At 43.7% G+C, this 144,179-nt stretch overlaps 1 protein-coding gene across 1 annotated transcript; it reads left to right on the forward strand.

Annotated features, from left to right (window-relative positions):
* The first annotated feature begins 9,564 nt into the window (after positions 1 to 9,564).
* On the forward strand, positions 9,565 to 106,274 carry NAMPT (nicotinamide phosphoribosyltransferase). The gene is made up of 11 exons (XM_069765079.1): positions 9,565 to 9,779; positions 51,117 to 51,273; positions 59,636 to 59,739; positions 62,382 to 62,510; positions 78,660 to 78,818; positions 81,348 to 81,484; positions 97,891 to 98,116; positions 99,650 to 99,769; positions 100,064 to 100,204; positions 100,356 to 100,490; positions 101,944 to 106,274. The coding sequence occupies exons 1-11, from the start codon at positions 9,726 to 9,728 to the stop codon at positions 102,055 to 102,057; spliced, it is 1,476 nt and encodes a 491-aa protein (XP_069621180.1). The 5' UTR covers positions 9,565 to 9,725; the 3' UTR covers positions 102,058 to 106,274.
* Positions 106,275 to 144,179: the final 37,905 nt, after the last annotated feature.

Raw genomic sequence — 144,179 nt, forward strand, 5'->3', positions numbered from 1 at the left:
TAAGGATTATATATTCTGGATGTCCATCGAGAGATCTATAGCTCACAGAAATCGCTAGGAGCTAAACACAATGAGTGCAAGGAGCGGGTTCCTCTGTAAGCGGGTTATGTAACTATGCCATGTTTACACTTAAAGGAATCCCCCCAATGGGGTGCACATCCTGATCATTGTGTATTTCATATAGGAGGTTCTTACAGCGAGCTATGAATAAAAATGGTTGCCAGAACTCTAAGAAAAGGGGAGGATTCAGCCTCTAAGCGAGGTCAGCACAGGGGGAGTGCCTTGGTTTTAGGCTGGTAAATAAGTGAGTGAAGCAGCAGTCTTCACGTTTTTTTTGTCCTGGGTCTAGCTGAGAGACAGGGGTGTGATGCATCTGGAATTATGCTCGCCATTCCCCCACAGCACACGGTCAGCCATGAGATGAAATGACATAACAAAATGTAAGTGTTTTTCAACTTTAATCCCATTTTATTTGCAATTGTACTGTACATATGATATTTGTCTTCTTTATAATATCTATTTATACTTCTGTCATGGATCACGGGGAGGATACCTTTATCATCCCCTCCACTCACACCAATTTGTCATGAACCGGGGTTGTTTCATTGCCCAGCTCATTCTGAAGGAGTTTTATATATATCCCACTTCCCAGTTCCAGTTTGGAACTTGCAGTTCTCTGGCGCCCCCCTTACCCTCAAGTCAAACAGGGTACTGCACCTAGGGTCATTAGTCGCCAGAAAGGCTGCCTGCAATGTACTGGCTATTGGGCACACTGCAGCGAGGGCGATATAACTACTCCCACACAGGCGGGAACAATAATTATCAACGCTGCCATCGCTGCAAAGATTCCCAATCGCACAGAACAAAGTATGCTGCCACCAACTCCGATTACTGGGTCCGGAGCCAACCCAAATCAGTAGCGCAATTCACTTCAGAGGACACAGTTCGTTATAGAGCAGAAGAGACAAGCTAGCAATTAAATATTTTACTCCATGAAAAATTAGGCAGTGTTTACAAAGTATAAAAAGATATTAGAAAGGAGGCAATTCATATATACCGTATTTTCTTGTGTACAAGACGAATGGGCATATAAGACGACCCCCAACTTTTCCATATAAAATATGGAGTTTGGGATATATTCGCCGTATAAGACGGGGGACATCTTATACGCCCAGTCATCTTATACGGCATGTGCGGTGCGGATGGTTCCCAGGGTCTGGAGGAGAGGAGACTCTCCTTCAGGCCCTGGGATCCATATTCATGTAAAAAAAAGAATAAAAATAAAAAATATGGGATATACTTACCCTCCGACGGCCCGAGGCTCTCAGCGGCGCAAGAGGCGGCCTCCGTTCCTAAGGATGCATTGAACGAAGGACCTTTGATGACGTCGCGGTCGGGTGACCGTGACGTCACTGAAGGTCCTTCGATCAATGCATCCTTAGGATTGGAGGCCGGCCCTTGCACCGATGAGAGCCGCGGGCCGTCGAAGGGTTAGTGTATCCCATATTTTTTATTTTTATTTTTTACATGAATATGAATCCCAGTGCCTGAAGGAGAGTCTCCTCTCCTTTAGATCCTGGGAACCATACAGGACCCCTCCCTGCACATGACATACCCGGCATAGAAGACGACCCCCGACTTTTGAGATGCTTTGCAGGGGTTATAAAGTCATCTTATACGCCGTAAAATACGGTACATTACAGATTACAAAATAAAAAAGGATTAACGTTGAAAAGAGAAATTACAGGTTATGTCATGGTATCATCTTGGCTGGCCTGTGGCTTAGGCTACTTTCACATTAGCATCGGGCTCGGCCCATCGCAGAGCGTCGGGCCCAGGTACCGACGCATGCTGTGGAAGCGCCGCACAACGGGGGCAGCGGATGCATTTTTTCCACGCATCCGCTGCCCCAATGTGAGTTGCGGGGAGGAGGGGGCAGACACAACGCACAAAAAAAGTTACATTGAACGTTTTTTTGTGCCGGCGGTCCGCCACAACACAGCGCAACCATTGCACGACGGTTGCGACGTGTGGCAATACGTCTGTAATGTTAGTCTATGGGAAAAAATGCATCCTGCAGACAACTTAATTATCTTGGCTGGCCTCTGGCTTAGGAGGATAAATACATCCAGATGCATGGAACAGGTTTGCCAAGCTGTGTTAGATCGCTTCCTGGCCAAGACTGATGGCTGGTCTAAGAGTATAGTGACTTATACTTCTGAGCTTGTGACATCACTAAAGGGCTGGTTTATGATATGCACTGATCGGATAGTTTTTTACCTTATTCCAAGGTCTCAGACAAAGGCATTCCTGAGTGAGAAGGGAGGGACAACGGGTGGCTTTGCCGGATTGGTCACCTGCAGTTTAAAGCCACACCCTGCCCACCATTAGTATCAGGTTGCCCAGTCTCTATCATAGGCTTTGTTTCGGGTAGGAGTGAAGCTGAGTCGGGGGAAGAGCAAGGGGTCGCAGCTGCATTGTGAGGTTGTGTGTGGTTAGCCATGTCCTTCTTAAACTACACTCACAATATGACAATTTTTGGCATTATCGTGACAGCAGCACAGGGCCATATAAATTCTTCAATCAAGCTGGCAGGCTCGTCTTACATTACGGCTGTATAGCGGGGGGAGGGAGAAAGAGTGGCTTAGAATTCCAGCCTTGTGTGGGCAGGCAGAGGAAATTGCAGCTCAGAGTGCTGTATGTGTAATTGAAGTAATCAGGACTTCTTCCTATTTCCTGACATATGCACTGTGGTATCGGTGGCTCAAAGGCATTTAACTTAAAAACATCAGTTACTTATTCAAATATGTGAAAATGGGCTCTTTGCCCACTTTGATGCCAGTTCTAGTGCCCAGAACCCATTTGGGCCAGGCTGAAGGGATCTGGGTTTGATGCAGGGCATCACTTTCTGTGTATTTTAAGTGTCGTATCAGTGGCCCAAAGGCATTTAACCCCTTAAAAAACATCAGTTACTTATTCAAATCTGTGAAAATGGGCTGTTTGCCCACTTTGATGCCAGTTCTGGTGCCCAGAACCCATTTGGGCCAGGCTGAAGGGACCTGGGTTTGATGCAGGGCATCACTGTCTATGTATTTTAAGTGTTCTATCAGTGGCCCAAAGGCATTTAACCCCTTAAAAAACATCAGTTACTTATTCAAATCTGTGAAAATGCGCTGTTTGCCCAATTTGATGCCAGTTCTGGTGCCCAGAACCCATTTGGGCCAGGCTGAAGGGATCTGGGTTTGATGCAGGGCATCACTTTATGTGTATTTTAAGTGTTGTATCAGTGGCCCAAAGGCATTTAACCCCTTAAAAACATCAGTAACTTATTCAAATCTGTGAAAATGGGCTGTTTGCCCACTTTGATGCCAGTTCTGGTGCCCAGAACCCATTTGGGCCAGGCTGGAGGGACCTCGGTTTGATGCAGGGCATCACTGTCTGTGTATTGTATGTGTCATATCAGTGGCCCAAAGGCATTTAATCCCTTAAAAACATCAGTTACTTATTCAAATCCTTGAAAATGGGCTGTTTGCCCACTTTGATGCCAGTTCTGGTGTCCAGAACCCATTTGGGCCAGGCTGAAGGGACCTGGGTTTGATGCAGGGCATCACTGTCTGTGTATTGTAAGTGTCATATCAGTGGCCCAAAGGCATTTAACCCCTTAAAAACATCAGTTACTTATTCAAATCTGTGAAAATGGGCTGTTTGCCCACTTTGATGCCAGTTCTGATGCCCAGAACCCATTTGGGCCAGGCTGGAGGGACCTGTTTTTGATGTGGGACTTTCTGTTCTATATGTATGCACTATGGTATCAGTGGACCAAAGGCATTTAACCTCTTAAAAACATCAGTTACTTATTCAAATCTGTGAAAATGGGCTGTTTGCCCATTTTGATGCCAGTTCTGGTGCCCAGAACCCATTTGGGCCAGGCTGAAGGGACTTGGGTTTGATGCAGGGCATCACTTTCTGTGTATTTCAAGTGTCAGATCAGTGGCCCAAAGGCATTAAACTCCTTAAAAACATCAGTTACTTATTCAAATCTGTGAAAATGGGCTGTTTGCCCACTTTGATGCCAGTTCTGATGCCCAGAACCCATTTGGGCCAGGCTGAAGAGACCTGTTTTTGACGTGGGGCTCCCTGTTCTATATGTATGCATTATGGTATCAGTGGAACAAAGGCATTTAACCCCTTAAAACATCTGTTACTTATTCAAATCCGTGAAAATCATCTGTTTGCCCATTTTGATGCCAATTCTGATGCCCAGAACCCATTTGGGCCAGGCTGAAGGGACCGGGGTTTGATGCAGGGCATCACTTTCTGTGTATTTTAAGTGTCGTATCAGTGGCCCAAAGGCATTTAACCCCTTAAAAACATCAGTTACTTATTCAAATCTGTGAAAATGGGCTGTTTGCCCACTTTGATGCCAGTTCTGATGCCCAGAACCCATTTGGGCCAGGCTGGAGGGACCTGTTTTTGATGTGGGACTTCCTGTTCTATATGTATGCACTATGGTATCAGTGGAACAAAGGCATTTAACCTCTTAAAAACATCAGTTACTTATTCAAATCTGTGAAAATGGGCTGTTTGCCCATTTTGATGCCAGTTCTGGTGCCCAGAACCCATTTGGGCCAGGCTGAAGGGACCTGGGTTTGATGCAGGGCATCACTTTCGGTGTATTTTAAGTGTCGTATCAGTGGCCCAAAGGCATTTAACCCCTTAAAAACATCAGTAACTTATTCAAATCTGTGAAAATGGGCTGTTTGCCCACTTTGATGCCAGTTCTGGTGCCCAGAACCCATTTGGGCAAGGCTGGAGGGACCTGGGTTTGATGCAAGGCATCACTGTCTGTGAATTTAACGTGTCATATCAGTGGCCCAAAGGCATTTAACCCCTTAAAAAACATCAGTTACTTATTCAAATCTGTGAAAATGCGCTGTTTGCCCAATTTGATGCAAGTTCTGGTGCCCAGAACCCATTTGGGCCAGGCTGAAGGGATCTGGGTTTGATGCATGGCATCACTTTCTGTGTATTTTAAGTGTCGTATCAGTGGCCCAAAGGCATTTAACCCCTTGAAAACATCAGTAACTTATTCAAATCTGTGAAAATGGGCTGTTTGCCCACTTTGATGCCAGTTCTGGTGCCCAGAACCCATTTGGGCCAGGCTGGAGGGACCTGGGTTTGATGCAGGGCATCACTGTCTGTGTATTGTAAGTGTCATATCAGTGGCCCAAAGGCATTTAACCCCTTAAAAACATCAGTTACTTATTCAAATCCTTGAAAATGGGCTGTTTGCCCACTTTTATGCCAGTTCTAGTGTCCAGAACCCATTTGGGCCAGGCTGAAGGGACCTGGGTTTGATGCAGGGCATCACTTTCTGTGTATTGTAAGTGTCATATCAGTGGCCCAAAGGCATTTAACCCCTTAAAAACATCAGTTACTTATTCAAATCTCTGAAAATGGGCTGTTTGCCCACTTTGATGCCAGTTCTGATGCCCAGAACCCATTTGGGCCAGGCTGGAGGGACCTGTTTTTGATGTGGGACTTCCTGTTCTATATGTATGCACTATGATATCAGTGGACCAAAGGCATTTAACCTCTTAAAAACATCAGTTACTTATTCAAATCTGTGAAAATGGGCTGTTTGCCCATTTTGATGCCAGTTCTGGTGCCCAGAACCCATTTGGGCCAGGCTGAAGGGACTTGGGTTTGATGCAGGGCATCACTTTTTGTGTATTTCAAGTGTCAGATCAGTGGCCCAAAGGCATTTAACCTCTTAAAAACATCAGTTACTTATTCAAATCTGTGAAAATGGGCTGTTTGCCCACTTTGATGCCAGTTCTGGTGCCCAGAACCCATTTGGGTCAGGCTGAAGGGACCTGGGTTTGATGCAGGGCATCACTGTCTGTGTATTTTAAGTGTCGTATCAGTGGCCCAAAGGCATTTAACCCCTTAAAAACATCAGTTACTTATTCAAATCTGTGAAAATGGGCTGTTTGCCCACTTTGATGCCAGTTCTGGTGCCCAGAACCCATTTGGGCCAGGCTGAAGGGACATGGGTTTGATACAGGGCATCACTGTCTGTGTATTTTAAGTGTCGTATCAGTGGCCCAAAGGCCAAAATTGACTGTCTGCCCACTTTGATGCCAGTTCTGATGCCCAGAACCCATTTGGGCCAGGCTGGAAAAAACTGGTTTTAATGTGGGGCTAGCAAACAAGAAAAAAAGCCAGCTCACCAAGTAGCCACCACAAAAGCACGGAACCCAACGCTGATCCACGCGGTCATCTCATGAAGAAAAGAAAAAATCGTTCCAGCTCCAAATAGTAAAATCCAAATTCCAACTTTATTAAGCCAATATAAAAACAACGGTGGACATATGCTCTACATGTGCATATCAGGACACGAGCGACGCGTTTCGATCCTACACGGATCTTTATCAAAGCTACATATGAAATGGTCATCAACCAATATATAGACCCTATACACCAACGGCATTCAAATGAACGGTCACATGATCGTATGGGCGGTCCTTCATGTATACACATAGTAATGAAAAAAAAGAGAGAGAAAAAAAAAAGGGGGAAAGAAAAAAAAAACGAAAACACACTATGATAAAAACAAACCTGTGATAAACCACATAGCAACAACATATATAAACACATTCTAATAATGAAACATTAATTCGTTACGTCTATTCAAACCTGTGGGAGATCGAGTGCTGAGATGGTAAATCCAAAAGGCCTCACGGGAATGGAGGCAACGAATAGTGTCTCCACCCCGTGGAGGCTTATTAACACGTTCAGTCCCGTATGCCCGAAAGAATTTGGTGCTGCGAGCATGAGCAGTTACAAAGTGTCTGGAAGCCGCTGATAAGGTACGTGTAGATTCACCCGTATAGCCTACATCATAAAGATGTTCATTGAGACGAATTTTCAACTTTCGTGACATACATCCAACATAGGACAACTGACATGCAGTACAATCAATTTTGTAAATAACACATTTAGTATTGCAGTTAATATACTGCTTGATATTAAAACATTGTGTGTTATTATAATTAGAAATTTTTTTGGTAATAACAGCATGTGCGCATGTTCTACAGTTATTAGTACCGCACTTGAAAAAACCATTGCACTCTAGCCATGTTTTATTTCTTTTTTTATCTGTGCAGAAAAAACTCGGTGAGACTCTGTTACCTATGGACGGTGCTTTTCTTGCAACAAAATTGACACCAGTTTTCAAAATTTCTGCTAAATTTGCATCCTCATATAATATGGGAAGGAATTTATTTATGATCCCTTTAATTTGGTAAAATTGTCGACTAAATTGAAAGCACACATAGGGCTTTCTGTATGTGGGAGATGTCGATGTTGATATTTTGTTCTCTTTCCGTGCAATAAGATCTTCACGATTTTTATTATCGAGAATCTTTTTAGCTCTTTTAAGCGTCCAATCTGGATAGTTACGACGTTTCAATTTGCTAGAGACCAAATCTATCTCCGCATTTAAATCACCCTGATCGCTACAATTACGTTTAATTCTAACAAATTCACCAACCGGCACAGACCGGATAGTGTGTCTGGGGTGGCCGCTGCTGGCATGTAGTATAGTGTTTCCACTTAACGACTTATGGTAGGTGCTAGTGGAAATGAAACAATTATTTATACCTTTTAATTTTAAATCCAAAAATTGAATATGAGCCGGATCTTGCCTGTATGTGAAACGAATGTTGTATTGATTGGAATTCAAATATTCAATGAATTTCGGTATGGCAGATATATCGGACCCCCAAATCATTAGTAGGTCATCAATATATCTGCCATACCATATCAAACACGACAGAAAAGGATTGGATGCTGCAAAAATAAATTCGTACTCCCAAAAGGCCATAACGAGGTTAGCTAGAGACGGCGAGAATTTAGCGCCCATAGCCACGCCTGATTTTTGCAAAAAAAAAATTACCATAAATTCCTTCCCATATTATATGAGGATGCAAATTTAGCAGAAATTTTGAAAACTGGTGTCAATGTTGTTGCAAGAAAAGCACCGTCCATAGGTAACAGAGTCTCACCGAGTTTTTTCTGCACAGATTAAAAAAAGAAATAAAACATGGCTAGAGTGCAATGGTTTTTTCAAGTGCGGTACTAATAACTGTAGAACATGCGCACATGCTGTTGTTACCAAAAAAATTTCTAATTATAATAACACACAATGTTTTAATATCAAGCAGTATATTAACTGCAATACTAAATGTGTTATTTACAAAATTGATTGTACTGCATGTCAGTTGTCCTATGTTGGATGTACGTCACGAAAGTTGAAAATTCGTCTCAATGAACATCTTTATGATGTAGGCTATACGGGTGAATCTACACGTACCTTATCAGCGGCTTCCAGACACTTTGTAACTGCTCATGCTCGCAGCACCAAATTCTTTCGGGCATACGGGACTGAACGTGTTAATAAGCCTCCACGGGGTGGAGACACTATTCGTTGCCTCCATTCCCGTGAGGCCTTTTGGATTCACCATCTCAGCACTCGATCTCCCACAGGTTTGAATAGACGTAACGAATTAATGTTTCATTATTAGAATGTGTTTATATATGTTGTTGCTATGTGGTTTATCACAGGTTTGTTTTTATCATAGTGTGTTTTCGTTTTTTTTTTTTCTTTCCCCCCTTTTTTTTTTTCTCTTTTTTTTCATTACTATGTGTATTCATGAAGGACCGCCCATACGATCATGTGACCGTTCATTTGAATGCCATTGGTGTATAGGGTCTATATATTGGTTGATGACCATTTCATATGTAGCTTTGATAAAGATCCGCGTAGGATCGAAACGCGTCGCTCGTGTCCTGATATGCACATGTAGAGCATATGTCCACCGTTGTTTTTATATTGGCTTAATAAAGTTGGAATTTGGATTTTACTATTTGGAGCTGGAACGATTTTTTTCTTTTCTTAAGGTGGGGCGTCCTGGTCTACATGTCTGCAGTGTGAGATCAGTGGCCCAAAGGCATTTAACCCTTTCTTCAGCGCTCTTTGGTGCCCACTTTGATGCCCATTTTTGTGCCAGTTTTATTGTTTTTGTAGCCGTTTTTAAGTGTATTCACATCAGGGCTCCTCGCTGCATTGTCTTTTATTATTGTGATGATTATTTTTTGTTGTTTAACCTATAAAAAACAGAAAAGAAAAAATTGCCGAATAAGAAACCGACGAATAAGAAACCAACTTCAGCTCCGAATAAGAAACTGAACGAATAAGAAACCAACTTCAGCCTCGTCCTAGTGAGTGCATAGGTTGGGACACATTCCCTTTCCAGGAAGCCGGCCCACCCAGTAGCTCTGACACCAGTACGTGGGTGAGGGAGCATCTTCTGGTTTCTCTTCCTCATACTGGAATCTTTCGCCCTTTCCACAAAACCGAAACTGACAGCAGCAGGCAGCGCTTTGGGGGCGGGGCTTGCACACGTGCTGGTGGGCAAATCCGGTGCCTCGAGCTGTCCAATGAGCGCCCAGCCCGGCTGCCGATATGACGTCATCATTCATTGCTCACTGCGCTGCCCCGAGTGTGAAAAGGTTCGGGAGGCGGCCACGCCTACCACGTCACGGCCGTGGCCACGCCCCCTGGCCTGGCACTGGGAAAGGTATAGAAGAACGGCGAGCGGCGCGGTCCAGTATTGTTCACCGAGCGGTCGCGGAGCGCGTTGTCAGTCACCGGTGCGGCCATGGAATGTGGGGAACCGGAGTTCAATATCCTACTGGCCACCGATTCTTATAAGGTGAGGGCTGGGGGGATGCTGCGCCGTGCCAGGGCACTCACCTCAGTGTAGCGGGGCTCATGGCCTCCTCGCATCCTGTGCTGGCACGCAGGGGCATGTGGGGTGAAGGTCAGCGGTGCTCCCTGGCAGTGCCCTGGTACTTGTAGTTCCCCTGTGCACAGCCCGGGCTGCAGGGAGCTCCTGCTCACAGGCTGACTACATGTGGTGAGGATCCAGTGGGAGACATTTCTTGGTGGAAGCCCCCAGGACCCTCCTAGTGAGACCCTCAGACGTCAGTAATATACCGCTGTCCGTTTATACGGCGATCACGTATAAAGCCGCTCAGTTCTGTTCACACCTGAGTCCTGATCCATTTTGCACCATATGATGAGTTGTGCTTTATGATTCTCCCCTAGGACCTGCCCCATACAACATCTGCCAGGAATGATCCCATAGAGCGCTATGGAGACGTTCCTGGCATCAGATTCCTTCTACCTGTTCACCCGCACCCCTGAGACAAGGCGAAAAAGGAATCCGATGGGGACAAGGACTACACCTGGACCGTAGGGACCGCACCTGGACCGTAGGGACCGCACCTGGACCGTAGGGACCACAGCGGCCAGTAATCGGGAGCTAGTGTCCGTCTTAGAACGCTTGTTCCTGCAGCCTGATCACCAAAAAAAAAACAAGGAAACCACTTGTGTGCTGGGTGAAATTAATTTTAGCTTGCTTTAAAAATAATCTTTCTCTGCAGCACATCATCCTGTGTAAACAGTAGCGTGCTGCAGAGAACACGGTTTTCAGAATCTTTGTACTGTGCGCATAGAAGTGCGAGCGACCTGTCTAAGCAGACCATTCAATGACTGCCAAAGAGGCATTCCCATCTCCAAGATCCTATCCCAATAGGCAAATACGTCCAGTTAGAAAAGTAGTATAGTTCCCCTGATAGCCCATGTCACTCACTTCATGTGCAGGGCATTGCAGTAGCTTAGGTATCCATGGTTATGACCACTAATATAATGACAGTTGGTTGCTAGTGGTCATAACCATGGATACCTAAGCTACTGCAATGCCCTGCACATGAAGTGAGTGACATGGGTTATCAGGGGAACTATACTACATTTCTCACTGGACGTATTTTGCTAATATTATTACACCTACTTCATATTGGGATAGGATCTTGCAGAGGGGAATACCCCTGTAACAGCTACGGTGGTCCAGTCTAAGTGGGCTCTTAGGATATCTTCACATGTCCTCATCACGTGACTTCCAGATTTGCTGTGGTCTGATAGGCTGTCTGATCCAGAAATACGTTTCTACATGGATTTTGAATTGCAGAAGTGTGAAATTGGCCTTATGTGCGCATTACTGCAATACCCATCCTGACCACTGGGTCGCCGGACCGGAGCTAATGGCCTTGTATATGTATATGGTACTGTAAGGAGTCCTGTGATTGGGCTGGGTATTCTGATCCAAGCATGGATCGTATAATACATGTGTGAATAATAGGTCAGACGTTTTTTTTTTTTTTTTTTGCACCATGTGACCTGGATTTAATGCAAATTTCATTGCAGAACCCATAGAATCAAATCTGATAAGTAAATGCACCCTGATAAGTAATGGTCCAGTTTTGGGGCTTGTTAATAAACGTTGTGATGTGTAGTGAATGATCTGTGTAACACATCCATGCTGGCCAATGAAACGTTCGGATCCAGTGTCGCTCTCCATAGTCAGAGATGTAATCAGGTGAGAGGTATGGGATCCTGAGAGGAGATGGGGGCCATCAATGATGGGGTCCCCATAGTCCTGCTTATGTTATACATATTGGGGTGGGGTCAGATTTAATTTTTAGTCATAAATGGTGTTTTCCTAGCATCTATTTATATACAACTTGACGTGGGGGCAATATATCATATCTCCTGATTTGGGTAACCGGCTGGTGTCAAACCTAGTCCTATTTTACATATATGAAAGGAGAAGAGTAAAATGGAGTTTAAAAGTTGCCCAAAAATCACCTTCACTCCTTTGACTACAAGTAGATGAGAAATAAGGTTTGTTTTTTTCTACTCTGGTAAATTGCATGTATAACTGTATCCCTGGCCGTCCATTAAGGTCTATAATGTGATTTTCTTGTAAGCGGGCATAGCGCCATTCCATGCCCAGTGTTATACAGCACCGCAGCTCAGGAAGCCCCTTGTCTGTTTATAGCCGAGCAATGTCATGTCGTCTGTGGCGTCTCAGCCAGGGCAAAGTGCTTCCCCAAGGTCAGTGCTGGAATAGCATTTACATGGCTCCCAGGGAGCAGCGCTGCCTGAACACACGACATGTTTCATGTTCTAAAACCGTCCCCTCATCCGTGTCATGTACCAATATAGCACTTCTCCTCCGCCTCTGAAGTGTCACAATGAGTTTTTCTCACAGAATCATGCCCTTGGGCACGCTGTTGGATGAACAGGTGACTGTTTGCCTTATGTGATCCCACTTCATGTATATATTTGACATTTCAGCTGGGGGAGGGTTAGTTGGGTCGGAGTATGCCACTGATGCCAGGGTGCAGGGACTCATATCGTGGTCCATTTTCCCTCACCAATGCATCCTCCAAATCGTACAGAGCCGTATACAACAAGGGACAAGTGTATGTCAGCACATGACGGGCCTATGGCTTTGTATTAGGGTTGGCTAGGCACTGTGCACATAATAAAGGGAACCTGTCACCAGAAAAAAAACCGCTGTTTAATAGCGTTATAATGCTTGCTGGCGCCTGCACATGGCCTAACGCTATGGGGAGAAAGTGAACTTCTATTGTTCCCAGGAGCGTTCCTGCCTCAGTCACGGGGGCAGCATCGGCGCTGGTTCACTAACTGCTCTGAGTATGCGGAGCGGTGGCTGTAATCGTGCCCTGTGCATTGGGGCTGTCAGTCAGGGCCGGGGGGTGTGGTTAGAGACACCATTTTGTTTTCTCGGAGTGGTAACTGAACCTGCGCCGGTACAGCCCCTGTGACTGAAACCAAAACGCTGCCAGGGGGAGCAAAGTTCATTTTCTCCACACAGTCTTGGGCAACCTGCAGGTGCCAGCCAGCATTATAATGTTATTAACCTTGAGATTAACCCCATATTTGCAGGTTAACATTTTTTTTTTTTCTTCTGGTGACGGGTTTCCTTTAATGCTACAGGGAAATTATGGACATGTCTGCTATCATTCACAATGGTTCCTGTGGTCAGACCCAGGGCTGGTGTCAGCAGCCGGAGGAACAGGGAGAGGTAAGTATTACAAGTGCTGGGCCCCTGTGCAAACAGGTGGGGACCAACCAGTCAGGGACACCGAGACGCTATGGCGCCCTTGAGTCAGGGGAGCCCAGTGCTAATGCCGCCACTCCACTTGCTCAGGGCTCCAGCACTTTCAATACTTATCTCTCCCTGTTCCTTCTCAGCTCCAGTGTCTTCTGCGTTTTCTGACTCTGTGACGTCTTAGGCCTCTTTCACACTTCAGTTGTTTGGCGTCAGTCTAAAACCGCCATTTTCCTCAAATAACGGATCCGTCAATTTTTTTGACGGATCCGTTATTTTCCCATAGATTTGCATTAGCGACGGATTGTGACGGATGGTCGTCCGTTCCATCCGCCATGCGACGGATCCGTCGAAATTTGGTGGACGTTTTCTGAAAATAGACGGGGACATTGAAACGTTTTTTGTCAACGCCGAAATGGCGGATCGCGACGGATCTGTCGCGTCCGCCATTCCATAGAATGGCCGCCTATGGGCGACGGATCCGCTGCAACTGTTTTTTCGGCGGATCCGTCGCCCCAATCCGTTTTTTTAATTGCGCATGCTCCAAAAAGTAGATACTTTTCCCAGACAACCCCCAAGTAACGGATCCGTCAAAAAACCGGATCCGTTAGAACCGTTTTCTCAGCAATTGTGATGGATCCGTCAATCCGTCACTATGTCGGTAGTGACTGACGCCAAACAACTGAAGTGTGAAAGAAGCCTTAGGGCAGAGGGCGCGATGACGTCACTACTGTGCACGCTTCCCTCCGAGCAGTCACAGCGCAGAGAGGCAGAAGACTGCAACACTGAGGAGCCCAGACCTGCAGCCAACAAGGAGAGGTGAGGATTTGATTGATTTTTATTTTTTTAAATGTATGGGGCATTATATGGGGCCCATTATTGTGTACGGGGCATTATATGGGACCCATTATTCTGTACGGGGCATTATGGGGGATCAATTATTCTGTACGGGGCATTATGTGGGGCCAATTATTCTGTACGGAGCATTGTGTGGGGCCCGTTATTCTGTACAGGGCATTATGAGGGCCCCGTTATTCTGTACGGGGAATATTCTGTATTGGGGAGTTCCATAATGACAAACACGGGGGTCATCAGCTGACCCCTGGCTGTTATGACAATCCATCGGCGACCTGTGATCAAGTCACAGGTGCGCAGATGGGTTGAAGTAGGGTTGCGTGCGCTGTTCGGTGCAAATTAAATGCCGCTGTTTGGAGAGTGACAGTAACGTTTTACAGGTTAACAACAGTGACAGATCCAGGCTGTAATACTCGGCCATCGTCTTTCAGCTATGGAGCAGGCTTTCTGCGTAGGTATACGGCGTATGCTGTGAAGGACTTAATGAAACACTCCCATTAAAGTTTTTATCCTCTTTATATATTGCAGTCACCATATTATATGGCACTGTGTATTTACAATTTTGCTCATTTTGTCTTTCTACCCAGCTAATTGTTTTCTTTTCCATTATGTCTGACATCATGTGATGAAAAACTGACTAGCTGAATCCCTCTAAGCTCTCTGTAGAAACAGGAGGTCAATTTTCCCTGTATGAGTCATCAGTCTTCAACTGCTGACCCAGATGCTCTGATTCTCCTCCTTCCAGGGACTTTGAATTGTAGTTCCAATGCTGACTCATGCAGGGAAAATAGACTTCCTGTTTCTAGTAGAGCTTAGAAGTATCCAGCTAGTCTGTTTTCAAACCATTTTGATGGCCATGCTTATTTAAAGGGAACCTGTCACCCTGAAAATCGCAGGTGAGGTAATCCCACCATCATCAGGGGCTTATCTACAGCATTCTCTAATGCTGTAGATAAGCCCCCGATGTTATCTGAAAAAGGAGAAAAAGACGTTAGATTATACTCACCCAGGGGCGGTCCCGCTGCTGGTCAGGTCGGATGGGCGTCTCTGGTCCGCTCCGGCGCCTCCTATCTTCATTCCATGACCTCCTCTTCTGATCTTCAGCCACGGCTCAGGCGCAGGCGTACTTTGCTCTGCCCTGTTGAGGGCAGACAAAGTACTGCAGTGCGCAGGCGCCAGGCCTCTGACCTTTCCGGCGCCTGCACACTGCAGTACTATCCTCTGCCCTCAAGAGGGCAGAGCAAAGTACGCCTGCGCCGGAGCCGTGGCTGAAGATCAGAAGAGGACGTCATGGAAAGAAGAGAGGAGGTGCCGCAGCGGACCGGAGACTCCCATCCGACCTGACCAGCAGCGGGACCGCCCCTGGGTGAGTATAATATAACGTCTTTTTCTCCTTTTTCAGGTAACATCGGGGGCTTATCTACAGCATTACAGAATGCTGCAGATAAGCCCCTGATGCCGGTGGGATTACCTCACCCGCGATTTTCGGGGTGACAGGTTCCCTTTAAGTACACCTGCGTTGCATTTCTGAGCAGTGTTTCAAAGGCTTTTTTAGGCTTACTATATTAATGACCTAACAATACTAAGATGTTCATAAACATCATATTGGTGAGGGCTCAACAGCCGTAACCCATATCCATTAGTTATCTGCTCTTGCAGTGGCCAGATGTACACAGTGAACGGAACCAGGACACAGCAGCTCCATACACTGTGTAGCAGTTGATCTATGGTACTGTAGCTCAAAGAATATCATCAATTTCCTGAATGGAATCAGTCAGCAGGTTTCTGCTATGAAATCTGAGATCAGCATGATGTAGGGGCAGAGTGTGTGATTCCAGGACTGGTCACATTCTCACCAGCTTTCTGTAGTTTAAATACAATCGGTGTTTTATCAGCAAGAGATTAGCAGTCCAGCTAATCTGTGTATCTACCCGTGATTAGCTGTTTGCTGATGGTGTACACAGGAAGCTGACAATCGGGAGGGGTTATACACAGCTCAGCACTTTGAACATCGCTATATATACAGAAAACAGGGATTTTATCAAAACTGTACCAAGCGCCCCATAAGTGATATACTTCTCCCTGGCTCTGTGCCCCTACATCATGCTGTTGTCAGTTTACTCGGCAAAAAAGCTGCTGACAGATTTCCTTTTAAGATTGGAATCCCCCTTTCATAAAACCTGCATCATGTTCAGAACACAAAGCTGATGGATACAAGTGTCTCAAGTTCTTACTACGTGTTAGTTGTTACAATATTTGTATATTTGCTTCACTTGTGTTGCCTATTCTGCCACAAGCATTGGCTAATCAAGTGGGAGTATTTGAGGACTGAAAAAAATCTCAGAAATGTATTTGAGTACCAGTTTAACCAGTCTAGTGAGAATTCTCATTTCTCCAATTATCTTATAAAGCGAACCTGTCATTCGGTTTCTGCTGCCCAAATAGCGGAGAGCATGAATCCGAGCCTGCAGAATTGTTTAAAGGTCCAGCTTGGGACCATGGCCAGAGATGAGCCTCGTCCAGCTACGCACCTAGCCATTTTCAGCACTGCTGCAGGTGAGTGACAGGTCTCTACAACAATGAGACCTAGAAGGAGCCGAGCTGAGAACAGATTTTTAAAGTTCCCCCTTTTTTTTTTTTTTTTTTTTTTTTTGTAATGCTGGAACTTTTTAGAGAATTATATACCTCACATGAATCAGATGACTGGTTCCATTTATGTGTGTATCCATAGCAGGGGCAGGGAGAATTTTTTTTTTTTTTTTTTTTTTTTTCCTGCTAGGGGCTATTTCGATATTTATAACATCATTCACAGGCCATACACAATGATTAACTTAAAAATGATCCTATATGTGGGCAATCATTTAAAGGGGTTGTCCAGGCTTGACCCAGAAGTCTGCCGTCACTATGTGAATCCTCATGTTGCGTGTAGCTCCCTGGCGGAGAGCCAAAGCTTCATGTGACTGTGATTTGAAATGCATGCTTCTGGCTACATTCCAACTAGACCTATACGGCCTCGCTCAGTGCAAGCCCGGCCACACACGTCTAGTCGGAATGTGGCTGGGAGTATGCATATCGACAGTGTACACATCACATAGGCAGTGCCAGCGTAATTCGGGGCTGTGCGCACCGTCACGGCATTCAGTATTGCTTCTATTAAAAAGAAACTAAAGGTTAGCCCATGAACAAGATCTTGGAAAAATAATAAGTTCCACAACTGCATGTGATTAAATAAAATGTTCCTGTGCTGAGATAATCTTATAAATGTGCCCCTGCTGTGTACTGTGTAATGGCCGTGTCTGACCGTGCAGGGACATGGTCTGATCATACCACAGCTCCTGGACATAAGATAGAATACAGGACAGCAGGGGATCACAAATGATTCTTTCTTTGACGTAAAACGTTGTTTTAAAAAAATAAAAACAAATACCTCAAAGAATCCTTTTCGATCTCCAGCTGTCCTGTCTGTATACTTCTCTGCTTCCTCCCCTGCCCTGGAGCTGTGGCAGACCATTGCGCTGCAATCCCTTAACGTGCACATACCCTTAGGTGAGAACTTGTATAAGCAAGGCAGTAACATCTGGATCTTGCTCTCAACATGTCCGAACATCCTTTCTGCTCCTTTTTTATTTTTTTCTCCTCAAGGTGCATTTACACTGCCCGGAACAAGCATTCCTGAGAGCGTTCATTTAATATAATTTTGCAGCATACACAGATTGCCGATCTTCTGATGAATGAGTAAAATGCTCATTTGTTGCATGCAACGATCTTTTGGGCTGCAAAAAAAGTTAATTGTTCTCGAGACTCCTGTCCTACGGAGACGGGATCTGCACTGCCTGAGAACAATGGCCGCCTATGGATATTGCCCAGCACTGTGTCTATAATGCCACCCAATAGTTTTCTGTTTACCTTGAGTGGAGCAGTGGCATCATGTGCAGCTTGTGACCACTGCAGTCAATCACTGACCTCAAGATGACTGAGTGTGGTGATTGGCTGCAGCGGTCACCTAGGGTATATGTGACGTCACTGCTCCAGGATGGGTAAGCAGAAGGTTTGGGGACATGACACTGGAATAGAGGGGTGTGAAAAGTGGTTATCCTGCTTTACGGTTAAATGGTGGCATTGAAGGACAGGTTTGAGGAAAAAGTCCTGATGCACTTTGAAGAAATATTGTAATTACAAACTTGTTAACATTTGTTGGCAGCTGCTAATTGCTGTAATCTTGTGGTCGTCCACTTTATATGCTGTTGGGTCATTGTTCAGAGTTGAGAAACTTTATTTGCCTCCAAACTAAATCCATGCTGTGCCTAGTAAAAATTCTGTCTTGTGGCATGAATACTGGATGATAGAAGGAATGGACAGATAACTGTAGACTCCGGGAGCCCATTGCAGCTCTCAAGTGGCCATTTTTGGGGGGGCTAGTTGGCTCCTGGGTTTAGTACCATAAATAAAACTTAAAGTGAATCTGTCACATTGATTATGAAGTGTGCCCCCCAAAAGGAACTGAACATATTGATGTATAGTTTCATAGAAAAGGCTACAGTATAACAGTAATTTCTCAGTCTCCCATGACAGCACCACGGACAGAGGGGATCCGCCCTTCAGGGACAGGAAACCTACATATAAAAGGGCGGTGCCTCTCCCTCGCATCAGTTGGTTTCCTGTCCCTGACCGGGAACCTTCAGTGCGGTACCTGCATGAAGATGTCATCTGGTCGTTCCGGCTAGTCGGAATCCAGCAGCGGGGAGACCCCTGACGTGGCTGGTACGGTGCCTGAGGCCGCCACCTCTGGGTTCTTCAGGGTGAGCTGGGGGGAAGCGCTACTGCCGCTTCGGAGAGGAGACAGGGGCTCTCGGGTCAACTGGGGATAATCCCTTTAAGTCACTCTCATATGCAATCAATTAACAGGACCTTGATGTTGATCTTCTGCTTTTGTGATGTCTCATACAATGAACATGAAGTTATCTCCACTCTACCGTATGTCACCGGATTGTCCTCTTTCGTGTGTTGTGGCCTTACATTTAGAGTGTACGCTAGAAAGGCTCACTGCCTACATACGATAGGTAGCTGATACCCCGACCTCAATATTGTGTCCTCTTCCATGTCCCTCCTCCCACACTATTTGTGGTGTGTATCATGCAGAGGAATACGGGTAGCCTATAGGAGATGTATACCTATATAGTGACATATGTAGCAGGCTTCTGTTAAATGTTTATTAATGTACCGTATATTTCTGGTGGAAGCCTGTAACAGATATGAACAGAGCTTTCTCTACTTCTCCCTATTTTTTTTCTCTGAATGGATGGTGTTTCACATGCTGGGCAGTTTGTATATTGTCCATTGAGGGCAAGAACCATTTCTCTTTAGCAAAACCGTGTTGTGTGGGTGTGAAAAATTGATCCCAGCACTACCGTATTTTATAGGGAGAATCGATGTTTGTGAGAATGGAGAGAGATAATCTGATCGTTAGTCCTTTCATTGATGATCCGGCATACAGCAATCCCTGACAGCTTCAAAATGGAGGTGTTATGCAGAGCTGTGTTGGATGATAAGGTGTTGAGCATTCGGACACGTAGGTAGTTTCCGTTTTTTTTTTTTTTTTAATTTATTATTTTTTTTTCCCTGTTTCTTTTCTAGAAATGTCTGGAAACGCCCTTTTCTGTCAATTCCCCTAAAACCGTATCTTTAAAAATCTGTCCTGGCCTATTTTCGTAATGACTTTTGAAATGCGTAGTAAGCATGTGCTCCAGACGCTCGCTCATTGGATGAGGTGATTTATTTTTTAAGCAGGTTTGAAAAATCCTCCTATGTGCTGCCAAGAAATATAATATTGTATGTGCATAGTGATCGTTGTGAGGTCGTAGGAAATGTGGTCGGTCTGTGTAAACAGGCTGTTAAATGGCCGTCCATCGGTAAACAGATGACCTCAAGTCACTTATCACACTAAGTCATCTGTTGCGTACTGCACAAACTGTGGGCAGCGTGAATCAGCCTGGTTGCACGATTGCAGCCAAATATAATTTTATCTTAAATGCCTGAGCGTTTTAGAGAAAATATGCTTTAAAGATCCAGTGACCATAGACAGGTGAGAATAATTAGGCGCTGGACCCTGCTGGCTCTTCCCAGCACTCCTGCAGTTGATTGACAGGTCTTCCTCTCTTGTGTGTATAGAGACAGAACCTGTCAATCACCTGTAGCATCCCTGAGAAGAGCCAGACCTGGTCGTGTCTCCAGGCCATGACCCTATACCTGTCATCTTCAATGAAACCCCTTCATGGAATGCTGTAGATAAGCCCCTGATGCCAGTGGGCTTAGCTCACCTTCGATTTTGGGGGTGACAGATTCCCTTTAAAGGGAAGCTCTTGCCTGATTCATGGTTCCCAAACCGTGGACAGCCAAAATCTAAGCCTGACTCCTTGATCACCGCTTCTCCAACTGTTTTTTCTCTGCATGTTTCAGAAAAATAACTACCTGGCTGCAAACCTACAACCAGGCTCTGATGGTGCCCAAACCAACAGGTAGCAACAATCAACTGACTATTCTTTTGAAGAATATGTGGGGATTTAAGTCTTGCTCATCAACTGGATCGTCTATACCACAGTCCTTCAGCGTGTGTAGCTTTAAGAGGACACCTGTCTCAGCAGGTTGTCCAGCCTTTTCAGCTGCAGAGTGAAAACTCGCACCCCCACTAGCTTAACTAGTATCTACAGGGGGTCATCATATGTAAGTGCTTCATTCAGTTAGATGAGAATTTCATAAAGAGATTTAAGGACAACATGGTTATCGTACATCCTAGCCACACACCGGTTACATTTTCGAGATCTCTGGAATAAGGCGAACGCCTTTCAGGGTCTCGTTCTGTTCTAGCCTCCACATTGGGGAGATGCACAGAACGCCTAGTACGATACGATACGATACACTTTATTGATCCCGTGGGAAATTATGGTATCACAGCAGCACGACTTAAATCATAAAAATCATAAAGGAATTACATAGTTGACATGACAGTGGAGTTGACAGAAGAACATTATACATTATACATTAGAATAGGACATACACAACGAGTGAACTGGAATGTAGAGAAATAAGTAGACATTCACCTTGGTGGTTTAACCCTAGTGTTATTGTTGTACATTCCCATAGCAGTTGGCACAAACGATTTCCTATATTTTTCCTTCTTGCACCTCAGAAGTATAAGCCGGTTACTGAAGGTGCTCTTCTGTCTCATGAATAGCTCATATAATGGATGTGCATTATTGTTCATAATTGCCACACACTTTTTCAGAGTTCTTTTCTCCACTACCTCCCCAAAAGAGTCCAGATTACAGCCGACAGCAGAACTTGCCTTCTTAATAATCTTATTAAGAAGTAGAAGCCAAGTAGCAAAGCAGTGTTTGGTCTCCAAGCATAACTGGCCCAGCACCAGAATCGCCGCTCTGACTGATGATCTTTCATATGTTTTGGGAGTTTTAGCTTCAAACCCCCAGGGGAGGGAGATTGGGACCATCCCTGGGGCGGAACAGGGAACTGTCTGACCAAGGGATTAAATGCTTGTGCAAGGCCATGTGCTTTGTCATGCTTGCTGTTCAATTCTAAAGGGGGTCCAAGTCCAGTGACTAACTGGAACCAGCTGGCAGCCACAGCACACATGATCGAACATTAAACCAGTAGCAGATATGATTAATCTGCTTATCTTTTGTAGTTCCTGTATTTGTTTATATGACCATTTTAGATTTATAACGTATGTGTGTGGTGTTTTGTTTAGTGTATCCTTAAGGCAATTTTAAATATATAATTTAACCTTGAGCTGCTCTTTTATCTCGATTCACAAATCCATATGTCCGTGTTCTGGGTTTTAAATTCACATTCTACTGGTTTCTGGCCCTATGTAATCCTGTTAATGGACCGGGCTTATATCTAATGAGAAACTAGTACTACCGGCCTACAGGGCTCTGTTTTACTGGTGCTAGTGAAAGGGGTCTCTCAGCTTGTCAGGATTGTGAGCGAGTGTGGTGCCATATCAACGGCTGTTTGAACCACTTTCTCTCATTTCCCTTGCTTCACTGGACTAACCAAGTAACTTTGGCGTGCTCAAAAAAATGTTCAAGTCCCCCACAGTTGCTTGTCTCGCGGCTGTCCAATAGCCACAATACATTCAGGGATTGTCTAGCGCAGGGGTGTCAAACTGCATTCCTTGAGGGCTGCAACCAGGTCATGTTTTCAGGATTTCCTTGCATTGCACAGGTGATGATTTAATCACCTGCAGAGAATGATTCCAGCACCTTGTGCAATGCTAAGAAAATCTTGAAAACATGCATGGTTTGAGGCCCTCAAGGAATGCAGTTTGACACCCCTGGTCTAGCTGAAAATCCCTGCATGTTTTGCGGCTGTCGAGCAGAGCAGTGACTCAAACATATTTTACGAGCACCCCAAAGACACTTGGTTAGTACATGAGCATGCTCCGATAACCTTTTATCCTGGCACATTCGCTCATTACTAATGGTACCCCATATGTGATCCAGCTTTTATTCACCCATAACTTATAATGGGTGAGTGGGATCTGAAATACGACTCAGTTGTGCATGCGGCTGATAATCTAAAGGCTCTATCACATGTCCTGATATTTCCAGTGCCAGAGATATGTGTATGTGTGTTTTTGTTTTTTTTTTAACATAAAAACAAAACACACTTTTCTTTTTATTTAAAAATAACTAACAGTTATACTTGCCTAACACACATTCCATTGAGGCCATGTTCACACAGTGCGTTTTTTACTGCGGAACCGCCGCGATTTTGCCGCTGCGGCTCCGCAGCTGTTTTCCATGCAGGGTACAGTACACTGTACCCTATGGAAAACAGGAACCACTGTGCACATGATGCGGGAATCGGGGGAAAAAAGCCGCGCTGAATAGCTGCGGTAAAAAAGAAGTACCATGTCACTTCTTTTTGCAAAACTGCAGCGGTTCTGCACCCATTGACCTCCATTGTGAGGTCAAACCCGCAGTAAAACCCGCAGATGAAAAATATATCTGCGGGTTTTACTGCGGTTTGTGGTGCAGAACCGCTGCAGTGTGGCTGCCCCCCGTGCCCCAATCCCACCCCCCCCGTGCCCTCATCTCCCCCCCCCCCCTTATACTTACCCGGCCTCCCGGTGTCCGTCCGTCTTCTCCCTGGGCGCCGCCATCTTCCAAAATGGCGCGCGCATGCGCAGTGCTCCCGCCGAATCTGCCGGCCGGCAGATTCGTTCCAAAGTGCATTTTGATCACTGAGATAGGTTATATCTCAGTGATCAAAATAAAAAAAATAGTAAATGACCCCCCCCCCCCCCTTTGTCACCCCCATAGGTAGGGACAATAAAAAAATAAAGAATTTTTTTTTTCCCCACTAAGGTTAGAATAGGGTTAGGGTATTTTCAGCCATTTTAACCCTAAAAAAACTCCCTAGAAAACACACAGACTCTGAATAGAAAACTGCATAGAAAACTGCATAAAAAACACATCAAAAAACGCACCAAAAAAGGACCTGCGTTTTCTGCCAAGAGCTGCGGTTTTTAGTGCAGAAAAAAAAGGATGGAAATCAGGAACGTGTGAACATGGCCTGAAGCCTCCGTCTCCTGTAATAACACAGAAATGAAAAAGAACCATATCCCTCACATGTCCGTCGTTCTGACCCACCCTGTAATCCATGTCTGGGAATAAACCGTTTTCAACCTGGATGGTGCCAAGAGAGCCACTGAGGAATGAGCTTGCTGCTCAGCATCAGTGACCAGCGGTGACATCGAGGTTACCGCCGGTCACTGAGGCTGCGTTCCCAGTCGGGCCCCTGAACTGCGTTGATCTCAGCACCGTGAGAAAAAGTCAGAGTTCACTGGTGGGGAATATGGCATGGGGACCCCTCTATTCTTGATAACCAGCCTTGCTAAAGCTGACAGCTGTGGGTTGCAGCCCACGGCTGTCAGTCTTGGGCTACTTTCACACTAGCGTCGGAATCTCCCTGTCGCAATGCGTCGGGCAGAGATTCCGACGCTAGTGTTTGACGCACTGCACAATGGGTGCAGCGGATGCATTTCTCCGGCGCATCCGCTGCCCCATTGTGAGGTGCGGGGAGGTGGGGGCGGAGTTCCGGCCGCGCATGCGTGGTTGGAAAAAGCAGTCCGTCAGGAGCAAAAAAACGTTACATGTAACGTTTTTTGCTCCCGGCGGTCCGCCACAACACGGCGCAACCGTCACACGACGGTTGCGACGTGTGGCAATGCGTCGCTAATGTTAATCTATGGGGCAAAAACGCATCCTGCAAACAACTTTGCAGGATGCGTTTTTTGCCATAAACTACGCATTGCGACGTCTGGCAAAAAACGCCAGTGTGAAAGTAGCCTTACCTGGCTGGTTATCAAAAATACAGGGGAAACCCATTGCGTTTTTTGTATTTATTTATAGCGTAGGTGACTGCTGATGAATACTCTCATCAGCCGCTGCCTGCTCTCGCTGTTATCAGTTGAATACAACTCTCAACATTGTCCCCTGCTAGCGCTGGGGACAACGATGTGAGCGGTCTTCAGTATACAGCGCTGGAAAACCGTGCTAACAGCACCACTGATTTCTAGGAGCCGGTACGGATGTCATCAAGTGTGCAGCTGTGTGGGACATTTTGAGGCCTGTGTGGCTTTAAAAAAAAAAAAAAAAAACTGACACACTGTCCGTGAAAACACACCGACATACTGTCTGTGAAAACACACGGACATGTGCACAAACCCATTCACTTGAATGTGTCTACTTGTGCCTCCGGTACGTGTGAAAACGATCATCACAAGTATTGGAAACACGGACGACTGAAAGAGGCCTAATAAAGACTGATTCTACTAGTGAAAATATCGTGTGTGAGACAGGAGGTGGAACAGAGGAAGTGTTACATGACATTTTTCTATGATGAGATCTACTATAAAGTTTTCTCTATATTTGTAATATTTTATGGTAAAATTTGAAATGAGATGTTTGCTTTTATTTATCTTTGAGAGGCCATCAATATCTGACAGTGGGGGATGCAGCATTTGGCACCTCTACTAATCCGCTGTTTGCAGCGGTGGCTGGAAATTCTCATATGCTGCCGGAACCAAGGCTGTAGTGATCATGACTGGGTACTACAGGTTCACCCTACACTTAAAGGGACACTGTCACCTGAATTTGGAGGGAACAATCTTCAGCCATGGAGGCGGGGTTTTGGGGTTTTTGATTCACCCTTTCCTTACCCGCTTCTCTGTCCTCCGTAGTACATGCCTGCGTAAGGAAAGGGTGAATCAAAAACCTCGCCTCCATGGCTGAAGATTGTTCCCTCCAAATTCAGGTGACAGTGTCCCTTTAAGAGGTGGGATTACATGTAGCTACATAGGTTGAAAAAAAACAAAACAAAGCAATACCTAGGTCCATCAAGGTCAATCTTTCTCTACCAATTGTTCATTTTGTCAGTAATTTAGCTATAACCAGCAATGTGGATTGCATTCAGTATCTGGCCGCTGCCACTATAGAAATGACAGCGCTTCTGTGTTCTTAACAGCTGATTGTCTGGGGATGCCGGGCGATTGGTGGAAGTGCAATCAGATATTGGTGGCTTATCTTAGGGATAGACTGAATAAAAGAAGAAAAAAAAGTAGTCATCAACTCTTTAATCTTTGATTGCTTGTACAATAAAATGGTGCATTTCAATTGCGCACTAATTAGTGTACATATATAAATGCTAAAAAGTGACAAAATAGATGTTTTTCTATTCGCGGCCCTCTACTGAGTGAAAGTGGCTGAATTCAGGGGCTTGGACTACATACGAACAGTGATTGATTTTAATGCCAGAACATTGAAGGTAGACTTAAAGGGGTTGTCTGGAATGATACAGTGATGGCCTATCTGCAGGATGTGTCATTAATAAAAGATCAGTGGGGTCCGATACCCAGCACCTCCCAGTGCTTTCTCGGAGGGACACACTGAAGCTCCGTACAGTAATTAGTGGCCGCTTTTTCTCCACTTCATTTGATTGTGGTATAAACGGCAGTGTGTGGCAGAGTCCACTAAACCATGCACGGAGAAGTGGTGTCCTCCCTCTACGTCGCTTAGTTTTGGTTGTTGCTGAATTGAATAACCTCTGATTGGGGTTGCCGGGTGTTGGATCCCCTCCAATCTTGTATAGATGACCTATTATGTAACTTAGACCTCAGTCCAGAGCCTCTCACCTAGCCAAATCACTCCTCATGCTTCGCACTGACGAGGGCCAACAGCCCGAAACACTGTCTGCGAATTGAGATACTGATTTGGCTTTTATCATAAGTCATATTGCACAACTCGTTAAGGGTATGTTCACACGTTCCTGATTTCCATCCTTTTTTTCAGGACTAAAAACCGCAGCTCTTTGCAGAAAACGCAGGTCCTTTTTTTTGGTGCTTTTTTGGTGCGTTTTTTGATGCTTTTTTTATGCAGTTTTCTATGCAGAGTCTGTGTGTTTTCTAGGAAGTTTTTTAGGGTTAACCCCTTCACCCCAAAGCCTGTTTTCACCTAAGTGACAGGGCCAATTTTTAAAATTCTGACCACTGTCACTTTATGAGGTCATAACTCTGAAACGCTTCAACGGATCCTGGTGATTCTGACACTGTTTTCTCGTGACATATTGTACTTCATGATAGTGGTAAAACTTCTTCGATATGACTTGCATTTATTTGTGAAAAAAACAAAAATTTGTCGGAAATTATGAAAATTTAGCAATTTTCAAACTCTTAGTTTTTATGCCCTTAAATTAGAGTTATATCACATAATATAGTTAATAAACAACATTTCCCACATGTCTGCTTTACATCAGCACAATTTTGGAAACATAATTTTTTTTTGTTAGGACGTTATAAGGGTTAAAAGTTGACCAGCGATTTCTCATTTTTGCAACAAAATTTGCAAAACCATTTTTTTACGGACCACCTCACACTTGAAGTGACTTTGAGGGGTCTATATGACAGAAAATGCACAAAAGTGACACCATTCTAAAAACTGCACCCCTCAAGGTACTCAAAACCACATTCAAAAACCCTTCAGGTGCTTCACAGGAATTTTTTGAATGTTTAAAAAAATTGAACATTTAACTTTTTTTTTCCACAAAATTTTTACTTCAGGTCCAATTTGTTTCATTTTACCAAGGGTAACAGGAGAAATTGGACCACAAAAGTCGTTGTACAATTTGTCCTGAGTACGCCGATACCCCATATGTGGGGGTAAACCACTGTTTGGGCACATGGCAGAGCTCGGAAGGGAAGGAGCGCCATTTGACTTTTCAATGCAAGATTTGCTGGAATTGAGATCGGAGGCCATGTCACGATTGGAGAGCCCCTGATGTGCCTAAACAGTGGAAACCACCACAAGTGACACCATTTTGGAAAGTAGACCCCCTAAGGAACTAATCTAGATGTGTGGTGAGCACTTTGAACCTCCAAGTGCTTCACAGAAGTTTATAATGTAGAGCCGTAAAAAAAAATTTTTTATAAATTTTCACAAAAAATGATCTTTTTGCCCCAAATTTTTTATTTTCCCAAGGGTAAAAGGATAAATTGGACCCCAAAAGTTGTTGTGCAATTTGTCCTGAGTACGTCGATACTTCATATATGGGGATAAACCACTGTTTGAGCGCATGGCAGAGCTCGGAAGGGAAGGAGTGCCATTTGACTTTTCAATGCAAAATTGGCTGGAATTGAGATCGGACGCCATGTCGCATTTGGAGAGCCCCTGACGTGCCTTAACAGTGGAAACCCCCCACAAGTGACCCCATTTTGGAAAGAAGACCCCCTAAGGAACTTATCTAGATGTGTGGTGAGCACTTTTAACCCCCAATTGTTTCACTAAAGTTTAGAATGTAGCATTGTGAAAATTAAAAAATCATTTTTTTCTTTCCACAAAATGATGTTTTAGCCCGCAATTTTTTTTTTCCCAAGGGTAACAGGAGAAATTGGACCACAAATGTTATTGTCCAACTTGTCCTGAGAACGCTGATACCCCATATGTTGGGGGGAACCACTGTTTGGGTGCACGGCAGAGCTTGAAAGGGAAGGAGCGCCATTTGAAATGCAGACTTAGATGGATTGGTCTGCAGGCGTCATGTTGCATTTGCAGAGCCCCTGATGTACCTAAACAGTAGAAACCCCCCACAAGTGACCCCATATTGGAAACTAGGCCCCCAAAGGAACTTATATAGATGTGTTGTGAGAGCTTTGAACCAACAAGTGTTTCACTGCAGTTTATAACGCAGAGCCGTGAAAATAAAAATTATTTTTTTTTCTACAAAAATGATATTTTATCCCCCTATGTTTTTATTTTCCCAAGGGTAACAGGACAAATTGGACCCCAAAAGTTGTTGTCCAACTTGTCCTGAGAACGCTGATACCCCATATGTTGGGGGGAACCACTGTTTGGGCACACAGGAGAACTCGGAAGGGAAGGAGCCCTGTTTTACTTTTTCAAAGCAGAATTGGCTGGAATTGAGATCGGACGCCATGTCGCGTTTGGAGAGCCCCTGATGTGCCTAAACAGTGGAAACCCCCAATTATAACTGAAACCCTAACCCTAACCCTAGCCCTAGCACTAATGGGAAAATGGAAATAAATACATTTTTTTACATTTTATTATTTTTCCCTAACTAAGGGGGTGATGAAGGGGGGTTTGATTTACTTTTATAGCGTTTTTTGGTTGATTTTTATGATTGGCACCTGTCACACACTAAAAGACGCTTTTTATTGCAAAAAATAGTTTTTGCATCACCACATTTTGAGAGCTATAATTTATCCATATTTTGGCCCACAGAGTCATATGAGGTCTTGTTTTTTGCGGGACGAGTTGACGTTTTTATTGGTAACATTTTCGGGCAGATGACATTTTTTGATCGCTTTTTATTCCGATTTTTGGGAGGCGGAATGAACAAAAACCAGCAATTCCTGAATTTCTTTTAGGGGGGGCGTTTATACCGTTCCACGTGTGGTAAAATGGATAAAGCAGTTTTATTCTTCGGGTCAGTACGATTACAGCGATACCTCATTTATGTAATTTTTTTTTATGTTTTGGCGCTTTTACACAATAAAAACTATTTTATATAAAAAAATAATTGTTTTTGCATCGCATTATTCTGAGAGCTATAACTTTTTTATTTTTCTGCTGATGATGCTGTATGGCGGCTTTTTTTTTGCGGGACAAGATGACGTTTTTAGCGGTGCCATGGTTATTTATATCTGTCATTTTGATCGCGTGTTATTCCACTTTTTGTTCGCCTGTATGATAATAAAGCGTTGTTTTTTGCCTTGTTTTTTTTTTTTTTTTTGCGGTGTTCACTGAAGGGGTTAACTAGTGGGATAGTTTTATAGAGCGGGTCGTTACGGACGCGGCGATACCAAATATGTGTACATTTATTGTTTTTTTGTTTTTTTTTTACATAAATAAATGGATTTATTGGGAAATGTTTTTTTTTTTTATTTGGGGATTTTTTTTATTTTTTTTTACACATTCTATTTTTTTTTTTTTTTTACTTTCTAACATTGTCCCAGGGTGGGACATCACTGTATTAGATCAGATCGTTGATCTGACACTGTGCATAGCACACTGTCAGATCAACGATCTGACAGGCAGCTTAGCTGGCTTCCAGCGCCTGCTCTCAGCAGGCGCCGGCTAACCAGGTCACTTCATGACCCGGAAGGAGTCCGGCGGCCATCTTGGATCCAGGGAATCCTTCCGGGTCACCGGAGCAACGCGATCTCATTGCGTTGCTCCGGTGGGAGAGCGCAGGGAGCCCCCGTCCCTGCGCGATCCCCCTCTATGCCGCTGTCACTACTGACAGTGGCATCAGAGGGGTTAAATGCCCGCGATCGGCGATAGCGCCGATCGTGGGCATTGCTGCGGGGTGTCAGCTGTCGTATACAGCTGACACCCGCACCCGATCACCGCGGCGCTCAGCGCGAGACCGCGGTGATCGGTGCGCCGTACTAGTACTGCTGCTGGCACTAATGCAGTGCCGGCAGCGCAGTACTAGTACGGCGCATGTCGCGAAGGGGTTAAAATGGCTGAAAATACCCTACCCCTAACCCTATTCTAACCTTAGTGGGAAAAAAAAAAAAAATTTTTTATTGTCCCTACCTATGGGGGTGACAAAGGGGGGGGTGTCATTTACTATTTTTTTTATTTTGATCACTGAGATAGGTTATATCTCAGTGATCAAAATGCACTTTGGAACGAATCTGCCGGCCGGCAGATTCGGCGGGCGCACTACGCATGCGCCCGCCATTTTGCAAGATGGCGGCGCCCAGAGAGAAGACGGCCGGACGGACACCGGGAGTCCCGGTAAGTATAAGGGGGGAGATTAGGACACGGGGGGGGGGGGGGGGGGGGGCATCGGAGCACGGGGGTGGGGCATCGGAGCATGGGGGGGTGGGATCGGGGCAGCCACACTCCGCCCACGCACTTCCGCCCGCTTCCCCGCACTTCATGCTGCAGCGGTTCGGCACCACAAACCGCAATAAAACCCGCAGATATATTTTTGATCTGCGGGTTTTACTGCGGGTTTGACCTCACAATGGAGGTCTATGGGTGCAGAACCGCTGCGGCTCCGAAAAAAGAAGTGACATGGTACTTTTTTTTTCCCGCAGCTATTCAGCGCGGCTTTTTTTCTGAATTTCAGGATCGTGTACACAGTGGTTCCTGTTTTCCATAGGGTACATTGTACTGTACCCTGCATGGAAAACAGCTGCGGAACCGCAGAAAAAAACGCACTGTGTGAACATGGCCTAAAGGGTTGATTGTGACTTGTAGGATCGCTGCTTCCAACAGGTGGCGCTATAGAGTTTAAGTCCCCTTTTCTCTGAAGAAGCAATTTGCCTATTATGTATAGAACACTGGACAGCTCCTTTTAAAATGTTGCTGACTTTCCAGAATATAGGCAGAATACAATGAAAAACATAAATATACATTTAATTTTCAAAGACCCACCCAAAGAGCCTGGTGAGGAGTTTAATACCCAGCCATCATGTTATAATCTAATCCAAGCTGGCAGATTCCCATGTGTTCAGTGAAAGCACGTGATTTTTACAGACCAGAAACTGAAAGTGCGTGAAGAACTTGGAACGGTGTGTGCAAACTTCCTCACTCCTGAGAACCGCTCTCTGTTTTTAGCATTGCACATAGTGATCATTCCTACCTGATTTAATGCTTATAGTCGTTTTTTTGCTGAGTCGTGGGAAAACTCAGACAATGGGTATGTACTTTACCAAATGATGACAACATGTTCCAGTGTGCAGAACATTTTCTGCAGAACATTTTTTAGAGAGTAGCTTTGACCTTTTGTGACCTCTCTACTGCTCACTTTATAAAGAATTGCTATATGTAATGGCTGTAAAATATGTGGACCACAAATCTTCTTGGATTTAGTGATCATTTATTAAGAGTTTCTGTAGGTAAATGAACTGAAATTACAAATAGATTTATTTATTTTTTTCTTAGAAATTTGATTTCACAGCCTGTTAACTTACCGTATATGTAAAAGTACCGTATATAACCAAATTTGGACTTGCTATACATCCCCTTTAGCCAAAAGAAGAGAACTATACACCGTAATTAAAATATATACTTTTTTAATGGGCCTCAAATAATAATAATAAAACATGTGGTATATCAGATTGCCCAGTGCGGGGGGACCCCAATCAAATCCTATCCAAAGATTATAGAATACTACTATATTTATTGATGATGATGTAAAAAATAGTTTCAAACGGAATATATCAAACTGTCAAGGTCTAGTGACAATCCATTTAACCCTCCGTCACATACAATATTCGGACTAACGAGTTCACATACAATGTGCCTGTCAGGCGCCTGCTGGAAAAATACCTATAATATCTAATGTTTGCAATTTCAGTGCTCTAAAAGTGATCAGTGACCTTCATAGGGATGTAATAAAAGAGACTACACATAATCAGTTGCAAAAAAAACCATTTACTTAACATAAAACTAATAACTATGAAATACAAACTTTTCAAAACTCTCGCCAAATAGTCCCCAGTTCGACTCTCTCAAAAAAATGTACAAAGAAAATTTTTGAACACAAACTTAATTTTAAGGTACCTTAAGTACTGTTAAAAACATATTCAATCAGAAGTAGATGCTGAGGTTTCCCCAGAAAAGTCACACTTGCAGAGCAAATAGCAAGAATTACTCACCATTTTTGCATGTGTCAGGCAAATTGCTTTATGACATTTGAGACATTCATAATTTGAAAGCCTTCTGGTTCCGCTTTCCGTTTGGCAGGTGGTGCATCTCCTTCTTTTGTGAGGTGGTGCAGATGGTGACTTTTCACCATCATCTTCTGGGCGGAACCTTTTGAGCTGAACTTGAAGGCGAGAGGGGATACCGATTGTTTTCACGCTTCTCCTGCGTAGCTCTCCAAGTACTAGTTCATGGGCCAATTTTTTCAGATACAATCGTCTACGGAGTGGTTCAAGCTTGTTTTCAAGATAAATTACTTGTGAATTTATACCACCCAAATTCAACATAGCAAAAAATATGACCATTGGCCAGCGTTTGATGTTTCTGCTGACGTTAAAAGTGGAGCACATCTGATCTGCTGTATCCACACCCCCTTTGGTGGCATTGTAAAATGTAATTATCTCCGGTTTTATTTCTGCCCCAGTCCCAGGATCGATGGCAGCATCATCATGAAGTGTTGATAGAAGTACGATTTTTTTGGCATGTGGTACATAGGAAACTAAAGCCTTTCCATTATGGAATGCAAACATACTGCTGTACTGTTGTCTCTCTTTCACACTTACAAACTGTGGCGGCAATTCCCTTTTGTTTTTTCTTACAGTTCCCACATATGACAGCTTCTGAATTTTCAGATAATCAATCAGATTACAACTTGTAAACCAATTGTCAGCTGTAATATTGCGACCCGATCCAAATAAGGGTTCAGCCAGTCTTTTTACAACATCAATGGGTTTGTTGCTCACACAGTAAGGACCTTCTGGTTGTTTTCCTGCATAAACTTCCAGGTTGTAAGTGTAGGTCTTACTGGCATCAACAAGGGCATAAATTTTTATTCCATATTTGTTTGGCTTTGATGGAATATATTGACGAAAGGCACATCTACCACGAAAACCAGGGAGCATTTCGTCAATAGTGAGATTCTCTCCAGGGTAATAACTTTGTTTACAGTTTACAACAAATCTTTGAAATATATCACGAATTGGAGCAAGTCGGTCATGTGTTTTGCGTTCGGTTCGGGTAGTTCTGTCGTCAAACCGAAGGCAACGAATTAGAATCTTGAATCTGTTTATGGACATAACAAGGCTAAATTTTTCAACTCCATCCCCATCTTCACCCCAAAGTTCCTCCAAACTTTGTCTATTTGCCCTATAAGGTCCTGCAAGGTACAGTAATCCAAAAAAAGCACACAGTTCTATTTCATCTGTGGGCTTGATGGTTCTGTTGCAGATGTACTTGTCCTTTATAAGGTCTATATATTGGTTGGTATATGTGACAATAGAATCCAGAATGTCATCTGTAAATATACTGTTCCAGCATTCAACTGCAGTTTTTGCATTACGTGCAGTTCCTATTACTGCAGGAAGGTGAGTAATAATGTTTAAAGGTTCCCTACGTTTTTTCTGGAATGGCTTCTTGTTCCATTTAGTATTTTTATCTTTTCCAATATAATATGATCCAACTTCTTCATCCTCACCACTGTCACCATCTTGCTCTGTTTCAGAATCCAGGACACATTCTTCCACCTCATCATGAGAATCAATCTCACTTTCCTCTCCTAAATCCTCATTCAGTGTGATGTCTCTATCATCTAACAGCATGTTTGTTACTTCCTCAACATCAAGTTGTTTGGATAAATTGTACATTTTCCTCTCCATTTCAGCAGATAATCTGAAGCAAGAGAAGGAATATGTTAGGGAACTACTGTATATGCCTGAGCAGCACACTTTCTTTTATAAAATCTCCCTTATTTCTATGAAATATCCTCACATTTTGTGCTATACATTTATAAAACAAGCTAAATAAACTATTGTGATGAATAAAAACATAAAATACCAACCTTACTGAATGTGACGTATTCACATACAATGAGCCTGAGAGATCTGTGCAGCTATATCCTCTCCCCTGAAGCTCTGAAATCCAACTGTGATATCAGGTTTCACAGACCTTCAAGAGACAGGCGACTACCTGGAGGGAGGGGGTTTCCTCACAATCTGGTGAGGAAGGAGAAATGAAAGTAAAAGAGAAGCGCCTGTCAGATCAGTTGTATGTGACGGAGGGTTAATGTTATGCTTTATATAATAGCTTAGTAGTCAAACTTGTAAGTCACGATACCACACCGTCAGTGTTTGTACAAATGGGGAGGAATAAAATCCCAAAGCATGATATACTGATATTAATCTGCATAAGAAATAGAAATACGAAGGACTATAAAATCCAATGCATAATAAAAAGTAGGCAAGGCTGAAAAGCCAGGTAAAGTCCATATCAATTATAGATACTTCTAGTCCTAAATCAATGTACCTCCTATATGGCAATACTTTCAGCATATCCATGAATAATAAGGTAACAGATATATGAAACCACATTACCTGCATGCAGTAATAAGGCAGTAGCGCTGGCTTGGAGATGAGGATGGACTGAGTGCCGTCCCCTCCCCGGCGCATGTTTCGCAATTAGCTTTTTCTGGGGCGTGTCTGGGTAAGGGGTGGCCGCCTTCTTAAATTAACTTAAATGGAGAGGGATATAACAATAATTATGGAGGGAAGGGGCCAATCAGCGTTCGGCTCCTCCCATGTGAACAATATGTTCGAGCCTCCATGGCTGCATGATACATGGCTGTTTGACAGCCGCAACACATGCAGGGATTGGCTATTGTGTTAGGCCTGGTTCTCTGCCATGTTATCAGACCATGCTGGGATAATAAGTTAACACGAGATTCAGAAAGCCAAATTCAAAAGTCTGTATTATTCAGTCGCCATGACAGCACAACGAGAGAGGGGATCCGCCCTTCAGGGACAGGAAACCTCAGACATAAAAAAGGCGGCACCTCACTCCCCCGCCAGTTGGTTTCCTGTCCCTGACAGCGGAACCTCTTCAGACAGACCTTTCGGAAGAAGGTTGAAGAAAAGAAGCTATCCCACTCCTGACGGGCCGATACAGGTAGCGGGGGTCCCCTGCCTCGGCCTGGTCAGGAGGTTGGTAGCACCACACGGCAGGGGGACTGTTTGTGTCGGTGGCAGCAGGAGGAAGCAACCCAAGGGAAGGGGTTAGCTTCTTGGGTGTCCGCGTTACCTGGTAAGTAGGCCGTAGAACCATGTCTGCGGAGCCTCTGGGGTCTGTCCGCCGCTACCACTGTGGTCCGTCTTGGCCGGGGGACGCTGCCGGCCCTGTTCGGCGCGTCTGCCCTCAGCGCCGCAGCTGTGACCGGAAGGGGCGTGTCCGGATGACGCGGCGAGCGGCGCGGGGTGATGACGCGGCCGCGCATGCGCGGTAGCGCTCTTTTCCCGGCTAATGGCGGCGCCCAGGGGCGGTAGGGGGATTTTGGCCGCAGGGAGTCCGGCGCTCAGCGTGGGGGCACGGCTCACAGTGGACGGAGCCTATCGGTGTTAATACCGATTAGCGACACCTGGAGGAAGCCCTGCTGACCCCCATCCGGGGGTGGTACCCAGGGGGATGGATTTAAATGTTGCACTGAGGCCTCAGCGTGTTCCTGTCCACCTTTTCCGGCATGGAGTCACTGGAGGGAACACCGCAGCTGTGCGGTGAACAGCAGCAACCACTTGAGCAGCCTTTGAGAAGCTCCCAGCGACGTTCTAGTGGAAGTAGTCGCGCTGGTGGAGCTAAAGCGGCTCAGAAATCAACCAAGTCCTCGGGCCATAAGGAATCTCCGGCTAAGAAGGACCCCCCGATCACGGTACCATTCGCTACAGGGATGGGTAAGTGAGCTTCGTGAAAGTACGCTTTCTGATTGCTGTCCCTCCTTGTATTCCCTCTCTCCTTATTAGGGGAGGAAATCTGTGTCCAAATCCAAACATAGGGAGTGTGCCATATGTACGGAGCCACTTCCAGATGGACATAAAAAGAAGTTGTGCAGCATCTGCATACAACGGTTAATTGAGGAGGAGGCCCCTGACCTTACGTCTACTCTTAGGGATTTTGTTAGACAGGAGGTCAGAGATTCCATGAGGTCTCAGAGACGGTCTCCAGAAAGAGGAAGGATACAGTGGGGCAAAAAAGTATTTAGTCAGTCAGCAATAGTGCAAGTTCCACCACTTAAAAAGATGAGAGGCGTCTGTAATTTACATCATAGGTAGACCTCAACTATGGGAGACAAACTGAGAAAAAAAAATCCAGAAAATCACATTGTCTGTTTTTTTTTAACAATTTATTTGCATATTATGGTGGAAAATAAGTATTTGGTCAGAAACAAAATTTCATCTCAATACTTTGTAATATATCCTTTGTTGGCAATGACAGAGGTCAAACGTTTTCTGTAAGTCTTCACAAGGTTGCCACACACTGTTGTTGGTATGTTGGCCCATTCCTCCATGCAGATCTCCTCTAGAGAAGTGATGTTTTTGGCTTTTCGCTTGGCAACACGGACTTTCAACTCCCTCCAAAGGTTTTCTATAGAGTTGAGATCTGGAGACTGGCTAGGCCACTCCAGGACCTTGAAATGCTTCTTACGAAGCCACTCCTTCGTTGCCCTGGCTGTGTGCTTTGGATCATTGTCATGTTGAAAGACCCAGCCACGTTTCATCTTCAATGCCTTGCTGATGGAAGGAGGTTTGCACTCAAAATCTCACGATACATGGCCCCATTCATTCTTTCATGTACCCGGATCAGTCGTCCTGGCCCCTTTGCAGAGAAACAGCCCCAAAGCATGATGTTTCCACCACCATGCTTTACAGTAGGTATGGTGTTTGATGGATGCAACTCAGTATTCTTTTTCCTCCAAACACGACAAGTTGTGTTTCTACCAAACAGTTCCAGTTTGGTTTCATCAGACCATAGGACATTCTCCCAAAACTCCTCTGGATCATCCAAATGCTCTCTAGCAAACTTCAGACGGGCCCGGACATGTACTGGCTTAAGCAGTGGGACACGTCTGGCACTGCAGGATCTGAGTCCACGGTGGCGTAGTGTGTTACTTATGGTAGGCCTTGTTACATTGGTCCCAGCTCTCTGCAGTTCATTCACTAGGTCCCACCGCGTGGTTCTGGGATTTTTGCTCACCGTTCTTGTGATCATTCTGACCCCACGGGGTGGGATTTTGCGTGGAGCCCCTGATCGAGGGAGATTATCAGTGGTCTTGCATGTCTTCCATTTTCTAATTATTGCTCCCACTGTTGATTTCTTCACTCCAAGCTGGTTGGCTATTGCAGATTCAGTCTTCCCAACCTGGTGCAGGGCTACAATTTTGTTTCTGGTGTCCTTTGACAGCTCTTTGGTCTTCACCATAGTGGAGTTTGGAGTCAAACTGTTTGAGGGTGTGCACAGGTGTCTTTTTATACTGATAACAAGTTTAAACAGGTGCCATTACTACAGGTAATGAGTGGAGGAAAGAGGAGACTCTTAAAGAAGAAGTTACAGGTCTGTGAGAGCCAGAAATCTTGATTGTTTGTTTCTGACCAAATACTTATTTTCCACCATAATATGCAAAAAAAATGATAAAAAAACAGACAATGTGATTTTCTGGATTTTTTTTTTCTCAGTTTGTCTCCCATAGTTGAGGTCTACCTATGATGTAAATTACAGACGCCTCTCATCTTTTTAAGTGGTGAAACTTGCACTATTGCTGACTGACTAAATAAATACTTTTTTGCCCCACTGTATATTATCCCCAGCTTCAGATGTAGATTCAGACACAGGTGGTGTAAGCTCAGATTCTCGTCCATCATCATCATCAGAGGACATGGATTCTAGCCGAGCCTGTCTGTCACTGGATAGGATTAACCACCTAGTCAAAGCCGTCAACAACACTATGGGCATTGAGGAGACCCAGACGGAATGTTCCATCCAGGACATAATGTTTAAAGGCATAGATCGCAAATCCCGAAGGGTCTTTCCTGTAGTTGATAAAATTAAGACGCTAATTACAAAAGAATGGAAGAAACCTGAAAGAAAGGGATCACTCCCACCAGCATTTAAAAGGAGGTATCCCTTTTGAGGAAGAAGCTTCATCCTCATGGGACAAGGTCCCGAAATTAGATGCAGCGGTGGCCAAAGCATGTAAGAAAACTTCTCTCCCATTTGAGGATTTGGGAAACCTAAAGGACCCGCTTGATAGAAAGGCCGAGGTGTTCCTTAAAGGAGCTTGGGAGACGTCAGCGGGATCCCTGAGGCCAGCAATTGCGGCCACCTGCACAGCCTGGTCGTTGATGGTGTGGCTGGGTCACCTAGAAGACCAACTCAAGGATAAAGTTCCTAGGAATGAGATCCTATCGTCTATGTCCATGATTCAGGATGCAGCAGCCTTCCTTTCGGATGCGTCAGCAGATTCCGTTAGGCTGGCCGCAAGGTCCTCAGCCTTGTCTAATGCAGCCCGTAGAGCTCTTTGGATAAAATGCTGGCCAGGAGACTTACAGGCCAGATCGAAGCTATGTGGCATCCCCTGTGAGGGTGTTCATTTGTTTGGCCCAGTACTAGATGAACTTCTAGAAAAGGCGGGTGACAGCAAAAAACTATTCCCTCTTTTGACAAGACCCTTCTATAGGCGGGATTACAACAGAGGAGGGCCGTATCGCCGAAAATCGGACAGAGATTCAAATAGAGAATCGACCAGATATAACTCTTACAGAAGAAGAGGTAGAGGTTATATGTTTAACTCCTCTAGAGACTCTAAAAAACCTCAATGACTGGCGGTCCAGGTGGGCGGTAGGCTTTTAGCCTACTACCCAGCCTGGTTAAAGGGGGCGGCCATCTTCCTGGGGCCGCGCGTGCGCAGATAGAATGCTCTGCTGCACGGGGCTTCAGGAAAATGGCCGCGGGATGCCGCGCGTGTGCAGAAGAGATCGCGGCGGCCTTTTTCCCAAAGCCGAGTTTGCATCTCGGCTTTGGGAAAATGGCCGCCACGATCTCTTCTGCGCACGCGTCATCCCGCGGCCATTTTCCTGAAGCCCCGTGCAGCAGAGCACTCCATCTGCGCACGCGTTGCCCCAGGAAGATGGCCGCCCCCACCGATGAAAGGGATGACAGCGCAGATCGCGCGCTGTGTCTTCACGTGCGCACAGGGAATTCGGAACTTGGACATGCGCACACCACTACGCCACCAACGGAAAGCTGGGGAAGAAAAGAGCGATGTCACCACGCCCACCCGGCCTGACCAGCCTGATTGACAGGCGAAAACGGCGACTTTGGTAATGTATTTCTCAGCATAGGTGGGGAATCAGGGTACACTACATACACTATAGTAACGCACAGCACAGGCCCTATTTAACAGTATTTATAGCTCAATCTGAAAAAACAGGGTGACAGGTTCCCTTTAAAGATCACCAATAGTCCATGGATACTCAGTATCATTAAAGAGGTGTTAAAGTTCCAGTTCCATCATATCCCTCAGGACAAATTTAAATTAACTCCTATCCGTTCTTCTCCTGCAGAACAGTTGGCATTGGAGTCAGAGGTTCAAGATCTCCAACAAAAGGGGGTTCTTATTAAAGTACCCACGGAAGAACAAGGTACGGGGTTTTATTCCCCTTTATTCCTGGTAAAGAAGCCAGATGGGTCATATCGTACCATCATCAATCTGAAAGGCCTGAATGAATTCTTGCTGGTCCCATCCTTTAAAATGGAATCTGTGAAAACGGCAATAAAGCTTCTTTTTCACAATTGCTTCATGGTTGTCTTAGATCTGAAAGACGCCTATTACCATGTCCCGATACATGTAAAATCATCAGCGCTTTCTCAGGGTGGCGGTTTCTCTTGCCGGCACAGTAGAGCACTTTCAATATCGGGCACTCCCCTTTGGTGTTGCAGTCGCACCACAGGTTTTCACTAAGATTATGGTAGAGGTTATGGCACACCTTCATGAGCAAAACATACTATTAATTCCCTACCTGCATGATTTATTGATCGTTGGGCGTTCAGAGTCACACTGTAAAGAGCAGTTGGAGAAAGTGATGGCAGCATTACATAACTTAGGATGGATTATCAATCTCAAAAAATCGCGTCTTCAGCCCTTAACATCACAGCAGTTTTTGGGTCTTATTGTAGATTCGGGTCAGCAGGAATGTCGCCTGCCAGACTCAAAAGTTGATAGTATTCATCGGCTGGTCTCCAGAGCAATTAATAATCCCGTAGTCTCCTTAAGAAGTGCTATGTCACTTTTGGGTTCTCTTACTTCTTGTTTTCCGGCGGTGCTGTGGGCACAGTTTCACTCCAGGTCTCTGCAGTGGGATGTTCTACATAATTTTCGTCGGCTGGGCGCTAACCTCGATAAGAAATTTTCTCTATCTGTTGAGGCCACTGATTCACTAATTTGGTGGACGCACATTCCAAATCTGCGTAAAGGGGTACCCTGGACAAATCAAACAACGCGAGTAATAACAACTGATGCTAGCCCCACGGGTTGGGGGGCACACTGGGAAGATAATTGCATTCAGGGTCTGTGGTCCCAGTCTGAGCGAGACATGTCTTCCAATCTAAAAGAATTGTTGGCGGTAGAACGCGCCTTGAATGGATTCCTTATACCTCTGCAGGGTAGACATGTCAGACTACTCTCTGACAACCAGGTGACCGTTGCTTATGTTAACCACCAAGGAGGTACGCGGTCTAGGTCATTAATGAACGTTACAAATCGTATTTTTCAGATGGCCGAAAATCACCTACTCTCCCTTACGGCCCTTCATATAAAGGGAAAACTAAATACCATGGCCGATTATTTAAGCCGCAACGAGCTCAAACAAGGGGACTGGTCTCTAAAACCGGCTGTCTTCAATCAGATCGTACGTTTATGGGGATGTCCAGAAATAGATCTTTTTGCCAGTCGAGGAAACCGGAAACTACATCAATTCTGTTCCCTAAATCCAGAGGACAAACCCGTATGCAGTCGACGCTCTTCTAATCTCCTGGAACTTCAGTCTCACCTATGCCTTTCCCCCTCTAAATCTGATTCCTATAGTTCTGAGGAAAATTCGGGAAGACAGGGCCCGAGTGATATTAATAGCCCCGTTCTGGCCCAGGAGGTCGTGGTTCCCATGGCTGAGAAGCATGTCCATTTCCCAGCCATGGATCCTCCCAGAAATACCAGACCTCCTTTCCCAGGGTCCAGTCCTGCATCCACGAGTAACCAACTTACACCTGACAGCGTGGAATTTGAGAGGTCACTTCTGAAAGGGAAGGGATTTTCTCAAAATCTTATAAATACGCTGCTTAAAAGCAGGAAAACCTCCACGACTAACATTTATGTTAGGGTTTGGAAAAAATTCCTATCGAGTTCAGGGGCACAAATTAATCAAAGACCTGATATTACTCAAATCTTAGAATTCTTACAAAAGGGTCTAGAATTAGGCTTAGCCACCAGCACCCTTAGAGTTCAGGTTTCAGCTCTAGGGGCGCTATATAATTCTAACTTAGCCAGTAATCACTGGATAACAAGATTTTTCAAGGCGGTTACCAGATCTAGGCCGGTTATTAAACAAAAAATAGTCCCATGGGACCTAAATCTTGTGCTCTCAGCTCTAACACAAGCCCCGTTCGAGCCTATTGACTCTGTCTCAATCAAGATCCTGTCGGTCAAAACGGCCCTCTTAGTTGCCCTCACATCCGCGAGAAGGGTTAGTGATCTACAGGCATTGTCCAGACAACATCCATATATGCAATTTAGGGAAGATAGAGTGGTTATGAGACCTGACCCTCTTTATCTTCCAAAGGTTGCTTCAAAATTTCATAGATCCCAAGAGGTGGTCCTACCTTCATTCTGTCCTAGTCCCTCTAACGATAAGGAACAGAGATTTCATTGTTTGGACGTACGAAGGTGTCTTCTCAAATACATTTCAGTAACAGACACCTGGAAAAAAGATCACTCCTTATTTTTATCATACCAGGGAGTTAGGAAGGGACTTAGAGTATCAAAACATACGCTAGCCAGATGGATTAGGGAAGCGATATCTCTTGCTTATACCGCAGGTGGCGTGGAAATTCCAGAAGGTATAAAGGCTCACTCCACTCGTGCGGTAGCCACATCCTGGGCTGAGAGAGCAGAAGTGTCGATTGAGGACATTTGTAAGGCGGCCACATGGTCTTCTCCATCTACCTTTCTTAGACACTATAGATTAGATCTAGGTGGCTCCTCCGACCTCACGTTTGGGAGAAGGGTGCTGGAGGCAGTAGTCCCTCCCTAGTCACTTTTCATTTCTCTGAAAGTCTCTCGTTGTGCTGTCATGGCGACTGAATAAGTACGTACGCTACTCACCTGGTAGCAGTGTTTTTTCAGGAGCCATGACGGCACCCTTATATTCCCTACCCTCTTTGCTTTATGGGTTCAACACTTCCTTTAGTTAATCCTAAGTTTATTCACTGGGTGAATTGTACCATATATTAATATTGTTTATGTGCTAATAACCTAGAAAGTCCTTTCATACTCTGTAAACCAACTGGCAGGGGAGTGAGGTGCCGCCCTTTTTATGTCTGAGGTTTCCTGTCCCTGAAGGGCGGATCCCCTCTCTCGTTGTGCTGTCATGGCTCCTGAAAAAACACTGCTACCAGGTGAGTAGCGTACGTACTTTCATTATGAGAATGGACCGAGTTTTCCCAGACCTGAACTCTGGTGTCATGGGATGTATGCGGCTGTAGAGTTCAGATAAGTCCATTGTGCATCCTGAAGTCTAGATCTGTACTCCGACCATGATTGCTTAAAGGGAACCTGTCACCAGGTTTTATCTATAAACTACAGCCACCACCTTTAATGGCTTTTACAGCAGTGTAGCAAGCTGTACATATCCCACACCCCCTCAAATAGCCTCAAAAATACCTTATTATCCACTCCCATACACGGTGCGGTCTGGTCTGATCGGCGTTGCTTTTTTTTTTTTTTTTCCGGCTCCTCTCTCCTCACAATCGATGTCCTCTTGCTTCATGTGGATGATTTTTCCTACTTCATCTACAGTGTCCCCAATTGCATGCATCGCTTTGCCCAAAGTACTGTAATATGCATACGCTGGCTTTACTTCTGGGTCATCCCCACTCTGGCCTCTCCTGGGGCATGCACATTACAGTACCTTGCTCTGCCCTCCGTGCGGGAGCACGATTGGGGACACTGTGGATGACGTAGGGTAGGAAGACTGTGACTGTGAGGCGAGGGGTATTACCGAAGTACGAGGATGCCAATTGGAACAGACTGCTGTATGGGAGGGGTAATTAAAGGTATTTTTTGGCTAGGCAGAGGACATGTGGGACTTATACATTAGTCTAGCAAACTGTATATATGAGACCTGGTAACCGGTTCCCTTAAAAAGCAAATTCAGACGTTAATATATATAGTCACTTGTTCTTTGGGAGTTCTGTTTGTCTTGGCACCATTTTGAGCATAAACTCTGTTTGCCTAAACCTATTTGATAACTGATGCAAATTAATGTAGAGAGCCCTGTGGATTATAATATATATAAATATATTCGCACACACGCGTATGTGTGTGTAGCATCCAACTTATAGCGGACAGATGTTACAGCATAGTGCAGGGGTGAACAATTAATTTTCCCGAGAGGCCACATGACAGACCGTTGACTGTTGAGGGGGCGAACCAATAGGCTGAAATTAATTCTGCTCAATATTAATATATTATAATTATTATATTATTGATAATTGTATCACTTGAAACTGAGCAGAATTAATTATGCTGACATCCCCCTATATATCGTTTGAACCCAAGTACAGCTCCTTCTGTATATCGCATGAGGCCCCCACAGCCCCATATATACTGTAAGAGCCCCCACTCAAACATCCCATACACATAGGGGAAAAAAAATGAACACCACATACTCCCCTTGGTCCCGTTCCCCCAATTCTGTCTCGATGTCACCGGGGCGCTGACTCACTGCAGTACACAGCTGACGTGATGAAATGGTGCAGATGGAGGCAGCGAGGGAACGGGCATGGGCCCCTGTTTTCCAGCTCCTTGACTGTTTCGGTCCACGAGCTGGACTGAGACATCCAGAAGGCCGTATGTGACCCGCGGGCAGCACTTTGTCCAGGTCTGGCATAGTGGATGGGATTTCTAGAAATCCCATGTCCACAGATGCCTGCGGATCACTCACGGAGACTGACGTGCGGTGTGTCTATCAAGACTGCAGCATGTAAATCTCTCTTGCAGAGGCGCTAGTCTCCGCAACAGAAATTGCATCAATAGAATGTATTGGACGTGATAAATCCGCACGGTTCAGTGATCACATGCGGAATCACCTGCGTTCAATAGCTGGCAGCGCTTTGGACGGAGCGGACATGTACTGCATCCAAAGGGCTGCTAGTTCCGGATCGGGAGCACACGGCCTAAAGACCCCATAATCATATGTACAGTTGTGGCCAAAAGTATTGACACCTCTGCAATTCTGTCAGATAATACTCAGTTTCTTCATGAAAATGATTGCAATCACAAATTATTTGGTATTATCTTCATTTAATTTGTCTTAAATGAAAAAACACAAAAGAGAATGAAGCAAAAAGCAAAACCTTGATCATTTCACGCAAAACTCCAAAATTGGGCCAGACAACAGTATTGGCACCCTCAGCCTAATACTTGGTTGCACAACCTTTAGCCAAAATAACTGCGACCAACCACTTCCGGTAACCATCAATGAGTTTCTTACAATGCTCTGCTGGAATTTTAGACCATTCTTCTTTGGCAAACTGCTCCAGGTCCCTGATATTTGAAGGGTGCCTTCTCCAAACTGCCATTTTTAGATCTCTCCACAGGTGTTCTATGGGATTCAGGTCTGGACTCCTTGCTGGCCACCTTAGAAGTTTCCAGTGGTTTCTCTCAAACCATTTTCTAGTGCTTTTTGAAGTGTGTTTTGGGTCATTGTCCTGCTGGAAGACCCATGACCTCTGAGGGAGACCCAGCTTTCTCACACTGGGCCCTACATTATGCTGCAAAATTTGTTGGTAGTCTTCAGAGTTCATAATGCCATGCACACGGTCAAGCAGCCCAGTGCTAGAGGCAGCAAAGCAACCCCAAAACATCAGGGAACCTCCGCCATGTTTGATTGTAGGGACAGTGTTCTTTTCTTCGAATACCTCTTTTTTTTTTTTTTTTTTCTTCTGTAAATTCTGTGTTGATGCCTTTGCCCAAACAGCTCTACTTTTGTCTCATCTGACCAGAGAACATTCTTCCAAAACAGTTTAGGCTTTTTCAGGTAGGTTTTGGCAAACTCCAGCCTGGCTTTTTATGTCTCGTGGTAAGAAGTGGGGTCTTCCTGGGTCTCCTACCCTACAGTCCCTTTTTATTCAGACGCCGACGGATAGTACGGTTTGACACTGTTGTACCCTCGGACTGCAGGGCAGCTTGAACTTCTTTGGATGTTAAGGTACCGTCACACTAAGCGACGCTGGAGCGATACCGACAACGATCCGGAACGCTGCAGCGTCGCTGTTTGGTCGCTGGAGAGCTGTCACACAGACAGCTCTCCTGCGACCAACTATCCCGAGGTCCCCGTAAAAGTGAAAAAAAAACAAACCACTACATACTTACCTTCCGCTGTCTGTCCCTCGGCGCTTTGCTTCTCTGCCCTGTGTAAGCACAGCGGCCGGAAAGCACAGCGGTGACGTCACCGCTCTGCTTTCCGGCCGCTGTGCTTACACAGGGCAGAGAAGCAGAGCGCCGAGGGACAGACAGCGGAAGGTAAGTATGTAGTGTTTTTTTTTTTTTTTTTTACTTTTACGCTGGTAACCAGGGTGTTGTAAATTCTGTTGTCGAACTCCCTCCTGTGGTCGTGAATGGTGCTTCGGCGATTTCTGTCCATGGACTCCCTCTGGTGGCTGTGAGTGAAGCTGCTGCTTCTGAGGTTCCTTACACAGGTGACGTGGCTTATCCTTTGGTTGGCTGCTCTATTTAACTCCACTCAGATCGTTACTCCATGCCAGCTGTCAATGTTCCTGCATTGGTTCAGTTCGCTCTTGGATCTTTCTGGTGACCTGTCTTCTCCAGCAGAAGCTAAGTTCCTGATAGTTATTATTTGTTCATTGTTTCCTTGTCCAGCTGGTTATCATGATTTTGTCTTGCTAGCTGGAAGCTCTGGGATGCAGAGTGGCATCTCCGCACCGTTAGTCGGTGCGGAGGTCTTTTTGCACACTCTGCGTGGTCTTTTGTAGTTTTTTGTGCTGACCGCAAAGATACCTTTCCTATCCTCTGTCTGTTTAGTAAGTCTGGCCTCCCTTTGCTGAAACCTGTTTCATTTCTGCGGGAGGCTGCCTTTTCCTTTGGGGAATTTCTCTGAGGCAAGGTAGGCTTTATTTTCTATCTCTAGGGCTAGCTAGCTCTTAGGCTGTGAAGAGGCGTCTAGGGAGAGTCAGGAACGCTCTACGGCTATTTCTAGTTGTTGTGATAGGATTAGGGCCTGCGGTCAGCAGAGCTCCCACATCCCAGAGCTTGTCCTGTGTGAGTTTAACTATCAGGTCGTGCCGGGTGCTCCTAACCACCAGGTCCATAACACCAGGGTAAACATCGGGTTACTAAGCGCGGCCCTGCGCTTAGTAACCTGATGTTTACCCTGGTTACCAGCGAAGACATCGCTGAATCGGCGTCACACACGCCGATTCAGCGATGTCAGCAGGAAGTCCAGCGACAAAATAAAGTGCTGGACTTTCTGCAGCGACCAACGGCATCACAGCAGGATTCTGATCGCTGCTGTGTGTCAAACTGAACGATATCGCTAGCCAGGACGCTGCAACGTCACGGATCGCTAGCGATATCGTTTAGTGTGACGGTACCTTTAGTCGAGGTTCTTTATCCAACATCCGCACAATCTTGCGTTGAAATCTCTTGTCAATTTTTCTTTTCCGTCCACATCTAGGGAGGTTAGCCACAGTGCCATGGGCTTTAAACTTCTTGATGACACTGCGCACGGTAGACACAGGAACATTCAGGTCTTAGGAGATGGACTTGTAGCCTTGAGATTGCTCATGCTTCCTCACAATTTGGTTTCTCAAGTCCTCAGACCGTTCTTTGGTCTTCTTTCTTTTCTCCATGCTCAATGTGGTACACACAAGGACACAGGACAGAGGTTGAGTCAACTTTAATCCATGTCAACTGGCTGCAAGTGTGATTTAGTTATTGCCAGCACCTGTTAGGTGCCACAGGTAAGTTACAGATGCTGTTAATTACACAAATTAGAGAAGCATCACATGATTTTTCGAACAGTGCCAATACTTTTGTCCACCCCCTTTTTTATGTTTGGTGTGGAATTATATCCAATTTAGCTTTAGGACAATTCTTTTTGTGTTTTTTCATTTAAGACAAATGAAGATGATAAAAAAGGATTTGTGATTGCAATCATTTTCAGGAAGAAGCTGAGTATTATCTGACAGAATTGCAGGGGTGTCAATACTTTTGGCCACAACTGTACCTCTGCTTCTGTTTGCATAAGTTAGCAAACGGATCGATCCTGGGAATATATTGTTTGGGTTTAGGAACAAACACTTTCAATAAAATAATTTTTTAGACTGGTTTAAATGTCTACATTTTACCATTCCTTTATTTCTTAAACGGAATATCTCACCTAGCTTTTGCTACCCCATATGAGAGCAGTATAATGTGGGGGCAGAAACCCGGATTACAGCGGTGTCTTTTGTGGAGTTGCTTGCTGTCACTTTGACTTTTTATCTTCTGCAGATCTAGTTATCTGAATGCTATACATGGGCAGAAGGCTGTCAATCATTGGTGGGGGTGGGGTTATACAGAACTCATGACTATGGAGGGCTACATTGCAGCAGGTTTACCACTCCTCTAGTGATCTCTTGCTGATAAAACAGAGATTTTATCAAAACTACACTAAGCAGCCCAGTTAAGGTACCTTCACACATAACGATATTGTTAACGATATCGTTGCTTTTTGTGACGTAGCAACAATATCGTTAATGAAATCGTTATGTGTGACAGCGACCAACGATCAGGCCCCTGCTGGGAGATCGTTGGTCGCTGAATAAAGTCCAGAACTTTATTTCGTCGCTGGACTCCTGCTGACATCGCTGGATCGGCGTGTGTGACACCGATCCAGCGATGTCTTCACTGGTAACCAGGGTAAACATCGGGTAACTAAGCGCAGGGCCGCGCTTAGTAACCCGATGTTTACCCTGGTTACCATCCTAAAAGTAAAAAAAAAACAAACACTACATACTTACCTACAGCCGTCTGTCCTCCAGCGCTGTGCTCTGCACTCCTCCTGTACTGGCTGTGAGCGTCGGTCAGCCGGAAAGCAGAGCGGTGACGTCACCGCTCTGCTTTCCAGCCGCTGTGCTCACAGCCAGTACAGGAGGAGTGCAGAGCACAGCGCTGGAGGACAGACGGCTGTAGGTAAGTATGTAGTGTTTGTTTTTTTTTTTACTTTTAGGATGGTAACCAGGGTAAACATTGGGTTACTAAGCGCGGCCCTGCGCTTAGTTACCCGATGTTTACCCTGGTTACCGGCATCGTTGGTCGCTGGAGAGCGGTCTGTGTGACAGCTCTCCAGCGACCAAACAGCGACGCTGCAGCGATCCGGATCGTTGTCGGTATCGCTGCAGCGTCGCTTAATGTGAAGGGGCCTTAAGTGACACATTGCTGGAATCGGGTTCTCTGTTTCTACATCATGTTGATATCAGATTAGGTGGCAAAAACCTGCTAACAGATTCCGTTTGAAACATTTATAAATAAATAGACAGCGGAGTGCTACCATTGCCCTTTTAAACAGTCTGATACTGGCAATGTACATATGGGTACACCTCCAACTGTTAACGCCCAGTTGTCAATTATTTAATATAATTCTAGTATGAATAATAGAGAAATGGTACAATGTAGAGTTCTTAGTTGGTCCAGACTTGATAAATCATGGGTTATACATCTGTGACCATCTAAAACCATCTCAATCCAAATATATACTGCTCAGCATCCGACCATCCACATGTCAAAGGTAATGTGATTCTTAGACCAGGCCGCCTTCTTCCATTGCTTACTCTCAATCATCCTGTGGGTGTTTTGGGTCAGTACACCCTTGCTCACATGCTTGTTTCAGCATTGCAGACCTTCATGGAGGTGATTTCTGAAGTGATGGTCAGTCACTTTCTGACAACTTAAGCTTTTAAACCAACGTTTTATTGGAAATTGCTGACTTGAACGTCCATACATTGTGCATGACTGAAACTCCCATCTAGTCATTACTTGAAGTGGCTGAACCTCCATGTGTGTTATTTCAGCACATTAGTCGTAAACGCCGCGCTGCTTTGTAGCTGGGTAGTGGTGGTGTGAGTAGTCCACAACCAATAAAGCTGCCAGCTTATACCCATCAGTAATACATTGGTGCAATGCTGTCTATGGTAACTGAACAGTGTTGTGATAGATCAAAGTGCAGGTGGTATCCTAGTATTGTTCTTTATGGTGGAATATAATGGGCATAAAATGGATATAATTTTACCAAACCGCTGCATGACCATCTCTACCCTCACCTACTGTATTCTCACCCATCCCTTGTAGATTGTGAGCCTTCGCGGGCAGGGTCCTCATTCCTCCTGTACCAGTTATGACTTGTATTGTTTAAGATTATTGTACTTGTTTTTATTATGTATACCCCTCCTCACATGTAAAGCGCCATGGAATAAATGGCGCTATAACAATAAATAATAATAATAATATAATGGAAAATATCAATCTGTTACTTATTATTTCTGGCATGTAGCGGATTAAGATCATGTCTTGTTAAACCTAATCATTTGTCAGAATGGGTTTTTGATTATTATAGTGTTTTTTTCAAGTCTTGCTAAGTAAGTCATGGCCTCAGTACAGGGTCTGGAGTTGGGCTACTTGCGCTCCTGCTGCTCACTAATATTTACTGTCATTTTGCCAATGACTTAAAGGGAACCTGTCCCCAGGCTTGGCCGATATAAGATGCGGTCACCGCCTTTCAGGGGTTATCTACAGCATTCTATAGTGCTGTCGATAAGCCCACGATCCAACCTGAACGATAAGAAAAATAAGTTTCATTATACTCATTCAGGGGGCGGTCCAGTCCGATGGGTGTTGCAGGTCTCGGTCCAGCGCATCCCATCTTCTTATGATCACCGTCCTCCTGCTTGCTTCATGGCTCCCTGGCATCTCGCTCCTGCACTGATGTACTTATCTGCCCTGTTGAGGGCAGAGCAAAGTACTGCAGTGTGCAGATGCCATGAAAGGTCAGAGAGCCCCTGCGCACTGCAGCACTTTGCTCTGCCATCAACAGGACAGAAGTACGCCTGTGCCAGAGCGCGATGAAGCAAGCAGGAGAGCGGTGATCATAAGAAGATGGTAGGTGGCAGACCTGCGACACCCATCGGACCGGACCGCCCCCAGATGAGTATAATGAAGCTTATTTTTCTTATCCTTATTCTTATATGATCTCAGCCAGGCAAGTTTTGACTCTGAAATGCTGCATCCTCCGAGGGCCGAGCTGCAAAAGAGACTAGTCGGTCAATTAGACATAGACGTGTCAGCCCAGGGCAGCGGGCGTGGAGAAGTTGCAGGGGACGGGACCCTCCTGTCCGACTCGTCTCCACTGCCACTTGGTCCCAGGCCACTATAGTATGTTTATCGCTGAAAATCCGTAGCGCTTCAGAGTCAGACATTCCTTGCCGAGATCATACAGCCTGGTACATACTACCCAAACTGTGTGCAACGTGCATCAGCTATCAGGTTCTCTTTAATCATTCTGTATCATTACAAAAGGCTTCAAAATTCAGTCTATTTATTTATTTATTTATTTATTTTCCCCCTCCATATTGTTATCATTGTCTGTATTTTGGGTCTGTAAAACTGATGAGAATAGGACATGCTATGAGTCTGTGTGCTGTTCAAGGAGAAAAAGCCAACAGCATAAGGATGTGTCCTACGAATATTTAAATGTAGCCTTACAAAACTAGACTTTATTTTTTTTTTTTTTTAATGATTATTATGATAATCATATCCTGCACACTATTTTCTTTATTTTAAAATGTTTCTTTGCATTTATTTTTTTTTAAGGTTACACATTATAGACAATATCCACCAAACACGAGCAAGGTATATTCATACTTTGAGTGTCGAGAAAAGAAGACAGAAAACTCCAAGTTTAGGAAGGTGAAATATGAAGAGACAGTATTTTATGGATTGCAGTACATTTTAAAGAAGTATTTAAAAGGTACGAATGCTGATTAAAACAATTTTTGCACCGATAATTTTAAATTCCTTGAAGCATAGATTTCGGATAAGCATCATATAAAGTCTATAATGCACATGGTCTTTTCATGGTCTTCTATATGCCTTAGTGTGTACTGTATTATATCTGTTGGTAACCAAAATACGGCCACCACATGGTTGTAAGACCCCGTGACACACTAAGGCATTTGTATATGTCAACCAATAAAGGGGACTTGACACCAAATTATTTATACTATAGAGGACCCTTTGGCCGGCACTCTCCAGCCAGGGTGGAAGGGTTGATTGAAGGACAATGCCACACTCCGCGGTGTAACATAGAGCGTCTCTTGCTACAGTTGGCACTCGCATAGATGCGCTGTACAGGAATATACAGTGTGTGTGTGAGATTTTTCTTAGGGGGGAAGGAAAGTCTCCTCCATACACAATCCACATTGCCCTGTTGCATTCACCATCCACAATCCACATTGAGGCATTAAAGGGGTTTTCCCATTAATAAAAGTTGATTTTAATCAATAGATCTTAGAATAATTTCTACAATTGGATGTGATTAAATAAAATGTTCCTGTGCTGAGATAATCTTATAAATGTGTCCCTGCTGTGTACTGTGTAATGGCTGTGTCTGACCTTACAGGGACATGGTCTGATCATACCACAGCTACTGGGCAAAGGAGTATACAGACAGTACAGCAGGGGATCAGATTATTCATTTTGTGAGGTAAAGCATTTTCCTGACTGTGTTTAAACAATGTTTTATTACTTTAACCCCTTTCTGACATAAGACGTACTATCCCGTCGAGGTGGGGTGGGCCCGTTTGACCACAGACGGGATAGTACGTCATATGCGATCGGCCGCGCTCACAGGGGGAGCGTAGCCAATCGCGGCCGGGTGTCAGCCCCCGGCACATTAACCCCCGGCACACTGCGATCAAACATGATCGCAGTGTTCCCGCGGTATAGGGAAGCATCGCGCAGGGAGGGGGCTCCCTGCGGGCTTCCCTGAGACCCCCAGAGCAACGCGATGTGATCGCGTTGCTCCGAGGGTCTCCTACCTCCTTCCTCCCTGCAGCAGGCCCGTATCCAAAATGGCCGCGGCATCTGGGTCCTGCAGGGAGGTGGCTTCACAGCGCCTGCTCAGAGCAGGTGCCGAGAATCCTCCAGGAGTGCACGTCAGATCGCTGATCTGACACAGTGCACAGCAAAGTGTCAGATCAGCGATCTTACACTATAACATGACGCCCCCCCGGGGCAATGTTATAGTGTAAAAAAAAAATAAATAATATATATATATATATATATATATATATATATATATATATATATATATATATATATATATATATATATATATATATATATTCACATGTTAAAAAAAAAAAAAAAAAACCCTAAAAAATAAAAAAAAAATATATATATATTTCTCTATCTAAATAAAAAAAGAAACAATAAAAGTACACACATTTAGTATCACCGCGTCTGTAACGACCCGACCTATAAAACTGTCCCACTAGTTAGCCCCTTCAGTGAACACCGTAAAAAAAATGAGGCAGAAAGCAACGCTTTATCATACCGCCAAACAAAAAAGTGGAATAACACGCGATCAATAAGACGTATATAAATAACCGTGGTACCGCTGAAAACTTCAACTTGTCCCGCAAAAGACGAGCCACCATACAGCATCATCAGCTAAAAAATAATAAAAAAAAAGAATAAAGCGATGCAAAAATAATTTTTTCTATAACATAGTTTTTATCGTATAAAAGCACGAAAACATAAAAAAAGGATATAAATGAGGTATCGCTGTAATTGTACTGACCCGAAGAATAAAACTTTGTCCATTTTACCAAAAGCGGAACGGTCTAAACGCCTCCCCCAAAAGAAATTTATGAATAGCTGGTTTTTGGTCATTCTGCCTCACAAAAATCGGAATAAAAAGCGATCAAAAACTGTCACGTGCCCGAAAATGTTACCAATAAAAACGTCAACTCGTCCCGCAAAAAACAAGACCTCACATGACTCTGTGGACCAATATATGAAAAAATTATAGCTTTCAAAATGTGGTAACGCAAAAAATATTTTTTGCAATAAAAAGCATCTTTTAGTGTGTGACGGCTGCCAATCATAAAAATCCGCTAACCCCCCCCCCCCCCCCCCCACTATAAATAGTAAATCAAACCCCCCCTTCATCACCCCCTTAGTTAGGGAAAAATTAAAAAATTAAAAAAATGTATTTATTTCCATTTTCCCGGGTTAGGGCTAGGGTTGGGGCTAGGGTTAGGGTTGGGGTTAAAGTTAGGGTTGGGGTTTGGATTACATTTACGGTTGGGATTAGGGTTAGGGGTGTGTCAAGGTTAGGGGTGTGGTTAGGGTGACCGTTGGGATTAGGGTTATGGATGTGTTTGGATTAGGGTTTCAGTTAGAATTGGGGGTTTCCACTGTTTAGGCACATCAGGGGCTCTCCAAACGCGGCTTGGCGACCGATCTCAATTCCCACCAATTCTGCGTTGAAAAAGTAAAACAGTGCTCCTTCCCTTCCGAGCTCTCCCGTGCGCCCAAACAGGGGTTTACCCCAACATATGGGGTATCAGCGTACTCAGGACACATTGGACAACAACTTTTGGGGTCCAATTTCTCCTGTTACCCTTGAGAAAATACAAAACTGGGGGCTAAAAAATAGTTTTTCTGGAAAAAAAATAAGATTTTTTTTATTTTCACGGCTCTGTTATAAACTGTAGTGAAACACTTGGGGGTTCAAAGCTCACAACACATCTAGATGAGTTCCTCAGGGGGTCTACTTTCCAAAATGGTGTCACTTGTGGGGGGTTTCAATGTTTAGCCACATCAGTGGCTCTCCAAACGCAACATGGCGTCCCAGCTCAATTCCAGTCAATTTTGCATTGAAAAGTCAAATGGCGCTCCTTCGCTTCTGAGCTCTGCCATGCGCCCAAACAGTGGTTTACCCCCACATATGGGGTATCGGCGTACTCAGGACAAATTGTGCAACAACTTTTGCGGTCCATTTTCTCCTGTTACTCTTGGTAAAATAAAACAAATTGGAGCTGAAGCAATTTTTTTGTGAAAAAAAGTTAAATGTTCATTTTTATATAAACATTCCAAAAATTCCTGTGAAACACCTGAAGGGTTAATAAACTTCTTGAATGTGGTTTTGAGCACCTTGAGGGGTGCAGTTTTTAGAATGGTGTCACACTTGGGTATTTTCTATCATATAGACCCCTCAAAGTGACTTCAAATAGATGTGGTCCCTAAAAAAAAAAAAATGGTGTTGTAAAAATGAGAAATTGCTGGTCAACTTTTAACCCTTATAATTCCCTAGCAAAAAAAAAATTTTGATTCCAAAATTGTGCTGATGTAAAGTAGACATGTGGGAAATGGACAGTGGTCAGAATTGTAAAAATTGGCCCGGTCATTAACGTGCAAACCACCCTTGGGGGTAAAGGGGTTAAATATTTAAAGAATCAGCTGTGATCCTGGGTTTTAATGTCTGTACAGTGCCTCAGCTCCTGGTTAGGTAGGGGAAGCAAAAAAGTATACCGACATTACAGCAGGAGATCGCAAATTATTCTTTGATGTAAAACCTTTTTTTTTTTTTTTTTTTTTTTTTTATTTTATTTAAAAAAACAGTTGGGAAATGTTTTAATGCACAAAAGAATAATCTGTGATCCCCTGCTGTCCTGTCTGTATACTCCTTTGCCCAGGAGATGAGGTATGATCAGACCATGTTCCTGTACGGTCAGACATGGCCATTACACAGTACACAGCAGGGGCACATTTATAGGATTATCTCAGCACAGGAACATTGTATTTAATCACATCCAATTATGGAAATGATTATTATTCCAAGATCCATTAAAATGACTTTTGTTAGTGAGAAAACCCCTTTAAGAACCCTGCCCTTAAGTGGATGCATTTACTGTTAGTTACCATCTTGGGACTGGCTGTGCTTGTGGTGCTTAGTAAATGATACAGTGGCATGCAAAAGTTTGGGCACCTTCTGTCAAAATTACGGTTATTGTGAACAGTTAAGCAAGTTGAAGATGAAATGATCTCTAAATGGCCCAAAATGAAAGATGACACATTTCTTTTGTATTTTTGGAAAAAAAATATTTTTCATCTTGCATTTTAAAAATTGCCAAAAAGAGAATGAGTTGATGCAAAGGTTTGTGCACCCTGCATGGTTAGTACCTAGTAACACCCCCTTTTGAAAGTATCACATCTTGTGAACGCTTTTTGTAGCCAGCCAAGAGTCTTTCAATTCTTGTATGAGGGATTTTCATCCATTCTTCCTTGGAAAATTCTTCCAGTTCTGTGACATTCCCTGGGTCATCTTGCATGCACTACTATCTTTAGGTCTAGCCACAGATTTTCAGCTATGTTGAGATTAGGGAACAATGAGGGGCATTGTAAAACCTTCAGCTTGTGCATTTTGACGTGTGTTTAGGATTAGTGTTGAGCATTCCGATACCGCAAGTATCGGGTATCGGCCGATACTTGCGGTATCGGAATTCCGATACCGAGATCCGATACTTTTGTGGTATCGGGTATCGGTATCGGATACATAGAGATGTGTAAAATAAAGAATTAAAATAAATATTGATATATTTACCTCTCCGGCGGCCCCTGGACTCAGCGCGGGTAACCGGCAGGCTTCGTTGTTCAAAATCAGCGCTTCTAGGACCTGAGAATCACGTCCCGGCTTCGGATTGGTCGCGGGCCGCCCATGTGACCGCCACGCGACCAATCACAAGCCGCGACGTCACCGCAAGCTATTAACGCGCTCATTTTTAAAAATGAGCGCGTTAATGGCTTTCAAAGACGTAGCGGCTTGTGATTGGTCGCGTGGCCGCGACCAATCACAAGCCGCTACGTCTTTGAAAGTCATTAACGCGCTCATTTTTAAAAATGAGCGCGTTAATAGCTTGCGGTGACGTCGCGGCTTGTGATTGGTCGCGTGGCGGTCACATGGGCGGCCCGCGACCAATCAGAAGCCGGGACGTGATTCTCAGGTCCTAAAAGCGCTGATTTTGAACAACGAAGCCTGCCGGTTACCCGCGCAGAGTTCAGGGGCCGCCGGAGAGGTAAATATATCAATATTTTTTATTTTAATTCTTTATTTTACACATCCCTATGGATCCCAGGGACTGAAGGAGAGTTTCCTCTCCTTCAGACCCTGGGAACCATGAGAATACCTTCCGATACTTGATGTCCCATTGACTTGTATTGGTATCGGATATCGGTATCGGCGATATCCGATATTTTTCGGGTATCGGACGATACTATCCGATACCGATACTTTCAAGTATCGGACGGTATCGCTCAACACTATTTAGGATCATTATTAGTGTTGAGAGAAGATGCTTGGGTGCTAACAGTATTCGAGCATGCCGGAGATACTGTTAGTCGCCGTTGCTGCATGTCTCGCCGCTGTTTGACACACGCAATACATGCAGCCGAACATAGTATTCGAGCACATCAAACACACTCTGTTAGCACACCTTATCCGATCACGTTCCCTCAACATTAATCATTAACCAATTGTAGAATCCATTCTCTTTGGAGCTTCAGCTTTTTTTTTTTTTTTTTATACAGATGGTGATATGTTTGCATAAAGAATTAGTTAAAAATGTAATTGAATAATTTCTTCCCTCTATGTGCCGTTGGCTGCAACCCAAACCCAAAGCATGATTGCTCCACCACCATGGTTGGTGAGACATCCTTTTCCTGAAATTCTGTGCCCTTTTTTTTTCCCCCACACATCTTTTGTTTATTGTGGCCAAAGAGTTGTATTTTAACCTCAACGGTTCACAGGGCTTGTTTAGATGTTGTATTGCATTTTTATTGACGCTGAATTTTATGATGAGGACCTGGGAGAGGTTTTCTTCTCATGACTCTTCCATGAAAGCCATATTTGTCCAGGTGTCTATGAACAGTAGAACAATGTACCATAACTCCGCTAAATCTTTCTGAAGGTCTTTTGCAGCCAAGCAGGGGTTCTGATTTGCCTCCAGCAACCCTACGAGCATCTCCCAGTAACATTTTTGCTTGGTCTTCCAGACTTTATCTTGACTTCCACTGTTCCTGTTTACTGCCATTTCTTAATTACGTTTCAAACTGAGAAAATGGCAACTTGAAAACGCTTTGCTATCATCTGATATCCTTTTGCTTTGTGGACCTCTACCATTTTCATGTTTAGGGTATGTGCACACGTCAGTATTTCTTGCAGAAATTTTCCTGACAAAAACCGGACATTTCTGCCAGAAATCCGCATGCGTTTTTACCGCGATTTTGACGCGTTTTTACACGTTTTTTGTGCGTTTTTTTCCCAAATGCATAGAATTGCGGGAAAAGCGCAGAAAATCCACAAAAATAATGAACATGCTCATTTTTTTTTTTTACTGCGATGCGTTTTTTTCGCGGAAAAAAACGCATCCATGTGCACAAAACATGCAGAATGCATTCTAAATGATATGATGCATAATGTATGTGTTTTTAATGAGTTTTTATAGCGTTTTTAGTGCGGAAAAAAACACGAAAAAACCTGAACGTGTGCACATAGCCTTAGAGTACTAGACAGCTGCGCAGAAGAACCCATGGCTGCTATTTTTTGGCACAAGTTTAGAGGAGGCTGTTTTATTTTTTATTTATTTTATAAAGCTGTGAAATTTGCATTACCTGACCTTTCCTAACGATGATGGTGAGCAAGCCATAACCAGGGGTTAGGGTATGTGCCCACGATCAGGAACAACTGCGGGTTTGACGCTGCATATTTTATGCAACGTCAAACCCGCAGAGGCCAGCTGTGACAGCATAGTGGATGGGATTTCTAGAAATCCTATGTCCACTACATATCCATAGTCTGCCTCCGGATCACCCACTGAAATAGACATGCGGCACAGCTATCAATACCACAGCATGTCAGTAGAAATGTATTGAATGTGATGACTCAGCATGGCAGCACTTTGGACGCAGCGGACATATGCTGCATCCAAAGCGCTGCTAGTTCCGGATTGTGGGTAACCTTGGTCAAAGTTCTGTGCACACAAATCTCCTAAACTTTTGCATCCACCCATTTTCCTTTTTGTAATTCTTAAAATGCAAAAAAGGACTTTTCCTTTTTTGTATTTTAGGCAAAAACGTGTCATCTTTACTTTTACGCCCTTAAGAGAACATTTCAACTTGCTTAACTGTTTACAATAACCGTAATTTTGACAAGGGGTGCCCAAACTTCTACATGTCACTGTAGCTAGCCTAGACATAAGATGGGGACAAACACCCGCCCTAAGAAATGATGCCAGGATTGCTTAATATTGTAAAAAGCCTCCTATTCTCAGATTCTTAAGAAACAAATGATTGATTAAACAAATTTGTATTTCTAGTGTAACGCGGCATTGCCAAGAAATGGAGAAGGCTTACCACACCCATAGTATGGGAATATTAGCCAATACTTACAAAACAGACCTTGCTATGTGAAGTGTAACAGATATTGCAAGCTGTAAAAACGGATGTACACTTAGCTCATCTTGAAGCAAACTACAGCCACCCAGATAAGGGGGTGTATTGCACCTACTGGGTGAATCAATCAGCTGAGGTTCATTGTCACTCTCCTAAGATATGGAAAGGCAAGGACTCAGTGCTACTACCATAGAGCCACTGATTCAGTGACTAGGTTTTCCATAAATAATGTGATTACTAGCCATACCTCCTTACATATTAGGTTTCTGCTTGCCATACTTGATGCTAAAGGCCACCATACACCTTATATTAAAGCCATCCGAACCTGCTGATCTATGGGGTTAGTCCAGTCTTGTGATGAGTTTGCAGTCATTCTGTGGCTACAAACTTCTGAATGGTTATAGCATGTGCACACATGCTGTTGGGATTCTCTGGCAGTCATGTGACCACACGTATGCTATTTGCATACATGCAGTCATGTGCCAACTAGTTGTGCATGGCCCTGCTCAGTGCAATGCAATGCTGAGCACGTCTAGTCGGAATGTGTCTGGAAGTATGCAAATAGCCTATTTATGGTCACATAACTGACTGGTCTCCCTGGCACCGGAGAAGTCTGCAGACTTTCATCAGAAGACCAGACAACCCCTTTAACGTGTATGGAGGGCCTCCTGACCCTTCTCAATGCATTGTATTTCCATCTTCACTAAACCCAATTGTGGAGAGTTTGATATCCATAAAATTATCTCTGTCTCCATATACCGTATTTAACCAAAATGAATGAACTATCAATCCAAATAGAATAAAAGTGAGCCTAATATTAGTGGAGTTGCTTGTAATTTTATTTTTTACCAGATTTCCATTTCTCTTTGCAACAGGAAAAGTGGTCACCAAAGAAAAAATTCAGGAAGCCAAAGAAGTATATAGAGAGCACTTCCAGGATGATGTCTTTAATGAGACTGGGTGGAATTACATCCTTGAGGTGAGACATGGTTATATCTTTCTAGCTTTAATTTAGCACATTTATCAGATGAAAGCTGCACAGGACTCCTCAACTTAATTACTATAAACCAGTTGCAAAGTAATGCTGATTTTGTTACGTCTAATATTCATGATCATAATGTTACTGTGCACAATCCTGCTGACGGGTTCCCTGTAAGATGTGCAGAGCTCATATATAGGCCTAAGTCTATATGCACTAATCTTCATAACATTATCAAGACACCAAAAATCTGATTGTATGAGGACGTGCACAGAGAAGTGATTTAGATGAGCATTTTTGTACTTTTTTTCGGGGTGGGGGTTTGGTGTGACAATCGGGAAGTAACTATTCTTACTGATTGGCAATAACTACTCCATATTGCGCCTCTCCTGGGGTGCTCAGCTTTTCATTTTGCTACTGCACATAAAGCTTGGGGCATTTTTGGGGCATTAACACTAGATCACTGGTGAGTAGGTGAGTATTGCTACTTTTGGTTTTATAAAAGTTGGCAGCTGTTTAAAAAGTTAAAAAATGTATCAAAGGGAACCTGTCAGGTCACCCATGCCCCCCACCCCAGCAGCATTCTCCCATGTATCATTAAATTCTTTGCCTAATCATCCCCGTAATTCTGTTAAATTAATGCTTTAACAGATTTGTTGCCCCAGACTAGTTGGCCATCTTTCCGTTATCCTGCCCCTGTGGGTGACACTAGACACTAGCTGGCCTCTTGCCAGCTCATGCAATGCAATTCTAACGCATGTGTGCCGCTTATTTCGTCAGCGTCAGTGCATCTCTGAAAGCAAGGTGCATGTGAAATGAGTGGAGAGCATGCGCTAGAATTGCATGAGCTGGCAAAAGGCTTTCTAGTGCATATATCACTTCCACAGGATTGTGATAATATGGAAGTGAGCTTACTAGTCCAGAGCAACAAATGTCCCAGCGACTAGCAAAGCCCACATTAACATTGGAAACTGTGACATGTAAGTGCCTTTTTAAAGCTTTTACCTTATATACTCGAGTATAAGCCGACCCGAGTATCAGCAGAGACCCTAATTTTGCCACTAAAAACTGGAAAAACTTAATGACTCGAGTATAGGCCTAGGGAGGGAAATGCAGCAGCTACCGGTAAATTTCAAAAATAAAAATAGATACCAATAAAAGTAAAATTATTTGAGACATCAGTAGGTTTTTGAATATCCATATTGAATCAGGAGCCCCATATAATGCTCCACACAGTTCATGATGGGCTCCATAAGATGTTCCATATTAAAATATGCCCCATATAATGCTGCACAAAGGTTAATAATGGCCCCATAAAATGCTCCATAGAAACATTTGCCCCATACAATGCTGTATAAATGTTTATTATGGCCCCACAAGATGCTCCATACATTATGCCCCATACAATGCTGTATAAAGGTTGATGGCCCCATAAAATGCTCCGTAGATTATGTCCATAAGATGTTCCGTAGATTATGCCCCCATAAGGTGCTCCGTAGATTGTGCTCCATATGCTGCGATTAAAATAAAAAAATCACATAATCTCCTCTCGTCGCTCAGGCCCCCGGCACTTGCGATATTCACCAGTCCTCGTTCCACCGCTGCGTCATCGCACCCTCTGACCTGAACAGTCACGGGCAGAGGACGTGAAGATGGAGCGGCACACTGCGGTGGAACGGGGTCAGGTGAATATAGCGCAATGCTCACCCTCCCCGTTATACTCACCTGCTCCTGGCACGGTCCCTGGCAGCTTCTCCGTGTCGGATGTCTCCGGAAGCCGGCAGCTTCTTCCTATGTTCAGCTGTCACGTCCCGCGCATTAAACTAATGAATATGCGGCTCCATCCCGATGGGAGTGGAGTCACGTCCATATTCATTACTTTAATGAGTGGTACCACGTGACCGCTGAACACAGCGGGTCCCAAGATCATCGGACATGCAGGGACCGCACCAGGATCAGGTGAGTATGTGACAGCCGCTGCTCCTCTCCCCTACTGACAATGACTCGAGTATAAGCCGAGAAGGGCACTTTTAGCCTAAAAAAAAAAGCTGAAAATCTCGGCTTATACTTGAGTATATACGGTATTTACCGTAACTGAATTATATTATACCGGTCTGGTTAGGGAGGGAGTTTAATGATACATCAGTGAATACTGCTGGGTTGGAGGGCACGGGGGACCTGACGGGAGGCCTTCTAAGTTGGATGACCCCTTCTAGGCTATTTGGTTACTCTGGGTCCCCTTTACGTTTATAATTCTTTCAGCTAGTCCATTACCTATTAGTGTATTGTATTTAATATATTTATAGATCCTAGGGCAATAATGAAGTGTTAGATCTAAATTAGTAGGAATACGAGTACCAGCGGATGACAGATTGTTTCCTGAATAGAGCACTGCGTGTAAAAAAAGGAATCCTCACCACATGGACCGTACAAGTGTGATCTGTTAGGAAGCTGGCATGTAAACTCTGGCACCCAGTGCTATCTGTGGGATTGGCATTTTTCAGCATTCTAGATCAAGAACACGATGTGAAGGACAGATGGATGATTGTGCTTTATTTCCCTGGGCTATTGCTATGTGTAGATTATTTCTTTTTTCTTTTCATATGTAATCTTTGGTATATATTTTTTTTTATGCTTTATAGAAATATGATGGCCATCTGCCAATTGAAGTTAAGGCTGTGCCTGAAGGTAGTGTCATTCCCCGAGGGAATGTGCTGTTCACAGTAGAAAATACAGATCCTGAATGCTTCTGGCTTACAAACTGGATAGAGGTTTGTGTTGGTGATGTAGTTAATACTCTTTGTACTGAATGTTTGTGATGTGTGTTTTTTTTTTTTTTGTTTTTTACCCCCGCATCCTCTTCTTTTAACGAGCTTGCTAATTCATCTGGGTAAATTGTGCACCACGGTGGCTCAGTGGTTAGCACCGTTGCCTTCCGATGCTGACTTTCACTCCAATCATGGGCAACAGTCTGTAAGGAATTTATATGGTCTCCGTGTTTCCCCAGACACTTTAAAACGTTTTTTTTGTTTTTTTTTTGCTACCTGTAAAGAGCAGGAACTGTTTACAACCCTTGGCAAAAAAAAAATATGGAATTGCCACACTCTAAACATTTTTAAATTTATTTTTTGTATTCATTTTCTTTTTCCCTATCAGATTAATGGCAGGTAGTTGCTATCTACCTGCCTGTTCTGCTCTGTAGCTATTTCTCTTGGCTCCAAGCAGTCAGACTGCTTCTGGTGGCTTCCTGTTACATCATGTCGACAGGGCAGTTCCTTCTCTTGCACTCTGCTTTGTCAGTGAAGTGTCACTGCTGATGTCATGTTTGACAGCTACCTGGATTCCATTAGCTGCGGCCGCTCGTACCCGAGAGATCGTTGCAGGGCAGAATGGGCAGGTAGTTACATGCCAATAAGTACTTGGCCCCATAAGAGAAAAAAAAAAGTCTCAGATATTAACTCAGTTTTGTTTTTTTGTTTTTTACTTAATATGCAAAACAGAAATTACATATGGCACCAGTCAATGGTAGTTTAACTTCTGAACACTCTGGCTTTGGGAAACATATCTCAAACACATGAAAGTTAAAATTTATTTTAATTAAAGGCATATGTTTTTGCAGATCAAGAAGAGAAAACATTTTTGAATTGCTCACTGATGAGGAAACTAAGGGGATGACTTTGTAGCTTTTATTTCTAAACCAAATGCTGGCACAAGTCTAAAAACTCAAATTACTCTGCAGTTAGAAGGGAATTCTTGCAGACCTTGCTTTTTTGGATTGGCAAAACCAAGTGTCTGTTAAAACAATGGAAGGGATCGTAAGGGGTATGTGCACACGGATTGTGTTTTTTTAACGCCTTAAAAAAAAAAAAAAAGTTTATGTAGACAATACTTCAGGAAATGAAAAACTCTGCCGAAATCTCCACACACTAACAGCACATGCACTTCTCTTTTTAACGTAAGCTCAATATTTTTTAGGGGTTTTGAGATTTGGAGGAGGATTGAGTTTCCGCTAGATTTCTGCTCTAAAAACTGTGCGCATAGAAACAAATGACATTTCCTGAACTTTTTCTGAAGCAGGCTTGAATATCCAAAAATCTACAGTACATAATGTCATCAAAAGCTTAAAAAAAACCACTTCAAGGTCTCTGCAGTTTTACTTTCAACATTTTTCTACAACTGAGCCACAATTTTTAGACCGTTTTTCAGATTGGTGAACCACTGACTACCTTTGCTTCTGAGAGACTCTGCCTCTCTAACATTCTCTTTTGATATGAAGTTAGTTGGCCAGCTGTTTCATTAGTATCGCTTACCTTTTCCTGCATATTGTTAATCCTGTCCCAACTTTCTTTGAAATGTGGTGCTGCCATTCAATTTCTGATCTTTCTTCTTTGTTCTATTGTTTATAAAATGTCTGTTAGATTTCCAAATCATTGCAATCTTTGTGATTTTGGTGGATGAATATATATAATAATAATAAAAAAATGTGTGTATATGTATATGTGTGTATATATATATATATATATATATATATATATATATATATATATATATATATATATATATATATATATATATATATATATATATATATATAATTTTTTTTTTTGGCTCTCCAACAATTTTGGGATTGAAGTTGTATTAATGCATGCCACGGCAATTAGGGATCAGCTGACGCTGCACAGTCTGAAGAAGGCGGAGGGAGATGAGTGAGAGGCGAAGATATGCACTGCGGATGCCCATGAATCCCAGCCCCGCAGTGTGAATAAATCAGAAGACACTGCGTGGCGGGATCTCGGGCAGTGCGGCCGCACAGGTGAAGTCAGCCTGACATCACATGATGTCAGAAGACGGGCAGCTCTAACTGTGCATGCCCAAGGGATAACAGCGCAGGCGCCGTGACCGTTCAAAACAACGCTGAGGAGGCGGCGCCAATGACTGCTGTGCTGTGTCTGATTAGGAAGAAAAGTCCCGCCTCCCTGGCGATTTCAGGGTATGAGGGGACACCTTTTATAAGTGTTTATTTCAGCATGTGCAAGGAGCATAACTAAAAGAGCCACCCTGTCCAAATGCAGCATTAGTGCTGCACAAGGAGCTCTTTTAGTTACAAACACCTGGAAGGGGGGGGATTGGACAGGTTCCCTTTAAAGAACTCTGTTTTAAAAGCCAAAGAAATGGAAGTTTGGGATATTTTCTTTTTTTTTTGTTTCTTTTTTTAAGGCTATGTGCACACGTTGCTGATTTGCCTCTGGAATTTTTTGTGCGGATTCTGCATCTCTTGGCAGAAAACGAAGGTGTGGATTTGATGGGTTTTTTATGCGGATTTGGTGCGGATTTCTTGTGTTTTTACCCCTGCGGATTTCTATAATGGAATGGGTACAAAAACGCTGCAGATCCACACAAATAAATTACATGCTACTTCTTTTTTGACTAGCACTTGCTTATTTACTGTGATTTTTTTTTTACAACGGAGTATTTTATTGATATATTTTTTTACCTCTCTGTGCGCTTTGGTGTTTTCAAGTTCTTTGGTGGTGTGAACAGGTTCCTACAGACTTGTTCGCTATGCAGGTGGCCCATGTGTTTTTGGTTCTTTTAATCCGCATCGTTTCCGCGTGGAATTTTCCGCACCATTAGCCCAGCATTTTGTTTTTTTTTCTCATTGATTTACATTGTACAGTAAATCACTTGGGGATCTGCAGCGTTTCTGCATGGGGAGAAAACGCTGCGGATCCGTAGGAAATCCGCAACGTGTGCACATAGCCTAACATCCAGTTATGGAACTGTACTTTGTTCGTAGGACAGTCCCTTTCAACCATTATTTCAGTGTCATATGTGACTCGTGCTTTTGCTGCAAAGTAAAACCTTAGCATACCCCATCTAAATGTCCATAGTTTGACTCTCTTGAATTTTGTCAGGTGTTACTTGGCAGCCCCATACTGTCAGGATCCCGAAGGAATTCCCAGTGGTAAAATGAGGAATTCTAATGTTTTGCAGATTCACTTTAAGTCAGGGGTGTCAAACTGCATTCCTCGAGGGCCGCAAACCATGCGTGTTTTCAAGATTTCCTTAGCTTTGCACAAGGTGCTGCAATCATTATGTGTGTAGGTGATTAAATTATCACCTGAGCAGTACAAGGAAATCCTGAAAACATGACCTGTTTGCAGCCCTTGAGGATTGCAGTTTGACACCCCTGCTTTAAGTGATGGTGAGGGAAAGTAAATTCAATTAAAGGGAATCTGTCAGTAGGATCAAACCTCCTAAGCAGTATAAATGGACATGCAGGTAGTAGAAAGCTGTAGAACTATATCTTAATGCAGAGAAATCAATGTTCTTCTTATATATAAATGAGCTGTTCCAAGCTCTGGGGAGGAGACTGATCTCCATGAGAATCTGCCTCCAGAGCTTATTTTAAAGGCCACCTGTCAGGTGAATTTTTTTATTTTTTTTTTCTCCATAGCATAGTAACAGTATCATGAAATACTGCTTAGGCAGCCCATTCAGTATATGTAATGTTTATTGCTGGACCTTGTGACCTGGCATTACATAATATAACATCACTTGCTTCATAACTATACAGCGCATAAAGAACAGCACCATGACGCTGGCTTGGTGGATAATATTGGCCACGGCCTTTACTTTAGATTATTAACCCCGGCACGGGAGGTGAGTATAGGCTTTATTATTTTATCGGGGCCAGACATTGAGTTTAAAAAGGGGTTGTGCTGGTAATGGACCGCCCCTTTAAAGAACTCTGGTGTAAAGGTTTGGATAGGCAAGTTTACAATCTTTGCAGCTTGGCACAAAGGTTCAAACCCGTTAACCCTGACGATGGAGGTTGGGCAGCCCTTTCTGGTAGGAAAATACCAGCGGGCGGACACAGACCCTCGGCGTTACCCTTTTTCACCCCCCGCTAACCAGTCTATTTACCAATACTGTCACCAATTCGGGGTCTGCCGCCAGGGAAGGAAACCTTACGTTCCGCCGCTGCTACGGTCAACTAACTGGCCTGATCTATTGCCAAACCACCTACCAGGGACTTGGCGTGCATGCCCTGGCAAAAACAGAGGAAAATATGTATTCCCACTATTTAACCGTTTCAGAAGGAGGGACACCTAACAAGGTAATGCCATGTGTTCCTCTCCTGAAGGTTCAGGGATCACCATGGCATTCCACAACATAACTTGCTTCATACTTATACAGCGCATAAAGAAAAGCACCATGACAAGTCGACTTTAGTAAAGAATAAAACTGGCCACAGTGTTTATTTACCGTAAATTATTAATCAGATTACAAACGCATTAAAGACTCTGTAACCTTTCATATCTAAAACTCTACATCAATCACCGCAGCGTGCCACACAGGCTTAAGCCCGTTAACCCCGACTTGCTGTCCAGTCAGATGCCCAAATGACTAACCCCAAAAGCCATCTTGCAAGCATGGCCCCACCCAGGGCTATTTCCATCATCTCTTGTAAGTTTTTAGGTTAAAATTATCATTCCCAATTTCTGATAAATGTGCTAGATCCTTCCAAAAATAGCCGGGTACACCACCTTCCAAGTCAGTGTGTCTTAAAGAGAATACTCCAATTATAGGTAAATACTTACAGATCGATCTATTCCAACGCTTCCTTATCTTATCACAGAATTTAAGCTCTTCGGACTTAACCCATAAAATTGTTGAAATAATTTCCGAAAAACTAATCTTGACCACCTGGAAACAACTTACTAAGTTTTTGTAAACATTTCTCCTTTAGAAAAAGGAGGCCCACAGTCCCCAGCTTGCCAATGTCGTTTCCTCCAAGTTGGATTATCCCCTTCCAACAAATTCTAATGTATGACTAGAAGGTAGGGTGCACTACACAAAATTCTATGGGAAATCTAAAAAGAGGGTGCTGCAACATGCATAGAAAATATATCAATGTGCATGAAGAAAAAGAGCTATTCATAAAAGGCCCTCACCTCAATATAGGAAAAATACACAAATATCTTTTATTGACTACAAAAAGCACACTCTGAATAAAACATTTAAAAGTCAAAAAATGTCAATACAGCAACCCTGGTACCAGTAAGGTCCATATGAATATATTCCGTTCTGCTAATGACCTCAGGTTAGCATCCTCAATAATCAGAACCTCCCACTCCCGTCTCAAAGACTTTTCACGTGCTTCGCCAATTCTTTGGAATGCACTACCCAGGTTAATACGACTAATCCCCAATCCCCACAGTTTTTTAACCGTGCCCTAAAAACGCATTTGTTCAGACTGGCCTTCCGTCTCAACGCATTAACCTAACTATCCCTGTGTGGCCCCTTCAAAAAACTTAAACCATAACCAGGTTTCTTGTATCATGTTGTCATACACTTTATGCAGTTAATAGCTGTCTGTGTCTGTACTGTTACATACTTAGGCAGTTAACTGGTTCATGCAGATTACATGAACACCCAATTCTTACACTGTGGCTGGTCAGAAAAACGAAAGCAATTGTTACCATCCACCTCTCGTGTCTCCTCTTTTTCCTCATAGTTTGTAAGCTTGCGAGCAGGGCCTTCATTCGTCTTCGTATCTGTTTGATCTATGTGTTTATTTTTATGCTGTAATGTCTATTGTCTGTACAAGTCCCCTCTATAATTTGTAAAGCGCTGCGGAGTATGTTGGTGCTATATAATGAATATATAGTTATTATAATTGACAGTTCAAGGGGAGTTTATGTTGCCGAATCATAAAACAGTTAAGTTAAATGTAGAAAAGACTTGAGTATGTGTATATATGTGTGTGTATATATATATATATATATATATATATATATATATATATACAGACAGACAATGTTGGACAGATTCTAGCGTATCGGGTATTCTAGAATATGTAGGGAGTGTATATAGCACAGGCTACGTACTATATTGCACAGTGACGTAGTATATAACACAGCCACGTAGTGTATTGCACAGGCACGTAGTGTATTGGTCAGCCACGTTGTATATAGCAGCCCCGTCATATATCGTACTATATTGCACTGCCACTTAGTATATAACCGAGCCACGTAGTACATTGCGCAGTCAACGTAGTATATAACAGAGCCACGTAGTATATTGCGCAGTCGACGTAGTATATAACAGAACCGACACAGCCACATAGTATATAGCACAGAGCACGTAGTATATTGGACAGTCACGTTGTATATTGCCCAGCGACCTAGTATATAGCATAGAGAAATATAGCACAGCCCACATAGTATATAACAGAGCCCACGTAGTATATAACAGAGCCCACGCAGTATGTAACAGCACACGTAGTATATAGTAATGTGGGCACTATATGCGTGGTTAAAAAAAGACTTAAAGTAAAAAATAAACATATACTCACCTTCCGAGGGCTCCTTGAATTCCTGGCACCTGTGTGTGGTGCACTCTGCAGCTTCCGGTCCCAGGGTTGGTATGAGCGCAGAAACTGTGATGACGTCACGGTCACATGACCGTGACGTCATGGCAGGTCCTTCTCGCATAGCATCCTTGGCACCGGTGTAAATTCTGTCACACAAAGGTGCGACCCGTCTTAATTGTCTGCTGCCAAATTAGATGTGAGGTTTTACGGCCGGAGAAATCAGGACACAAATGCAAGCAATTGTCTCTCAAAAGATTCCTGCCCTTTATTAGTCGGACTGCTCTTTTATAAGAGAAATCGGGCGGTCTCAGCACATTACGTCATAGTTCTTTCCAACTTAATAATTATCACAAGTCATTTGATTATATTGTTTGTTGCTTATTCTGTACCGTTATCACTCTAATGACCTTTTCTAGGTCAGGTTGGCATCTGTCTATGCACGTATTCTACTGATCTTCAGTTTATTGGGAATTGATCTCCCTACGTACAGGTGTATTTACTCTTGATAACACTAGTGGAATTACAAAGTCCATCTAGACACTGGCATATCTTGGCACATCCTGGGATGGAATAATAAACAGAATTAAGTCTTATAACAGTGGATTAGAAAACCTTAAAGTGACATGAATCTAATACTAAGCAAAGCGTCCATATAAGTTTGATTTCAGTATATCTTCATATGCCATACATTCTTCATATGCCATACATTCTCCCCTTAACACTGGAACCTGCCGCTTGCACAGCCGAGGACAGCAGGCAACGTCGGAGGGTGAGAATAACTTTATTATTATTATTAACATTAGATTGTTTTATTATTGATGCTGCATATGCAACATCAATAGTAAAAAGTTGGTCTCACAGGGTTTATAGCTGCGTTAACGGAGTGCATTACACCACGGTCCGTTAATTCTGGCATTAACCCTGTGTGACCGCTCAACGCTGACTGCAGGGCAGTAAAGCAGTGGCCATTTCGCTGCCAGACTCTGGCCGTCGCTGATTGGTTGTGGCAAAATGCCCACGACCAATCAGCGACTTGGATTTCCATGACAGACAGAGGCCGCGACCAATGAATATCCGTGACAGACAGACAAATATATAATTGTCTAAGGGTCACTTCCGTCTAAGGGTCCCTTCCTTCTGTCTGTCCTTCTGTCTGTCCTTCTGTCTGTCATGGATATTCATTGGTCGCGGCCTCGGTCTGTCATGGAAATCCAAGTCGCTGATTGGTCGCGGCAAAACAGCCACGACCAATCAGCGACGGGCACAGTCCGGAAGAAAATGGCCGCTCCTTACTCCCCGCAGTCGGCGCCCGCATACTCCCCTCTGGTCACCGCTCACATAGGGTTAATGCCGGCGGTAACGGACCGCGTTATGCCACGGGTAACTCACTCCGTTACCGCCGCTATTAACCCTGTGTGACCAAGTTTTTACTATTGATGCTGCCTATGCAGCGTCAATAGTAAAAGGATCTAATGTTAAAAATAATAAAAAAAATAACCGGTAACCGCTCCATGCAAGCGTCAAGTTCTGGTGCCAACAATGGAATGGGAGAAGGACCAGCCATGACGTCACGGTCATGTGACCGCGACCTCATCACAGGCCCTGTGCGAGAAGGACCTGCCAATGACGTCACGGTCATGTGACCGCGACGTCATCACAGGGCCTGCGCGAGAAGGACCTGCCATGACGTCACGGTCATGTGACTGCGACGTCATCACACCCTGGGACCGGAAGCTGCCGACAGAACTACAAGTGGCCCTCGGATCGGAAGGGGAGTGTTTTTTTATTTTTTAACCTGTGACATACGTGGCTGGGCAATATACTACGTAGCTGGGCAATATACTACAGTCATGGCCAAAAGTATTAACACCCCTGCAATTCTGTCAGATTTCTTCCTGAAAATGATTGCAATCACAAATTCTTTGGTATTATTATCTTCATTTAATTTGTCTTAAATGAAAAAAAAAAACACAAAAAGAATTGTCCTAAAGCCAAATTAGATATAATTCCACACCAAACATAAAAAAGGGGGTGGACAAAAGTATTGGCACCGTTCGAAAAATCACGTGATGCTTCCCTAATTTGTGTAATTAACAGCACCTGTAACTTACCTGTGGCACCTAACCGGTGTTGGCAATAACTAAATCACACTTGCAGCCAGTTGACATGGATTAAAGTTGACTCAACCTCTGTCCTGTGTCCTTGTGTGTACCACATTGAGCATGGAGAAAAGAAAGAAGACCAAAGAACTGTCTGAGGGCTTGAGAAACCAAATTGTGAGGAAGCATGAGCAATCTCAAGGCTACAAGTCCATCTCCAAAGACCTGAATGTTCCTGTGTCTACTGTGCGCAGTGTCATCAAGAAGTTTAAAGCCCATGGCAATGGCACTGTGGCTAACCTCCCTAGATGTGGATGGAAAAGAAAAATTGACAAGAGATTTCAACGCAAGATTGTGCGGATGTTGGATAAAGAACCTCGACTAACATCCAAACAAGTTCAAGCTGTCCTGCAGTCCGAGGGTACAACAGTGTCAACCCATACTATCCGTCGGCGTCTGAATGAAAAAGGACTGTATGGTAGGAGACCCAGGAAAACCCCACTTCTTACCCCGAGACATAAAAAGCCAGGCTGGAGTTTGCCAAAACCTACCTGAAAAAGCCTAAACTGTTTTGGAAGAATGTTCTCTGGTCAGATGAGACAAAAGTAGAGCTGTTTGGGCAAAGGCATCAACACAGAATTTACAGAAGAAGAAAAAAGAGGCATTCAAAGAAAAGAACATGGTCCCTACAGTCAAACATGGCGGAGGTTCCCTGATGTTTTGGGGTTGCTTTGCTGCCTCTGGACTGCTTGACCGTGTGCATGGCTTATGAAGTCTGAAGACTACCAACAAATTTTGCAGCATAATGTAGGGCCCAGTGTGAGAAAGCTGGGTCTCCCTCAGAGGTCATGGGTCTTCCAGCAGGACAATGACCCAAAACACACTTCAAAAAGCACTAGAAAATGGTTTGAGAGAAAGCACTGGAGACTTCTAAGGTGGCCAGCAGTGAGTCCAGACCTGAATCCCATAGAACACCTGTGGAGAGATCTAAAAATGGCAGTTTGGAGAAGGCACCCTTCAAATATCAGGGACCTGGAGCAGTTTGCCAAAGAAGAATGGTCTAAAATTCCAGCAGAGCATTGTAAGAAACTCATTGATGGTTACCGGAAGCGGTAGGTCGCAGTTATTTTGGCTAAAGGTTGTGCAACCAAGTATTAGGCTGAGGGTGCCAATACTGTTGTCTGGCCCAATTTTGGAGTTTTGCGTGAAATGATCAATGTTTTGCTTTTTGCTTCATTCTTTTTTGTGTTTTTTTCATTTAAGACAAATTAAATTAAGATAATACCAAAGAATTTGTGTTTGCAATCCTTTTCAGGAACAAAATGAGTATTATCTGACAGAATTGCAGGGGTGTCAATACTTTTGACCATGACTGTGTGTGTATATGTATGTGTGTATATACTATATATGTATTTTCTGGCGTATAAGACTACTTTTTAACCCCTGAAAATCTTCTCAAAAGTCGGGTATCGTCTTATACGTCAGGTGTCGTCTTATAGGGCAGGTGCGGAGTAATCTGCGGTCGCCGCATATTGTGGGGGGAGCGACCCCAATGACAAGGAGAGGGGGTACCTCAACCGGAAGGTGTAAGTGAAGCAGAGGCAGAGAAGGAGATAATAGGATACAAGGGCGAGCCAGATAAGTGAAAGAGGAGTGTTTTTCTAGGCACAGCACTGCTCTCTCTCTTTATTGCATACCCCTGGCATCCCAGACGCTGACAGTTTGCTTCACTTACACCTTCCTGGTCGTCGGGACCACTCCCCCCCCACTATATACGTCGACCGCAGATTGCTTCGCACCCACCCTATAAGACGACACCCGGCATATAAGACAACCCCCGACTTTTGAGAAGATTTTAACCAGAAAAGTTGGGGGTCGTCTTATATGCCCAGTCATCTTATAGTCTTATACGCCGGAAAATACGAGAGATATATGTATTGAATATTTAGTTATTACAATTGACAGTGCAAGGGGAGTCTAGGTTGCCGAATCATAAAATAGTTAAATGTAGAAAAGAGAAATATATATATTTCTCGAAAAGTACCCAACAACTAACTGCACGCATCACAATCCTTTTGGCCCTAAAACCAAAAAAACAGAAAATCCTCTAAGTAGTGTACGACTTCCGTCCATCCCCCCCCCCTCCTTTTTACATTGCATTACAACCACCCACTCTAAGAAACAAGAGAATACCTCAAAGTAAAATCATAATAACAACATCCCATTGGTAAGCATTTATCCATAGCCATTGAACCTTGAAACTGGAAACCCAAGGAATTTAAACCATGTGGGTGGATCGGGAGTAAACTAAACGCTGCTTCAGTATCTGCTTTTGCTATTCATGTATCGGGCCCAAACCTATTGATTACATCTGCTGCCTGATCAAAGGATGTAGAACAGACTGACTTTAAATTAACATTTATACTAACATTTAAGGAAGATCAATCCACATATAATAAATGGTGAATTATCCGAAATGAACTTGGTTTGATTTTATATTATTTACCCAGATGCAATGGAAATCGGTAAAAGGAGGAATGGCTCTAGCCACATTAACATACTCTCCAGTTTTGCTTGTATCAATATTCTTGTTAAGGTATTCCTTTGTAAAGGGGTGGCCTGGCAAGTTGGCCTTTTTTCAAAACCTCTTGCCATTGGATGCACCCTTCCACAAAAGAACACTCGTGTCATGTTTCATCTTACATGATTGAAGGCAAAGCATGTATCCTTTTTGAATATGGTTTGTGCTATGGCCTTCTGTAAACTACCCAACTGTGTCCGATTTAACCACATCTTTAACTCATTTAAGTGAAGGTTAAACTGCCAATTTCTTCCTAAAAACTAAAGGTACCGTCACACTAAGCGACGCTGCAGCGATTCCGACAACGATCCGGATCACTGCAGCGTCGCTGTTTGGTCGCTGGAGAGCTGTCACACAGACAGCTCTCCAGCGACCAACGATGCCGGTAACCAGGGTAAACATCGGGTATCTAAGCGCAGGGCCGCGCTTAGTAACCCGATGTTTACCCTGGTTACCATCGTTAAAGTAAAAATAACAACCACTACATACTTACCTACCGCTGTCTGTCCCCGGCGCTGTGCTTCTCTGCTCTGGCTGTGAGCGCCGGGCAGCCGGAAAGCAGAGCGGTGACGTCATCGCTCTGCTTTCCGGCCGCTGTGCTCACAGCCAGAGCAGAGAAGCACAGCGCCGGGGACAGACAGCGGTAGGTAAGTATGTAGTGGTTGTTTTTTTTACTTTAACGATGGTAACCAGGGTAAACATCGGGTTACTAAGCGCGGCCCTGCGCTTAGATACCCGATGTTTACCCTGGTTACCAGCGAAGACATCGCTGAATCGGTGTCACACACGCCGATTCAGCGATGTCAGCGGGAGAGCCAGCGACGAAATAAAGTTCTGGCCTTTCTTCCCCGACCAGCGACATCACAGCAGGGGCCTGATCGCTGCTGCGTGTCACACTGGACGATATCGCTAGCCAGGACGCTGCAACGTCACGGATCGCTAGCGATATCTTCTAGTGTGACGGTACCTTAAAACTTTTACAGGCCTCCAAAACTGTATCAAAATGCTAAAATAAACCTGAACTTAAAAAAAGAAAAAAAAAAAAAAAAACCTCTTGCCCATAATACTGGCATAAATGCAAAACGCCTGCATCCAGTTGTTAAATGGCCTAGGTATAAGTTTATGTCTATCCCTGGACTCTTTCCTTTGTATTCTGGCTAGAAACTCTTTTGATGCTGGCAGCAATTATAGTAAATCTACAAATTCATCGTGCCATATTTTTTCTTTGACATTGCTAAGTGATAACCTAGCAAGGAAACTAACAGCTTATGGCTTCTTTGTAATAAGCTTCCCTCATCCTTTTTATCATCCCGGGGCTATGGGGATCACTTAAGTCGTGCTTCCCTGCCAACCTTTCCAGGCCCTTATCAAGGTGTCTCCAAATCTCTGCAATTTCTGGTGCCTGAGAGGATTGACCGCAGCTGATTGATCTAATGGTGGGAGTGAGCATACCCTTTAAGGACACTAACAATATAGACAGTTGTAATAAGGCAGTAGGGAGGTGAGTATGGGAGGAGTTGTACTCGCCACCCATTGACTGGTTTTCTTGCCCACAAGGTTGACTCCCATCCAGTCCTCCAGTATGCATGCCGTCAGTCCCTGGACCAGCAGCTGGCATGCTGACCTGATGCATTTCCCTCTGTGTTCCTCAATCTCTGCCACCTTTCCAGTATCCTGGATCCTCTGACTGGCGTAGGAGAGAAGACCATTGTCCTTCTTTTAAAGCATGTCCCACTGTGCATTCCTGTGCCTCCCGATTAGGTCCTCACTCCTGGCACTGCATCGTCACTCCCTTCTGGGTCAACACTCACTCATGCTCCATTATCCAGACTGGCAACATCACCCGACATCGACTCCAGGCCTGACCCCTTCTTCGCCCATCCTTTTCCGCACTTCGTCAAGGAGGACCTCAATCAGGGTTGACGCACAGCAGCACTTTCTGGTAGGAAAATGCAGGAGGTCAGACACAGACCCTCGGCGTTACCCTCTTTTATCCCCTGCTGAACCTTCCATTTACTGATACTGGCACCAATCAGAGGCTGCCACCAGGGAAGGAGACCTAACCATCCTTTGCTACAGCTAGCTAACTGACCAGATCTATTGCCCAACCACCTTCCAGGGACTTGGAGTACATGCCATGGCAAAAACTGCGGGATAGGTATTTTCCTGCCATTTAACCTCTTCAGGAGAGGGAAACATAATAAGATAATGCCAGGTGTTCCCCCTCGTGAAGGTCCAGGGATAACCATTGTCTTGCTGTAAGTTTCGGACATTTTAGAGTTTCATGCCGGCTAGTCAAGTGTATGTAAATATTGACCCCTCTGCGCCGACGTTAGTGATAGTTTGGCTGCAGTCAGACTTCCGTATTACTCGCTCGAGGATTGCATCACAATCCTCGGAAGGGCCATCAGGTTTTCTGACCGGTGCTTGACAGTTACATAGAAATATGTGCTGTCACTCTCAGGTCAGAGGCTTGTGATGCGATCATTGAGCGAGTAATACGGCAGTCTGACTGCACTCTAACTATCACGGACGTTGGCGCAGGGAGGGGTAGAGGGGAATATTTACTTTTGATTTTCATACTCTGAACTGGCCGGCGCACAACTCTGAATTGTCCGGAGCTTACAGCAAGACAACGGGGAACACCGCAATAAGCGTTACCTATTCTGAAAAGGGGTGCCCAAGCCTGCTTCACAATACTACTAGTATTCTAAGAAATAACCTGACAGATTCTCTTTTGAATAAAAGCATCATTACCAGTGAGATACAGTGGGGCAAAAAAGTATTTAGTCAGTCAGCAATAGTGCAAGTTCCACCACTTAAAAAGATGAGAGGCTTCTGTAATTTACATCATAGGTAGACCTCAACTATGGGAGACAAACTGAGAGAAAAAAATCCAGAAAATCACATTGTCTGTTTCTTTAACATTTTATTTGCATATTATGGTGGAAAATAAGTATTTGGTCAGAAACAAAATTTCATCTCAATACTTTGTAATATATCCTTTGTTGGCAATGACAGAGGTCAAACGTTTTCTGTAAGTCTTCACAAGGTTGCCACACACTGTTGTTGGTATGTTGGCCCATTCCTCCATGCAGATCTCCTCTAGAGCAGTGATGTTTTTGGCTTTTCGCTTGGCAACACGGACTTTCAACTCCCTCCAAAGGTTTTCTAAAGGGTTGAGATCTGGAGACTGGCTAGGCCACTCCAGGACCTTGAAATGCTTCTTACGAAGCCACTCCTTCGTTGCCCTGGCGGTGTGCTTTGGATCATTGTCATGTTGAAAGACCCAGCCACGTTTCATCTTCAATGCCCTTGCTGATGGAACGAGGTTTGCACTCAAAATCTCACGATACATGGCCCCATTCATTCTTTCATGTACCCGGATCAGTCATCCTGGCCCCTTTGCAGAGAAACAGCCCCAAAGCATGATGTTTCCACCACCATGCTTTACAGTAGGTATGGTGTTTGATGGATGCAACTCAGTATTCTTTTTCCTCCAAACACGACAAGTTGTGTTTCTACCAAACAGTTCCAGTTTGGTTTCATCAGACCATAGGACATTCTCCCAAAACTCCTCTGGATCATCCAAATGCTCTCTAGCAAACTTCAGACGGGCCCGGACATGTACTGGCTTAAGCAGTGGGACACGTCTGGCACTGCAGGATCTGAGTCCATGGTGGCGTAGTGTGTTACTTATGGTAGGCCTTGTTACATTGGTCCCAGCTCTCTGCAGTTCATTCACTAGGTCCCCCCGCGTGGTTCTGGGATTTTTGCTCACCGTTCTTGTGATCATTCTGACCCCACGGGGTGGGATTTTGCGTGGAGCCCCAGATCGAGGGAGATTATCAGTGGTCTTGTATGTCTTCCATTTTCTAATTATTGCTCCCACTGTTGATTTCTTCACTCCAAGCTGGTTGGCTATTGCAGATTCAGTTTTCCCAGCCTGGTGCAGGGCTACAATTTTGTTTCAGGTGTCCTTTGACAGCTCTTTGGTCTTCACCATAGTGGAGTTTGGAGTCAGACTGTTTGAGGGTGTGCACAGGTGTCTTTTTATACTGATAACAAGTTTAAACAGGTGCCATTACTACAGGTAATGAGTGGAGGAAAGAGGAGACTCTTAAAGAAGAAGTTACAGGTCTGTGAGAGCCAGAAATCTTGATTGTTTGTTTCTGACCAAATACTTATTTTCCACCATAATATGCAAATAAAATGTTAAAAAAAACAGACAATGTGATTCTCTGGATTTTTTTTTCTCAGTTTGTCTCCCATAGTTGAGGTCTACCTATGATGTAAATTACAGACGCCTCTCATCTTTTTAAGTGGTGGAACTTGCACTATTGCTGACTGACTAAATACTTTTTTGCCCCACTGTATGTAATGGCTGGTGTGTGTGTGACTATAATGGACACTGTGCTTCAGCTTCCATCTCACAGCAGCCAGTGTTGCAGTACAGCAGAGCCGTGAGAGCTGCAGCAAATGTGTTTGAGACCAAGTTCAGTTCTACTGTTCTGTGTTGGTTACATGTCTCATCCTGATAATGTCACCTTCCTTGTAAAATAATCTCTGGAGGCAGATTCTCATTCAGTGTCCAGCCCATAGTCTGGAACAGCTAATCTTACATATAAGAAAACCATTCATCCCGAATAAGACCATGGATCACACATATCATTTTATGCAGCATCCTGTGACAGATTCCCTTTTAAGAATTAAAGCGAGCCATAATTTCAGTATCTCGGCCTCAGCTGTTTTATTTCTTCTGGCAGCTTAGTATATGGCGTTTCTTCATTTTAGGCACTTTAATTTCCATTTTCAGCTTTACCAGTCTTTACTTGTTTGTTTAATCTGTTTTTTTATGTAGACCATCCTTGTGCAAACATGGTACCCGATCACAGTTGCAACAAACTCCAGAGAGCAAAAGAAGATTCTTGCCAAATATTTATTGGAAACATCTGGAAGTTTAACAGGTCTGGAGTATAAATTACATGACTTTGGCTACAGAGGCGTTTCTTCACAAGAGGTAACATGTTGTGTTTTTTTTTTTTTTTTTTTTCACTTCTGACGTACAGTTATGTTTAGTTACCGTATATACTCGAGTATAAGCCGACCCGAGTATAAGCCGACCCCCTCCTAATTTTGCCACAAAAACTGGGAAAACTTATTGGCTCGAGTATAAGCCTAGGGTGGAAAATGGAGCAGCTACCGGTTAATGTCAAAAATAAAAATAGATACCAATAAAAGTAAAATTAATTGAGACATCAGTAGGTTAAGTGTTTTTGAATATCCATATTGAATCAGGAGCCCCATATAATGCTCCATACAGTTCATTATTGCCCCATAGATGCTCCATATAACGCTGTGCCCCATATAGTGCTCTGCACCGTTCATTATTGCCCCATAGCTGTGCCATATAGTGCTCTACACCGTTCATTATTGCCCCATAGCTGTGCCATATAGTGCTCTGCACTGTTCATTCTTGCCCCTTAACTGTGCCATATAGTGCTCTGCACCGTTCATTATTGCCCCATAGCTGTGCCATATAGTGCTCTGCACCGTACATTATTGTCCCATAGCTGTGCTGCCATATAGTGCTCTGCACCGTTCATTATTGTCCCATCGCTGTGCCATATAGTGCTCTGCACCGTACATTATTGTCCCATAGCTGTGCCATATAGTGCTCTGCACCGTACATTATTGTCCCATAGCTGTGCTGCCATATAGTGCTCTGCACCGTTCATTCTTGCCCCATAGCTGTGCTGCCATATAGTGCTCTGCACCGTTCATTCTTGCCCCATCGCTGTGCCATATAGTGCTCTGCACCGTTCATTCTTGCCCCATAGCTGTGCCATATGGTGCTCGGCACCGTTCATTCTTGCCCCATAGCTGTGCCATATAGTGCTCTGCACCGTTCATTATTGCCCCATTGATGTACCATAGAAAGCTCTGCCATTGCTGCTGCTGCTGCTATAAAAAAAAAAAATTGCCATACTCCCCTTTCTTGCTTGCAGCTCCCAGCATCCGGTCCCGGTGTCTCTCTACACTGACTGATCAGGCAGAGGGCGCCGCGCACACTATATGCGTCATCGCGCCCTCTGACCTGCACAGTCAGAGCGGAGAGACGCCGGAAGATGGAGCGACGCCCGGCGTGTGGAACGGGGATAGGTAAATATGACATGCTTACCTGCTCCCGGCGTCCGGCTCCTTCTCCCGGACAGCTGGTCTTCGGTGCCGCAGCTTCTTCCTCTATCAGCGGTCACCGTTACCGCTGATTAGAGAAATGAATAGGCGGCTCCACCCCTATGGGAGTGGAGTCCATATTCATTTTTCTAATGAGCGGTCCCACGTGACCGCTGAAGAGGGGAAGAGCTGCAGCACCCGAAGACCGTGGGACGGCAGGGGGAGCGCCAGGATCGCCGGGACTAGGTAAGTATGCCTCAGTGCCCTCTTCCCCTCACCCGCCGACCCTGCCACCCACCGTGACTCGAGTATAAGCCGAGAGGGGCACTTTCAGCCCAAAAATTGGGGCTGAAAATCTCGGCTTATACTCGAGTATATACAGTATATTTGACCCTCAAGTGTATGTAGAAAACTTGAAAGCGTTATTTCCCCAATGGCAATATTTATTGCAAAGTGCAGCATCTATATAATCATTGTTAATATTCAGTACAAGCCCTACATTAAAGAAAGAAAAAAAAATTCTTGTTCCGTTTTTTTTTTTTTTTTCTTTCTCCTTGTCCCCATTTGCATCCAGCTTTACATAGTGAATGGGCAATCGTATTCTTATAGTGCTAAAACTACATTTCCCAGCAGTGCACTGCTTCTCATCAGTGATTCAGACCCCCTCCCCTGCTCTTATGTGAACTTGAGAGATGGGGAGAGAGCGAGATGGCAGATGCACCTATTGACCCTGTCTACTTTATTTGAGTATGCTCCACAATCAGCATTAGAAATACTGGAGGTCAGTTACATTGGCAACAGGGCATAAAGAGAGGACTGGGTATCACTAGAGGCTAATGGCAGCAAATCGGTGCAGATTTAAATATTGTATTTACTCATGTTTAATTTTGTGTGTATAGAAAACTGATATATATATATATATATATATATATATATATATATATATATATATATATAAATAATATATATTCGCATATGTATCATGTTGATCACTAGTTTACATTAGCATGTGCTGGAGAAAAAGTGTAAGTGTATGACAGAAAGATAATTGTATCCCCTTTGTAGAAGATTTAAATAGGTTATTCGGGAATTGTAAAAACTGCTCCAGAGCTCTGGGAAGCTGCAAGTGTATCCATGTACTTTTCTACTGTACCATGCTTCATAACCAGAAATGGTTTTGAAAACTGGTGACTGTTTATGGTTTTTCTAACACATCTTAAATCGGATACATAAACTTTTATAGATCCAGTAGTTTATTACGTCATATCTTATAAGATGTGAAATCCTTTTAGATTAGTCCTTGTACCAATATTCCGATTGTGTTGCTGTTATAACCAACATCTACAAACTAAATGTTTTCCTTCATATTAAGACTGCAGGAATTGGGGCATCAGCTCATCTTGTCAACTTCAAAGGAACAGATACCGTAGCAGGGATTGGCTTGATAAAGCGATACTATGGCACAAAAGACCCAGTACCTGGATTTTCTGTACCAGCTGCAGAACATAGGTGGGTTTTACAGTTGACAGTTTTTTTTGCTTAAATTGTACTGCTTTCATTGAAACTTTATTATGTCATAGACTTAAGAGCTGTTGATCGGTGAGTTTCAGATCCTGAGACCAAAGCTGATCACTCAACACTGCTCTGAACGGCTCAGCTCCTGCATGAAGTAATTAACAGGCCTATGGCCTTTCTAATGATCACTTACACCACTCTGTGTATGCTAATGCAGAAGTGTGCTCTACAGAGCATTGTTTTTGGGATCTGGATCCAGGCTCCACCAATCTGCATCAATTCCCATCAAGGCGACTGACCCACGCTGCTAAACAGAACATATGCAGTGCTTAACCCCTTAATGACCATCCATACACCTTTTAACGGTGGCAGTTAAGGGTACTTATTCCGCAGTGCTGCTTTTAAACACGTCAGGTGTTGTGTTGCGGTTAGAGATAAAATTGGGGGTTGTCAAAAGTAAAAAAAAAAGACTAGTGTTGAGCTAGCTACTCGGGTATGCACGGAGTATCGTGGATCACCGCATGTTGTTGTGTGGTGTTTTGGTTTTTTTTGGATGGGGGAACTGAGCATGTCACTCAAGCATCTGTGATATTCGGTGCATACCCGAGCCTCCAATGTAAACTGGAGTCTCGAGCACTTGCGCTCATCAATAACGATGGCATTCAATATGACGACCTAATGTTATCAAATTCTGTGTCGTACCTGTGGGTTCAAAATGGTCACTATGCCCATGGATAAATTCCTTGAGGGGTTGTAATTTCAAAAATGGTGTTACTGGTGGGGGGGTTCCACTGTTTAGGCATATCAGGGGCTCTCCATTGTGACATGGCGTCCACTCTAGATTCCAGACAATTTTGCATCCAAAAAGTCTTCCCTTCCAAGCCCTGCCATGCGCCCAAACAGTAGATTTCCCCCACATATAGAGCATCTGCGTACTCAGGAGAAATTGCACAACAAATTTTGGGGTCCCTTTTCTCTTGTAACCCTTGTGAAAATAATAAAAAAAAAACTTGGGTCTAAAGTAAATTTTTGTGAAGAAAATTAATGTTCATTTTTTTTTTTCTTTCCACATTTTTTCAGTTCTCATGAAGCAACTGACAGGTTCCTAAACTTCTTTAATGTGTTTTTGAACCCCGTGAGGGGTGCGGTTTTTAGAATGGTGTAGCTTTGGGGTATTTTCTGTCATATGGGCTCCTCAAAGTCACTTCAAATGTGATGTGGTCCCTTTAAAAAAAAAAAAAAAAATTGCGTAAATTTTTTTGGAAAAATGAGAAATCACTTGGCAACTTCTAACCCTTCTAACTTCCTAACAAAAAAAAACTTCTTGCCAAAATTGTCCTGATGTAAAGTAGACATGTGGGAAAGTGTTAAGATCTCAAGAGTGTTGATCATATTTTTGTTGTTGTTGTTTTTAATTTTACTGCTGGAGTGATGCTTTAAATCTAAGGTCCCTGTACTTCGTGTTATACTCACCTGCCACTGTCTTCTCCTTCTATCGCCACCACTCTGGTCTGTCTATGGCAGTTTGTGACCTGTTGGAACTTTTCCGGTGTTTACAAGTCGATGAGTCTCGTTGTGGCTCCTAGAGACTTGCATTATTGGCTTGTGACGTAACATCTGATTTCCGGATAGTCAATAGTTGCGATCTCAAGATTGCACCGAAAAAGGTGAAGCCCTCTAGAGTGTGAGTATAAGACCGGAGGCTGGCACCTTACATTAGTAGCACCACTCCGGCACTAAAGGGGGGAAAAACAAACTAACTAATCTGGAGTATAAATGTCCTTTCTTAAATCTAGCTTACCCCCACTGTTAAGGCTCTTTCACATGTCAATGTGTCCAGTACGTGTGGTGACAGTTTTCATATGTACCGGAGCCACACATACAGACCCATTCAAGTGAATGACTCTGTTCACATGTCAGCATGTTTCTATGGACTGTATCCATGGGCAAAACATGTTGACATGTCCGTTTTTTAACATCCGTGTCATCAGTGACGCGTATCGGCACCTGGTGGTACTGTAAGGCTGTGTGCACACATTGCGTTTTTTTTCGCGGTTTTTCCCGATAAAAACGCTATAAAACCGCAAAAAAAACCCCGCATACAATAAGCATCCCATCATTTAGCATGAATTCCGCATGTTTTGTGCACATGATGCGTTTTTTTCCGCGAAAAAAACGCATCACTGTAAAAACCGCAGCATGTTCATTAATTTTGCGGTTTTTTTTGCGGATTTCCCACTACAAAATGCTTTGGGAAGTGTCTGGAAAAAAACGCAGAACCGCGGCAAAAACGCATTTTTCTTACGTATTTTTTGCAGAAAATGTCTGGTTTTTCCCAGGAATTTTCTGCAAGAAATCCTGAACGTGTGCACATAGCCTTAGTGTTGTTCCCTGACGCCAGGTGCTCTCATGCTTCTCCCTTGTTGACATTGCAGTCAGCGCTAGCAGGGGAGAATGTTGAGTTGTAGTGAACTGATAACAGCGAGAGCATGCGGGTGGGGGCTGATTGGACTACTACTCCCATCAGCCTAGACCTGCTGCCGCTAATAAGCGAGAGCAGCCAGCTTATTGAGTTCACTGCAGATGAAAGATGCAGCACACGGTTGCCACACGTATGGCACAAGTATTACACATAGACACTGGTTTTCCGGTACACGGAGTAAAGCAAGCCACTTGCTAATATAGTAACTGCACACAGGCTGCTTGTTATAATGATGGCCTAATGCCACCTGTAGTCATGTCCCTGGACACATTTGTATCTGTTTGATCCTGCTGTAAATGTATTCAACTATATTTACACCATTTCTAATAGCACATACCTATTGCGCTTGTAGACATTAAGAGCCAGAGTGTTGGCAAATAACCCTAATCCGCAATCTAGATGAAACTCTGCATAAATATGTAAAATACGGCAGGGAGTATTCACTATTCTGTACTGTTCTAACGAAAGTGTGTTCATGATTTCCGCATATTTCAGTTATACTAGATTAGTAGTTTCCCAGCTTCTGTCCTTGGCGGTCGAAGTACATTGGACTCGCAGCAGTATCAGGAGATCTATTTGCCAAGGACAGTGAACCCAGGAAACTACCCCATATATGTATCAGTCAGTGCAGCTTGAATAGTAACTATTGACTCCCCATCATTAAAATAGTACAAGTTACTTATTGCTGCACTTATTAGCTGTATTGTGCACATTTATCCACAGTCGGCAAGTAACCCTAACCTGCCACTCTGATAAAATGCTAACACTTCACTAATGTCTTTCAACATGAAGAACCAGTCGTGAAGTAGATATATGCTATTATATACTGGTGTTTTTCTTTTCTTTTTTTTCCTCCTTATTTAGGGAATATATTATATATACATGCTGGTAGCACTGGTGTTGGTTGAGATATTTAGACAGTTTGTTGGTGATTAAATATATAGTTGAGAGAATGAAAGATATCAGAAGATGTAAACAAAAAAAATAAAAAAATTGTTATTGTATGCTAAGGAGATAGTTGATCAATGTTCCTATTGCATGAGCTAAATGTATTTTACAGTTTGCTTATCTGTTCACCCTTCACCAAGTCTATAAAAGTATAAATTGGGAAATCCGCATAAATGTACTGAGATAGTTGGATCAAAGAAATCCTGCAGGCAAAACTGATATACTGCGTAACGCCCTAAAGCTTTATTCACATGTCAGTGATTTTTCATGTTTGCAAAAAACAAAAAAAACCTGGCTTTTTCATCTGTTTTGTGTCATCTAATCAGACTAAACACTAATTTATGAATAAAGCCTTAGTGTGGTACCTGGGTGATGGTGTGCTTTTGAATCCCGGTGTCATGCACCAGGATAAATAACTGTTTCTCGCATGTAACTGGTTCCCAACCACCAACTGTAGATAAACGTCGACATTGCACAAAGACCATCAGGCTTTCTCTATAGTCTGCAGTCTTGCTGCACTCAAAACCCCAGGGTCCTACAACGCTGTGATTCCCGTGCAGAACTGTACCTCACAGGTGACATCATTGGGACCTGATTAGATCAGGTCCCAATGATGTTATCCCTTTGCTGTCTTCTAGATTGCAGCATTTAGATGATGGTGAGAGAAAGATGCTCTCCGTTATGAGATGTGATCACATCACGGGGGAGCCAAGCGTTGTCATGTCAAATGAGCTCAAGGTCTGCCGGCTACAGTGGCCTGATAGATTCAGCCATTAGGCGAACTGCTAGTGTAAAACTAGCAGGTCTCATGCATTGCAATACATGTGTATCGCAATGCATGAGACCAGTGATCAGAAAGATAAAAATTGAAGTCCCATACAGAGACTAAAAAAAAAAAGTTTTAAAGGGATTTAAAGTCACAAAAAAAGAGAAAATATTAAAACAGCAAATACATATATTTCAGTAAAAAAGTACACATTTGGTATTGCCATATCCAGAACAACCCGACCTATAAAAAAGTATATAAATATTGTATTTCTGTAATCACACCGACCCAAATAATAAAGTTGTCTAATCACTTATACCGCATGAGGAACAGCATGAAAAAAAATATAAAACCAATTCTTCACCTGCTGTTGATTTGTTCATTCTGCCACCCAAAGATCCCCTTAAGGCTCTGGTCACAGTTATCTTGCTCTCTGCACTGAGCGTTTACACTGGGGTTTCCATGTAAATCACTGAAAAACGTGATTCTGTTAGAACTTCTAGCGGAAGATTCCCTATAATGAGGCAGATGGAAGCACTGTGGACGACGTCTGTCTTCCTATGATCCGACAGGGTCTGTCTTAGGCTAGGGTCACATTGCGTTAGTGCAATCCGTTTAGCGCTAGCGGATTGCGCTAACGCAATGTTTTTAACAGGGCTGCGTCCCGGGGTCGCGGTACGGTAACGTCCCCGCTTGCGCAGATCCCCGATCTGCGAGAGCGGGGAACGGACCGCGGGCGCGCCTCGGACGCTGCAAGCAGCGTCCGTGGTGCGCCAGGAAACACCGGCGCGTCGCTAGCGCGTGCCGAACATGGCACGCGCTAGTGCTGCGCGTTCCCATTGCCATGAATGGGCACGCTAACGGACGCGTTGCACGGCGTTAATTTTGCCGTGCAACGCTGTCCGTTAGCGCGTTCCCATTAACGCAATGGGAACCTAGCCTTATTAAGTGTGCATAAAAGCACAGTCAACCACATTTTTGTGCACTTCTGAAAAGAAGGACCTCGTTGAACAGAGGCCAGATGGAGGCCAGTGTAAAGGTACCTTCACACTCAACGATATCGCTAGCGAGTTTGACAGGCAGCAGCGATCCGGATCCTGCTGTGCCATCGTTGGTCGGAGCAGAAAGTCCAGCACTTTATTTCGTCGCTGGACCTCCTGCAGACATCGCTGAATCGGCGTGTGTGACGCCGTTTCAGTGATGTCTTCACTGGTAACCAGGGTAAACATCGGATTACTAAGCGCAGGGCCGCGTTTAGTAACCCGATGTTTACCCTGGTTACCAGCGTAAACGTAAAAAAAACCAAACACTACATACTTGCCTTCCGCTGTTTGTCCTCCGGCGCTGTGCTTCTCTGCACTGCTCTCCAGCGACCAAATAGCGACGCTGCAGCGATCGGGATCGTTGTCTGGATCGCTGCAGCGTCGCTAAATGTGACGGTACCTTAACTCTGCTGCAGCATTATAGTGAATGGATCCCTCGGGGGTTTCATCTGAATCACGTCATTTAGAGATTGAGATGTAAACCCCATTGATTAAGTGATCAGTGTAGAGTGCCAGATAAATATTAGCCAAAATGTTATGTAAAATGTTCCCTATAAAAGCTTCAAATCAAGCCACAAAAAAAGCAAGTCCCCACTCGGATCATTCATCTGTTAATGGAAATATAGGGGCTGTCATGTTACTGGTAGTACAAAAACTCTGGAAAAGCGCTGTAGCGCCTCGCGCCCCCCCCCCCCCCCCCCCTTCCAACAGAAATCCATCGAATTCTGCTCTACAGAATCCAAATGCCCCCCCCTTCTGAACCCTACAGTGTACCTGTTTGGTATTTATGTAGCGATGAGAGCCCTCCAAATTTACAGGTGCGTGCCTTCAGAAGCACGGGCTGGGAATAATGTATTAGTCACTGCAACGGCAGTTTGCAAATTTCGCTCAGCAACATCTACTGCTGCTGGTTTCTGGAAAACACCCCTGGAGTCAAAATTGTCATTACACCTGTAGATAAACTTAAAGGGGTAATTTCAAGAATAAGATCAGTTCAGGGGTGATTCTGCTCTTCTGGCCCTTGGGGCTCTGTATATGGAGTCTGCAAACTATTGTACTATAATTTGTTCTCCAAAATAGCCCTCCGTCCCTCCAGAGTTTCGCTGTGTGCCTAAGCAGTACTGTACATTCACATATGGGATATTTCCACGTTTAGGAGAAATTGTATGACACATTTTGTCACAATTTTTACCCATTTTCCTGTGTTTTTTTTTTTTTTTTGTAAAAATGTAATTTTTTTTGACTGCCCAATGGTGTAAAATTCTGTGACCCACCTATGATGTCAATAAGATCAATGTACCCCTGGATGAATTCATTGAGCGGTTTAGTTTGTAAAATGGGGTCACACATAGGGGGTTCTGCTGTTCTGGCACCTCAGGGACTCTGCCAATGTGACATGGCACCCGCAAGCTAGTGCTGCAACATCTGCACTGTAATATGGCTCTGCTTCCCTTCTGAGCTTTGCACTGTGCCTCAAAAGTAGTTTTCGACCACTTATGAGATATCTGTGTACACAGGAGAATTGTGTAACAAATTGTACCGTTCGTTTTCTCATATTACCCCTTTTGAAAATTGCAGATCTGGCGTAAGAGGAACATTTTAGTGTTAGCAACCTATTCCAGCCAAATTGGCACTCATTCCCTTCCGAACCCTGCCTTGCGCCCAAGCTATTTTTCCAACAAATATGGGATATCTGTTTACTCACTAAAAATTGCACAGCAAATTTTGGCATCCATTTTCTCCTGTTACCCTTGTGAAAAAAAAATAAAAAACTTGGAGCTAAAACATTTTTGTGGGAAAAATGTGATATTTTATTTTCATGTCTCAACATTCTAAAATTCTGTGAAGCCCCTAAGGATTCAAGGTGCTCACCACACATCTAGAAAAGTTCTAGAGAGGTGTAGTTTCCAAAATGGTGTCATTTGTTTGGAGTTTCCACTGTTTAAGCACATCAGGGGCTCTCCAGACGCAGCATGGTGTCAGTTATCCATTCCAGCCAATTTTGTATTCCAAAAGTCAGATGGCGCTCCTTGCCTTCCAAGCTCTGCCGTGCGCCCAAACAGTAGTGTTCCTCCACATACAGTACAGACCAAAAGTTTGGACACACCTTCTCATATAAAGATTTTTCTGTATTTTCAGGACTATGAAAATTGTACATTCACACTGAAGGGATCAAAACTATGAATTATCACATGTGGAATTATATACTTAATTTCAGTTGTTTCACACTTTTTTGTTATGTCTTATATTCTAGGTTCTTAAAAGTAGCCACCTTTTGCTTTGATGACTGCTTTGCACACTCTTGGCATTCTCTTGATGAGTTTCAAGGGGTAGTCACCGGAAATGGTCTTCCAACAACCTTGAAGGAGTTCCCAGAGATGTTTAGCACTTGTTGGCCCTTTTGCCTTCACTCTGCGGACCAGCTCACCCCAATCTCGATTGGGTTCATGTATGGCATAGCACCCCATCACTCTCCTTCTTGGTCAAATAGCCCTTACACAGCCTGGAGGTGTGTTTGGGGTCATTGTCCTGTTGAAAAATAAATGATGGTCCAACTAAACGCAAGCTGGATGGAATAGCATGCCGCTGCAAGGTGCTGTGGTAGCCATGCTGATTCAGTATGCCTTCAATTTTGAATAAATCCCCAACAGTGTCACCAGCAAAGCGCCCCCACACCATCACACCTCCTCCTCCATGCTTCACGGTGGGAACTAGGCATGTAGAGTCCATCCATTCACCTTTATTGCGTCGCACAAAGACACGGTGGTTGGAACCAAAGATCTCAAATTTGGAGTCATCAGACCAAAGCACAGATTCCACTGGTCTAATGTTCATTCCTTGTGTTCTTTAGCCCAAATAAGTCTCTTCTGCTCGTTGCCTGTCCTTAGCAGTGGTTTCCTTGCAGCTATTTTACCATGAAGGCCTGCTGCACAAAGTCTCCTCTTAACAGTTGTTGTAGAGATGTGTCTGCTGCTAGAACTCTGTGTGGCATTGACCCGGTATCTAATCTGAGCTGCTGTTAACCTGCGATTTCTGAGGCTGGTGACTCGGGTAAACTTATCCTCACAAGCAGAGGTGACTCTTGGTCTTCCTTTCCTCGGGCGGTCCTCATGTGTGCCAGTTTCTTTGTATCGCTTGATGGTTTTTGCCACTGCACTTGGGGACACTTTCAAAGTTTTCCCAATTTCTCGGACTTACTGACCTTCATTTCTTAAAGTAATGATGGCCACTCGTTTTTCTTTACTTAGCTGCTTTTTTTCTTGCCATAATACAAATTCTAACAGTCGCGTTGCTGCGGGGGTCTCAGGGAAGCCCGCAGGGAGCCCCCTCCCTGCGCGATGCTTCCCTATACCGCCGGCACACCGCGATCATGTTTGATCGTGGTGTGCCGGGGGCGGTCTGTGACAGCTCCTGGCACATAGTGCCGGATGTCAGCTGCGATAGGCAGCTGACACTCGGCCGCGCTCCCCCCGTGAGCACGGCCGATCGCGTATGACATACTATCCCGTCGGTGGGCATTCGGGCCCACCCCACCTCGATGGGATAGTACGTCATATGTCAGAAAGGGGTTAAATGAGAAGGTGTATCCAAACTTTTGGTCTGTACTGTAAGTGGTATCAGCATACTCAGTAGAAATTGCATAACAAATTTGGGGTCCATTTTTTTTCTTGCTACCCTTGTGAAAATAAAAATTTTGCCTGAAATAAATTTTTTGTGGGGAAAAAGTTAAATTTTAATTTTTTCCTTCTACATTCCATTAATTTCTGTGAAGCACCTGAAGGGTTAATAAACGTGAATGTTGTCTTGACCACCTTGAGGGGTGCAGTATTTAGAAAGGTGTCACTTTTTGGTATTTCATGTCATATAGGCCCCTCACAGTCGCTTAAATGTGACGTGGTCCGTAAAAAAAAAAAATAAATAAAATAAATAAAATGGCTTTGTAAAGTTTATGGAAAAATGAGAAATTGCTGGTCTACTTTTAACGTTTCTAACTTCGTAACAAAAAATTGCTTAAAAAATTGTGCTGATGTAAAGTAGACATGTGGCAATTGTTATTTATGAACAATTATGTTTGTGTGAAACCACTCTCTGGTTTTAAGGGCATAAAAATCAAAAGTTTTAAAATTTGCCAAATATTTGCCAAATTTCCAATATTTTCAGATATAAACGCAAGTTATATGAAACCTATTTACCGTGATCATGAAGTAAAATATGTCATGAAAAAAACAAATCTCAGAATCGCAGGGATCCATTGACGTGTTTTATTGACGTGTTTTGAGAAAGGTCACTCCTTGAAAAAGCCACTTAGGCGAAACGTACGTTGGAGTCGGAGTCCTTGAGGGTCACAGATCATCTTTACACTGGTACTAGTATTTTTCCAGAGTTTTATGCACTTGTTTGGCCTAGGCTAGACCACTTACTATGTATGCATATGCACTTTATTGAGGTAGATGGCCTATGTGATGCCATCTATTTTTGCACTTTGGAAGGTTATGTCCTTTTCTAGTATCTCTTAGACTATGTGGATCTGGTCTCCTCATTCAATATATTCTTTATAATTTTGTGTAGTATTGTAGTTTGTTTTTCCTTTGTGTATTTTTTATTTTTATTTACCGGTAGTTGCTGCATTTTCCACCCTAGGCTTATACTCGAGTCATTAAGTTTTCCCAGGTTTTTTTGTGGCAAAATTAGGGGGGTCGGCTTATACTCAAGTATATACGGTACATTAAAATTGTGGGGTGTAATACACAAAATAAGATTCCCAACAAATGGATCAGATAGGGATGGTATCATAAATAATAGTTGTGTGTTCTCCATAAAAATAGTCAATGTATGGAAGATATAGCAGAAAAATGTATAACATATAAAATTTATAAATAATCCAGAATGAATACACTGCATACCATGGAAATGAGAGCAACACAACACAGATTAGGACCTCATGTACATTAAAATATTTATCTTGTATATTATACATTGTCAATTTTTATAGAGAACACAATACTTATTTGTATGATACCCCTTCTGATGCATTTGTCGTGAACTTTTTTTTGTGTATTACCCGTCACAATTTAAAACACTATATAAAGACACATATGCATGTTTTTCTCAATATCTGACATGAAATCAGAATATACCTTTCCCGTTTTAGGTCAATTAGGATTACTATAATTATTATTTGCCAAATGCCAGAATAATGAGCGAGAGAAAATGTATGTAAAATTTTGAAAATGACTTGGGTCAAAAGTTTGGGATATCCTTCCACAAGCTTCTCACAATAGTTGGTTGGATTTTGGGTCCATTCCTCCTGACAAAACTGGTGTTTGTAGGTCGCCTTGCTCGCACCTGCCTTTTCAGCTTTGCCCATAAATTTTCAATTGGATTGAGATCAGGGCTTTGTGATGGCCACTCCAAAGCAATGACTTTATCCTTAAGTCACTTTGTTTGGCAGTATTCTTCGGGTCATTGTCCATTTGGAAGACCCATTTCCGCCTAAGCTTTTAACTTCCTGGCTGATGTCTTGACATGTTGCTTCAGTATTGCTATATACCGTATATACTCGAGTATAAGCCGACCCGAGTATAAGCCGACCCCCCTAATTTTGCCACAAAAAACTGGGAAAACTTATTGACTCGAGTATAAGCCTAGGGTAGAAAATGCAGCATTTACCGGTGAATTTCAAAAATAAAAATAGATGCTCCATACCGTTCATTATTGCCCCATAGATGCTCCATATAAAGCTGTGCCACATATAATGCTCTGCACCGTTGATTATGGCCCCATAGATGCTCCTTATAATGCTGTGCCATATATGCTCTGCACCTTTGATTATGGCCCCATAGGTGCTCCTTATAATGCTGTGCCCCATATATGCTCTGCACCTTTATGGCCCCATAGGTGCTCCTTATAATGCTGTGCCCCATTTATGCTCTGCACCTTTATGGCCTCATAGATGCTCCTTATAATGCTGTGCCCCTTATATGCTCTGCACCTTTATGGCCCCATAGGTGCTCCTTATAATGCTGTGCCCCTTATATGCTCTGCACCTTTATGGCCCCATAGGTGCTCCTTATAATGCTGTGCCCCATATATGCTCTGCACCTTTATGGCCCCATAGGTGCTCCTTAGAATGCTGCTGGTGCTGCCATAAAAAAAAAAAAAAATCACATACTCACCTCTCTTCTCAGGACGCCGGCGCTTTCAATAATTACCTGCTCCTCTGCGGCTCAGTCTCCAGCACTGATGCTCAGCAGAGGGCGCGCACTGACTACGTCACAGCGCTCTCTAACCTGAGCGTCACTGCTAGAGGACGCTGCAGACGGAGCCGGAGCGAGGAGCAGGTAATTATAGCGCTGCGCTCCCCTTACCTGCTGCGGCGCGGTCCCTGCAGTCCCTGGCTTCTCCGGCGCTGCAGCTTCTTCCTGTAATTGAGCGGTCACATGGCACCGATCATTTACAGCAATGAATATGCGGCTCCTCCCCTATGGGGGTGGAGCTGCCTATTCATTTCTGTAATGAGCGGTGCCATGTGACCGCTCAGTGCAGGAAGAATCTGCAGCGCCGGAGAAGCCAGGGACTGCAGGGACCGCGCTGGGAGCAGGTAAGTATGATTACACAGTCCCCGCTCCCCCTCCCCTGCTGACACCCGGGTATATGACTCGAGTATAAGCCGAGAGGGGGACTTTCAGCCCAAAAAAATGGGCTGAAAATCTCGGCTTATACTCGAGTATATACGGTAATCTTCTTTTCTCATGATTCCATCTATTTTGTGAAGTGCACCAGTCCTTCCTGCAGAAAAACAACCCCACAACGTGATGCTGCCACCCCCATGTTTCACAATTGGGATGGTGTTCTTAGGCTTCCAAGTTTCTCCCTTTTTCCTCCAAACTGAATGATGGACATTATACCAAAAAATAAAATTTTAGTTTCATAACACCACAGAACATGTCTTCAAAAATGAAGGTTTTTGTTCTTGTGTGCGTTTGCCAACATTAATCTGGCTGTATGTTTCTTTTGGAGTAATGGGTTCTTCCTGGCAGAGTAGTCTTTCAGCCCATGTTGATACAGTACTCTTTTTCACTGTGGATATTGACACAATCTTACCAGCTTCCGCCATCATCTTCACAAGGTCTTTTGCTTTTGTCCTTGGGTTGGTACATGTCAGACCAAAGTACGTTCATCTACGTGACACAGAACCAGTCTCCTTCCTGAGCTGTATGATAGATAGATAGATAGATAGATAGTTAGATATATAGAGATATGGATAGATCATATCTCTATCTCTCTCAATGACAAAGAGCAACACCTCCACACTACTGTGACCAAAGGGACTGTCACACCTCAAGCCGTACGCTGCTGTGACGCTATTATAACACCCTATATCAAAACAAACCGGGTGCCGTATCCAAAAAGATCATCAACACATGTAAAGTCCAAGCAAAGAAAAAAAAAACTGGAACGCACTCACCGGTCCCAACAGTATCGATCCTTTATTTGGACATACAAAGATTCAGCAGGGAGGGATGTGAATATTGACGGACGACGGCCGTTTCGAGGAAAACTGCGCTTTCACGGGTCCTGATGACAGGAGGAAATGGGGAGGTCCTTTTACCTGTGCAGTCTATGGTTACCTCCCACAAATCCGACGTCCTAGCGGCAAAAAAACGTTCTTCAGAATACAAGTGATAAAAACACATTATAGAAAACATTAAAAACATTATTAAAACAACTAGCACACAACACATAAATAGAATACAATAAATGGTAAGAGTGGCAGATTACAAAAAAAACAACATGTCGATCTTTTCATTAAGACCTATTGGTCCTGTTGTGCATGTGCGCAGAATCCATCTAGCCTCTCTCCTCAACAGGAGTCTGTCAGATCTCCTCCCTATTGCGGTAAGTTAGCCTTTTCTAAACCAGCGAACCTCAGTGTTTTAATGTTCCATTCATGGTACTGTCTCACGTGATTAATTAAACTAGGAACTCCTTTTCCTGTAGGCACAGAATTAAAATGTTCTCTCACTCTTACAAAAAGAGGATGGATTGTTTTATATATATATATATATATATATATATATATATATATATATATATATATATATATATATATATATATATATATATATATATATATATATATATATATATATATATATAATATATATGCCTGGCGGCCTCGACCAATCAGAGAGCCGGGATTTCCAGGACAGACAGACGGAAAAACCCTTAGGCAATTATATATATAGATATATATAGATAGAGATATATAGATAGAGATAGATATATATATATATATATATATATATATATATATATATATATATATATATATATATATATATATATATATATATATAGCCTCAAGGGACAGATGGAGAGAGATCTCACATCCTCGATCTCACTGAATGTGAATCTTTATTCATTACATAGTGTAATGTTTTGAGAGCAATAAAACCTAAAAATGATCAACGTAAATCACCGCTAATATCCCACGGAGGTCTGGGGTTGGAATGATGCTCAAAATCAAAGTGGAAAGTTAAGTTACAGGCTGATCCAACTTCAGTAGAAATGCCTCAAGATAAGAATATGATGCTCAGTAGTGTGTGGCCTCCACATGCCTGTTTGATCTCCCTACAACGCCTGGGCATGCTCCTGATGAGGCGATAGATGGTCTCCTGAGGGATCTCCTCCCAGACCTGGACTAAAGCATCCGCCAACTCCTGGACAGTTGTGTGGTGCAATGTGACGTTGGATGGTGCGAAACTTGATGTCCCAGGTGTGTTCAATCGGATTCAGGTCTGGGGAACAGGTGGGCCAGTCCATAGCTTCAATGCCTTCATCTTGCTGGAACTGCTGACACACTTCAGCCACATGAGGTCTAGCATTGTCCTGCATTAGGAGGAACCCAGGGCAAACCGCACCAGCATATGGACTCACAAGGGGTCTGAGGATCTCATCTCGGTACCTATTGGCAGTCAGGCTACCTCTGGCGAGCACATGGAGGGCTGTGCGGCCCTCCAAAGAAATGCCACCTCACACCATTACTGACCCACTGCCTAACTGGTCATGCTGAAGGATGTTGCATGCAGCAGATCGCTCTCCACAGCATCTCCAGACTGTCACGTCTGTCACATATGCTCAGTGTGAACCTGCTTCCATCTGTGAAGAGCATAGGGCGCCAGTGGCGAATTTGCCATTCCTGGTATTCTGTGGCAAATGCCAAGCATCCTGCACGGTGTTGGGCTGTGAGCACAACCCCCATCTGTGGACGTCAGGTACTCAGATCATCCTCATGGAGTCGGCTTCTAACCGTTTTTGCAGACCCAAGCACATTTGTGGCCTGCTGGAGGTCATTTTGCAGGGCTCTAGCAGTGCCTCTCCTGTTCCTCCTTGCACAAAGGCTGAGGTAGCGGTCCTGCTGCTGGGTTGTTGCCCTCCTACATCCCCCTCCACATCTCCTGATATACTGCCCTGTTTCCTGCTAGCGTCTCCAGCCTCTGGACACTACTCTGACAGACACAGCAAACCTTCTTGCAACAGCTCTCCTTGATGTGCCATCCTGGATGAGCTGCACTACTTGTGTGGGTTGTAGAGTCCGTCTCATGCTACCACGAGTGTGAAAGCACAACCAACATTCAAAAGTGACCAAAACATCAGCCAGAAAACCTTGGTACTGAGATGTGGTCTGTGGTCCCCACCTGCAGAACCACTCCTTTATTGAGTGTGTCTTGATAATTGCCAATACCGTATTTTTCGGACTATAAGACGCACCGGACCATAAGATGCACCCCAAATTTGGGGTGAAAATTGCAGAAAAAAAGATTTTTTATAAGATGGGGGTCCGTCTTATTGTCCGAATTTACAGTATCTTACCTGAGGGCTGGCGGTGGCAGAGCAGGGTCACAGGAGGCAAGGTGTCGGCAGAGGTGGGGTGATGCTGGGATGAGGAGGTGCTGGGATGAGGAGGTGCTGGGATGAGGAGGTGCTGGGATGAGGAGGTGCTGGGATCAGGAGGTGCTGGGATCAGGAGGTGCAGTGAGAGGTATGGCGTGAGAGGGGTCCCAGGCTTACCGTGCAGGCAATGCAGGCTTACCGTGGCGGCAGAGGTGCAGAGGAGGCGCAGTAAGCGGGGTCCCTTTCCCCGGTATGGTGATGCAGCAGCCCGGTAAGCAGCAGAGCCGGGTGAATCCTGTTATCGGTTGGCGCGGCCATCTTCCTGAGGCCGCGCATGTGCAGATGAAGCGCTCTGCTTCCCGGGGCTTCAGGAAAATGGCCGCGGGAGGCCGCGCGTGCGCAGATGGAGATCGCTGCGGCCATTTTCCTGAAGCCCCGGGAAGCAGAGCGCTCCATCTGCGCACGCGCGGCCTCAGGAAAATGGCCGCCACCACCGATAACAGGATTCACCCGGCTCTGCTGCATACCGGGCTGCTGCATCACCTCACCGGAGAAAGGGACCCCGCTTACTGCGCCTCCTCTGCCGCCGCACCTCTGCCGCCACGGTAAGCCTGCATTGCGACTATTAGACGCACCCCCCATTTTCCCCCCTTTTTTTGGGGGGGGGGGGAAAGTGCGTCTTGTAGTCCGAAAAATACGGTAATTTCCATCTGTTGTCTATTCCATTTGCAGAACAGCATGTGAAATTGATTGTCAAACAGTGTTGCTTCCTAAGTGGACAGTTTGATTTCACAGAAGTTTGATTTACTTGGAGTTATATTCTTTTGTTTTAAGTGTTAATTTTTTTTTTTTTTTTTTAGCAGTTTGTGTGTGTGTGTGTGTATAGATAGATTGATAGATCTATATCCCTTTCCCCTTCTCAATAGGCGGTCACAGCTGACCCTGCATCCCGCATTTTTACAATAACCTTTTTTTATGCCCATGAGATTCTTCAGTACCAAAGGTAGTTTAGTCTGTTCATTGCTGCTAATGTATAGTGGTGTTTGCTAAAACAGGACTATTTTTTAAGCTCACTTTCGAAGTGGCCAGTGTGAAAATTGCAAGATTTCTATTTTTTTTTTTAAATTAATAGATTGTGATCTCAGGGGAAAAAAGCCAAAAACATTTTACATAAATTTTAAATAGGTAATTTTCCTTTGATAGCTTCTCTTTTAAAGATAATGGCCAAATGTTCTTACATTTATCTTATATTCATATGTTACAGTACAATTACTGCCTGGGGAAAAGACCACGAGAAAGATGCTTTTAAACACATTGTAACACAGTTTTCTTCAGTACCAGTCTCTGTGGTCAGCGATAGCTATGATATTTACAATGCCTGCGAGAAAATTTGGGGAGAAGATTTACGGAGTTTAATAGAATCAAGGAGTGCAGATGCTCCTTTGATAATTCGACCAGACTCCGGGGATCCCCTCGATACAGTCTTAAAGGTAAGATTTAGAGAAAGTAGAATACATTTCACTATAGCCTACATTTTTCATGTATAATTTGTGTTCACTATTAAAGGGAATCTGGCAGCATGTTTTTGTCATTTCATCTGAGAACAGCGAGATATAGAAAAGGAGACACTGAATCCAACGATGTATCACTTTGTGTCACAACTGCTGCACTTAGTAAGCTATCAGTGTTTTTAGATTTTGCAATTCAGCAGAGCAGAGAAAACTTACCCTGCCCACACCAGGCTCTGTTTATGCAAGGTCTATAGACAGAGAGATGCTTATCACAGAAGGGGTGGAGTCAGATGAGTGTCTGTATGCCAGCTAGTCATAGCAGTGATCATGTCCTGGTGATAAAACCTTCAGTGAAAGTAAACCATACACAGCTGGCCATGTGACACAATACCGAATTCTGTGTTTTAACTTCCACCACATGCTGTCAGACTACATGGCGAAAGCCTGCTGACAGATTACATTTTTTTCCCTTTTTCCTCCATATTTATAACCTTACTAGATGGTGGCCTGATTCTAACGCATCGGGTAGTCTAGAATATGTATGTAGTTTATTTATGAAGTTTTCAGGATAATGCAATTTATACAAAGGATTCGGCCGGCCAGCCGCGACCAATTAGCGAAGCGTGGTTCAAACTCCGCGCTAATTCGCTGGCGGACTGTGACTGTCGCTGATTTGTTTGTGGCCGGGCGTGACCATCAGTGAAGCCAGGGCCGGCTCCAGGTTTTTGAGGGTCCCGGGCGAAAGTCTCTGTGGGCCCCCCTCTTTAACACATACCACGATTCATGATGCACAGATACAGCCCACGTAGTATATAGCACAGCCCACGCAGTATATAGCACAGCCCACGCAGTATATAGCACAGCCCACGCAGTATATAGCACAGCCCACGCAGTATATAGCACAACCCACGTAGTATATAGCAATGTGGGCAACATATCCCTGTTTAAAAAAAAAAAAAAAAAAAGAATAATTAAAATAAAAAATGGTTATATACTCGCCTTCCGTCGGCCCCCGGATCCAGCCCAGGTGTTTACCGCTACGTCATCATCTCGCGAGACCGCAATGCATGGACCAGGCCGTCGTGAGGAGTGGGAAAGGCCTGGGCTGGATCCGGGGGCCGACAGAAGGTGAGTATATAATGATTTTTTTTATTTTTAACACTAGATCTTTTTACTATTGATGCTGCATAGGCAGCTTCAATAGTAAAAACTTGGTCACACAGGGTTAATGGCAGCATTAACTGAGTGTGTTACACTGCGGCATAACGCGGTCCGTTAACGCTGCCATTAACCCTGTTTGAGCACTGACTGGAGGGGAGCAGGCACTGACGGCAGGGGAGTAGGGAGCGGCCATTTCGCGGCCGCACTGTGCCCATTGCTGATTGGTCGCGGTCAAACAGCCACGACCAATCAGCGACTTGGGATTTCCGTACAGACAGACAGAAAGATGGAAGTGACCCTTAGACAATTATATAGTAGATTTTGCTTTAAAGCTGTATTTTTGAATTCTAGGTGTTAGAGATTTTAGGGAAGAAGTTCCCTCTGGAAGAAAATTCAAGAGGATACAAAGTTTTACCACCTTACATTCGTGTAATACAGGGTGATGGTGTGGATATAAATACCCTGCAAGAGGTAAAGGCTATGTTACAGATTCTGGACCATATGTTAACAAAACACTGTATTGTTGGGACTTGTATAAAGAGTTTCATTCCAATTACAAAATAAAATAAATGTTAACATTTTTGCACTTTTTAGAAATTAAGATGGTAGAAGGCAGCTTCCAAAAAAATCACAATATGCACATTTTAGCCAAAGAAGGATCATCAGTGAAATGTGTAGCAGTGGTACTGTTGCATGGTCAGATCACATAGACTATCTACACTTACTATGTTTTTTCTGACTTTTTTCTCTAAATGTTATTTTCAGATTGTGGAGGGTATGAAGAAACATAAGTGGAGTATTGAGAACATTGCGTTTGGATCTGGCGGGGCTCTCCTACAGAAACTCACCAGAGACCTATTAAACTGCTCCTTTAAATGCAGCTATGTGGTGACCAACGGACTTGGGGTATGCAAACAAATTTATGTTATCATACTATATTATCCACTTTAACAGACTTTGTTGTGTGATGGTTGCTCCTCTTTTTTTTTTTTTTTTTTTTTATAATCTAAACCTATGTATACTATACTTTTTTTTTTTTTTTTTTTTTTTTTTGCAGGTTAATGTGTTTAAAGATCCTGTGGCTGATCCAAATAAAAGATCAAAGAAAGGGCGCCTGTCTCTTCATAGAACGCCTTCAAATGAGTTTGTAACCCTTGAAGAAGGCAAGGGTGATCTGGAGGAATATGGACCAGTAAGTGAAGCAACAATTTTTATCCTCAATGCAAGATGTACAGATTGCTGCTTAACCCCTTCACGCTCCAAGACCATGCGTGTGAGGGGCTTTGGAGCGGGCTCCACGCAGCGCAGGTGCTTGGTGTATTAGGCTACTTTCACACTTGCGTTGTGTGACGTACGTCGCAATGCGTCATTTTGGGGAAAAAACGCATCCTGCGAAGTTGCTCGCAGGATTCATTTTTTCGCCATAGACTTGCATTAGCGACGCATTACGACGTATGGCCACACGTCGCATCCGTCGTGCGGCGGATGCGTCGTGTTTTGGCAGACCGTCAGCACAAAAAAAGTTACATGTAACTTTTTTTGTGCGTCGCGTCCGCCATTTTCAACCGCGTATGCGCGGCCGAAACTCCGCCCCCTCCTCCCCAGACATTACAATGGGGCAGCGGACGCGTTGAAAAACTGCATCCGCTGCCCCCGTTGTGCATTTCTTTCACAACGCGCGTCGGTACGTCGGCCCGACGCATAGCGACGGGCCCGTACCGACGCAAATGTGAAAGTACCCTTACATAGCTGCCTTCTGCCTCTAACAGTGAAAGGTGTGCCCGCCAATCATTTCTGGTAATCAAATGACGTTGTCCATCACTGACAGCGGCATTTAAGTACCGCAATACATTGCTATGACATCCTTTTATATGATCCGGTCTGTGATGTCTGGCCTGTGGCTGGGTTTTTGTTTCCAAGTGATAATACAGCGATCATAGGTTCAAATCCTTTAAGATGACAAACAAGTAATGTAAAAAGCAGGGAAAAAAAAGGTTTTTTAAAAATATAAAAATTTTAATATCCCATCCCCATCTCCCTCAATTCCCCATTTAACAATAAAGAAATGAAAGTTAAATGAACTCCATTAGTAGATGCTTTAAAGCAGAAAACAATCAAATTCAAAATTGTGGGATGTCTCTGCAATAAAAAAAATAAAATAAAATGTAATTGATCAAAACCTAGTGTCCTGTACCACGTATTTGTATGACTTAAAAACCAACTTGTCACCTGAAGGTCCCACACAGCTCTTTTGATGGTAATATAAAAATGTTATGGTCTTTGGAAAATGGTGACGCTAACAATTATTTATTTTTTATATATGGACAGCCATTTTTGATATTTCCATTACTTTTGTGCATGTGCAGTCTAGTAAGGCCACATTCAGACGGTGAATATATGTTTTTACCTTAGTATATGTAAGCCAAAATCAGGAGTGGGTGATAAATACAGAAGTGGTGACGTGTTTATTATACTTTATCTCTGATTGTTCCTCTCCTGGTTTTGGCTTATAAATACTGAGGTAAAATACTGACCAAATACTGAACATGTGAATGTGGCCTAAAAGTCAGGTTAAAGAAAAAATGGGGATATTTTAGTTGTTTTTTATCAAATATTTGACTTGTAATGCTGTTGTTTTTCTCTAGGATCTTCTCCGCACAGTGTTTAAGAATGGCAAGATAATTGCATGTTACTCGTTTGATGACATAAGGAGCAACGCTGGACTGAAGAACCGAGAACTTGAAGAAGAGATTCATTAGATGCAGACCTATGTACAATATCCTTTTATATGTAAATCTTAGATAATTTTCACTGTACAAACCTGTGTGTCAATTTACCTTTGTGTTGCCATTTTTTTTTTTTTTCTATGCCGGTTTGTCAATACTTTTATCTGAACTACTGTTTCTCTTGGCCATTCTCCCCTGAGGACCTGAAATGAAACCCTATCCTCCTGACAACACACCATTGTCCCTTAGTTTTGTACAGCAGAAATCTGTAAAATATATTTAATCTTACGTGGTTCCCTGTCTGTGCTTGTACATTTTTTATTTTACGAGCACAAATTTACAAAGCCAGTATATTGTGTTTTAAGTTCATTTTCCATTGATTTAAGAGTCAAAATCTTTTGTTTCTATCATCTCATTTAGATATATTTTCTATAAACTCAAGTACTGAAATTGTACCCGGCTACAAGATCACTTTTTATTTGCCTTATATAGCTAGCACTATATTTTTGTGTCTTAAGGAAGAAAACATCGGCCTTCGTGTGGCATCTGTGATGACATTCTGTAGATGGTGCGTACTAACACTCGCTGCGTCATATATATGATGTATTAGTATAGTGTACCCGTTCCATAATGTGTATACTGCACGCTAATCCATGGAACATGATTCTGGAAGCTTTGTGTCCTAATAATCATTGACTTTATGAAGCTTTACAAGAATCTCACATCATTCATCTGCATACAAGGCGATCATACCAGAAAAGCCAAAGACTACTTGTCAATAACAGTTGTCATGTCCAGTCATAATAAATCTCCCAAAATGTCATCCAATATTTCACTCAACGTTTGGACTGTTTTTATTGCTGGCTGAACAAATGTACGCACTTCAGGAACTGGAACCATTAATGAAGGTGGCTCCTGGACTGTAATTCTCGTAACATCACCATTTAGCAGTTCCGGTTTTCCATATGCGCCGTGAAGGCTTCCAATGCACATGTCAAATTTATCCATTGGCCCCCCATTCACCCAACAGATGCCAAGAGTGTATGTTTGGATTTTTTATTTTTTCTTAGCCGTAAGACAGTCCTCTTGTCATGTTGACCGTGTAAAATGCCCATTAAAAAAATGGCCTGTACTGCATACGTCCTGCGGCAATCTTGAGGCTGCAGTAAATGCCTTGCTTTAAAACGCACCAGTTCAGTCTGATGTATTGTGGTCTTCATTTATAGTGGATCCTGCAGTGCGGATGACAATGTTACAAGTGCATATGATGGCATGGGCAAAGTGTTACGTGATCTGCAGAAACTGGCAACATTCTGTTTCTTTTTGGTAGGGTGTAAGTAATTCCTAAAGTTGTGCGAGATGGTCCCTTAATAATGTACCATCCACCATTGTTACTATATCTTAAACTGTATTGCAATGTTGGCTAGAAATGCTGACTCCCCTCACCAGTACACTTTTACAGCACCTCACCATGCTAGGTTAACTCGCACTGCACATTTTGTTTCCGTCTGACTGTTTGGCTCCAGTCCTGTGTTTTTTGGGAATTATTGGAATTTGGACCCTAAGGCTGGGACATCACGGTGACTTTGCCCGTGAGACGTGTCACATGACCAAGGTTCGCTAGGTGTTGCTGCTACATTGTAGTGCAATACAAGTGAACGAGGTCACGTTGCGACTCTGCGGGTACTGCGACAAGCAAGTTGCATAAAAATCAGATGAAGTGTGACTTGTGTACCTTGCTTTTCGCAGTACCAGCGGAGATGCAATCTGACCCCATTCACTTGTCACAGCTACTTGTTATACATCTAGCGAACTTTGGTTGCGCAATAGTTGTACCACCAGCATAAGTGTGGCAGGGTTAATAGTTTCCAGCTTCTGCTAAAGGCCTAATTTTGGATGATATACTCTATTCTAAAATTAGTAGGCCTTATTAGAAACCTGTCAATGTTTTACTATCAAGAACTAGTGCCAGTGTGGAGCTGCAGATCTTCCACACTTAGAACCAAACCCATTTGGCTTCAGGTAACAATTTCTTTTTTTATTGTCCAAATTGAGCATCGCATTTTAAATAAGTTTTCAGCAATAATGAATCCATGCTTAAAGAACAGATAAACACTTGGATATTGAGAGTTTATGCAGAATAACGTACTGGAAACTAATTTTTATAGACACCATTCTTTATTCTACCATGGACCTATTGAATTTCTGCGGTTACTTCCTTCTGTATGTTTTAATGTATTTTCCATATGCTGTAGCAGTTTGATGTATTTTTCTATTGAAGAGTCTATTTTCATTATGTTAACTTTATTTTCACCTGACTTGCCTTCTTTGGGTATTGTAGTTGATAAAAGAAAAGAGTTATGTGAACTTCATATAAAGGCCACTAGAGTCGCAATGGGAGGAGAGATCACTAACTTGATGGACAAACAAGTAGTTCTCTAGCATAACAGTACTCATGCCAACTTACACTGGCACATTACTCTGCACTGGATAATTTTTCTAATATTTTAGTAGTTTTTAGGACAAGGTGTACTGTCTGCAGTGTTTGGAAGCCAATAATATATTGTGTATTTGTGGCACACTTGATCAAAATGCAAAACATTTTGGGGGCCGATTCATTAAAACTGTACTCTGGTGAGCCCCATCATAAAGGCTGGCATGCACAATGCCAGTGTGTCTAATTCTTTAAGAGGCTTAGTGAATTTGGCACACGTTTATAAGCGCCTTCACCAGGAACGTACTTCAGTCTCTGACGTTACATAACTTTTTGGGAATTTGACCAGTGGGCATAGCCATGCCCATATTGGCATAGCTGACAGAGCTTGAAAAACGTTAAAAAGCAATTATTATTATTATTTTATTTTTTTAGCAAATCCTGCATTGCACAGACTTATTGCGACTTAAGGTATTTTGGGCCAGGATTCTTGTGTAAACACCTTAATGAATCGGGTCCCTTGTGTGCATTGAGGTTTTTTTAGGTGGTCACATTTGGCTTGTATTTGCTGCTCATGTCTAGGTATGATCATAGGTGTGATTCCAGTATTGTACAGTCTCAATACCGCCATCAAAAGATACACACATACATCAGCAGTCACCGCAAATATCTGAGAATTATTTTTTAATAAGTATGCACTATGTCATATTGAAAGCTGTTGTCACATAGCCATGGCCAGCATATCCTTACAGAGAGGAGGATAGCGTCTTTAGTCAATAGGTTATGTTTAGATAAATGTATTTAAATCTTTCATGTCACCTTTACCTGCAGACAGGATCTGCCACCTTGTATCAATATGCTCTGATCCCATGCAGTGTTGGTTAATTGTAGGGCATGGCCTCTTGGTCTATAGATGATATGCCTAAATATAGATTTCATTCCTTAAGGTTATTTGGCTACTACTTGTGTTTTTATTTTATTTTTTTTATTGTGGCTTTTATCATTCTGTAAAAATAATAGACTATTTTAATAAGTACATCTAAAGTTCCCTTGTTGCTATTTTTGTATGTGAAAAGAGATTGAACGAGAACTCTGCTGCTTTTATTATATTTATCAAATTTTTAGATGATTAATAGGCATTGCTATGGGCATGCACTGAAGGCCATCTACATAACACATCCTTTTTTTTATTTTTTGTTACATTTTGAAGTCAATGGCACCTTATCTTAGTACCACACCCGAGAAATATTTAAATTTTTTCATTTCGCAATTCAAACAATACAAAGAATATTTATTAATGTTGATCATTTTAAGCAAGACTTGGGCTGCCAAGAAGTTCTGCCGCAGGTTTCTTCCCTGTCGTATGAAATGAGAAGGCCATTTTCACAGTGTTTAATCTCTTCCATATAGAAGCAGGCCTTCGTGTTAATAAAGCTCATGTGGCTTCTCTTTTGATTCTGTATACCATTCATACATTCTAGCAGTAGATTTCCACTAAATAAAAATGGACTGCAAGCTGTTCATGTATGTTCATATAACTTATTTGGTCATGATGTAGTGTTCAAATTTTATGTCTTTAGATTTCCTTCTCTTCACTGTAATTGTATTTTGTAGAGACCCATGTCTCAAGGAATTGGAAAGCGAAGTGCACTGATATTTCTTTACAAGATGATTGCCGGGTTTTACATTCCTAAAACTCTACATGGAATGTGATGTTTTAAAATTTCTACCCTTTGTCAAATTTACTATATTGTAATAAGGCTATACAGTGCCCTGTATTGAATATGAAAGACAATAAAACTACCTTCCCATTGTAGTTGATTGCACTTTTTGTCTTAATTTTTCTAGAAAAGGTGAATTTATAGTGTTTACTGACACTGTAAAGTGTTACAGGTTCTAATCATTGAAATTTGAACATTTTGACATTGAACAGAGTGGTTTACACTTCGGAAACCCTATAGTCAGTACTTTCAACAATATTACTAAAAAAAAAAAAAATATTGCATTGCTATTAATTGGATAGCCCCATGTCACTTAATTGGCCAATCGGCATATACACTCCTCAATAATGAAGTTGCAACACCAAGTAGAGAGACCTGGACAGAATAATGATTTGAAAATTGTGGTGTTTTTTTTTGTTTGTTTTTTTTTGTTTTTTTTCATCTACATTACATCTCAAATTATGGAGGATGAGCGCAACAAGCAGAAATGTGCCTCACACAACTTGTCATGCTATTAATGAGGTTCTTAATGGTTGTCTTAAGAATATTCTGCCATGCTGCGTCCATTTGGGCATGCAAATCATCAAGTTGTGCTGCTGGCAGCTCCTCTTGCAATTTTCCAGCAATGATAAGCTTAATTGGAGGTAAGTCTGGAGATACTGCAGGCCATAGTAAAACAGACTACTCAGATTAGCGTAAGTAACATACAGTTTGGCGCTGTTAAATGGCTACTGAGACAATTTGGAGGAATGGCTGTACCATATTTGATTCATTCTATACTCCAAGTGAAATTAGACATCACGTAACTACCCTAAAGCGTCAAGGAAAAGTTCTAACATGTATATTTAAAGTGAAAATAATCAACAGAAATATGTGACTGTATGATATAATGCATAGGATTGTCTTGGGTTCTAGTGGATACCCACTCCATGAACAAGATAAACAAGCAATTGTTATTACACGTGATAATGAGGAAAATAATCTAAAACATGAGTGCTTAAGAACAAGACTGGAACAATTGCAAAATGTTATCTCGTAAATTTGAGTGTAGGGTCTGGAGCATACCTGCAGATGGATGGCATCAATTAACTGGTTTGGGGATAAAATACCAGCCGGTAGTTATGATCAGTAACAGCAAGGCAATCTTGCCTTGCGCAGGCGTGTACTATGGAGGACATAGAATGAATTTCAATCCAATATTGCGGCCAGCATGCATCCAGCGGTAAGGAAAGGGTGAATCAAACACCCGTAAACTCCGCCCATATGACCGAAAACCGGTCCCGCCAAATTCAGGTGACAGGTTCCCTTTAATGCAGCAGTCAGGGTTGTCCATCTTGCTAATCGGTATTCAGACGTATCCGCTCTTCGCCAGTCGTTACACTGGCTGCCCATTCATTATAGAATCCAATTCAAAGTACTTGTTCTCACCCACAAAGCTCTCCACAGTGTGGCACCCCATTGCATCTCCTCCCTCATTTCGGTCTATTAGTCTAACCGACCGCTGTGCTCTGCAAACGACTTTCGACTAACCTCTGCACTAATCCGTACCTCCCACTTCCGACTCTAAGACTTCTCCCGTGCAGCGCCAATCCTCTGGAATCCTCTATCCCAAGATAGTAGGACCATCCACAATTTGCATAGTTTTAGGCTTTCTCTCAAAACACATTTGTTCAGAGCGGCCTATCACATTCACTAATCAGTCGTGTGTGTGTGTAGCCCATTCACTACTTCCATCTATCCCCCACCCCCTGAAGATGGCTGGACCATCATTGTAAATACATCAATGTAAATACACACCTGTACTTTGTATCTCCCCCACCTCATTTTAGATTGTAAGCTCACGAGCAGGGTCGTCTTATTTTGCTTTAATTATTGTATTGTTAACGTTATTACTTATGACTGTTGTGTTTGAAACTGTTAAACTGTAAAGCGCTGTGGAATATGTTGGCGCTATATAAATAAAGATGATTATTATTATGATGTTCATGGGGTCCCTAGGAGTGGGTAAGTAAATATTGCTGTCTTTAAGTTGTGAGTAAATCTCGGAAATTTAATATGTTCTGTCCATGACTACAATGAAGTCACCCTTATCCGCAAGTTTGATGATAATTTGTTTATTTCTGCGGAGGTTATCAACAGCCCTGTGTTCAGTCCTGGGAAAATTATGAATACGAAAATGGCCCAGAAGTAGTAGTAGTAGCAGCAGCAGCTCCGGTAGTGGTGAGGCAGTGGAGTCAGTGCAGGCTGTAAGCTTCCTGAAGAGGTGGGATTTCAGGTTCCGTCTGAGGGATCCAAATGTGGTTGATGGCCCTCCGGGTGAGACTTCCGTCAGGTTTATTTCATGTTGCCTCTCCGGACGAGGGTATTGAATTTTTAAAACGCATTGGAATCAACTCCTCTGAAGCCACATCCAGTTCCCTACCAACAACTTGAAGGGTAACTGTTCTGGTTGAACAATCTACAAAGATCTGTTATTTGACTAGCTGTAACAACTTAATTCCTCTTTAAAAGTTTTTTTTAAATTTTTTTTCGTTACTTGATTGTTTCTTGGATCAAAACCGAACTTTCCTCCACTAGGTCTTAGGGGTGCCATGTGCACTCTGGGACTTGGGCAGGCATTATTTCACACATTATGCGACCTTTAATCTACTTTTATCTCACAGGCTATAAAAAACGTGTATACTAATATTACTGAGCATCATATAATATTGACTTTTCAGCGACGTTATTTGATATTCCACTTATTGTGTTTATAAGTAGGCATCATATTCATACAGTATATCTCTATACTTAGGCTACTTTGAATCCGACATGTATATGGTTGTTTTCTCTTTTAGGCCCAGCTATTAAGCAACATTTTTCTTTACTGTAAATGCTTATTATTATTCTACTTCATCGCACAGGCTACTTTAATTCTGACTTGTATACTTTTGTCTATTCTCTTGGGCCTAGTTATTAAGCAACATTTTTCTTTACTGCTAATGCTTATTTTTACTACACTGCATCGCAAGAATAATTTAATTTTCGTCCCTTTGTTAGTGACATATATATGTAGTATATTTAAGCTACCAATTTATGGTCTGTTTTCTAATGCCTGATATTTCATTCCCCATTTCACTTGGGGATTCCTTTCCTTTTCCCTACCCTATGTTTATTTCCTTCCCCTTTCTCTCATTTCTACCTGTTTAAAATTGAAAATACCAATAAAAACGTTTGAAAAACAAATGTGGTTGATGGTTGGACATGTTGGGGCAAAGAATTCCAGAGGATGGGGGATGTCCGGGAGAAGTCTTGGAGGCGGTTGGATGAGGAGTGAATTAGTGTAGAGGAGAGAAGGAGGTGTTGGGAGGACCAGAGATTGCATGAGGGAAGATATCGGGAGATTAGTTCAGAGATATATGGAGGAGACCGGTTATGGATGGCTTTGTAGGTCAGTATTAGTAATTTGAACTGGATACGCTGAGGGAATGGGAGTCAGTGAAGTGATTTGCGAGGGGGGAAGCTGAGGAGTAGCGAGGAGAGAGATGAATTAGTCGGGCAGCAGAGTTTAAGGATGGACTGGAGGTGTGCAAGGGTGTTAGCAGGTAGGCCACAGAAAAAGATGTTGCAGTAGTTAAGGCAGGAGATGATGAGGGCATGCACAAGCATTTTAGTAGATTGAGGGTAGAGGAAAGGACGGATTCTGGAGATATTTTTGAGCTGGAGGCAACGGGAGGTGGAAAGAGCTTGGATGTTCAGTTTGAAGGACAGGGCAGAGTCGAGGGTTACTCTGAGGCAACGGACTATGAGATGGAGAAAAGATGATGAATTCAGATTTGTCCAAATTGAGTTTGAGGAAGCGAGAGGAGGAGGAGGATATGGCTGATAGACACTCTGGGATTCTGAACAGCAGAGAGGTAGATCTGAGTGTCATAAGCATAAAGATGGTACTGGAATCCATGGGACTTTGAGTTGTCCCAGGCCAAGTGTATAGATAGAAAAGAGTAAGGATCCTAGAACAGTGCCTTGGGGAACAGAGAGAGGGTGGGATGAGGAGGTACTGTGGGAGTGGGAGACGCTGATTGTGCGATTGGAACGGTATGAGGAGATCTAGGATAGGGTGAGGTCTTTGATGCCAAAGGAGGAGAGGATCTGTAGTAGGAGGCAGTGGTCAACTGTGTCGAAAGCACAGGACAGGTCTAGAAGGGGAGTATAGAGTATTGTCCTTTAGCTTTGGCTGTAAGTTGGTCCTTAGTAATTTTGGTCAGGGCTGTCTCAGTTGAGTGATGGGGGCGGAAACCAGATTGTAGATTGTCAAAGAGCAAGTTAGATGAGAGGTGGGAGGAAAGTTCATGTATCCATTGTAGCTTAGTCTCCACTGATGTGACTTTCATTGATTTATATAGATTTTACAGCAGTGATTCTGTTAATACTATATCCTACTAACAATTGCTTGTTTATCTTGTTCACAGAGTGGGTATTCACTTGAACCCAAGAAAACCATATGAATTATATAATACTGTCATATATATTATATATTTTTGTTGATTAATTATTTTCACTTTAAATATACATGTTACAAATTTATTTTGTGGCCACCTGTATAAAAATATATTTATGCTTTATCTAGATAAACCTTGTCAAAGGCCCTCTTAGGCCGAAATGTTGGTTCTTATGGCTCTTATGTCTAAGGCAAAGTGTGCCTGCTATTTTATTTAATTTAATAAAATGTGATTTGTTGCTTCAAGATTACACGTGTTGACGAAGGTTACTCCTTAATTATATTTGCGTCCTTTCCTGACGGCACCTCTTATATCCCTTATATTCTTAGAATTATCCTAAAGAGTCTACACAAACCATCAGAAGGTGTTTGCATGTAGTTGGGCTATGAGCCAGATATGCACCTATAGGTGTTACATTAAACTCATGCTACCTCCTTCAAAGACGGTCATGGTGCAGAGCAAGACAGCAATGAAGGTTGAAATGGAGGTCTACCTCTTTGCCGATGAGTCCTGCCTTTGTCCTGGGTGCAATGGTAGCTGCAGATTTAGCTAGAGACCACATGGGCAATACAATGAAGATAGCGTTGTGAGGGAAAGTCATGCCAGTTCTATTCTCTGATTTGGGGTGTCATAATGTACATTGTAGTATCATGTCTGTTCGCATATTTGGATTGGAGTCTTTGTTATTGCAACCACTTGAGGTTAGCACAGGCAAGTAGCTTGGTCAGTGGATAGCCAGGGGTCTGTAAGGAGGATCAGCAGGTAGCATAGTAAGTTGGTAGCCAGAAGTCGGTATACAGGAGCAGCAGGATTGTATGCAGGACCAGCAAATGAGAGAGCTAGACTAAAAGCTGAGAGCTCAATAATCTCGATAAGAAGTGTAAATCCTGGTTTAAATAGGCTGTTCAGTCAGGAACAACACAGGTACTGATATCTGAGTTAGACTGGTTTCATACTTGCGTTTGGCTGGTCTGCGTATGGCTGTGTATATCCTCTGTTAAGCTCCACCTACTTTTGCATGTATCCTGCGTACCTATCTTTAACATTGTAGAAAAAAGGAACAGCACCACGCTTATACTTATCTTCAGGTGCAGAGCCTCAGGCAACCAGTCCAATGATTGCACCAGATTCACAGAGACTCAAAAAAGAGGCAGCACTCCATAATTCAAGTTAAAAAAATGTGGAAGGTTTTAATCAACCCACATAGCTGGGCGACGTTTCAGCTCCATCTGAGCCTTTTTCAAGCAGTGAGTGACCATATCTGGTGTCCTTTTATATGTGTCTCAACAAGAATCAAATTAGATCCAATTATATTTTACAATCAATTAATGTTTACATGACATATACATTCTTCTATATTTACATCCAGTGTCTAAACATAATAAAGTGACCTGTGCTGCTGTGCTTTTAAAATCAATTCCTCAGTCCACCCCTGATTAATCTATTATATTGTTTATGGTCCTTGTTACAATTAGTGCGCCAATACTTATTTTCATTTTATGTATATTGTAAATAACCTACCCCCGTTTCACATGTTGGGCAATGGAGGACAGTCAGATTATAAGTCGGCGTTCCACGCTGCTTACTGCGCATGACAAAGCCGCATCATTGCTTGGTACCCCTGTTTGAGCCAATAGAACGCTCTGTAGGGCGTTCTTTCCTAGGCGCATGCGCAGTAGCGTTAGAAACCGCCATATTGGTTGTGGCACACTGAGATACTGCAACCTATATAACTAGCGTCTGCGCAGTAGCACCCTGCAGCCCAATAGTTTTCATAGCGTACATTCTAGTATCTTAATGCCGAATCGCAAATATAATAAGAAAATTCATAATTGCACCGCAAACTCTAGCGCGGCACATAATTTGGCTGCACCTCTATTTGTAGCTCGCCCGCTCAAACAAGTACCTTAAATTGTTCACGCTATGCGGATCGTACATCTAAGTCCAAGTGTATTTAACAAAATGCTATTTCTTTTATTTATTTTACTGCGGATCCTAGTGTGGAATAATATACCACACTCTTTCTTCATGTATATTCTATAAGAAGAGAACAATTTTATGCACAAAGGTATCTTGACCTCATGGACGGCTGCATTTTACAAAAACAGCCCCCATAAGTCAATGGAGCCATCCTGCCCCTCAGTTATCCCTCCGGACAAACGTGTTGCAGTCATGACTTCCATATGATACCAGCACTATTGTTCTATTTGCTTAATGCATTTAATTAAGTCCGTAGTCTAAAGTTAATTTTATAGCTACTGTGGTATATAGGAAGCATAAATGTATCCTGGCTCCACGAGTAGCCACTTGTTCAAAATAACTCTCGTGGGTCAGTAGTGCCACTCTGCTTCTCAATAGTCCCTCCAGACCAGAGTGTTGCAGTCATGACCACTATACGATACTTGCTCCCACACCCTCATCCATTTATTAACGAGACATAAGACAATTGAATTATTTGCTATCATTTATTGAGACCCGATGTACGATCCACATCACACGAAATGACTCCATGTTTAAACCCGGCAGATACGTGGCAAAGTAGAAATAGAACGTGGCATACAATAGTATTGTCATAGAATATTTGTCCTCCATAGTCCCACAGTCCTACAGGGAGAGGTTTCCTTTCTAGAGTAGATATCTATAGGGTGCAAAATAAAGCAACATAAAATTACAGATATAAAAAATCCATAAAATACAGTCATCAGAGTTTCAATTATATCACGATAAGAAGAGAAATCACACACCTCCTACAACACCGTATGAATACCAAAGTCCACATTTAATCCACATTTAATCCCTTTGGTTTCAGAGTTTTCAACTCATAGATCCATTTAAGCTCTTTTTTTCTTAAGGATCTGCTCCCTATTACCTCCTCTTCTTTGTATTGGGACTGCATCTATTATCCTACATTTTAGGTCCTTTTCTTGGTGATTACATTCTGTAAAATGTTTGGGGACTGGAAGGTCCATTCTTTTCCTTCTGATAGTATATCTATGCTGATTCATCCGAAACCTTAAATGCACATGTTGTCTCCCCAATATACCATAGATTACATGGGCAGCTTAAAAGGTATATTACATGATCCGTGTCACATGTCAGGAATTCTTTTATTTGGTAAATTTTACCGGTTACTGGATGTTCAAAATTGGAACCCTTCAACATGTGGGCACAATTAACACACGACAGACATGGATAACAACCCATCTTTTTTCTACCGGTTAGTGTTAGTTGTTGATTTCTCATCAGTGATCCAATGTCTGATTTTATCAGATAATCTCCTATGTTTTTACTTCTTTTGTATGAGTATAGTGGTGGCATTGAAAATTCATTTATTTCTGGATGACATCTGCCAAGCATACCCCAGTGTTTGGAAATAATTTTGCTTACTTCCCTGCTCTCCTCTACATATGTGCTGACAAAGGGAATTCGATTAATTCGTCTTTTAATATTGGTGTCTTTCATGATAAGCGTTCTTCTATCCTTCTTTTTTACAATCTCCTTAACTGACCTTAAGAGTTTTCTAGGATACCCCCTATCCATGAATTTTCTTATTAATATCTCTAATGCCCCATCTACATCTTCCTCTTTCTGGACAATTCTTCGTACCCTCAGTAGCTGGCTCAATGGTATCGAATCAATCATTTTGCGCGGATGCTGACTATCATATACCAACAGATTATTTCTATCCGTGTTTTTGACATAGAGCTTGGTGATTAACTCATTATTCTTACGTACCACCAAAACGTCCAAGAACTGCATTTCCTCAATTGAAGACACCAGTGTAAACTTAATAGTTGCTTCAAGATTACACGTGTTGACGAAGGTTACTCCTTAATTATATTTGCGTCCTTTCCTGACGGCACCTCTCTTATATCCCTTATATTCTTAGAATTATCCTAAAGAGTCTACACAAACCATCAGAAGGTGTTTGCATGTAGTTGGGCTATGAGCCAGATATGCACCTATAGGTGTTACATTAAACTCATGCTACCTCCTTCAAAGACGGTCATGGTGCAGAGCAAGACAGCAATGAAGGTTGAAATGGAGGTCTACCTCTTTGCCGATGAGTCCTGCCTTTGTCCTGGGTGCAATGGTAGCTGCAGACTTAGCTAGAGACCACATGGGCAATACAATGAAGATAGCGTTGTGAGGGAAAGTCATGCCAGTTCTATTCTCTGATTTGGGGTGTCATAATGTACATTGTAGTATCATGTCTGTTCGCATATTTGGATTGGAGTCTTTATTATTGCAACCACTTGAGGTTAGCACAGGCAAGTAGCTTGGTCAGTGGATAGCCAGGGGTCTGTAAGGAGGATCAGCAGGTAGCATAGTAAGTTGGTAGCCAGAAGTCGGTATACAGGAGCAGCAGGATTGTATGCAGGACCAGCAAATGAGAGAGCTAGACTAAAAGCTGAGAGCTCAATAATCTCGATAAGAAGTGTAAATCCTGGTTTAAATAGGCTGTTCAGTCAGGAACAACACAGGTACTGATCTGAGACTGGTTTCATACTTGCGTTCGGCTGGTCTGCGTATGGCTGCGTATATCCTCTGTTAAGCTCCACCTACTTTTGCATGTATCCTGCGTACCTATCTTTAACATTGGGTACACAGGGACATGCGTTATATGCGGATGCGTCCACATGCGGCTTTTTGACGTGACCGCCGACCGCGCGGGAACATAAAAAGTTGCTCAAAGGGAAGAGCTTCTGCCTGGTACACAGGAATCACCAGTTTCGAGTCTTGACACTAGACTTCATTCAATTTACACTAACCACTCTGCGTTAATTTAATTTTGTCATAAAACTAGTGGTTCCGCCATTCCTCCACAAGCTATTTGCACCACTGTGAGCTGCCTATATAACCTGCAGCATCACAAGTTAGTAATTACAAAAGGAACTGCCAGCAGTGGTTTTTGCTGATTTGTGTGCACAAGTGCATTCAGCATGGCAGAATATTCCTTCGACCATTAGTAACTTCATTTCCAGTTCACCACCTAACAGCACACTGGAGGACGGCCTTCTTATCCTTGATGGGACAGGAACATGAGAGGTTAAAAGGACCCTCCCCCTACCACCCTTCAGTGTTTTTCCTGTCCCATCAGGGATAGGAACGAACGAGAGGATCTGCTGTTCTGTGCGGAGGGATGTGGATCGGGGGGGCTCAGCTTCACCCTTCCCTCCTGAGACACCCGTTGGCTGACACCCACCCGAGGGTCCCTCAGCCTACCAGTGTAGCGCTGCTCCTGGGTTGGGGATCGCTTCCTCCTGGCGGGGGCTCTCGATCCCTCCGTCCGTCCCCTGGTGTGTGCGGCTCAGCGGCGGCCTCTGCTGGCGTCGGCGTCTCCATGCGGCCGCTGGGGGAACCAGTTTAACGCCGCACCTTCCTCTCTTTCCGGCCGCACGTCACTTCCGGTTTGCAGCTGAGGGGGATGGACGGCGTCTCTGCTACAGGAAGTGCAGAGGAAAGAGCGGTGGAGAACGCTGGAGCGTCATTTTGAAGTGAGGAACAGAATAAAAGGTATGTGCAGGGGCAGTAGTGATCTCTAGAGCATCATGGAGGACGCAGCTAGAGCAGAGTCAGGAGTCAGCAGCGCTAGTAAGTAGAGGCCTTAAAAAAAAAAAAAGAACGCTAGTGTTTGCTATACATATATATATATGTTTCTCCATAGGCAGCCTACCTATCTGAGAAATCGGTAAAGAAACCAAGTAGGAATAAGAAGTGTCCTATCTGTGCGGTTAAGCTAAAGGATTCCTGGCAGAAACCCCTATGTGAAGCATGCACCTGCAAAGTCATAGGCGAGGAACAAGCGTCTCTTATGTCTAATATGAGAGCCATGATAAGGGAGGAAGTGCAGGCTTCAGTCTCAAGTCTGGTACTTCCTCAAGTCTCACCTTCACCCTCGGAGAGGCCGAGGAAAAGACCGAGGGTCGAGTACTCTTCCATAGACTCATCATCCTGTGGGTCAGAGGTAGAGGAGGAAGATGAGAGTAGAGATTCCCCGGAGAAAGGGAGAAGATATCTGTTCTCTGCTGCGGACACTGGAGAACTGTTGGAAGCAGTACGGCACACCATGCAGATTGAGGAGCCATCTTGCTCCGTTCAGGACGAAATGTTTGGGGGCTTGCGCTCACAGACATCTAAAGTCTTCCCTGTTAACTCCCATATCAGATCTATGATTCTGGAGGAATGGGAGGAAGCCAAAAAGAGACTGACTATCCCTAAGGACTTCAGACTTCGCTTGCCGTTCAACCCAGAGGAAGTTAAGGAGTGGGTCGATGTACCAAAAATTGACATACCCTTGGCTAAAGTCTCCAAGAGGATGGCGATCCCGTTCGAAGATTCATCCAATTTGAAAGAACCCATGGACAGAAAAGCAGATGGCCTTCTAAAAAGGGCCTGGGAAAGTTCCTCGGCAATTATTGGAGCTAATATTGCAGCGACATCAGTAGCCCGCTCCATGGACCTTTGGCTAGATGATCTTAAAGATCAATTGATAGCTAAAACTCCCAGAGATACTATTCTAAAATCCCTTCCCTTGCTAAAACTAGCAACTACCTTCTTGGCAGATGCATCTGCAGAATCGGTTAGGTTCGCAGCTAGGGGTCAGTCTCTATCGAATGCAGCCCGTAGAGCCATCTGGCTTAAGAGTTGGTCAGGGGACATGCATTCTAAGAATAAATTGTGTTCTATACCCTTTTCCGGGGGCAAGGTCTTCGGACCGGTCCTCGACGATATCTTAGAGAAAGCTGCAGATGTCAAGAAAGGTTTTCCGGAAGAGAAGCCTAAAAAATTCCAGCCCTTTCGGAGGCCCCGCTATAATCAAAAACTCGATTATAGGGGTAAGGGAAAACAGGGTAGATGGAGCTACCAAAATGGGGGGGATAACAGGCTTAAAAATAAAGAAACAAGCTACTCTGGACCGGGGTCCAGTTACCGCAGAAAATGACGCCATCAGAGTGGGGGGTCGTCTCCCAGGATTTCTGGGAGGTTGGAGGGGGATCACATCAAGTCCATGGGTCTTACAAATAGTATCCCAGGGATACAAAATAGAATTCACATCCCTTCCTCCCGAAAGATTCCTGGTATCCAGCTCTCATTTAAAACTGTCATCCCCCATGTGGTCAGACATTCAAGACCTGTTAAAAATGGTGGCTATCGTTCCGGTACCCCTTCAGGAAGAGTACAGGGGTCACTACTCCATCAGGAGAATCGAGAACGATTATAAATTTAAAACATCTGAACAATTGGGTCCTTTACAAAAGGAGTCAATTCGGTCTACCATCCCTCTATTAGGGAAAGACATGGTGATGTGCACACTGGACTTAAAGAGTGCATATTACCATGTACCCATTTATCAAAATCATCAGAGGTTCCTGCAGTTCGCGGTAAACTTGGAAGGAAAGATCTTCCATTTCCAATTCCGCTGTCTCCCCTTCGGCCTGGCTTCCGCTCCCAGGGTTTTTACAAAACTTATGGTAGAAGTGGTCGCGTTCCTGAGGAATCAGGATGTAATGGTGGTTCCCTATTTAGACGACATCTTAATAGCAGCAGACTCAGAAGTCCAGCTCAGGGCCAATTGTCAGTCTCTCATCTCAACATTACAGAATCTGGGATGGATTATAAATTGGGAGAAGTCGGATTTAATCCCAAAACCCAGAATAAAATTCTTGGGAGTCATGCTCGATTCACAAGCAAGAATGTCATTTCTTCCAGAAGACAGGCTAAAGGGCATAATACAGAAGATCCGTCACTTTTCTCGGGGTCAACATACGATCAGAGACGGGATGAAAATACTAGGTCTCATGATGGCCTGTATTCCCTGCGTGAGATGGAACCAGTTTCATTCTCGGCAGCTTCAGAGGGGAGTTCTGAGGACCTGGAACAGAAGACAGAACTCACTGAACCGAACCCTGAGCCTTACTCCGCAAGTCAAAAGATCTCTGGTGTGGTGGACTCTTTCCAGAAACCTCCGACTGGGGGTATCATGGCTTCAGACACCAAGCATATCAGTTACAACAGATGCCAGTCAGCTCGGTTGGGGAGGTCATGTACTGGGAAGATATTTTCAAGGTCGCTGGGGAAAAGAAGACAGCAACCAGTCATCAAACCACAGAGAGCTACAGGCGGTTTGGGAAGTCTTGACGGCAGCACAGCATCTGCTGCAGAACAAACACTTGAAGGTCTTCTCAGACAACACGACAACGGTAGCCTTCCTGCGGCATCAAGGCGGTCCAAGACATCTGGCATTACAAAACCTGGCGGAACACATATTCCAGTGGGCAGAAAGGTCGGTTCTGTCTATCTCGGCGATCCACCTGGAGGGCTCCAAGAACCAGTTGGCAGATTTCCTCAGCAGGAAAAGCGTATCCCCCACGGAGTGGGAACTGAACAACGAGGTGTTCAAGGATCTGTGTCAACGTTGGGGAAGACCGACGGTGGACCTATTTGCTACAAGAGGAAATGCAAAGCTGAAGATCTTCTATTCCCTAAACCCTTGGGAGAGTCCAGCCACGATCGATGCCTTTTCACAACCCTGGAACCACGGGTTTCTGTATGCATTCCCTCCTCTAGCAATGATCCTGAGGGCACTCAGAAAGATCTGCGAGGACGGGGCCAAAGTCATACTCATAGCTCCTCACTGGCTGAAACGGAGTTGGTTTCCATTGCTAAGGAAACTGTCAGTGGAAGAGCCCCTCCTGTTACCAGAAAGAGAGGATCTTCTTCTGCAAGGTCCAGTTCTACACCAGAATCCGGGAGCACTTCAGCTGGCAGCCTGGATCCTGAACGGAAGGTCTTAAGAGCAAAAGGGCTTTCGGATGATGTCATTTCTACCCTTCAAGCCAGCCGTAAGCCGGTGACATCGGCTATCTATACCAAGATATGGAAGCGATTCTGTGGGTTTTGCGGAGAGACGACAGTTGACACTGACCATCCAAACATCCCCAAGATTCTTGACTTTCTGCAGTCAGGGTTTCAAAAAGGTCTTAGACCAAGTACATTAAGTGTCCAGATAGCGGCCCTGAGTGTATTCTTTGATTCTTCCCTGTCTGCCCATCCCTGGATTAGTAGATTCTCTAAAGCAGTCCAGAGATTAAAACCATTGATTAGAAAGTCAGTCCCACTGTGGGATCTGAACTTGGTCCTAAATTTCCTATGTGAACAGGCGTGGGATGTAACAGGGGATATAGAAATTGATAAACTCTCCCTTAAAACTGCATTTTTAGTTGCGATCACGTCGGCAAAAAGATTGGGGGAACTACAGGCTCTGTCAGTGCAGAATCCATATTTGCAGATATTCGAGGACAAATTAGTACTCAGGCTCGATCCGGCGTTTCTCCCTAAAGTTGTGTCAGATTCCAATATGAATCAAGAGATTGTCTTACCATCATTTTGCCAGTTCCCTAAAAATCAGAAGGAGAGTTTTTACCACAACTTAGACGTAAGCGACTCGGTGCTCAGGTACCTCGATTTATCCAGACCCTGGAGACGGGACAACAATTTGTTCGTCCAGTTCAGGGGTCCGAATAAAGGTAGAAAAGCGTCTAAAGCGACTATCGCACGGTGGATAAAGTCCACAATCAGTTTAGCTTATAAAGCTAGAGGACAAGATTCCCCGGTTAACATTAAAGCCCATTCATCTAGGGCCATGGCCACGTCATGGGCGGAGAAAGGGGGGGTGACGGCAGATCAGATCTGCAGAGCTGCATCATGGTCTAGCCTTAGTACCTTCTCTAAACACTATAAGTTAGATGTAGTGTCACCACAGTTGGCTTTCGGTAGAAAAGTACTGCAAGCAGTGGTCCCTCCCTAAATACCATTCTCCTTTGGTATTTCTCCAGTGTGCTGTCAGGTGGTGAACTGGAAAACAGCAATTAGACCTACTGGTAATTGTATTTCCAGGAATCCATCCTGACAGCACTATTAGTTCCCTCCCTAATGTATGATCTTTATACTCATGTGATGTAACATTTGTATGATTGATTATTTTTCTTGGAATAAACCTGTGTTTTTTGCATCCATCCAGATGTGTTACTTTGGAAAAGCACTGAAGGGTGGTAGGGGGAGGGTCCTTTTAACCTCTCGTGTTCCTGTCCCATCAAGGATAAGAAGGACGTCCTCCAGTGTGCTGTCAGGATGGATTCCTGGAAATACAATTACCAGTAGGTCTAATTACTGTTTATGGCAAATTTGTGTATGGCGCTTATACATAATAAATCAAAATGTTTTGAAAATGTAGTTTTAATTTATCATTTGCATTTCATTATCATATTTGTTTCTCCTCTAATTCCCATAGTTGCACAATTTTTCCTTCTTGGTGTTGAGGATTGTGTAACAATGAGGGAAAAAATAAATATTTAGTAAGAATTTATCATTTAATAGAAAATGATGTATCTACTCTCTGGAAAGATAGAATTATGCCATACGCTTCTATCAAACAATTTTTAATAAAACATCAATTTAAAATCCTGACAATTGTGCTACAAATTCTTAAATTCATATGTACTTTATATGTAGCAAATAGTTGTATGTACAAAATTGTATAGATGGCATCATAGACCGTTTATCTGAATCGAGCTCACAAATGACAAGATGTGTGATGCCTACAAAACACATGAAAGTGATGCGTGACATGCAGAATGCACAAATGGTGAATGAACGAATAAATAAATGTGAAGGATATGGCGAGAAGTGAAATGAGATGCAAAGGAATTGACTAAAATGTAAAAGAGAAAGTACAGTGTTAAAAAGTGGGGGTATTGAGGTGGAGAGAACATGGTGCCTAAGAAGGTGAAGCAATATAAGGTGTGCGATGAGCAGAAAATGAAAAACACACATCCTATAGCATGATTACACCATTTGGAAAATTAAATATCAAATTTAAAGACAAAAACGTAAAAAGAATGGAAAAACACCATATTAACATGTCAAAGGAGAAAAATCTATTAAAGCACCACTCCAGCATTTTTTTTTTTGTTGTTGCAGTCCAGGAGTGGTGCCTCTAATCTAAGTTCCCTGCACCCATTCTCATGCTTACCCGCCACCGTCGTAACTTTTCTATCGCCCCATCCGTCTTAGGCTACTTTCACACTTGCGTTGTTATGTGTACGTCGCAATGCGTCGTTTTGGAGAAAAAACGCATCCTGCAAAGTTGCCCGCAGGATGCGTTTTTTCTCCATAGACTTGCATTAGCCGACGCATTGCGACGTATGGCCACACGTTGCATCCGTCGTGCGACGGATGCGTCGTGTTTTGGCGGACAGTCAGCACAAAAAACGATGCATGTAACATTTTTTTTTGTGCATCGTGTCCGCCATTTCCGACCACACATGCACGGCAGGAACTCTGCCCCCTCCTTCCCGGACATTACAATGGGGCAGTGGATACGTTAAAAAACTGCAACCGCTGCCCCGTTGTTGTTTTTTCACAACGTGCGTCGGTACATCAGGCCGACGCATGGCGACGGCCCCATACCGACGCAAGTGTGAAAGTAGCCTTAAGCTGTTTGACCAGTGTTTGCTGGAGAGAGCTGAATCACTTTTCAATGCAAGTCTATCAGAGCCTTGTTCTGGCTCCCACGGACTTGCATTGAGAGCATGTGACCGTTACTTTTCGCTTCAGGCCAGTCAGAAATTGCAGTCACAAGATTGTGCTGTGGAACTGAAGTGGCACTCAAAAAAGGTGAAGACCCTGGAACAAAAATATGAGAGGGGCAGGGACCTTAGATTTCAAGCACCACTCCAGCGATCGAAAAAAAAAACTGCTGGAGTGGTGCTTTAAACATGAAGTAGTGTGCAGAATATGGCTCACTAGCATCCAATCAGAGGTTCTACATCCTCCCCTGCATGATAAATAGGCCAGAAATAATTCTGTGAACTTCATAGGTAGGTAACGGATCTTTTTTTGGACCAAACTGGTGCAATTGATGACTACACTGAATCGGGAGAAGAGCCCAGCCCAGATTGTCTGGGTACATACCAGTTATTAGTCTAAAAAGCTATCGAAGGGTAGGATAAAGTTAAGTATTGAAATCTGATTGAGAACAAATAATCACCACAAACAAAAATTCTTGGCTTTATCACCTAAATATCCATTTCACTTAAATTCCAGATAGAGGAAATGTACTATCAAATGGAGGACAGAAGAGGGGAAGATAACTCCTGCTTTAAGCCAATTAAAGACCTACAAACATCATGGATTTAAAATAATGAAAGCTAGGACAGGGACAGAAGAACGTAGATTGTCTCACTGATTGGCTGCAGGGTCAGGTGGCTGATGGATGGGATATAATCACTTCCTGCTTGATGTCTTTTTAAATTTTACAACTATTCATTCCCGCAAGTAAAGGTACCTTCACACTGAACGATATCGCTAGCGATCTGTGACATTGCAGCGTCCTGGATAGCGATATCGTTGTGTTTGACACGCAGCAGCGATCAGGATCCTGCTGTGCCATCGTTGGTCGGAGCAGAAAGTCCAGAACTTTATTTCGTCGCTGGACTCCCGCAGACGTCGCTGAATCGGCGATGTCTTCACTGGTAACCAGGGTAAACATCGGGTTACTAAGCGCGGCCCTGCGCTTAGTAACCCGATGTTTACCCTGATTACCAGGGGACTTCGCATAGTTGGTCACTGGAGAGCTGTCTGTGTGACAGCTCTCCAGCGACCACACAGTGAGGCTGCAGCGATCGGGATCGTTGTCTAGATCGCTGCAGCGTTGCTAAATGTGACGGTACCTTTAGTTTAAATTTTATTTTGAAAAAGTGGTGATGGAAATCCGTCTAACCCCTTCCTGAAAAATGCCATGAATGTACAGTGATGTAAACAAGTTTCCAACCAGGGCTGAACAAACAGAGTTGAGGCCATCAGCAGCGGGTGTCAGCAGTATATTATAGTTAATACCCTGCAGCACCAAACACGGCCAATTATCTCCTTAAATGCTGGTATAAATAATTTTTATTTTTTAAAAATGGGAGGCTTCCTCTTCAACCCATTGTCACTCATTCCAATTGTTGCCATGACAGTGTAAAAATTACAGATCCAATACCCTGCAATACATAACATATACTTATGTAAGCTGTACAATTAAAGAAAAACGCTAAAAATGTAGCTTATATACAGTAGGAGCAGCACCATCCCAGTATTGGTTGAAAATCCATCAGACCTCACCCAAGCCCATAATAGATAATATCCAAAAATGAAGCACTCCAATAAGTTAGACGATATGCCTTCATAAGAACATAGCATTGTTTCAATTTAGCCTAAAAAGGTTCCGGCAGGAATGGAAACATTTGCTATTGGATGTGCACTTGTAACAGCATCTTTTTTTTAATCGGAGCAGTGCTTCAGTTTTTGGAAAATATGTACATAAATACAGTGCCTTGCAAAAGTATTCGGCTCCCATGCTTCAAACATAAAGATACCAAATGTAAATTTTTGGTGAAGAATCAACAAGTGGACCACAATTGTGAAGTTGAACGAAATTTATTGGTTATTTTAAATTTTTGTGGAAAATCAAAAACTGAAAAGTGGGGCGTGCAATATTATTCGGCCCCTTTAACTTAATACTTTGTTGCGCCACCTTTTGCTGTGATTACAGTTGTAAGTCGCTTGGGGTATGTCTCTATCAGTTTTGTACATCGAGAGACTGAAATTCTTGCCCATTCTTCCTTGGCAAATAGCTCGAGCTCAGTGAGGTTCGATGTAGATCATTTGTGAACAGCAGTTTTCAGCTCTTTCCACAGATTCTCGATTGGATTGAGGTCTGGACTTTGACTTGGCCATTCTAACACTTGGATACGTTTATTTGTGAACCATTCCATTGTAGATTTTGTTTTATGTTTGGGATCATTGTCTTGTTGGAAGACAAATCTCCGTCCCAGTCTCAGGTCTTTTGCAGACTCTAACAGGTTTTCTTCAAGAATGGTCCTGTATTTGGCTCCATCCATCTTCCCATCAATTTTAACCATCTTCCCTGTCCCTGCTGAAGAAAAGCAGGCCCAAACCATGATGCTGCCACCACCATGTTTGACAGTGGGGATGGTGTGTTCAGGGTGATGAGCTGTGTTGCCTTTACGCCAAACATATCGTTTGGCATTGTTGCCAAAAAGTTCAATTTTGGTTTCATCTTACCAGAGCACCTTCATCCACATGTTTTTTGTTTGTCTCCTAGGTGGCTTGTTGCAAACTTTAAACAACTCTTTTTATGGATATCTTGGAGAAATTGCTTTCTTCGTGCCACTCTTCTATAAAAGCCAGATTTGTGCAGTGTACGACTGATTGTTGTCCTATGGACAGACTGTCCCACCTCAACTGTAGATCTCTGCGATTCATCCAGAGTGATCATGGGTCTCTTGGATGCATCTCTGATCAGTCTTCTCCTTGTTTGAGATGAAAGTTTAGAGGGACGGCCGGGTCTTGGTAGATTTGCAGTGGTATGATACTCCTTCAATTTCAGTATGATCGCTTGCACAGTGCTCCTTGGGATGTTTTAAAGTTTTGGAAATCGTTTTGTATCCAAATCTGGCTTTAAACTTCTCCACAACAGTATCACGGACCTGCCTGTTCTGTTCCTTGGTCTTCATGATGCTCTCTGTTCTTCAAACAGAACCCTGAGACTATCACAGAGCAGGTGCATTTATACTGAGACTTGATTACTAATGATGAACGAATATACTCGTTACTCGAGATTTCTCGAGCATGCTCGGGTGTCCTCCGAGTATTTGTAAGTGCTTGGAGATGTAGTTTTCATTGCCGCAGCTGAATGATTTACATCTGTTAGCCAGCATAAGTATGTGTGGGGTTGCCTGGTTGCTAGGGAATCCCCACATGTAGTCAAGCTGGCTAACAGATGTAAATCAGTCAGCTGCTGCAAGGAAAACTAAATCTCCGAGCACTTACAAATATTCAGAGGACACCCGAGCGTGATCGGGAAATCTCGAGTAACGAATATATTCGCTCATCACTATTGATTACACATAGGTGGATTATATTTATCATTAGGCATTTAGGACAACATTGGATCATTCAGATATCCACAATGAACTTCTGGAGTGAGTTTGCTGTACTGAAAGTAAAGGGGCCGAATAATATTGCACGCCCCACTTTTTAGTTTTTGATTTTCCACAAAAATTTTAAATAACCAATAAATTTCGTTCAACTTCCCAATTGTGTTCCACTTGTTGTTGATTCTCCACCAAAAACTTACATTTGGTATCTTTATGTTTGAAACATGGTATGTGGGAAAAGGTTGAAAGTTCCAGGAAGTCGAAAACTTTCGCAAGGCACTGTGTGTGCGTGTATATACAGCTCTGGCAAAAATTAAAAGACCACTGCAAAATGTTCAGTTTCTCTGATTTTTCTCTTTAGTTCATAATCATTTAGAAACAACAAAACTAATGTTTTAACTCGGGAAGAGTTCAAAAGTCAATATTTTGTGGAATAAGCATGATTTTTATTCACAGCTTTCATTCGTCTTGGCATGCTTTTTGGTGACTTTATGCCACTCCTGGTTCAAATATTTAAGCAGTTGTTTGTTTGATGGCTTCGCAAAGAACAACCTGCCGAATTCCAGCCTTGCTGAAGCATCCCTAGATCATCACCGATCCTCCACCAAATTTCACAGTGGATGCAAGACACTGTGGCTTGTACACTGTGGCTTGTACGCAGTGGCGTAAATACAAATTTATGGGCCCCGGTGCAAACTTTCAAATGGGGCCCCTCCACCATGTCAAAATATTTGTCACCCAAATTCACATTTTCCCTATTTATTTCGCACACTATAGCTTTATTGCAAAGTTGAATAGTGTGAAATTAGTGGCGTAACTATCTGGTGCCCCATCCTGGTATATATTTGTCCCCCGTACTGCCATTGTTATGTAATGTATAGAAGAAAATAAACCATTATACTCATCTTGGGCTAACTCTTGGTGTGCACAGCGCGCCATTACAGTTAAACTCTGAGACAGAGCGGGGAGAGTTTGAGTCGGACCAATTCTTTTCTATGACAGAATTGATGGCCGTGTGAATGAACCCTAAACCTCACATGATTGAAGATGTAGAGAACCCTGTTCCTAAATGTGAATATCAAGAAAACAATGACATCCCATCTATAAAAACATGAATGATCATTATTAATAATGGAAACAGGGGCACTACTCACAATTCCGAGGCTTAGATCTCAAAATTGAACTCACCCTTTAGGTTGTCTGGTGCCGGCTCACTATGGCAAGAAGAAGATAGAAGTGAGCAGAAAACAAAATACATGTTAAGCTCCTGACATAATGACATTAGGCTTCCTATACAGGGTGGGCCATTTATATGGATACACATAAATAAAATGGGAATGGTTGGTGATATCAACTTCCTGTTCGTGGCACATTAGTATATGGGAGGGGGAAAACTTTTCTCCCACTCTTGACACACTGATAGCAACACCGCAGAGGAAATGCTAGCACAGGCTACCAGTATCCGTTGTTTCAGATGTTGCACATCTCGTATCTTCACGGCATAGACAATTGCCTTTAGATGACCCCAAAGATAAAAGTCTAAGGGGATCAGCCAGGTCTGGAGTCCTTGGTGGCAATTCAACTGGCCCATGACAACCAATCCACTTTCCAGGACACTGTTCATGTAGGAATGCTCGGACCTGACACCCATAATGGGGTGGTGCAACATCTTGCTGGAAAAACTCAGGGAACGTGCCATCTAAAGTGCATAACGAGGCCAACATATCATCATGTAGCAATTTCAGATATCCAGTGGCATTTAGGTTTCCATTGATGAAGAATGGCCCCACTATCTTTGTTGTACCATCTCATATACCACCCCATACAAAGGTAGTGGGGCCATTCTTCATCCTCTTCTATGTTGGTGGAAAAACCTTTTCTCCTCCAGACGCAGAGAATTTCCCCCTTGTGACCGTCACCTTCCTTGGTATAAACAGATCCTCGGAGAGATATTTGTATTGTCTCCTTATATACTTATACATGGTTATTAGATCGCCCCTCAGTCGTCTTTTTTCTAGACTAAATAATCCTAATTTTGCTAATATCTCTGGGTATTGTAGTTCCCCCATCCCTTTTATTAATTTTGTTAACCCTTTCATGATGGGGAAATTTTCCAGCTTTGAGCTCTACTTTTGTGCTTACATTTTTTTTCCAAGAGCCATCATTTTTATTTTTATGTCCATATAGGCCAGGGGTGGGCAATTAATTTTCCCAAGGGGCCACATGAGACCGTGGCTGCTGCGGAGGGCCGAACCAATAGGCCAAAATTAATTCTGCTCAATTGTAATATCAATATATTATAATTATTATACTATTGATCATTTTATTAATCTTAATTGTATCACCTAATATTGAGCAGAATTAAGTATGTTGACATCCCCCTATATATCATTTGAACCTGAGCACAGCCCCTTCTGTATATCATATGAGCCTCCCATAGCCTCCCCATATACACTGAATGTTGCTCCCATAACCTCCCCATGTGCAGCATGCAGTTGGACTTTTGAATGACACCATTGATTTTTATACATAGTGTACTTGAAAAAGGGAAACATGTTCCAAGTTCAGTGAAATTGTGAATAAAAAAAATAAAAATCGGATTTTTTGTTTTTAATTGAGCATTTTGTGATAAAAATGACCTTGCAATATCATTCGGCTCATCAGTATGATGACGGCAATACCAAACGTCCATTTTTTGAGTAGTGAAAAAAAAACATAGAACATTGAGAGAAAAAAAAGATTTTGTGTCACCTTATGAGACCAGTTACGTTTTTATTTTTCGGATGATGGAGCTGTGTGATAGCTTATTTTTTGTAGGGCTAGATAACGTTTTTATTAGTACTACTAGATGGTGGCCCGATTCTAACGCATCGGGTATTCTAGAATATGTATGTCCACGTAGTATATTGCCTAACAACGTAGTATACTGCCCAGCCACGTAGTATATTTCCCAGTGACGTGGTATACTGCCCAGCCACGTAGTATATTTCCCAGTGACGTGGTATATTGCCCAGCCACGTAGTATATTGCCCAGTGAAGTAGTATATTGCACAGTGACGTATATACAGCACAGAGCCACGTAGTATATTGCACAGCGACGTAGTATATTGCCCAGTGACATGTAATACAGCACAGAGCCACGTAGTATATTGCCCAGTGACGTAGTATATTGCCCAGTGACGTAGTATATTGCGCAGCCACGTAGTATATTGCCCAGCCACGTAGTATATTGCACAGTGACGTAGTATACAGCACAGAGCCCCGTAGTATATTGCGCAGCCACAAAGTATATTGCCAAGTGACGTAGTATATTGGCCAGCCACGTAGTATATTGCCCAGTGACATAGTATATTGCCCAGCTACGTAGTATATTGCCCAGTGACGTAGTATATTGCACAGCGATGTGGTATACAGCACAGAGCCCCGTAGTATATTGCCCAGCCACGTAGTATATTGCCCAGTGACGTAATATATTGCCCAGCTACTTAGTATATTGTGCAGCCACGTAGTATATTGCCCAGTGACGTAGTATATTGCCCAGCTACGTAGTATATTGTGCAGCCATGTAGTATATTGTCCAGTGACGTAGTATATTGCCCAGTGACGTAGTATATTGCCCAGCCACGTAGTATATTGCCCAGCCACGTAGTATATTGCACAGTGACGTAGTATACAGCACAGAGCCCCGTAGTATATTGCGCAGCCACAAAGTATATTGCCAAGTGACGTAGTATATTGGCCAGCCACGTAGTATATTGCCCAGTGACATAGTATATTGCCCAGCTACGTAGTATATTGCCCAGTGACGTAGTATATTGCACAGCGATGTGGTATACAGCACAGAGCCCCGTAGTATATTGCCCAGCCACGTAGTATATTGCCCAGTGACGTAATATATTGCCCAGCTACTTAGTATATTGTGCAGCCACGTAGTATATTGCCCAGTGACGTAGTATATTGCCCAGCTACGTAGTATATTGTGCAGCCATGTAGTATATTGTCCAGTGACGTAGTATATTGCCCAGTGATGTAGTATATTGCGCAGCCACGTAGTATATTGCCCAGTGACATAGTATATTGCCCAGTGACGTAGTATATTGCCCAGCTACGTAGCATATTGTGCAGCCATGTAGTATATTGTCCAGTGATGTAGTATATTGCCCAGTGACGTAGTATATTGCCCAGTGATGTAGTATATTGCCCAGCTACGTAGTATATTGCCGAGCCACGTAGTATATTGCCCATTGACGTAGTATATTGCCCAGTGACGTAGTATACTGCCCAGCTATGTAGTATATTGCCCAGTGACGTAGTATATTGCACAGTGACATAGTATACAGCACAGAGCCCCATAGTATATTGCCCAGCTACATAGTATATTGCGCAGCCACGTAGTATATTGCGCAGCTACGTAGTATATTGCCCAGTGACATAGTATATTGCCCAGTGACGTAGTATATTGCCCAGCTACGTAGTATATTGTGCAGCCATGTAGTATATTGTCCAGTGATGTAGTATATTGCCCAGTGATGTAGTATATTGCCCAGCTACATAGTATATTGCGCAGCCACGTAGTATATTGCCCAGCTACGTAGTATATTGCCGAGCCACGTAGTATTTTGCCCAGTGACGTAGTATATTGCCCAGTGACGTAGTATACTGTTGTGAATTCTGTGGCAGAGCTCCCTCCTGTGGTCACAAGTGGTACTTCGGCTGGTTCTCTGTGAGCTTCCGTTGGTGGAGGAAAGTGGTACTGCGGCTTCTGAGTTTCCTTCCTCAGGTGATGTGGTGAAGTCGTTAGGTGCTGCTCTATTTAACTCCACCTAGTGCTTTGATCCTGGCCTCCAGTCAATGTTCTAGTATTGGACCTGTTTCCTCCTGGATCGTTCCTGTGGCCTGCTGCTCTGCATAGCTAAGTTACTCTTTGCTATTTGTTTGCTGTTTTTTTCTGTCCAGCTTGTCAATTTGTTTTTTACTGCTTGCTGGAAGCTCTGGGATGCAGAGGGTGTACCTCCGTGCCGTTAGTTCGGTACGGAGGGTCTTTTTGCCCCCTTTGTGTGGTTTTTGTAGGGTTTTGTGTAGACCGCAAAGTTACCTTTCCTATCCTCGCTCTGTTCAGAAAGTTGGGCCTCACTTTGCTAAATCTATTTCATCTCTACGTTTGTCTTTTCATCTTAACTCACAGTCATTATATGTGGGGGCTGCCTTTTCCTTTGGGGTATTTCTCTGAGGCAAGGTAGGCTTATTTTCTATCTTCAGGCTAGCTAGTTTCTCAGGCCGTGCCGAGTTGCATAGGGAGCGTTAGGCGCAATCCACGGCTGCCTTTAGTGTGGTTGGAGAGGATTAGGGATTTGTTGTGAATTCTGTGGCAGAGCTCCCTCCTGTGGTCACAAGTGGTACTTCGGCTGATTCTCTCTGTGAGCTTCTGTTGGTGGAGGGAAGTGGTACTGCGGCTTCTGAGTTTCCTCCCTCAGGTGATCTGGTGAGGTCGTTAGGTGCTTCTCTACTTAGCTCCACCTAATGCTTTGATCCTGGCTTCCTGTCAATGTTCCAGTGTTGGACTTGCTTTTCCCTGGATCATTCCTGTGGCCTGCTGCTCTGCAAAGCTAAGTTCTTCTTTGCTATTTGTTTGCTATTTTATCTGTCCAGCTTGTCTAATTTTTTGCTGGAAGCTCTGGGACGCAAAGGGTGTACCTCCGTGCCGTTAGTTCGGTACGGAGGGTCTTTTTGCCCCCTTTGCGTGGTTTTCTTTAGGGTTTTGTGTAGACCGCAAAGTTACCTTTTCTATCCTCGATCTGTTAAGAAAGTCGGGCCTCACTTTGCTGAATCTATTTCATCTCTACGTTTGTCTTTTCATCTTAACTCACAGTCATTATATGTGGGGGGCTGCCTTTTCCTTTGGGGTATTTCTCTGAGGCAAGGTAGGCTTATTTTCTATCTTCAGGCTAGTTAGTTTCTCAGGCTGTGCCGAGTTGCATAGGCAGAGTTAGGCGCAATCCACGGCTGCCTCTAGTGTTGTTTGGAGAGGATTAGGGATTGCGGTCTGCAGAGTTCCCACGTCTCAGAGCTCGTTCTATGATTTTGGGTTATTGTCAGATCACTGTATGTGCTCTGACCGCTATGTCCATTGTAGTACTGAATTGCCTTTCATAACAGTACAGGAAGCCCAAAGTACTAATGATTCTCAATAGAGGGAAAAAAGAAGTTCTGAGACCATTTTTTTTTCTTTGCACTGTGTTTTGCCTTTTTTTTTCCCCTAGACATTTGGGTGGTTCAGTACACAGGTGTAGCGATGGACATTAGAAGTCTGTCTTCATTTGTGGATCAGCTCTCGGCAAGAGTACAAAAGATTCAAGACACTATTGATCAGAAAGCTATGTTGGAACCAAGAATTCCTATTCCTGATTTGTTTTTTGGAGATAGAACTAAGTTTCTGAGTTTCAAAAATAATTGTAAATTATTTCTGGCCTTGAAACCTCGCTCCTCTGGTGATCCAGTTCAACAGGTTTTGATTGTTATTTCTTTTTTGCGCGGCGACCCTCAGGACTGTAGCTTAGAAATATACCGCACTCAAGTGGAATATCTTGCAAAATGTGAACAATTTAATGTGTACATAAATAACGTGTCATCACTGTACAAAATATAAATAACAAAGCGATGCGAACAAATGACGTTTCGGACCCTCCGAGTCCTTAATCATATATCGCTGTGGAAAAAAGAAAGAAAAACATGCCATATATATACAAATATAAAATAACAACAAACTCATAATAACGAGTACACAGCAACCAAAATTAACAATAGCCCCGAAGTCCAAATTTAAAAGTAGGGAAATAACACCAGTTCCATGATGTGTATGCATGAGTCACCAAAAACCACACATGAGTGAGGAGAGAGCAATCCGAGGTTACCTATTATAGAGTGATGAGTGGTAAATGAGCACACTCAAGAGGAAGGAATAAACGTATTCAATTCGTTTGCTGTGGGGAATAGTGTGGCGATTAGAAAAAGCTATTTACAATGGCTAGTAGGGAGAAGGAAAATTATACTCCGTTACCTAGAAACGTGGTACACTGCATATGTATGGGGAATGTGTCCCTTATTGTTGAACCTGTAAAGTTATGAAAAAGCGGTATATGATATGTCCGAGACCAGTAGTAGTCCCCGAGTTATGGGCCCATAACTATTATGGGCCACACTATTCCCCACAGCAAACGAATTGAATACGTTTATTCCTTCCTCTTGAGTGTGCTCATTTACCACTCATCACTCTATAAAAGGTAACCTCGGATTGCTCTCTCCTCACTCGTGTGGTTTTTGGTGACTCATGCATACACATCATGGAACTGGTGTTATTTCCCTACTTTTAAATTTGGACTTCGGGGCTATTGTTAATTTTGGTTGCTGTGTACTCGTTATTATGAGTTTGTTGTTATTTTATATTTGTATATACATGGCATGTTTTTCTTTCTTTTTGCCACAGCGATATATGATTAAGGACTCGGAGGGTCCGAAACGTCATTTGTTCGCATCGCTTTGTTATTTATATTTTGTACAGTGATGACACGTTATTTATGTACACATTAAATTGTTCACATTTTGCAAGATATTCCACTTGTGAGTGTGGTATATTTCTAAGCTACTAGTATTTGGGACTCTCGTCCACTATACCTGCACCTCCAATTTATCTTAAAAGTGTGCAGACCAATTATCTATATTGACCCTCAGGACTGGGCATTTTCTCTTGCGCCAGGAGATCCTGCATTGAGTAATATCGATGCGTTTTTCCTGGCGCTCGGATTGCTGTACGATGAACCTAATTCAGTGGATCAGGCAGAGAAAAATTTGCTGGCTCTTTGTCAGGGTCAGGATGAGATCTATAATATAACGCTGGGAGCGTCACTCTGTCCGAAGCCTCTATAGACTGCGCAAGCTCCGGCGAAGTCTGGGCCTCACAGAGCGCCGCTCCCGGGAGATCGTGGTGTGCGTTCACACTGAACGCACACCGCGATCTCCACCGCAGAAGCAGGGACCGCCAGGAGGGTGAGTATCGGCCTATATTCACCTGTCCCCGTTCCATCGCTGAGCGGCGCCATCTTCCCGGTCTTCGGCCTGTGACCTTCAGTTCAGAGGGCGCGATGACGCGCTTAATGCGTGCCGGCGCCGCCCTCTGACTGAACAGTCACAGCCAGGAGACCGGGAAGATGGCGGCGCTCAGCGATGGAACGCCGGACAGGTGAGTATAGTAAGTGCTGGGGGGGCCTGAGCTGGCGGCGATACCGGCACCTGACCCCCACAGCGCGCCGGTCTCCCCGCCTGCTCAGGCCCCCCAGCAGTCGGCGCCGAGCGGGTCAGAGGCAGTATGGGGACGCAGGATGGAGCAGCACATAAGGATGGGGACGCAGGATGGAGCAGCACATAAGGATGGGGACGCAGGATGGAGCAGCACATAAGGATGGGGACGCAGGATGGGAGCAGCACATAAGGATGGGGACGCAGGATGGAGCAGCACATAAGGATGGGGACGCAGGATGCAGCATGAACATAAGGATGGGGACGCAGGATGCAGCATGAACATAAGGATGGGGACGCAGGATGCAGCATGAACATAAGGATGGGGACGCAGGATGCAGCAGCACATAAGGATGGGGACGCAGGATGCAGCAGCACATAAGGATGGGGACGCAGGATGCAGCATGAACATAAGGATGGGGACGCAGGATGCAGCAGCACATAAGGATGGGGACGCAGGATGCAGCATGAACATAAGGATGGGGACGCAGGATGGGAGCAGCACATAAGGATGGGGACGCAGGATGCAGCAGCACATAAGGATGGGGACGCAGGATGCAGCATGAACATAAGGATGGGGACGCAGGATGGGAGCAGCACATAAGGATGGGGACGCAGGATGCAGCAGCACATAAGGATGGGGACGCAGGATGGAGCAGCACATAAGGATGGGGACGCAGGATGCAGCATGAACATAAGGATGGGGACGCAGGATGCAGCATGAACATAAGGATGGGGACGCAGGATGCAGCATGAACATAAGGATGGGGACGCAGGATGCAGCAGCACATAAGGATGGGGACGCAGGATGCAGCAGCACATAAGGATGGGGACGCAGGATGCAGCATGAACATAAGGATGGGGACGCAGGATGCAGCAGCACATAAGGATGGGGACGCAGGATGCAGCATGAACATAAGGATGGGGACGCAGGATGGGAGCAGCACATAAGGATGGGGACGCAGGATGCAGCAGCACATAAGGATGGGGACGCAGGATGCAGCATGAACATAAGGATGGGGACGCAGGATGGGAGCAGCACATAAGGATGGGGACGCAGGATGCAGCAGCACATAAGGATGGGGACGCAGGATGGAGCAGCACATAAGGATGGGGACGCAGGATGGAGCAGCACATAAGGATGGGGACGCAGGATGCAGCATGAACATAAGGATGGGGACGCAGGATGCAGCATGAACATAAGGATGGGGACGCAGGATGCAGCATGAACATAAGGATGGGGACGCAGGATGGAGCAGCACATAAGGATGGGGACGCAGGATGCAGCAGCACATAAGGATGGGGACGCAGGATGGAGCAGCGCATGACAGGATGGGGACGCATGATGGAGCAGCGCATGACAGGATGGGGACGCAGGATGGAGCAGCACATGACAGGATGGGGACGCAGGATGGGAGCAGCGCATCACAGGATGGGGACGCAGGATGGGAGCAGCGCATGACAGGATGGGGACGCAGGATGGGAGCAGCGCATGACAGGAAGGGGAACGCAGGATGGAGCAGCACATGACAGGATGGGGACGCAGGATGGAGCAGCGCATGACAGGATGGGGACGCAGGATGGAGCAGCACATGACAGGATGGGGACGCAGGATGGAGCAGCGCATGACAGGATGGGGACGCAGGATGGAGCAGCACATACCAGGATGGAGACAATATACCAATATAAATGCTCGCCACCCGGGCGTAGAACAGGTTCAATAGCTAGTAGAGGTATATTGTCAGAAATTTAGAAAGTGGTCCGTGCTCACTCAATGGAATGAATATGCGCTGGCAGCTATGTTCAGAAAGGGTCTCTCTGAAGCCCTTAAGGATGTCATGGTGGGATTTCCTATGCCTGCTGGTTTGAATGAGTCTATGTCTTTGGCCATTCAGATCGGTCGACGCTTGCGTGAGCGTAAATCTGTGCACCACTTGGCGGTATTACCTGAGCTTAAACCTGAGCCTATGCAGTGCGATAGGACTTTGACCAGAGTTAAACAGCAAGAACACAGACGTCTGAATGGGCTGTGTTTCTACTGTGGTGATTCCACTCATGCTATCTCTGATTGTCCTAAGCACACTAAGCGGTTCGCTAGGTCTGCCACCATTGGTACGGTACAGTCAAAATTTCTTCTGTCCGTTACCTTGATCTGCTCTTTGTCATCGTATTCTGTCATGGCATTTGTGGATTCAGGCGCTGCCCTGAATTTGATGGACTTGGAGTATGCTAAGCGTTGTGGGTTTCTCTTAGAGCCCTTGCAGTGTCCTATTCCATTGAGAGTAATTGATGCCACGCCTTTGGCCAAGAATAAGCCTCAATACTGGACCCAGCTGACCATGTGCATGGCTCCTGCACATCAGGAGGTTATTCGCTTTCTGGTGTTGCATAATCTGCATGATGTGGTCGTGTTGGGGTTGCCATGGCTACAAGCCCATAATCCAGTATTAGATTGGAAATCCATGTCGGTGTCCAGCTGGGGTTGTCAGGGGGTACATGGTGATGTTCCATTTCTGTTAATTTCGTCATCCACCCCTTCTGAGGTTCCAGAGTTCTTGTCTGATTACCGGGATGTATTTGATGAGCCCAAGTCCGATGCCCTACCTCCGCATAGGGATTGTGATTGTGCTATCAATTTGATTCCTGGTAGTAAATTCCCAAAAGGTCGACTGTTTAATTTATCCGTGCCTGAGCACGCCGCTATGCGCAGTTATGTGAAGGAATCCCTGGAGAAGGGGCATATTCGCCCGTCATCGTCACCATTAGGAGCAGGGTTCTTTTTTGTAGCCAAGAAGGATGGTTCGCTGAGACCTTGTATAGATTACCGCCTTCTGAATAAGATCACGGTTAAATTTCAGTACCCCTTGCCATTGTTATCTGATTTGTTTGCTCGGATTAAGGGGGCTAGTTGGTTCACCAAGATAGATCTTCGTGGTGCGTATAATCTGGTGCGAATCAGGCGAGGAGATGAATGGAAAACTGCATTTAATACGCCCGAGGGTCATTTTGAGTATCTAGTGATGCCATTCGGACTTGCCAATGCTCCATCAGTGTTTCAGTCCTTTATGCATGACATCTTCCGAGAGTACCTGGATAAATTCCTGATTGTGTACTTGGATGACATTTTGATCTTCTCGGATGATTGGGAGTCTCATGTGAAGCAGATCAGAACAGTTTTTCAGGTCCTGCGTGCTAATTCTTTGTTTGTGAAGGGATCAAAGTGTCTCTTTGGTGTGCAGAAGGTTTCATTTTTGGGGTTCATCTTTTCCCCTTCTACTATCGAGATGGATCCTGTTAAGGTCCAAGCCATCCATGATTGGACTCAGCCGACATCTCTGAAAAGTCTGCAAAAGTTCCTGGGCTTTGCTAATTTTTATCGTCGCTTCATCTGCAATTTTTCTAGTATTGCCAAACCATTGACCGATTTGACCAAGAAGGGTGCTGATTTGGTCAATTGGTCTTCTGCTGCTGTGGAAGCTTTTCAAGACTTGAAGCGTCGTTTTTCTTCTGCCCCTGTGTTGTGTCAACCAGATGTTTCTCTTCCGTTCCAGGTCGAGGTTGATGCTTCTGAGATTGGAGCAGGGGCTGTTTTGTCGCAGAGAGGTTCTGATTGCTCAGTGATGAAACCATGCGCTTTTTTTTCCAGGAAGTTTTCGCCTGCTAAGCGAAATTATGATGTGGGCAACCGAGAGTTGCTGGCCATGAAGTGGGCATTCGAGGAGTGGCGTCATTGGCTTGAAGGAGCTAAGCATCACGTGGTGGTATTGACTGATCATAAGAACTTGACTTATCTTGAGTCTGCTAAGCGGTTGAATCCTAGCCAGGCTCGTTGGTCGCTGTTTTTTGCCCGTTTTGACTTTGTGATTTCGTACCTTCTGGGCTCTAAAAATGTGAAGGCAGATGCTCTGTCTAGGAGTTTTGTGCCCGACTCTCCGGGTTTGTCTGAGCCGGCGGGTATCCTCAAGGAAGGAGTAATTGTGTCTGCCATCTCCCCTGATTTGCGGCGGGTGCTGCAAAAATTTCAGGCTAATAAACCTGATCGTTGCCCAGCGGAGAAACGGTTTGTCCCTGATAGGTGGACCAATAAAGTTATCTCTGAGGTTCATTGTTCGGTGTTGGCTGGTCATCCTGGAATCTTTGGTACCAGAGAGTTGGTGGCTAGATCCTTTTGGTGGCCGTCTCTGTCGCGGGATGTGCGTGTTTTTGTGCAGTCCTGTGGGATTTGTGCTCGGGCTAAGCCCTGCTGTTCTCGTGCCAGTGGGTTGCTTTTGCCCTTGCCGGTCCCGAAGAGGCCTTGGACACATATCTCTATGGATTTTATTTCTGATCTTCCCGTTTCTCAAAAGATGTCAGTCATTTGGGTGGTCTGTGATCGCTTTTCTAAGATGGTCCATCTGGTACCCTTGTCTAAATTGCCTTCCTCCTCTGATTTGGTGCCATTGTTCTTCCAGCATGTGGTTCGTTTACATGGCATTCCAGAGAATATCGTTTCTGACAGAGGTTCCCAGTTTGTTTCAAGGTTTTGGCGAACCTTTTGTGGTAGGATGGGCATTGACTTGTCTTTTTCCTCGGCTTTCCATCCTCAGACTAATGGCCAGACCGAACGAACCAATCAGACCTTGGAAACATATCTGAGATGCTTTGTTTCTGCCGATCAGGATGACTGGGTGTCCTTTTTGCCTTTGGCTGAGTTCGCCCTTAATAATCGGGCCAGCTCGGCTACCTTGGTTTCGCCATTTTTCTGCAATTCTGGGTTCCATCCTCGTTTTTCTTCAGGACAGGTTGAGTCTTCGGACTGTCCTGGTGTGGATACTGTGGTGGACAGGTTGCAGCAGATTTGGACTCATGTAGTGGACAATTTGACCTTGTCCCAGGAGAAGGCTCAACGTTTCGCTAATCGCAGACGCCGTGTGGGTCCCCGACTTCGTGTGGGGGATCTGGTTTGGTTATCTTCTCGTCATATTCCTATGAAGGTTTCCTCTCCTAAGTTTAAACCTCGTTTCATTGGTCCGTATAGGATTTCTGAGGTTCTTAATCCTGTGTCTTTTCGTCTGACCCTTCCAGATTCTTTTTCCATACATAACGTATTCCATAGGTCATTGTTGCGGAGATACGTGGCACCTATGGTTCCATCTGTTGATCCTCCTGCCCCGGTTTTGGTGGAGGGGGAATTGGAGTATATTGTGGAGAAGATTTTGGATTCTCGTGTTTCTAGACGGAAACTCCAGTATCTGGTTAAATGGAAGGGTTATGCTCAGGAAGATAATTCCTGGGTTTTTGCCTCTGATGTCCATGCTCCCGATCTTGTTCGTGCCTTTCATGTGGCTCATCCTGGTCGGCCTGGGGGCTCTGGTGAGGGTTCGGTGACCCCTCCTCAAGGGGGGGGTACTGTTGTGAATTCTGTGGCAGAGCTCCCTCCTGTGGTCACAAGTGGTACTTCGGCTGATTCTCTCTGTGAGCTTCTGTTGGTGGAGGGAAGTGGTACTGCGGCTTCTGAGTTTCCTCCCTCAGGTGATCTGGTGAGGTCGTTAGGTACTTCTCTACTTAACTCCACCTAATGCTTTGATCCTGGCTTCCTGTCAATGTTCCAGTGTTGGACTTGCTTTTCCCTGGATCATTCCTGTGGCCTGCTGCTCTGCATAGCTAAGTTCTTCTTTGCTATTTGTTTGCTATTTTATCTGTCCAGCTTGTCTAATTTTTTGCTGGAAGCTCTGGGACGCAAAGGGTGTACCTCCGTGCCGTTAGTTCGGTACGGAGGGTCTTTTTGCCCCCTTTGCGTGGTTTTCTTTAGGGTTTTGTGTAGACCGCAAAGTTACCTTTTCTATCCTCGATCTGTTAAGAAAGTCGGGCCTCACTTTGCTGAATCTATTTCATCTCTACGTTTGTCTTTTCATCTTAACTCACAGTCATTATATGTGGGGGGCTGCCTTTTCCTTTGGGGTATTTCTCTGAGGCAAGGTAGGCTTATTTTCTATCTTCAGGCTAGTTAGTTTCTCAGGCTGTGCCGAGTTGCCTAGGCAGAGTTAGGCGCAATCCACGGCTGCCTCTAGTGTTGTTTGGAGAGGATTAGGGATTGCGGTCTGCAGAGTTCCCACGTCTCAGAGCTCGTTCTATGATTTTGGGTTATTGTCAGATCACTGTATGTGCTCTGACCGCTATGTCCATTGTAGTACTGAATTGCCTTTCATAACAGGGATTGCGGTCAACAGAGTTCCCACGTCTCAGAGCTCGTTCTTGTTTTTTGGGTTATTGCCAGGTCACTGTATGTGCGCTGACCTCTATGTCCATTGTGGTACTGAATTACCTTTCATAACAGTACTGGAGGCCGAAAGTACTAATGATTCTCAATAGAGGGAAAAAAGAAGTTCTGAGACCATTTTTTTTTCTTTGCACTGTGTTTTGCCTTTTTTTTCCCCTAGACATTTGGGTGGTTCAGGACACAGGTGTAGCAATGGACATTAAAGTTCTGTCTTCATGTGTGGATCAGCTCACGGCAAGAGTACAAAGTATTCAAGACTTTGTGGTTCAGAATTCTATGTTAGAAACGAGAATTCCTATTCCTGATTTGTTTTTTGGAGATAGAACTAAATTTCTGAGTTTCAAAAATAATTGTAAACTATTTCTGGCTTTGAAACCTCGCTCCTCTGGTGACCCAGTTCAACAAGTTAGGATCGTTATTTCTTTTTTGCGTGGCGACCCTCAGGACTGGGCATTTTCTCTTGCGTCAGGAGATCCTGCATTAAGTAATATCGATGCATTTTTCCTGGCGCTCGCATTGCTGTACGATGAGCCTAATTCTGTGGATCAGGCAGAGAAGAATTTGCTGGCTCTGTGTCAGGGTCAGGATGAAATAGAGGTACATTGTCAGAAATTTAGAAAGTGGTCCGTACTCACTCAGTGGAATGAAGGTGCGCTCGCAGCTATTTTCAGAAAAGGTCTCTTTGAAGCCCTTAAGGATGTCATGGTGGGATTTCCTATGCCTGCTGGTCTGGATGAGTCTATGTCTTTGGCCATTCAGATCGGTCGACGCTAACGCGAGCGTAAATCTGTGCACCATTTGGCGGTATTACCTGAGCTTAAACCTGAGCCTATGCAGTGTGATAGGACTTTGACCAGAGTTGAACGGCAAGAACACAGACGTCTGAATGGGCTGTGTTTCTACTGTGGTGATTCCACTCATGCTATCTCTGATTGTCCTAAGCGCACTAAGCGGTTCGCTAGGTCTGCCACCATTGGTACGGTACAGTCAAAATTTCTTCTGTCTGTTACCTTGATCTGCTCTTTGTCATCATATACTGTCATGGCATTTGTGGACTCAGGCGCTGCTCTGAATTTGATGGACTTGGAGTATGCTAGGCGTTGTGGGTTTTTCTTGGAGCCCTTGCAGTGTCCTATTCCATTGAGAGGAATTGATGCTACGCCTTTGGCCAAGAATAAGCCTCAGTACTGGACCCAGCTGACCATGTGCATGGCTCCTGCACATCAGGAGGTTATTCGCTTTCTGGTGTTGCATAATCTGCATGATGTGGTCGTGTTGGGGTTGCCATGGCTACAAGTCCATAATCCAGTATTAGATTGGAAATCCATGTCTGTGTCCAGCTGGGGTTGTCAGGGGGTACATGGTGATGTCCCATTTCTGACTATTTCGTCATCCACCCCTTCTGAGGTTCCTGAGTTCTTGTCTGATTACCGGGATTTATTTGATGAGCCCAAGTCCGATACCCTACCTCCGCATAGGGATTGTGATTGTGCTATCGATTTGATTCCTGGTAGTAAATTCCCAAAAGGTCGACTGTTTAATTTATCTGTGCCTGAGCACACCGCTATGCGGAGTTATGTGAAGGAGTCTTTAGAGAAGGGGCATATTCGCCCGTCATCGTCGCCATTAGGAGCAGGGTTCTTTTTTGCAGCCAAGAAGGATGGTTCACTGAGACCTTGTATAGATTATCGCCTTCTTAATAAGATCACGGTTAAATTTCAGTACCCCTTGCCATTGTTATCTGATTTGTTTGCTCGGATTAAGGGGGCTAGTTGGTTCACCAAGATAGATCTTCGTGGTGCGTATAATCTTGTGCGTATTAAGCGAGGCGATGAGTGGAAAACTGCATTTAATACGCCCGAGGGCCATTTTGAGTATCTAGTAATGCCGTTCGGACTTGCCAATGCTCCATCAGTGTTTCAGTCCTTTCTGCATGACATCTTCCGAGAGTACCTGGATAAATTCCTGATTGTGTACTTAGATGACATTTTGATCTTCTCGGATGATTGGGAGTCTCATGTGAAGCAGGTCAGAACGGTGTTTCAGGTCCTGCGTGCTAATTCTTTGTTTGTGAAGGGATCAAAGTGTCTCTTTGGTGTTCAGAAGGTTTCATTTTTGGGATTCATCTTTTCCCCTTCTACTATCGAGATGGACCCTGTTAAGGTCCAAGCCACCCATAATTGGACTCAGCCGACATTTCTGAAAAGTCTGCAAAAGTTCCTGGGCTTTGCTAATTTTTATCGTCGCTTCATCTGCAATTTTTCTAGTATTGCTAAACCATTGACCGATTTGACCAAGAAAGGTGCTGATGTGGTCAATTGGTCTTCTGCTGCGGTGGAAGCTTTTCAAGAGTTGAAGCGTCGTTTTTCTTCTGCCCCTGTGTTGTGTCAACCAGATGTTTCTCTTCCGTTCCAGGTCGAGGTTGATGCTTCTGAGATTGGAGCAGGGACTGTTTTGTCGCAGAGAAGTTCTGATTGCTCGGTGATGAAACCATGCGCCTTCTTTTCCAGGAAGTTTTCGCCTGCTGAGCAAAATTATGATGTGGGCAATCGAGAGTTGCTGGCCATGAAGTGGGCATTCGAGGAGTGGCGTCATTGGCTTGAAGGAGCTAAGCATCGCGTGGTGGTCTTGACTGATCATAAGAACTTGACTTATCTCGAGTCCGCCAAGCGGTTGAATCCTAGACAAGCTCGTTGGTCGTTGTTTTTTGCCTGTTTTGACTTTGTGATTTCATACCTTCCGGGCTCTGAAAATGTGAAGGCGGATGCTCTGTCTAGGAGTTTTGTGCCCGACTCTCCGGGTGTATCTGAGCCAGCGGGTATCCTCAAGGAAGGAGTAATTGTGTCTGCCATCTCCCCTGATTTGCGGCGGGTGCTGCAAAAATTTCAGGCTAATAAACCTGATCGTTGCCCAGCGGAGAAACTGTTTGTCCCTGATAGGTGGACCAATAAAGTTATCTCTGAGGTTCATTGTTCGGTGTTGGCTGGTCATCCTGGAATCTTTGGTACCAGAGAGTTAGTGGCTAGATCCTTTTGGTGGCCATCTCTGTCGCGGGATGTGCGTACTTTTGTGCAGTCCTGTGGGATTTGTGCTCGGGCTAAGCCCTGCTGTTCTCGTGCCAGTGGGTTGCTTTTGCCCTTGCCGGTCCCGAAGAGGCCTTGGACACATATCTCTATGGATTTTATTTCAGATCTTCCCGTCTCTCAAAAGAGGTCAGTCATTTGGGTGGTCTGTGATCGCTTCTCTAAGATGGTCCATTTGGTACCCTTGTCTAAATTGCCTTCCTCCTCTGATTTGGTGCCATTGTTTTTCCAGCATGTGGTTCGTTTACATGGCATTCCAGAGAATATCGTTTCTGACAGAGGTTCCCAGTTTGTTTCGAGGTTTTGGCGAGCCTTTTGTGGTAGGATGGGCATTGACTTGTCTTTTTCCTCGGCTTTCCATCCTCAGACTAATGGCCAGACCGAACGAACCAATCAGACCTTGGAAACATATCTGAGATGCTTTGTTTCTGCTGATCAGGATGACTGGGTGTCCTTTTTGCCTTTGGCTGAGTTCGCCCTTAATAATCGGGCCAGCTCGGCTACCTTGGTTTCACCGTTTTTCTGCAACTCTGGGTTCCATCCTCGTTTCTCTTCAGGGCAGGTTGAGTCTTCGGACTGTCCTGGTGTGGATACTGTGGTGGACAGGTTGCAGCAGATTTGGACTCATGTAGTGGACAATTTGACTTTGTCCCAGGAGAAGGCTCAACGTTTCGCTAATCGCAGACGCTGTGTGGGTCCCGACTTCGGGTTGGGGACTTGGTTTGGTTATCTTCTCGTCATATTCCTATATGAAGGTTTCCTCTCCTAAGTTTAAACCTCGTTTTATTGGTCCGTATAGGATTTCTGAGGTTCTTAATCCTGTGTCTTTTCGTCTGACCCTTCCAGATTCTTTTTCCATACATAACGTATTCCATAGGTC

This window comes from Ranitomeya imitator, chromosome 4 (genome assembly GCF_032444005.1).
Source record: "Ranitomeya imitator isolate aRanImi1 chromosome 4, aRanImi1.pri, whole genome shotgun sequence".
Classification (NCBI taxonomy): Eukaryota; Metazoa; Chordata; class Amphibia; order Anura; family Dendrobatidae; genus Ranitomeya; species Ranitomeya imitator.

Excerpts from the sequence above, each read along its gene's own strand:
- NAMPT (XM_069765079.1), top strand. The coding sequence starts at position 9,726 with ATGGAATGTGGGGAACCGGAGTTCAATATCCTACTGGCCACCGATTCT. Across the intron at positions 78,819-81,347 it reads GAGGCGTTTCTTCACAAGAG|ACTGCAGGAATTGGGGCATC; the intron begins GTAACATGTTGT and ends CTTCATATTAAG. Across the intron at positions 100,205-100,355 it reads TGGTGACCAACGGACTTGGG|GTTAATGTGTTTAAAGATCC; the intron begins GTATGCAAACAA and ends TTTTTTTTGCAG.